The sequence below is a fragment of the Xenopus laevis genome, chromosome 6S (assembly GCF_017654675.1).
Source record: "Xenopus laevis strain J_2021 chromosome 6S, Xenopus_laevis_v10.1, whole genome shotgun sequence".
NCBI lineage: Eukaryota > Metazoa > Chordata > Amphibia > Anura > Pipidae > Xenopus > Xenopus laevis.
Window position 1 is genome coordinate 13,844,973 of NC_054382.1, and position 144,179 is coordinate 13,989,151.

General features: G+C 39.6%; 1 protein-coding gene and 1 long non-coding RNA gene across 6 annotated transcripts; one reads left to right on the forward strand and one right to left on the reverse strand.

Annotated features, from left to right (window-relative positions):
• The first annotated feature begins 34,858 nt into the window (after positions 1-34,858).
• Positions 34,859-96,242, forward strand: pfkp.S (phosphofructokinase, platelet S homeolog). Of its 5 annotated transcripts, none has more exons than XM_041567053.1 (23): positions 34,859-35,132; positions 48,523-48,596; positions 54,692-54,769; positions 55,910-56,099; positions 57,352-57,517; positions 61,505-61,549; positions 61,636-61,744; positions 62,810-62,905; positions 63,300-63,392; positions 64,665-64,790; positions 67,012-67,076; positions 68,817-68,886; positions 74,735-74,881; positions 77,228-77,298; positions 79,313-79,400; positions 80,427-80,579; positions 84,485-84,637; positions 87,108-87,272; positions 88,433-88,494; positions 89,988-90,099; positions 90,999-91,098; positions 93,439-93,544; positions 95,662-96,206. In XM_041567053.1, exons 1-23 carry the CDS (start codon positions 35,045-35,047, stop codon positions 95,810-95,812), a joined length of 2,508 nt encoding a protein of 835 aa, XP_041422987.1. In that variant the 5' UTR covers positions 34,859-35,044; the 3' UTR covers positions 95,813-96,206.
• On the reverse strand, positions 86,091-86,807 carry LOC121394992. The gene is made up of 2 exons (XR_005962163.1): positions 86,679-86,807; positions 86,091-86,159 (listed from the first exon to the last, which is right to left on the reverse strand). It is a non-coding gene; the product is annotated as an uncharacterized LOC121394992 (long non-coding RNA).
• Positions 96,243-144,179: the final 47,937 nt, after the last annotated feature.

Here is a 144,179-nt window from a genome sequence, read left to right on the forward strand (position 1 = left end):
TTCCTCTTTGCTTTTCTGAACTTTGTGGTCAGACTAAGGAAGCTTACACACACTTTGTTTCATTTCTCCTCCCCGAAAAAAAAATGATGACTCAAAGGAATACCCCATTAGAGAAAGAATCTATATTATGACATAAGAGGAGGTTGCAGTACATATGTTTGCTTAGGAATTTTCCTGGTGTAGTCTTGAATTTAGAAGTTACTAGTAATTCTTCAACTTTACATACCAACACTTACATGAACATACTGGGGGGGGGTCATTTACAAACACCCAGGATACAAGTGCAAGAGCATTAAGGGGGGAAATGCACTTGTGTTTGGGTTCTTGCATCCAAGGTTTGCCTAGTGTCAATGGACAAAAGGCAAGCTTTGTCCTTACCACCTGCAACAGGGGACAAGTAGAGGGCAGGAGGGGCAGTTACATGGGGCAAAAAAACTATTTTTTTCTAGCTATAGAGTCTCTCCATAACTTGGATTACCATAACTTGAAGGGATTCTGTCATGATTTTTACGGTGTAGTTTTTGTTTCTAAATTACACCGTTTACACTGCAAATAATTCACTCTACCATGTAAAATTTAATTCCTAACCCAACAAGTGTTTTTGTTTTTTGTTGTAATATTGGTGTGTAGGCACCATCTCAGGTCATGTTGTCTGGTCATGTGCTTTCAGAAAGAGCCAGCACTTTAGGATGGAACTGCTTTCTGACAGGCTGTTGTTTCACCTACTCAATGTAACTGGTGTAAAAGGTGTCTCAGTGGGACATGGAATTTTAATATTGAGTGCTGTTCTTATATATACCGGTGAGCTGTTATCTGGTTACCTTCCCCCTCTGCTGATGGACTGCTGGTGAGGTAGGGGGGTCATATCACTCCAACTTGCAGTACAGCAGGAAAGAGTGACTGAAGTTTATCAGAGCACAAGTCACATGACTGGGAACATTTTGGAAACTGACAATATGTCTAGCTCCATGTCAGATTTTAAAATTAAATATAAAAAAATCTGTTTGCTCTTTTAAAAATAGTTTTCAGTACAGAAGTCTACTGGAGCAGCACTATTAACTGATGCATTTTCAAAAAAACCTGTTTTCCCGTGATTTAAGTCTATATATTGTTTAGGACTGATTTGCTTCCAATATGGATTCATGCTGCTTAGTTACCACCAAGTGCAAGGTACTTATTATAGAAGAAAAGGAAAACATGAAACAAAAAAGTATTTGCTTAAAATGAACTCTATGGGAGATGGCCTTCACGTAATTTGGAGCTTTCTATATATCAGATTTCCGGATAATAGATCCCATACCTGTATATTGTATGGGCTTTGGGGAATGTATCCCCTTTTTTGTGCCAAAAGAGCAGCTTTATAAATACATAATGCCTTCTATGCTATTTTGGGGTGTAAAATTACATTTGCATGATTATAAAAATGCATCTTATACATGAAAGAGTTCCATGGGAAAAGCATGGGACATTCTGTTTGAATTAAAGATACATGGCAATTTATATGTCATTTTCATTACAGCACCACATGTAAAACAACTTTCATTGTTGACTACCAATGTAGTATGTAGTGATATGCTCTGTAATACAGTATAAATCAATTATGTGTAAACACGTTGTAACACTAGAAATGGGGAGACCTGCACTTACTACTTATTAGCACAACAGACTGTTTGTTCAAATTCTGAGAAAAAAACCGCTTGAGATGTTCTTGGTAATTTTACTGCCAGATTCAGTCGATGGTGTCATGGATTCCTGGAAAGAAAAAAACCTCATGTTCTTTATGGAAATTTCATTAAATTAATCTGAGGTGCAATAAAGAGGGTGCATATTACAAGCCAAGGATAATCAACATTTGCATGTAAAAACTAGCCTTTCATTAAAACAAAATGGTTTGCAAAGCTTTCTCTAAGAGGAACATTTACTGAACACAGATAAAAAGGTAACACATATCAAGGGTAGGCTTTATTTATAGGCATTTGCTATGGATACAGAGAATTCATTCTTCCTGTTCAGGATTCAGCCAATGAGATTATGTACAGCAAGATGAAACATGTCATTTCTTTAGTCTCAACAGTGTAATGTCCATAGTTAAGCTGGCCATACACAGGCCAATAGAAGATGACCCTTAGCTTACTAGTCTGTATGGGGACCTTCGGATGGCCTTATCAACCAGCTTTATAAATCCTGTTGAGTGAAAACCACATGAACAGGTTGATGCAGTACTTACCTGACTGGTCTGCTAAGACCTGGTTGTTGGCCCAGGAGCCAAATGATCAGACCATCCTGTTTTGGCCTTGCTTGTTGGTAGCCATATCAAGGATTCATTCATTTGGTGGCCTCAGTGATCCACGACCTACAGTGATCTTTGACCAGTTTCTTACAAGCAACAGGATGCTCACCAAACCCTTGGATGTTGCTCCCAGTGGCTTCCCAGCAGGTTCTTATTTTTTAATTCCAGGCTTGGAGGCAAGTTTTGGTTGCATAAGAACCATGTGTTCTGCCAAACAGAGACTCCTGTATGCTGCCTTCCACACAGGGGCTACCTAATAACCAATAACAGCATTGGCAACCCCAGGAACTTTTTTTTCATGCTTGTGTTGCTCCCCAACTCTTTTCACATTAGAATGTTAAAAAAGGTTTGGGACCCCTGTTCTAAAAGGGGAACTCCGGCTTCCAAACCAAAATTTGATAACGAGGTCAACATAACACAGAAACCCCTAATATACCCACCACAGTTGAAATAGAATAAGGGAGAATCTGCGCTCAGCCCAGCAGCAGTTATGAAGTGAATGCCTCAATCCTCTTGCATAGATGTACCGTTCATCCAAAAGTATCAATCTTATAGAGAGTAAGAGGAGAAAATGCAGAATTAACTGCTTATAATTATTTATTCCAGTCTGTGAGACACGACATGTTTCGGGCCCATAAAGCCCTTTCTCAAGTGTAACACACACAGATACACAGTGAACATTTAAACACACCCGTTCCGCCCCTTAATTCTCCACTTCCAATCTGGTATGATATGCAAATTATAGGAGAGTTCAATGGTGTATCCACAGGTGATTCCAGTGCAATCCACAAATCTTCAGGTGATTGAGTACTCTTTAGGTTAATGTCCTATATCATAAAAATACATTGTATACATTGTTCAGTGCAATAGTGTCCAATCAAGTAGAAACATTGTATAAAAGCAGCCAAGGTTATTCTTAACATTAAATACATTGTATCAATGAGTACATTAGATTCACCATCCTGTTAAAAAAAATAATTAGATACAAAAAAATCAAGATATAATGATATTACCATTCTGGGTCTACCCCAACTATCTTTAGAAAAAAGAGACTAAAATACTTGAGACTATTAAAAACTTCAGAACAATAAAATCTTACCCTATTTCTGTTGTTATTGTAGCATTACATTTTCTCACAACTTCAAGGTCTGCAAAGTAAAGGAGTTAGGAATGGACTGTATAGAAGAAGTATTACTGGATACCAATTTACCAAATCAAAAAATATACTTTATCATGGATTGTCTCAACATGGTACTAACTAAAAATTGCTTCACTTTCGAGAATGTTTTTTATTGGCAAACCCAAGGTACATCAATGGGGGCAACAGTAGCCACGTTTTATGCAAATTTAACTTAAAAAGTTACTCATACTGTTGGGATATTCAAAGTGTGGGTTATACTGCATCTTATTCCCGTTGTTTTTCTATATCACTATAATTATTTCGGTGTGTGATTTTTGTATTAATTTTTTGGGGATTTTTTATTCACTTTGAGGAATTTACTATGAGTTCAGCAAAGTAGAACTTTTTGTTAAAGGAGACATTATAGTTTCTCTAATATACACGGATAATCGTAACATTTTGTGTGGAACACTAAGGGGCAGATTTATCAAAGGTCGAGGTGAAGTTTCGAAGTGAAAAACTTCAAATTTCGAGCTACTTTTTGTGTACTTCGACTAGGCAATATTCATACTTCGATTCGAATTTGAAAAAACTTCGAAATTCGAAGGTCGAATTTTCTTGAAGTACTGTCTCTTTAAAACTTCGACCATTCGCTACCTAAAAACTGCCGAAGTGCTGTTTTAGCCTTTGGGGGACCTCCTACAACCTGTATGGAGGCAATTGGGGGAGTTTGGGAGATCGAAGTTAAAAAAACTTCGAATTGAAGTACAATCGTACGATTTGAAGTTCGTTTCTAAGTACGATTCGAAATCGGATGAATTCGGCCCACTTTGACCCCAAAAAAACTTCGACCTCCATTCGATTGGTCTTTTTGAATTCGAAGTTTGAAGTTTTATTTAACTTAAATATGCCCCTAAGGGTGTTAATAATATTCTCAAAAAATACTACACTACATTATTATTATTCTGTTTTTTGTTCCCTTTTCCCTTAGCTTGTCTAAATCACCCTCCTGTTTTATAATTCTTATTCAGATATTTATTAGGTTAAGGTTACATAAGAAATAGTTGTTAAATATAGCAATATACATTCTCTCATAAATCAATATAATATTTAAGTAATATTTTCCATGGAACATAATGCTAACAATGTTTTTATGGATGTAATTCATAATGGTAAAACATCGCTAAAAGTAGACCTCTTGCTAGTAAATTATAGGCACTCCTGATATAAGATGTAGGTGTAAGCTTATAGTAAATTGAGGAATAGGTGACTTCGGCTCCTCCACTGAACTTGCCTTATATTCACAGTAAATTGAGCAGCCCCATTGCTCTACACTAGTAGCTGTATCCCAAATTGCGTTCCAGATGAGACATATTCCTCAGGGGTGAACCCTTGCAACGGTGTGGAGGCAGGGTGCAATACAACTGAAACAGTAAATGAATGGGTGTAAGGCTTGAGAGGGGGGTATAATACACTCAGAGTTTCTCCTGTTACCTCTGGGACACCTCTCATATGGAACCCAGGTGGGAATTTAAGCCACTATTACCTGTCTCTGGTTCCCTGGCTATGCCACAATGCCTTTGGGAATCTCATCTCTTCTAATTGAGCACTTTATCTGTCTGGCTCTCCTAGAGAGACTATTGCAGGACCTAGATATCATTTATGCTTATGATTAAGGGCAGCTGAGCCCAAAACGCGTCGAGCAGCGTGTGTTTTAACATGGTCGAATAAAGATGGTGATTTTTAACTGACGATCTGGTATGCGGAATTTATCTTCCTTCTCATTTCTAATTATGTATTTAATCAAGATATTTTAAAATGGATCTTGAAAGATGGATCAGATAATGATTTGTCATTATATAGAGTAGAGGCTGACTCAGAATTAAACCAGAGAAAGCCTGCAGGCTTCACTATTTATTAATTGTAAAATATAATAAAACATTTGTCATAATGGGAAGCTAGTGGCTCATTTCTACGGGGGGAATAATGGAATGAGAACTAGACACACCTATAGCGTCACGGAAACCTGGCTTGTCTCCTAAAGCTGTTCCAACAGTGAAAAATGTGCCAAGTATGTGCTTACCTTACAGAAGGAAAAAAGGTAATTTGCTTCCAGGTTTAATGCTAATCATTGAATAGAAATCATGCAATAACTGAGGAACAGGTGTTAAAAGAAGTTGGATACATAAAATAAATAAGTCCCTGTAGCTCTTACTGACTAGTGTCTAGTGTCTGAGTGAGTTTCCCATTTTGGATAATATGTCAAAGTTTGCTCCATCTGAATACTAGTGGAAAATCAAAATGTTTCTCTTGATGAGATCAAATACAAGAGGTCCTCTGCACTCAACCCATTATCAATATATTTAGGACATTGAGACATGTTGTGCCTTAAGCTACTAAAAATGCCTTACCCTTTAAACAAAACAGGGATTGTTTGTCAATATATTGCAATATATGTAAAGGGATACTGTCACGGGAAAAAAATTTTTTCAAAACGAATCAGTTAATAGTGCTGCTCCAGCAGAATTCTGCACTGAAATCCATTTCTCAAAAGAGCAAACAGATTTTTTTAGATTCAATTTTGAAATCTGACATGGGGCTAGACATATTGTCAATTTCCCAGCTACCCCAAGTCATGTGACTTGTGCTCTAATAAACTTCAATCACTCCTTACTGCTGTACTGCAAGTTGGAGTGATATCACACCCCTCCCTTTTCTCCCCAGCAGCCAAACAAAAGAACAATGGGAAGGTAACCAGATAGCAGCTCCCTAACACAAGATAACAGCTGCCTGGTAGATCTAAGAACAACACTCAATAGTAAAAACCCATGTCCCACTGACACACATTCATTTACATTGAGAAGGAAAAATAGCAGCCTGCCAGAAAGCATTTCTCTCCTAAAGTGCAGGCACAAGTCACATGACCAGGGGCAGCTGGGAAATTGACAAAATGTCTAGCCCCATGTCAGATTTCAAAACTGAATATAAAAAAATCTGTTTACTCTTTTGAGAAATGGATTTCAGTGTAGAATTCTGCTGGAGTAGCACTTTTAACTGATTCATTTTTTTACCCATGACAGTATCCCTTTAAATATATTGCAATATATGGACAAACAATCCCTGTTTTGTTTAAAGGGTAAGGCATTTTTAGTATCTTAAAAAGCTTGAAAGAAACATTTTTTCCGATGACAGGATCCCTTTAAGCTGGCGAACTACGTCAAAGTCTCATGATGAGAAGCAGTTATTATTTTGCTGTAGATTCATCTTGCAACTGCCCAATTAATTACTAGTTAAAGAAAGTAACTATACATGTCCAGTGACTGTTGCTATTGGCACAATAATGGGTGCTTCATTGAACTAGAGTTCAATGGATATCTTAGGCAGTTTATTTTATTTCTGCAGATTTGAAGCTGGTTTGATACTAAAGGGTCCTCACATGCTGGGGAACTAGGGCAAATGTCATGAATGGTTCATTCAACTATGGTTACCCTTTTCAACTTAAAAGCAAAAACTACAAAAAAAAACCACAACATCATCAAAGGGTTTCCTGAAATGGTGATTCCATTGTTCATAAACCTCATTATTTTATACAACAAACCCTCTTAAAGGGGAACTTTCGCGAAAATGAAAATTGAATATAAGCTTACTTATATTGAAATAAGGAACTTTTTAAATACAATACATTAAAAATTCTGGATTAGAGCTCACTCTAATAAAATCACCAGACATCATGTCTCTCTACATGCAGGATTTGTGCAAAAGGCAGTTATTTTGTTAGATTTTGTTTGTACTAGAATCAGTTATTTGAGTGAGCTACATATGATACATATTCTGGCAAAAGGACCCCCCCCCCTCCATAAGATATATTGGATCTAACTGTCAATGATTGTTTGACACCCAACTCCTGCATGAAGAGAGATTGAAGAAAAACAAATACCGAGAGAGAGTGAACATAAACTTGACTATTTGAGAAACGATGCAGAATATTTAATTGATTGTATTTATAAAGCTTCTTATTTCAATATGCTGAAGCTTATATTATATATTTTCGCGATAGTTCCCCTTTAAGAACCCGTTTCCCCATCTGACGATTTAGTTACATGTTAGTTTGAAGAACAGACAGTTGTTTATGAACCTGAATAGAAGTGAGCACAGGCATTATTGGGAAGGCAGCATATTGTGTAGAGACTGGACTGGAGACTGAAGAAGGTAATTGGCTACGCCAGGCTGGGAGCTGATCCAAGGCACAGCCATGATGGACCTGTTGAAGAGAGACTAGACCAAAACATTCCAGTGTTTCTTTGCCCGTTTGTAATTATCAATAATTATCTATATAATAAATCTGCGTAAGGCAGATTTAAACTAAATCTGGTAATTATTCCTTTATGTTTTATCATTTGTTTAATGTTCGCCAAATTTGTTATATTTTTATAAATTGTAAAGTTTATAAACATATAATTTTTTTTACACTTCTCCATCACCCCTCTCCTTACCTGCTAAGTTACTTTATAATGGTCCAGATTCAATTCAATGAGAAAATCTTATCTACTAATTCAATTCTAGATTTCCCTTATAGACTACAATAGTGTGTTCATGTGATAAACTATTCATTTTTGGGGGGCAAATGTGCTTTATTTCTGATTTTCTGATCTGAAGTTGGTGTAGGACATCTAGAGGAAGGCATTTCCCAAAAGTCCCTAACATTGACCTTGTATCATCATGTAAGATATATTCCTTATAAATGTTTTTATACAAGACTTGAGGCTCTATCACAGTGAAATTTAGTAAGGTAGCAGTATGCTCATTGAAGAAGAAGAATAACATTGACCTGGATTATGTATGTGTATATTTAGGACTTTATGCTCTTAGGGTTAGGGCCCCATCGTAGACACTGTGACCAAATGATACAATCAGGGTACAGTAAGAAATGTCAAAGTATAGAGAAGGGGGGAACTGTTTCTGTTTATTCAAACACAAGGTGAACATGGTGGAACATTTGATTCATCCAAACATGGAACTCTGATTCAGAATGTGTTGTGAAGGCCCCTGGAGTCAAGTTCTTCACAGGGAACCACTAGTAATTCCAATGACAAATATGAAACCACCAACACTAAAGTATGAGCAGAAGCAGTGATACAGGGAAGCTAAGAGGGCGGGGAGACCATAGTTAAAAATAATAATTCTACCCAACAGTATGATCTGAGAAGACCACCTTTGCTTCACTGCTTTAACTCCTCTGATTTCAAAATCTATGTTACCATACAATCCAATATACACAGCTCTTGCCCATACGAAAGGACAGAATACTGGAAAAATGACAGAATAAAATACTGTATGGCATATGCAAATACAACTCCACTAACGTAACTGTATTAATTGTTACTCTGACAAGCTACTCTGTGATCTCATAATATAATGAACTTGATGTCTGAAGAAAGATTTAACATAGGTTTGGTCTCATCTTGGCAGATATTATGTGTGATATTACGGCAGATGTTACGCATGATTGAAAGTTGCACTTTTTGGCAAAAAAAGGCTTATTTTTACTAATGTTGGTAATGACATCCAGTCTTTTATAAATATATAAAACACGAAGTGCACTGACAGATATAGAACCAACAAGGTTGGTGCATGCTCAGTGTATATGTCTTCCTAATGCAAGTGTCAACTGGTTCTGCTGACATTTATCTGGCGCAAATTACACTGGTTTCTGAGCTGCCAAGTAATGAGAATCTGAATTAATTACCAATCAGCCTTGTATTGTGACTGTTATATTCTATTTATACAGTATATTTTAAGTGGGTCCCTAAGCTCAGGTAAGTGAATGCTGAGCATCAGCAGGAAAGAAGATGGGGAGCTACTAGGGGGCTACTTCATAGCCCAAGAACTTCTCAGCTAAAGAGCCGTGGGTGCTTTGTGCTAGTCCAGAACCCCCCAAAACTAACCTGCAGCATTTCAACCCAACTTTTTTGTTAAGCTTTAATTCTCCTTTAAACAAGCCTTTAACATCTCTATGGGACATCTATGCATAGTAAATGAACATATAGTTTGGTAATATAATAACATACAAGAGGTCCAGAGATTCACAGCAGCCAATCATTTTTGTTTTCAAGTAGTAGCCTTATCAATGCTACCTACTCACTGCCATTTTGTAGAGCAAACAGTGCACATGTTGTTACATTGACTTATTTAAACATTTTACTATCATAATTATGATTAATAAGTTGAAGGTTTGAGGCCACCCCTTTAGACTAGAAGAAAAGAACTTTCATTTGAAGCAATGTAGGTGGTTTTTCACAGTGAGGACAGCGAGGTTGTGGAATGCACTGCTGGGTGATGTTGTGATGGCTGATTCTGTTACTGCCTTTAAGGGGCAGATTCACTTAAAGGGGAAGGAAACCTAGTTGGCGCAAAAACCCTCCCCCCCTTTAGCCGGTAGGATCTACTGCACATGCGCCAAAAGTACATCGTGACTTTTGGCGCATGCGCAGTAGATCTGTACCGGCGAAATGCTCCTACTGCGCATGTGCCGGTCAAAGCAGGAAGAAGATCGAGTGGAAGAAGATGTCGTCTGTGAACTCCCTGGACTGGACCTGCGCAGAAGGGTAAGTAACAAGTTAGGGGCATTTGCCCAGCGGGACGGGTAGGCCAGGGGGAGGAGGGAGGGTGGGCAACACACGGGAGGTGGGGAGGGTTTTTGCGCCAACTAGGTTTCCTTCCCCTTTAAGGGGCGAATTGTTGGCAGTGACCGATTCGCACACATCGCACCACTTCGCCAGGTGCAAATTCTTTGTCACTATGCTAATTAACTAAAATGCGAAGTTGCGCCCTAGGCGCCGAATACTGGAAACTTTTCGATAGCGTCACTTCGGCAATGCAAGCATTCCATAGCGAAGATGCGCTAGCGTTCGTTTGTGCCTAGCGAAAATTCACTAGTGACCTTGCGCTTAAGTCAATTTGCATATGGTGGATAATTTAAAGTTGTATGGACGTCTTTATTATAAATGCTGGTTTAAATGCTTGAAGTTACCACTTTTTAATACACATGTCCAGAGAACCTTAATAAAGACAAGAGAGTTAATATAATGCCCTACACATGAGCCCACTGTAAAATGAATGTTCCATATGTTATAAATGTCTGGAGAAATCTGGTTACCCCAAAAAAGTTTGTTAGGACTTTTGCAGCCAATCCTGCTTAAAAAAAGGAAAAGTCGCCAGCTTTTTTTGAACTTTTATGCATTTTCGGCTCACAGGATATGATGTAAGTGACAGAAGATTGAGGAAGATCTGGCTGCTTTATAGCACTTCTCCTGGTCTGAGGTGGTGAAAGCAACTCTGGTGAAAGAGGTAACGTTCAGTAAAATCCGCACTTTACTGAATTTGTGGAGTAACGTCCATTCGACAGAGCGAATAGTCGCCTTGCGATAGAGTGTGAATGAATGCTAGCGATGTTCTCTTATGCTAGCGAATTGACGCCTGCGCCTAATTTGTCGATGTCCCTGTGGTTGTGATTTCTGACGAAAAGCCACTAGCGTTAGCCACTTCGCCCTTTAGTAAATCTGCCCCCAAGAGCGGCTTGGATGATTTTTGGACAAGCAAAATGTCCAAGGCTATTGTGATACTAAAATCTCTAGTTAATATAGATGGTGGTATATATAGATATAGTTTGTGATTGTGAGTGTATGGAGGGGTAAAGTAAGTATAAGTGTGTGTATGTATGGATGCTGGGTTTCATTTGGAGGGGTTGAACTTGATGGACTTTGATCTTTTTTCAACTCAACTTAACTATGTAATACAAAGCTGTGTCTGCCAATTCAGCATGGTATTAAAGAGATTTGACAATCCTCTGAATCCTCTTCTCTACACCAGTGTCACCATGGGGGCATTTTAGATGGCAAATAGCAAACCATGTATCACAAGAATTCTAATTCTGATATAACATGGTGTTTTGGGATGGAATTCTACTTCCAATAGAATTGCCAGACTGGTTAAAGTCTAGGGTTAGACACATTAAATCATGGAATTGTAAAAGTGCTGCAACATAAATATAAAATCTTCCCTTATACCAAAGCAACTGTTTGCTCTTAGCGGATACTTGGAGATTGTGGGTTGCAGCAAGTATTTATTTTTAAGTCTTTGATTTTCTTTTTATTTATTATTGATTTTTATAACAATCTCTCTGTCCGGGCCCTCTCCTATTCATTTTTTATTATGACATTAAAGCCACTGTGTCCCTACATACCACATAACAGCTTAAATGTCACACCAGACAACTGCAGAGCAACAAAAAAGATCAAATAAACCACAAAAAACACAAAATGACTCCCAAATGCAGGTTTTCTAAGAATGCTGAGGTCTATCTCATATGAAAATTAATTGAATTGTGTACCTTCCTTAATCCGACACTGCCCATTATGCTGATCTGAAATGAAACAATTCAGGGTGGCTGTCAGAGAGCTGATACATTATTTCCACCATAAATGTAATTTGGTACCAGCACCCTCACCCGACCTGGGAGAAGTGTGGAAATGTGTAGGTGGCATCATTACAACACAACTCTTTTTTGGGGATCTTAGATGAGGTGTAAAAACAGAGCTCAGATTTAAAGAATAGAAACTAAACATCATTTTGTGCCTGGTCAGGAAATGCAGTTTCAGAATTCTATTAACAAAGACAGAGCAATTCAGTTCTTAATGCACTTGGTTCCGAGCAGTTATTTTCCAAAAAGCATAATAAGTCATATTTCTGAAACACAATTGATTCCCCATACTGGGTATTTTTATCTCCGTATCGCCATTCTTGCCACCACGTCAATGTAAATTCGTTGGTGACGTATACGACTGTTTCCTACTGCCAGATCGTATCCGTCACATTCAGGCTATCGTTGGCTCATGGGGCGATCATTTCCACTTGCAGTAAAGAAGGTGGGGGACATTGATTTGTCATCTGTTCTGTTATCTTTAAAGGTGCATGATCCTCCAAAAAAAAATAAGGTTTGTAGTTTTTTGCTCAAGAAACTTTTTGAAAAGTAGAGAGAGCCCTTTAGGAGCAAAAGAACGGTATACTTGCCCTTTTGTGCTTGCAGAGGAGAAAAAAAAATCTTCTATTAGGAGATCTGTGCTGAATTATGGCTTCCATCACTGATATGTTTTTGAAAGCCATGAAAAAAAAGACTGTATTGTTCATCACATGTATTTTCTAAAGATCAAAATCTTGCAAATTGTTTTTGCTTCAAAATCTTTGCAAACATTTTGCACTGCATTTTTATTTTTTTTCGTTCGGGAATTTTTTATTCCAAATTCAATTTTTCCTAAAGTGATTTTCTTTCCTGTCAAAGTTGATATAATATTTTTCTCATTTTTCTTTTTATCACGTTATACCCTTATGTGACTTTGTTATTAATTCCGCCCCTTTTTCACATTTAATTTGAAAAATAATCCATTTATTTATTGGATCAAAAACATATATTTTAAGAAAATTGTGAAAAACTGAAATCAAGCGAACAAGGAGGAAACATAAATATGAGTAAGTCTTTTCAATGTACTTGCTGTTACACAGTTGCAGGGAAGGAATGTATTTGGGGCATAAAGGGGAAACTTTTTAGTATGATGCAGAGATTGATATTCTAAAACAATTTGCAACTGGTCATTATTTTTATTTATCTGTGGTTTAACTTTTTGTTCAGCAACTCTCCAGTTTGGAATTTCAGCACTTATCTGGTTGCTAAGGTCTAAGTAACCCTAGCAGCCAGATAGTGGTTTAAACAAGAGACTGGAAGATGACTAGGGGATAGTTGGAATACAAATATAAGCAATAACAAGTAACAATAACAATGAAATCATAGCCTCACACGATTAGTGGGTCAGTGACCCCCTCTTGAAAGCATTAGAAGAAGACAAATATACAAGTAAAAAAATGAAGACTAATTGAAAAATTGCCAGGAACATACAAAAAGTTACCCCTATAATTATAACATGATAAAACTACCCTTAAGGCTGGGAAAAAATATTGAATGTGCCATGCTAATTTCACCTAAAAAGTAGTTATAGACAGTGATGGGCGAATTTCTCCCGTTTCGATTCGCCGAAAACAGTGAAAAATTTGTGTACCTTAAAAATTGATGCCTGCGTCAATTTTAGACGCGCATCCGAAAAAGTCTCTTGAGCCAATTTTGACGCCAGCTTTAAAGTCAATTGGCGTCCGAATAGTGTTGACGCTCTGTGATTTTGACGCGAGGAGTTTCACAAATTTATTTGTCGCCGCCGAAACGCACATTCGCACCAGGCAAATTTATTTGCCCATCGCTAATTATAGGCAGATACCTTTAATGCTCTGTCCCAAATAAGCTTTACTTTGTGCCATTACTTTATTTAATCTTCTCTTCACTTTCCTTAATTTTGTTACCCCTTTCCTACCCATTTCCTAATTCTCCCTGTCTTATTCACTTCTCTTCCTCTTATTCTTGCCTTTTTCTTTTCCCCTCTTCCTTGCAGCATCCCCCTCTTATCTCTTCTATTCTTTTTTTTTTGTATATGTACTGTTTTACCTTTCTATTCTTCCTTTACCCCTATCTTTCCCCTCCATCCCATATATTTCCATTTTCATCCTAATTTCCCAATCCTTTTTTCTTCCACTTCCTGTACCACAAATCATAAGACAGCCCTTAATCATCCCTTAATCAAAATAGATTATTAAAATACAGTTTAAAAATCTACAGGGAATCTATGAATGATCTAAAGAGGCAGCAGCAGCTTTTGGTTCTTTCCCTAACTTACAGTAGGATGCTAGGTCAGGAGATTCCTGAAGGTGGAAGAAGAGGATCATTTCCACTGTTCCACCTACACTGTCTATTTTGGTTGCTGGAAATAACATCACCTGCGCAGGTAAACCAATTTCGTCAAGTGTTTCACTTTTACTACACAGAAAAAAAATGGGCAGGTCAAATTCATTTTCAGGGGGATGTCTGGTATAAAAGAGCCACACAGACCAAGAGGTTGTGAACTTGAAACCTCACATTGTTTCCTGCTAAGAATAAGAAGGACCTGCCAGGTAAGACTTCTGCTTTTATTCATATACTATTGAGAATATTTTAGCTAGTAGAGTAATTATTATTTATATTATCCAGAAGTATTTTCTATTATTTCCTGTGCTCCATATCAGCATATTACAGTTATCAATCAGAGATTAGATAAATGTTGCCTTAAGGGGGATGTACAAAATGAAATTCTACAATATATTGCATTTAACCTTTTAAATAATGTCGGAATATCATTGTGCCTGAAAACAGATAAACAAGAACAACTTACAATATAATTTGGTCTCTAAAGTCAGTGACCGCAGCAACCAGATTAATTGAAAGTCTAGATTGTTATAATTAAACTTACTCATTATATTTCTGTTCAGAACTCCTGTTGCAATCCATCATTCAAATGGATGCCTGGTTTTTACGGCCAAGGCAAAACCAATTAGTAACTAATGTGAATAACAGGTATAACATAAAAGAAGACCCACTGCATATTTTTTTTTAGAAAGCTTGCACTATAAATAAAGGTGATTATCTCCTTTATTAAAAATTACAGAATTGTTTTCCCCAATACTGAGCAAATAATGAGCAATTTAGGGGTCAGAAACACCTGTACTTGCAGGGTCCAGAGGTTCCCATTGAAGTAAAACTGAGCCACAGGGGTGTTTTTGGCCACTGAGAAAGTGTCCTGTGCCCCTTCATCTTAACCACTGTCTATCCATACATACATAGATTACAGATAGATACATAATGGATAGATAGATATATAGATATCTAATATGAAATAGATATTAGATTAGATAGACAGACAGATATTTAATATGAGGATAATTAAATAGATGCAATTAATAGAAATTATATAAATTAAGATACATTTAAGATATTGTTTATATGATTTTATATGATTTTTATGAAAAAAAGGAATATAAAATACATAGTTTTTTTAGCTAGAATATAGATTTAAAATACATGATTACTAGATATAGATAGATAGATAGATAGATAGATAGATAGATAGATAGATAGATAGATATAGAGTTAGATAGATAGATGATAGATATTGATAAATATTGATAGATATTGATAGAGAGAGACAGATAGATAGATAGATAGGAGTTAGATAGATAGAGACAGATAGATAGACAATTGATAGATAGATAGACAGATAGATAGATATACAGATGGACAGACATACAGGCAGATAGACAGACAGAGAGAGAGTGAGAGAGAGTGAGAGAGAGAGTGAGAGAGAGAGAGAGAGAGAGTAGTGATGGGCGAATTTATTCGCCAGGCGCGAATTCGTGGCGAATTTGCGCGATTCGCCACCAGCGAATAAATTCGCAAAACGCCCACGAAAATTCACCCGAAAAAATTCGCAGTTGTCAAAAAAAATTTCCGCCAAAACGGACGCCGGCACCGTTTCGCGAATTTTTCGCCGTTTCGCTGGAAATTCGCGAATTTTCCGGCAAAGCAAAACGGCACAAATTCACCCATCACTAAGAGAGAGAGAGAGAGAGAGAGAGAGAGAGAGAGAGAGAGAGAGAGAGAGAGAGAGAGAGAGAGAGAGAGAGAGAGAGAGAGAGAGCGCATGTATATACATTACTTATGAAAGTTTCTCTAAATTTTTAGAAAATGCTGATGGCACAAATCCTCCGCTTGTTAGTGATACTCTTCTGCCTTCTGAATGAAGGGCTGCAAAATCCAGTTCCCCATGGATACGAAAGTGACAATTCCTGGATAAACATTTTGTATCCTATATATAAGATGGTAAGTATTAACAAAGTCTTTTAAACACCCCCCTCCCCTCAGATTTAACAAGAGATGTACATTCCAGTAGCCAATGCAGAGGGACAAACTGGTGATTTGGGCACCTATTGTGGCATGGGATCTAGACATAGGAAAAGTAGTCTGTTTGGGCTTCAGAACTCTGCACTCATGCTTATACTGTAAAATACATGGACTTGAGGGGAAATATAGTAGAGGCAGAGGATCTGTGTTCCAGAAACCAGGGTCCAGAAAGTTCTGAATTACAGGAAGGCCCATAGACTCCATTTTAACAAAATAATCAATGGTTTTTAAAATCCTCTGTAATAATAAAACAGTAGCTTGTACTTGATCCCAACTAAAATATAATTAATCCTCATTAATCAACACTGGGCAAATTTGCCCATAGGCAGTAACCCATAGCAACCAATCAGTGCTTGACTTTTTTCAGGCAGCTGCAGGTAGAATGAATGCAACAATCTGATTGGTTGCTATGGGTAACTGCCCATGCACAAATTTGCCCAGTGTTGATAAATGACCCTCATTGGAAGCAAAACCAGTCTATTGGGTTTATTTAATGTATAAATGATTTGTCTTAAAGGGATACTGTCATGGGAAAAAACATTTTTTTCAAAATGAATCAGTAAATAGTGCTGCTCCAGCAGAATTCTGCACTGAAATCCATTTCTCAAAAGAGCGAACAGATTTTTTTTATATTCAATTTTGAAATCTGACATGGGGCTAGACATTTTGTCAATTTCCCAGCTGCCCCAAGTCATGTGCTCTGATAAACTTCAATCACACAAGATAACAGCTGCCTGGTAGATCTAAGAACAACACTCAATAGTAAAAACCCAAGTCCCACTGAGACACATTCAGTTACATTGAGAAGGAAAAACAGCAGCCTGCCAGAAAGCATTTCTCTCCTAAAGTGCAGGCACAAGTCACATGACCAGGGGCAGCTGGGAAATTGACAAAATGTCTAGCCAAAAAATTGAATATAAAAAATCTGTTTGCTCTTTTGAGAAATAGATTTCAGTGCAGAATTCTGCTGTAGTAGCACTATTAACTGATGTGTTTTGAAAAAAACATGTTTTCCGACGACAGGAACCCTTTAAGGTACGGAGAAAGGTATTATCTGTTATCTAGAAAACCCCTGGTCCCAAGCATTCTGGATAACAGGTCCAATACCGGTAACAGGAACAAAGTTAGCCCCAAGCATAAACCAGTTCAATTTCTATATGAACTAAGCACTTCGGAGGCACAACTTGGAACCAGTAACATGGCTTACTGGATGAGTATATATAATAACTGTGTATTCTTTCAGGAGAAAATGTTCCCGCTGGACTGTCCGCTGCAAACCGCTCCTGATCTGTGTGAGCCACAGGCACTGCTTTCTGGGGTAAGTTGGTTCCACAGAATGAAATCTACATTGGCATAACATAGACTATCTGGGAAATATGCAAATATGCATTATCTTTCATGTGATTTGGGAAATCGCAAAGATGGTTCATGAAAGAAACACAGTGACATTGCCCAACTGCCTGTATAGTGGGCACAGCTTTTTGCCTTAATTTGACTTTACAGGGCTGTTACCTGCTGAGCTACAGGGACTGGGGACTACCAGTTACACCTCTACGGAAACATGCTGCATTTTAAAGGGGATCTAAACTCCCCCAAAAATTAGCTAACATAAACTTTCTTTTCTTCTTACAGAACTTTTGCAGTTTACATTCATTTTATATTTTTCATGTGGTTTCTGAGATATGTGCAGTTTTAGACTGCTAATATTAGCCTTTGAATTTAACAGCTCTCTTTCTCTGAGAGTCAGGGTTAATCCAATATACAGGTAAAGCATCCGTTATACGGAAACCCGTTATCCAGAATGCTCCGAATTACAGAAAGGCCGTCTCCCATAGACTCCATTTTATCCAAATAATCCAAATTTTTAAAAATGATTTCCCTTTTCTCTGTAATAATAAAACAGTAGCTCGTACTTGATCCCAACTAAGATATAATTAATCCTTATTGGAAGCAAACCCAGCCTATTGGGTTTATTTAATGTTTACATGATTTTCTAGTAGATTTAAGGTATTAAGATCCAAATTATGGAAAGATCCATTATCCAGAAAACCCCAGGCCCAGAGCATTCTGGATAATAGGAAAATACCTGTACCAGAATTGCACAGAGCAGTAAGGGTCACTTATAATCAGACCTTCAAAATGAGCCGTTATGCTAAAAGAGTGACAATAAGGGGGTTATTTATCAAAGGTCGAATATGGACGTTATGTGAATTTTTTTAAACTCTAATGAATTCGATTGTATTCACAATTCAAATGGTATGTTATTTATGAAAAAATTAGAAAGTCTAAAATTCGAGTATATAGTCCTGACCCTGAAACTCGAATCGAGTTTTCCTACGAAAAAAAACGTAGGGGCGGATTTATCAAGGGTCGAATTCCGAAGTAATGGGAGTTTCCTTTAAACTCCCATAGCAAAAGAACAAAAGACCAACCGAAATTTATTTAAAAAAAAAAAAGGCTGTATTCGAATCGTATTCGATCTACTTCGATTCAAAGTTTTCCCAAAAAAAGTCCACCAAATGACTCCAAATAGTTTTTAGGAGGTCTCCTATAGGCTAAAACAATTTGTCAGGTTTTAGATGGCAAATGGTCGAAGTTTTAAAGAGACAGTACATAATAAATTTCCGTATTCGAATAGTCAAATTTTTGCATGTCAATGGGGCATTATTTAGTTGCGAAATTTGGCTCATTACTACTATTAACATTCTCAAATAGTGCAAGGGACCTCTGCCATTGACTTCTACATGAACTCAGCAGGTTTTAGATGGCAAATATTCGAATTGGAACTGTATCCAGGGTCGAGGTGTGATAAATCTCACATTTGAATTTAAATTCGAGTTGGTTGCTTTTAAATTCGGAATTAAATTTTTTTTAATTCAGATTCGAATTTACCACCTGTCCCTTATAGTGTAAAATTGCTGAAATCTCAGAAACCACTAAAAATTAAAAAATCAATTATTTTCAAACATTAGAGCTAAATTGCAGCAGTGCTGGGAAAAGGGTACATGGCAAATAAATTGTGTTTTAACTATATTTATTTTTATCTATATACTTTTTCCATACAGGTGAAGCATAAGAGAGAGAGGATTGTACAGATCCTGATTAAATCAGTAATGCTCTTTGAGAAAAATAATACAATGCTTCCTAATAAGCATAAGGTTTATCTTGGAATATGCACAGTCCTCGAGGAACTACAAAAACCCGTAAGTGCCAATATAATAATAATAACATAATACCATCTTATTCCATGGAATGGCATGCTTATCCGTTATACCTAGTTGCTATTAAAGGGATACTATTTGGGTAGGACTCCACGAACGAGCTGCGTCTGCATCCGACAGTCGGATCCAAGCTGCAACACCATGCGACAATTCTCTTACCTTATTTTTGTCGCATGCGACAATTCGCATGCGTTTTGTCGCAGCACTTCAGATCGCGACAAAATCGCTTGTGGAGTCCTACCCTTACAGGTAAGACGGACCTGTTATCCTGAATGCTTGGGAATTAGGGGCTTTGTGGACAAGGGTTTTTTCTTTAATTTGGATCTCCGTCTACTAAAAATGTATGTAAACATTAAACCAAGTAGGACTGTATAGTCTCCAATAAGGATTAATTATATCTTAGTTGGGATCAAGAACAAGGTACTGTTTTATTATTACAGAGAAAAAGGAAATCGTTTTTACATATTTTTAAATATTTGATTAAAATGGAGTCTGTTGAAGATGACCTTCCCGTAATTCTGAGCTTTCTGGATAATTGTTTTTCTTAGACCTATGGAACATGGACATGTCTGCCTGCCACTGCTCTCATGTTATTAAAGGGGTAGCTCATCTTTAGGGGAACTCCACGCAAACATAACTTAAGCTTTTTGAAAAGTAAACATAATTTAAAGCAACTCTGCAATATACATCAATTAAAAAATATGTAGACTTTTCATGATTTTTAATGGTTTGGAACAGTTCCCTAAGCCTAGCCCTCTTCTCTCCTGCTGAGCTGTCCGACTACTTTGCTGAGCTGGCTGACTACTGTTACTTTGTATCAACAGCCATCTATCCTCAGCCTGCATCCTCCAAACCCCACAAAAAAATAATTTTTTTGTAATTCTTTAATTCTTCTTCCTTTTCTGCCTCTTCCCAGTTTTCAGATGGGGGTTGCTAAATAATAAATAGGGATCTTTAACTATTGCTCTCTGAGGCTACAAATAATGTTATTGTTACTTTTTATTACCAGTCTTTCTATTTAATCCTCTGCTTATTCATATTCCAGTCCCTCATACTGCTGGTTGCTAGGATAAATAAGACCCTAGCAAACAAATAGCTGCTGGAATATCAAACTGGGGAGCTGCTGAACAAAAAGCTAAATAACTGAAAAACCACAAAAAATAAAAAACAATTGCAAACTGTCTCAGATTAGCAATAGCTACATCATAGTTAAACATAATTTAAATGTGAACCACCCCTTTAATTTTATATAGTTTTTAAACCATTTTCAGACATACAATTGGGGAAAATGTCAGTTATGCAGTAAGTAAGGTTGGGAAAAATGAGACTAGGGTTTATATACATGCTATATGATGTATTCTTATTACCATATCAAATGAGCATTACATAATTGGTTTGATTTTTCCCCCAATTATTAACACAATTAAAAGGAACATTTGGAAGAACTGAATGAATACACAGTTGAATTTCTATGGTTTTTCCTAGGTCCATCAGAGTAATAACAGAACAGTACATGTATGTTCTGGGATAGTGGAGCGCTTCTTGGCAAATGAGGTAAGTAACAAATAAAAAGAATAAATAGAATGATAATAATATACTGATATCAGAGTGCTGCAAGGAAACCCAGAGCGGTGAAGTTGCTACCTGTGCCGCAAGTACGCTTCAATTTTAAGGAACAGTACACCAAAAAACAAAGTATTTTAAACTAATTAAAATATAATTTCATGTGCTGTACATTGCTACAATTGGTATGTTTGCTTCAAAAAACTCTACTATAATGTATATAAACAAGCAGCTGTTTAGCCATGGGGGCAGCCATTCAAAGCTGAAAAAGGAGAAAAGGCACAGGATGCACAGCGGATAACAGATAAGCTCTGTAGTATACAATGGGATTCTTTAGAACTTATCGGTTATCTACTGTGTGTCCTGTGCTTGAATGACTGCCTCCATGGCTACACAGATGCTTGTTTATATAAACTATAGTAGTACTTATCTGTTATCTACTGTGTATCCTGTGCTTGAATGGCTGCCCCCATGGCTACACAGCAGCTTGTTTATATAAACTATAGTAGTACTTATCTGTTATCTACTGTGTATCCTGTGCTTGAATGGCTGCCCCCATGGCTACACAGCAGCTTGTTTATATAAACTATAGTAGTACTTATCTGTTATCTACTGTGTATCCTGTGCTTGAATGATTGCTCCCATGGCTACACAGCAGCTTGTTTATATAAACTATAGTAGTACTTATCTGTTATCTACTGTGTATCCTGTGCTTGAATGGCTGCCCCCTTGGCAGCTTGTTTATATCAACTTTAGTTGTGTTTATGAAGCAAACACACCAGTTTTACCAGTGCAGGGCAACACTACATTATATTCTCATTGCTTTAAAACACTATTCCTTTAAGGCCATTGTAGGACATGATCCTTGTCTTTTTTTTTGAGCCCTTTAATTGTAACTTGGACCTTGTGTTTGCAATCAGTCTTGTTGAAAGATCGACTTCATATTTTAAGACTCGCAGTATCTACCATTCATTCTTTCTTCTGTTTCAAAAAGATGGCTAGACCCTGCTGAAAAAAAAGCAGCCCAGTAGCATAATTCTACCACTAGCATACTTCACTGTAGGCGTAGGTCCAGCATCAAAAGTTCTGCCAAACATTGGCCTGTATAGAAGCGTGGCACCATTACTCAAAAAGAACCACTGGAAAATACATCTGACGTTTGCGAAAAAGAACGAAAGGGACCTTCTGAAACCAAGAGGTGTAACCAAGATACAACATTATATCATACACAAATCTAACATTATCGACGCCTCATAAATATACCTTACCAACACTGGGGTATAAGGGTGGTAGCATAATGCTGTAGGGCTGCTGTTTATCAGCGGGGGTTGGCCATCTTAAAAGAAGAATGAGGGCAAAAAACAGGTTCATTCTGCTGGGGCAAAAGTTATTGTTATAAGTTTTTTGTTACAGCAGGACAATGATCTGATACACAAGGCCTAAGTAAACCTACTGGCTCCAGACTAACTTGGACCATTTAGGCTTCTTAGATGGATATAAGGCCCATAATTGCCCAGATATCAATCAGGTATTATAGAAAATGCCTTTGAGCAAGGACTGAATCAAGTTGTTAATGTGGCCCTCTCCTGACAGGTCTCCTTATCTGTCCAAATGGGCAAAGCAAGCAAAGATCCACTTGTCTATTGATATCACCAAATAGGGTTGCCACCCAAATTTACAAAAAGCTAAATAACTGAAAACCCCAAAAAAATAAAAAATGAAGACCAATTGCTCAGATTAGCAATAGCTACATCATACTTAAACATAATTTAAATGTGAACCACCCCTTTAATTTTATATAGTTTTTAAATGATTTTCAGACATACAATTGGGGGAAATGTCAGTTATGCAGTAAGTAAGGTTGGGAAAAATGAGACTAGGGTTTATATACATACTATATGTTTTCTTATTACCATATCAAATGAACAGTACATAATTGGTTTGATTTTTTCCCCCAATTATTAACACAATTAAAAGGAACATTTGGAAGAACTGAATGAATGCACAGTTGAATTTCTATGGTTTTTCCTAGGTCCATCAGAGTAATAACAGAACAGTACATGCATGTTTTGGGAAAGTGGAGCGCTTCTTGGCAAATGAGGTAAGTAACAAATAAAAATAATAAATAGAATGATGCTTGTTTATATAAACTGTAGTAGTACTTATCTGTTATCTACTGTGTATCCTGTGCTTGAATGGCTGCCCCCATGGCTACACGGCAGCTTGTTTATATAAACTGTAGTAGTACTTATCTGTTATCTACTGTGTATCCTGTGCTTGAATGGCTGCCCCCGTGGCTACACAGCAGCTTGTTTATATAAACTATAGTAGTACTTATCTGTTATCTACTGTGTATCACCATTGCTCAAAAAGAACCATTGGAAAATACTTTGGACGTTTGCAAAAAAGCACGAAAGAGACCTTCTGAGACCAAGAGGTGTAACCAAGATACAACATTATATCATACACAAATCTAACATTATCGACGCCTCATAAATATACCTTACCTACACTGGGGTATGAGAGTGGTAGCATAATGCTGTAGAGCTGCTGTTTATCAGCGGGGGTTGGCCATCTTGAAAGAAGAATGAGGGCAAAACACAGGTTCATTCTGCTGGGGCAAAAGTTATAGTTACAAGTTATTGTTACAGCAGGACAATGATCTGAAACACAAGGCCTAAGTAACCCAACTGGCTCCAGACTAACTTGGACCATTTAGGCTTCATAGATGGATATAAGGCCCATAATTGCCCAGATATCAATCAGGTATTATAGAAAATGCCTTTGAGCAAGGACTGAATCAAGTTTTTAATGTGGCCCTCTCCTGACAGGTCTCCTTATCTGTCCAAATGGGCAAAGCAAGCAAAGATCCACTTGTCTATTGATATCACCAAATAGGGTTGCCACCCAAATTTACCAGCAACGTAGAGCTAGAAAATTTATAAAAACTAGTCCTCCGCTCCCAGCCTGCCTCCGACCCATCTCTTGTCTGCTCACATCCCCTTTCCAAACTCCCCCCATCTAGTCCACCAAACTCACTATTTGTTTTCAATGTGGTGATGATGTTTCGCCCTGCCCCAATTGCATCACAATCCCACCCCCATCTTGCAGTGAATCTCAGGACTATTTAAAAATGAAGGCGCACACATTAATAAGAACCTGGATCAGATCTACCAGCCCTCTTCCATTACCCCAAAAGACTGAAAACTAGTTATCGTTATGTCTAGAGAAACATGGGATATTAATCTTTCACTCCTTGTTTTAGTATGTGTGTGTAATACTTTTACTAAAAAATAGATTTATATACCACCGAACTGCATGACAATTCTTTTTATTCCTTCTTTTTGCAGTCAAATAGCCGCTGCGCGTGGGGAAAAATTGTGAGCTTTTTCAGAAAGATTATCCAGCGCATTGAAAACAATGATTGGAGCTGATAGCAGACCAGATGCAGCGGAGATATGAACATTTTTCCCCCCTGAAATATTTTTATCCCTTTTTTTATAACTATATATTTATATATTTATTATTTGTATGCCAGTAAAAGTTAATAAATTATTTAAAATATATTAAAAATATTATTTTTTAAAATCTGGTTATTTGGTTTATGCTTTTTTCCAATGCCTAATAGTTTATTTTAATAAATGCAGTAATTGTAAGGGGTTAGGCAGTAAGAAATACTTTGAAATGATCCTTAAAGTCTTTTTTTGGGCCAGAGCCTTTCTCAGACTAATGTTGTTGGACTGAAAAATGGACTAGAGTCTAAAAACAAAAGCGGTTTTCCAGGAATCTATTTTTTATTCTGATTTTGTTGTTCAGGGTGGCTCACACAAATGCATATCTCCATTGTTTTTCTGTTGCCCTTTGAAACGACAAATTTAACCAGCTAAATCCTTTGTACAAACCTATGAGATATTTGAGTCAGATGAGGAGTGGTTCACTTTAAAGTTAACTTTAAGGGGCCGATTCACTAACTTCGAGTGAAGGATTCGAAGTAAAAAAAACTTCGAATTTCGAAGTTTTTTTGGGCTACCTCGACCATCGAATGGGCTACTTCGACCTTCAACTACGACTTCGAATCAAAGGATTCGAAGTAAAAATCGTTGACTGTTCGACCATTCGGAAGTCTAAGTACTATCTCTTTAAAAGAAACTTCGACCCCCTAGTTCGGCATCTAAAAGCTACCGAAGTTAATGTTAGCCTATGGGGAAGGTCCCCATAGGCTTGGCTAACTTTTTTTGATCGAATGATATTCCTTCGATCGTTGGATTTAAATCCTTCGATATTCGAAGTCGAAGGATTTTAGTTCCTAGTCGAATAGCGAGGGTTAATTAACCCTCGATATTCAACCCTTAGTGAATCGGCCCCTAAGTATGTTATAGAATGGCTAATTCTAAGCAACTTTTCGTTTGCCCTTCATTTTTTCTTTAGCTGTTGAATTACTTGCCTTCTTCTTCTGACTCTTTCCAGCTTTCAAATGGGGGTCACTACAAAACAAATGCTCTGTAAGACTACACATGTATTGTGTATTGTTATTGTTTTTATTATTACTCATCTTTCTATTTAGGCTTCTCTTAGCCATATTCCAGTTTCTTTTTCAAATCAATGCAGGGTTATTAGGACTGTAGCAACTAGATGAATGAAATTGCAAACTGGAGAGCTGCTGAATAAAAAGCTTAATAACTCGAAAACCACAAATAATAAAAAATGAAAACTAATTGCAAATTGTCTCAGAATAACACTCTCTACATCAGTGATCCCCAACCAGTGGCTCGTGAGCAACATGCTGCTCTCCGACCCCTTGGATGTTGCAGCTTGTGGCCTCAAATCAGGTGCTTATTTTTGAATTCCTGGCTTGGAGGCACATTTTGGTTGTATAAAAAACAGGTGTAACAGAGTCTCCTGTAGGCTGCCAGTCCACATAGGGACTACAAAATAGCCAATCACAGCCTTATTCGATACCCCAGGAACAGTTTTCATGCTTGTGATGCTCTCGAACACCTTTTGTCGCTTATGGGTAAAAAAAAGTTGGGGACTCCTGCTCTACATCATACTAAAAGTTAATTTAAAGATGAACAACCCCTTTAAAGGCAAGAATATCAAGAAAGGATCATACAAATGTCATATACATTGGAGGCAGGGTCGGATTGGGGGGCCCGGGGCCCACCGGGACTGCTGGTCCAGGGCCCCCCGCCCCCCTACTGCGACGCGCCAAACTGTGCGTATGTGCCGCTCGAACGCCGACATGCACGAGCGGCGCTTCTCGGTGCGCATGCTCAAACGCCGATGAGCTGCGCATCGCCGGAAACTTTTTTTAAAATTTTTATACTGGTAGAGGGGGTCTGGCCCGACGGGGGCCCACGAGGGTCGGGGCCCACCGGGTTTTTTGCTGGTGTCCAGTCCGACACTGATTGGAGGTACCAAAGATATTGGCTCCATCTGTAGCACTCACTATTATTGCAACCATTCCTAATGTGAGTTTAATCTATGCAAACCGGTCCAGTGACCAAAATATCATATAAAGGCACAGATCTGGCCTTTCAGCAGATGATCAGATGGCTAGTGTGATCCTATCAGCTATCCTATACAACTGACCAAACAAGTTCACCAACATGTCTTAGAATTTGTTTGATAAACAGTTTCAGCATCAGAAAAGTTGGCTTGTGTTTGGTCACCTTTACTCATGGTCAAAAATAGCACTGGGGCAGCAGGTGGACTTGCACTTGGGCATAAGAAATTCTTTGGGGAATGTTCAGTTTCATGAAAATATAAAGGATTTATGGGTATGTTGCTGGGGGAAAAAAGGAAGTCAAAAACACAGAAATTTCAACCAATGACATACCTCCAACCCAACTGTCCAAATTTCTGCAGGAAAATCCCGCTTTTGACAGCTCAGCCCACATTTCCGGATTTTTATTAAAATGTCGAGTTTCTCTTTGATCTCCTGCACGTACACCAGAAAGAGATACAACATTTCTGAAACTTAATAAGCGGCTTTTGACAGAGACCCAGTGCCAGTACTTAGATTCAATTGTAACAAATAAGATAATCAAGTCTCTTGGGGGGAACCGAGACTCACAACTTAAAGGGGAATTTCACCTTCACTGACAAAAACTGAAATACTACATGAAATATGGCTCTAAAACCCCCAGAAATGTGTTCAGACTTTGTGTTCCGTAACCTACAAAATTTTGTAAACAGATGAATGGTATTTAGGGGGTGTGGCCACAAAAATGGGTGCTACACCAACAGATATTTTTGTCCCTCTTTCCAGTTTCCAAATGTTGGGCGCAGGGTCGGTGGAACCAGGGCCGCCATCAGGGGGGGGGACAGGGGGCACAAGTGTCCCGGGCATGAAGGGGGGCCGGTCAGTGCTGCACTTTTGAAAGAGAGCGCCAAAGATTTGGGCCCCCAGTCTGACTCTGGTTGGGCTGCATGCACAATGTATAACACCAGCGGAGCTCATTTATGATAGGACATATTCATAAACAATAATTATCTGCTCCCCAGTTATTAAACCTGCATATGAAGCAGATATAATGATAACAACATCACTAATATAAATTATTATCCCTATCTACATCGTACTAAAACTCAGTTTTAGAGCAGGGTTGCCTTTAAAACTACTTGTCTAAAGCTTGACATTAAAACAATATCCGTTATTTCCACATGGTGTCAGCAAAGTCCAACAATATTCTACACTGCCAGCGAGGATGATCTTGTTGCTCCACAAGAGGGGGATCTCTCATTTAAGGAAAGTGAATTCAAAAAATACGCTACAGACAACACTGATTGTGAATACATGTAAATGCACTCTATTTTTTTATAACTTTATGATAAAGAAAAATCTAAAAATTGATCATAACCAAATTAATTCAAGCCATTAGAATCTATTATCCTGTTAAAAAGGCGTCAGTTGTACAGGTATGGGACCTGTTATCCAGGACCTGAGGTTTTCTTGTTTTCTATGGATGATGTGGATCTACATTCTATACAATTCTGGTTAACAACCACCAGAATTTTTCAAAAAATTCAAAAATGAATTCATCCTACAAGCCATTGATTTTTTTATTACAGTCAAATTATTTTTTGTTTAATGGCCATTTTTATTTACAGCAACGTGAAGCCGCAATGGGGGCTTCGTTTGCACCAACCTATGCCAATTTGGGAGAGGATTTACATTTTTGGAGACCACAATCCTTTCAGACACAAACCAATACTATATTGATGGCTGTATAGAGGTATGGGAGGGGGATGAATCATCTTTGATATCCTTTATAGAGTATTGTTACCATACAGTGAAGGGCATCCAATAATCACATCAGACTAATTTGATGGAATTGTCTTTTTTAGATGTGATTTTCCGAGTTCAGGAAGGGAAGATTTCTACCAATTTATTTCATAAAGCAATTACCCACAATCCACTGTTGCATGCACAGAGTGGCCATCCAGACTCTTGCTTGAAGGGTATCCCAGTTGGGCAATTTCTATGTCTCAGACGTGTGTGGTCTTCCTGGGATGCCTTTTTAAGAACAAGCCATTTTAATAATGGGATCGATTTATAAGTTAGAAGATGTAAAAATGGAATATGAAAAAGCGAAGAGTTCCGATCGTAAGAGCTTACTACATTATAAAACCAAGTTGGGTGAGGCACATGGGGGCAAGTTTTGGTTGCATAAAAATCAGGAGTACTGCCAAACAGAGCCTCCTGTAGGCTGCCAGTCCACATAGGGGCTACCCAATAGTCAATTACAGCCCATATGTGGCACCCCCGAGAATTTCTGTGCTCTTTTTACATTTGAATGTGGCTCACGGGTGAAAAAAAGTTTGGGACCCCTGTTATAAGGTTTGAGCAAGGCGACAATCAATAAATGAAGATATAGTGGCACAAAACAGTAAATATCTACACACCTAACAAGGTGCTAAACATACATATTCCCAAGCCTGGATCTGTGGAAAGGCCACAAAGGTCCAGGACTAGGGCGGCACAAATGAAGAGAAATTTTTTTTATGAATATTGAATTAGAAATGAATTAAAATTAAATTTAAATCTCCTGCCAGTTCCTGAAACCAGAGGAATACAGATGCATAAAGGGGAGCACAAGCTGGGCATGGTCAAAAGATTTTGGCCGCTCTCCACGTGTTAACCCTCTCTGGCAGTTAACTCACTTTCATTTTAAGAACCTCCTGTGAAACAAGCATTAGCTGGTCAGGAAGGAAACCATTGCCATAAATCTATCTATATCTATCTATCTATCTATCTATATAAAATGACATGTTTGTATACAGTGGCATAAATACAGAGGAAGCAGACCGGAAGCAGGGAAGTCCGGGAAGTATAGGGGCCCCACAAGGCCTTAATTCATGTACAATTTCAATAAATATTGGTAAAAAAGTTTAACCTCTAGATATTTTGGGGGCCCAGTAATATCTAGTTACACACATATAGATAGAGTAGGGGGGGAGAGAGAGAGGGGGGAAGATTTCCTCTCTTGTCTTAGTTTGGACACACACACAAATATATTGCTCAGGGCTCTCTTTACCTCTAGTATCAGTAGCAAAACTCCATTGGCTCACATAGTGGGTGGAGCATAGATTCTCTGGAAAGAAAAGGGATTTCAAGTCCCAGAATCCATTACAGATATGGGATCCTTTATCAGGAAACCCATTTTCCAGAACACTCCAACACTCTCCCATAGACCTTATTTTATCCAAATTAGCCAAATTTTTATTTTTCTCTGTAATAATAAAACAGTACCTTGTACTTGATCCCAACTAAGATATTATTAATCCTTATTGGAGACAAAATTGGGTTTATTTAATGTTTACATGATTTTCTAGTAGACAATGTATGAAGATCCAAATTACGAAAAGATAAAAAAAAAACAAAAAAAAAAACAGGTCCTCAAGTATTCTGGATAACAGGTCCCATTGCTGTATAAGGTTCCCGTAAATGGGGTGCAAATGATCAACATTAGAATATTATATTGACCCCATAGTACACAACTGACCTTCAACCCACCCTAAACTCATTCATAAAATGTTCATATAGGTATAAGGGCTCACTTAGGCGCAAATTAGAGAAAAATGCCGGAATGCTTTCTCCTGTCAGATATTGTGACAGGTAGCATCAGCATGACATCACACTAAAATAAACATGAGTGTTCCTCTGGTGGCTGAATCAATGGGAAGTTCTCTCGTCTTGTTATTGTGACATTGAGAAGATTACCAAGGACTTTTAAAAGTAGAAAACTCCATTTCTTTGTGGAGAGGAAGAAAAAAGAACGGGATCCATGTCATTAGTTTATGTCACACGCCTAGGAAGGATACCATTCCAACAGACATATCTCATTGGTTTTCACGTTTACCCATGAAAGTTTTGGGTGGACCATTGGAGATGATTAGTAATTAAACATCAACATGGGAATTTTTTGTTTTGATGTTCCAAATTAAATTAGTGAAGTAACAAACATCGAACTACATTCCGTGACCCCTTATTTAATTGGGTGACATGCAAAGACCTTTGAGAACAGACCTAAAAGGGCTTATTTACATATTAAAGTGCAATTACCTGTAGCAACAAAAAAACAAATTACAAGATAGAAAATGAAGGAAAGCACTTGACTGGTTGCTATTAAACTTTGTCCAATCAAAATCACTGTTACATGGGTCAATACAGCCTTCTGACTTGTTATTGACATTCACTTTGATGACAATATCACTCAATAGAACAAGCCACAAGGCAAATACCTGGTCTGGCTAGACTTGAATATGGCCAACTAATGAAAGGGACAGTTAGGAGGGCATAGAGCACAGTAAGCTTTCTTATTTTGGCTTTCTTCAACTGCAACACACATGAATAGGTAAATTTAGCAAAGCCAAGCAGGTAACCCCCTTTTGTTTTGGTGTTCCTAGCCAACCTTGTGATGTTGTCCATATACCATTTTTACCTACAGTCTACTACCCTGCTATATCTAGGCCAGAGCACTGTGTTCCATTTAGACCGGAGAACTATGTTCTATCAAGACAAGCTTTGTTCCATCAAGATGGGAGTTCTGTGTTCCATTGCCTCTGCAACTGAGACTTTTTTTTTAGCAGGTATATGATCTTTCCAACACATCCTATACCAAGGTTAATTTCCAAGATGGGCTGCTTTGATGAATGACCAAAAAGAGAGTTTTTCTGAAGAAGTTTTTCTGGGTCCAACTGCCAGCCCTTTAAGGTGCAATAACTTTTAAAAGGAGCATTGCCTGGTTTTTAAGATCCCATGCCAGCCCCCTTTGAATGTATAGCACTATATTATATATAAAATATTTTATATTACAGGTATGGGACCGGTTATCCAGACTGCTCGGGACCTTGGGGTTTCTGGATAAGGGTTCTTTTCATAATTTGGATCTTCATACCTTACTTCTACTAGATCATGTAAACATTCAATAAACCCAATAGACTGGTTTTGCTTCCAAGAAAGATTTATTATATCTTCGTTTGGATCAAGTACAAGGTACTGTTTTAATATTATAGAGGAAAAGGAAATCATTTTTAAAAATTTGGATTATTTAGAAGAAACGGAGTCTATTGGAGACGGGCATTCTGTAATTCTGAGCTTTCTGGATAATGGGTTTCAAGATACGGATCCATACCTGTACTTACTGTCTATTATGTTTGCAGTGTCACTGGCACCACACACTTAGCAATTAGCCCCAATTAAGCTGAAACCTCCAGCCTTTATGAGCCTGAGCATACAAGGCCTGAGAGAGAGTTATAGTTAATGCATGCTTTATCCTAGTAATTGCATTTACCAGCCAGTACAGTACCATGTTAGATCAAACAGATGGTGACCTCTTTTAACTTGTTCTTCCACAATAGTCAGGTGGTTGGAGACCTGTAAAGGCAAATAAAGTGTAAACTATAGCATCAATTCGAAAAGGGGTCTTTGTATGTTCTGTTTACTCAATTTCCTGCAATTTCCTATCATACCTAGATTTTAGTGGACAGACATTAAAAGCCTAAAATTGCAGGTGTTTTTACGTGCTACATATACACAGCACAACACAATGAATGAGAAACTATTTCCAAGCTTGCCCTATTGCCATTCTTCCTCTTTGAAAGTAACTATGGAAAATGGCAAACAACCAGCAGAATGAAGAACTAAAGGACAGAAAATATAATTTAGCTTGTATGAGACCACACTTTGGAAACCCAATAGAAGTCACATTGAGCATCACATATAGTCAGCCTAGGGTTACCACCTCTCCAGTTTTAACCAGGACAGTCTTTTTTTTTTTTTTTTTAAGGGCCAAACTAGGAAAAACCATGCAGGATTCCCCGTGATTGACGCGACGATCGGGCAATCGCCACATCATAGCCCCCTGATGACTCGCCCGCCCCTGCGATGTCACGGTAACGCCCCCACCCACAGTTTGGCGTTAAACCAGCAGAAAGGTGGCAACCCTAAGTCAGCTACTCTGATCCAATTCTAATCAGACTGAAGTCTGGGAGACTGAGGCCTAAACATGGACTCATAAAAATAGAAATCAATGATCCCCAGTGATACGTGAATATACCAAAATCCTAAATTTAAGGTTTGTTAAATCTAGAACACCCCAGTTCAGCATTCATTTATAATGTACGCTGGAAGGAATCTCATGTGATCACAGATGCTAGAGTCCTGCAACGGGTCCGGGTACCCGCAGAAAAAGCAGATACCCTACAGGACGAGGGAAGGATTTTCGGGTGTGGGTATAGATGCGGGTCGGGTTGCAGGTCTCATCTAAATTTTTTATATATAGAGGAAGTAGTGTTCTGGCTATTATGTTACACATCCAGTCACTCCAGCCTTTATACATTACATTTTTGCCTAACTAACTATATTAGAAACATATTTTATTTTGCACAGCCTATCTATTTACCCAGTTTTTGTTTTCACACTGAGCTGTTCCTTTAAAGGGCAATTCACCTTCATTAGCAAAACAGTAATAACTGGAAAAAAAAACCACAGAAATATGTTCAAACTCTCATAACCTGCCAAATTTTGTAAAATGAACATGGTAATTAGGGGGTGTGGTCAAAAAGAAATTTGCCACGCGGCAACTTTTTTGTCCCTCTTTTTATTTCCAAAATGTTGGGAGGTATAGTCTCTCAGACTCGTGCCCTTCATAGCTAATGATAAGCTCCTCCAGGACAACCATATCTAAACCATCATCTGCTGTAATTATACTCCATCTGCCCCTGATTTATATATATATACAGGTATGGGATCCATTATCCGGAAACCCATTATCCAGAAAAGCTCCGAATTACAGAAAGGCAGACTCCCATAGACTCCATTTTATCTAAATAATGCAGATTTTTAAAAACAATTTCTTTTTTCTCTGTAATAATAAAACAGTACCTTGTACTTGATCCCAACTAAGATATAAATAATCCCTATTGGAAGCAGCCTACTGGGTTTATTTCATGTTTAAAGGATTTTGTAGTATACGTAAGACATGAAGATCCAACTTACAGAAAGATCCGTTATCTGGAATGTCCGAGCATTTAGGATAACAGGTCCCATACTGGGGTACAGAGCCCAAAATCTGGTAACTCCTGACTTCAGCACAAGTCCCATTGCATGCTGGGCATTGTAGTTTTACATTTAACTTGGCAGTCGGAAAATTGTTAAACAAAAAACTATATTGCCCAACATAAAATCGGGATACGTATGCTTGGCACATTAGGGCAAAATAAAAGAAATAAAAAAAAGGCTGGTTTCCAAATTAAAAACCAGCTGAAGGACCAAAACTAGCCAAAAGGCACTTCAAAATTATCCCAAAAATAGCACAATATGTGGAGTGAAAAAAATTCTAAAGAAATTAATGAATTCATCTGAAAATGCACCTTTTTGAATTTTTCACTATTTAACAACTTTCCCCATGAAGCAAAATGGGACAGATTCACCCGTCACTACAGAGGGGAGCCCAGAAGGTATAGGGGTCCCATAAGGCCATAATACATATACAATTTCAATAAATATTGGTAAAACAGCTCAACCTCTAGACATTTTGACGGCCAGCAGATTTTTGCCCCAAAATAGTCTGAAATTACGGAAAAGAGGGACAGGGGGGGTACAATGCCCAAGATCTGGTAACTCTCGACTTCTACACGTCAGTCCCATTGCATGCTGGGTATTGTAGTCATACATTAAACCGGTCAGTTGGCAAATTGTTAAATAAAAACTACATTACCCAACATGCATTGGGGGAAAGCAGGCTTGGCACATTAGGGCTAAAAAAAATTTTGTCTGGTTTGTAATTTGGAAACGTAGCCCAAATCCGTACCTTGGCTAGTTTGTACTTTCAAAACCGGCCAGGGCCTTAAATTAGAAGCCCAATTCGGCTGTAAAACCGCCAACTTGCGAGCTCGGCTCCAAGCATTCCGCCGGCCTCACAGTCAAGGTAAATGGGGCGGGGTGGATGTTGCTAAGCAACACTCGCGAACCCCATGATTGGTTTAAACTGCTCGAAGGACAGGGACTGGCGCATTAAAGGAAATTCCTTCATATTTCTTCAGTATTAAAAAAAGGGCCTAGAAACCAATATGGTCTAAAAGATACAGCAGGCCAGACAGCGTCCCGTCTCAGCCGAGACAAGACACGAACAACCTGTCACATATTCCCGCCTTTTGCCCGCTCAACTCTACCTCCAGGCATAACCCTTCCGCACCTGTCACTCATTCACGCAGGCGTGGCTTTGCGCGGAAGAAGGCGTGGTTTTAAAATGCGTGGAGGTCGGGGCGGAGTTTCCTGGAGATGGGGCTGGATTGAAACAGCAGATCGAGTGACGGACATTGAGAGAGTAGAGAGAGGGCTCGGGAAGGGGCAGGGTCGCAGCTTCCCCATCACAGGCTTCATTATATTTATTCACACGGTATATTTATATTTTCATATTGGATAGTGTATATATATTTATTGTCAGAGTCTAGTGCGGAGAGGGGCAATCATGGCACAGCCAGATAAGAGGCTTTTCGAGAATCTGTCCGGGAAGGGCAAAGCCATCGGGGTTCTGACAAGCGGAGGAGATGCCCAAGGTAAGTCACTCTGACCAACAGGTGGCGCCCAGGGGATTCTGGGAGTTGTAGTCCAGCAAGAGGATGAAGAACAGATCTGCTCAGAGTGAAGGGAGTAGAGATGTAGTTGGTAGGATTGGGGATGATGGGAGTTGTAGTCCAGCAAGAGGATGAAGAGTTGATCTGCTCAGAAAGAAGGGAGTAGAGATGCAGTTGCTAGGATTGGGGATTCTGGGAGTTATAGTCCAGCAAGAGGACGAAGAACAGATCTGCTCAGAGGGAAGGGAGTAGAGATATAGTTGCTAGAATTGGGGATGATGGGAGCTGTAGTTGAACACATGGCCATATAGATCCTATAGGCTGCACATCTCAGTTACAGATCCATATGATCTCTTATGGCCCGATGCCTAATGATCTGTAGACAAATCGCAGGACAGACTGTCCATCTATGTGGTTCCTGGGGTCCCCCATTCTGTTTAGGGCGATCCCCCTTTAAAAGGTTCATTAACATATTTATAACATATAAATATACACATTATAGTGGTGGCAGTCTCATGATGCACAGAATACCCATAGGTAGGGTCGCCACCTGCCCGGTAGGCTGGTAAAAATTAAGCTTGACCCCATTGTTATAGGGAAAATGCATAAAAATCTAGCAAGGCCGGTATTTTTTTCAAGGAAAGGTGGCAACCCTACCCATAAGTGCCACTGTACCCATTGCTGGCATCTCAGTGCTTTGCTTGGGCGCATGGCATGCATACTAATATGTCTTTGGGGTGTTTTCTCCTCTTTTTTAGCAGTAACCCTCAGTGTCGTACAGGGAGAGGGTGTACTGTGGTGCCCTTTACTGCCTGGGCATTATGGCTAGAGATCATCAGCTAGGGATGGGCATCTGACCTTTAGTTTATCACATAGGGATGGGTATCCTAGGCCTTTGAGCTCCCTACAAAATTCTCAAGTCTCTTGTCTATTCCTAAGAAAGCCAAATATATATACGTATAGCTATTTCCTTGGACACATAGGAAGAATGAGTGGCTGTAGGCAGCTCTGTGCTCTGTACAATGACTCCTGCATTAAATGCCCGTGCCAGCTTGGCGTGACCTTGGCCAGGCCTCATTCATCTTGCTGTGCCCCCTTGCACGAGACTTGCACAGTGCTGTATACAGTAATTATCATACAGCAAATAATATGCATAGAAAACTCAGTAGCCAGGGCAAAAAGGCCCATCATTTTAGGCTCGTCTTATAATTATCCTATGCCTCTGCTATGTTGCGGCCCAGAATAGTCCAACCAAACCTCCTAGTTCTGTTTCCTTAAAAAGAGATCAGATTATATATATATATGGTATATATATTATACTATATGGAGGGGTGTGTGTTTGGATGCTGGGTTTTCATTTGGAGGGGATGAACTTGATGGACTTTGTCTTTTTTCAGCCCGATTTTACTATATATGCCAGGCACAAAATATCAGTCCCTTTGCCACATGCTCATTCTTCCATAGTGCCCTGTACCAGTGCCCTCAGCCTAACTGGTACCTGTTGAGCGCACCCCAGTGTAACCCAACATCTATCCTCATTTCCTATTGGTGCAGTTGCCTTTCATTTGCAAATGCCCAAACTGTCACTCTCAAGCTGCCACCAAGCTACAACTCCCGACATCCTTTGGCTGTTAGAGGATGCTGGTAGTTTTAGTTCAAGAAATGCTGGAGGGCCACCGAGTGCATATATGATTGATCGCAAAGCTCCTCCCTTCTAATTGAATTTAAAGCCAAAGTCCAAGACTCTTTGCACTTATATAATAACATTAATAGCTTAACTACCCCCAGCAGACCCACACACTTATTATAATAACAGACACATCATGCGTGAGTGCAGCTGGGGCACCTGGGTAACACAGGTAACGACACACAGTGAGTGCCCGAGGGGGGCGGAGCCAAGATCTCGAGTCCTTGCTGCTGCATTGCAGGCATTTTGTGCAGAGTGAAATACCCGGTAATACTTCCTATCCTTAGCCCATTCATACTCCTTCCACCCCGGGGCGGGGCTTGTATTCATTTCATTATTACATTCGCCGGTGCCGGTTATTACAGGAAGCAGAGACAGAGGCTGCATGCATTTCTCTAATGCCCACAATAAATACATCAAGGGGAAAGAGATAAGCGTCAGTGTCTTGGGGTGTAACTACAAAGCTTGCACTCTGCTGCCATTCTTGCACAGCATTACTTACACCTGGAATATATCTTGACATACAAGCTCATTCCTTTAGTTTTTGCTGCATATACTGTAAAATACATATTTACTACAAGCTCAAAGGGCTCTTACAGACGAGCGGTTTTACCTGCGCTCTCCTGCGTTGCGCTTTCTTACGTTCAGCCGCAGGGGAGCGCAGGAGTTGACGCACTGAATTATTGTCAATGTGGCTGTACTCATACAGACTTATGTAAGCGTCAAACACAGGTTGAGACGCAGCATGTTGCATTTTACCTGCGATCCGCGCATACATGCGTCTGTGTGAGTACAGCCCCCATTGACAATAATTCAGTGCATCGACTCCTGCGCTCCCCTGCAGGTAAAACCTCTCGTCTGTAAGAGCCCTAATGGTAATCAGCCCAAATGCATGCTGCAGACTGCTATCTAGAAAGCTCAGGATTACGGAAAGGCCATCTCCCATTGACTACATTTTATCCAAAGAATCAAAATATTTAAAATTGATTTCCTTTTTCTCTGTAATAATAAAACAGTACCTTGTACTTGATCCAAACTAAGATTATATATATATATATATATATATATATATATATATATATATATATAGTAACAAAAAACCGCACTCACAGGACTTCAAAAGAAAGCCGCAAAGGCTGTGATTTATTGATCCGACGTTTCGGCTACAACTCTAGCCGTCCTCAGGAAGAAAATATATATATATATATATGTCCACAAAGTAACCACACTCTTACTTCAAAGTTCATATATGGGTGCTCGGCCAATGGTAATTGTATATTGCATATAGAAATACCCGCACTCCAAATTCTTGTGTCTCAAAGTTCTATTGATCCATCACTTTGCATACAAAGTTTCAAGGATAAAGGCCCCAAAGCGGGCCGAAACTTTGGATGCACAAAGTGATGGATCAATAAAACTTTGAGACACAAGAATTTGGAGTGCGGGTCCTTCGATGTGCAATATATATATATATATGTATATATCCTTATTGCAAGCAAAATCAGCTTTGTGGGTTATTGAGTATACTTAAGGTATGAAGGTCCAAATTAAGAAAAGATCCGTCATCCAGAAAACCCCAGGTCCCGAGCATTCTGAATAACAGGTCCCATACCTGTAGTTTCTCAGTAGACCTGCAATGACAAACAGGCAGATTTATCGCCTGCATTAAAAATTCGATACCACGGGCGACAAATTTTCCCGTAAATGCCTTCCTGTTCACTCACATTGTAATCCACTTATGCTTGCAGAGGCCACTGAACGACTCCCAAGGATTTTCCCTGCGGTGCAGACTATTTCTGCATATTTTTAATGTAATGAGGCTGGCCACATCATACCCCGGACATCAGCCACATTTGGAATGCCAACACTTTGAAGTAATACATTCAAAGGGGTTGTTCACCTTCCAAACTCTTTTTTCAGTTCAATTGTTTTCAGATTGTTCCCCAGAAATGAAGTCTTTTTTCAATTACTTTTTATTTTTTACAGTTTTTTTCCAAAATCTTTAAAAAAGTTTAAAGTTGAATGTCCCTGTCTCTGGTGTTTCAGTCTGGCAGCTCAGTAATTCAGGTGCAGATTCTGAACTGTTTAGTTGATCCATTTCTCAGCAGCATCTCTGGAGTATTAGCAACTATTATATCAATTCTTAGGGTAGGGCCACACGGCGCGATTTCGCCGCGATTCTGCGCTGGGCGAGTTGCGAGTCGCTGCGGTTTTTAAGCCGAAATAGCTTTGTTAACTTTGGCGCTGGCGTCAATGCAAATCGCGGCGAAATCGCTGCGCTAATTCACACGCGGCGATTCGTTTTCTATTGTCGCCCGAAGTTGCCTCGCTGGGCGTTTCCGGGCGACAGTAGAAAAAGAATCGCTGCGTGTGAATTAGCGCAGCGATTTCGCCGCGATTTGCATTGACGCCAGCGCCAAAGTTAGCAAAGCTATTTCGGCTTAAAAACCGCAGCGACTCGCAACTCGCAACTCGCCCAGCGCAGAATCGCGGCAAAATCGCGCCGTGTGGCCTTAGCCTTACAGCTGCCTATAATGAAACCCAGAGATTCTGCTCAGCAGGGACAAAGATAAGAAATGTATCAGCTAAATGTATCAATTAAGAACAGTTTACAGGGTCAGTGACCTCCTCCTCCCAGAGCTGCTTTAGAAGGTGAAAAATGACACTTTACATCTCAATATAAGAAAAACGATCACACATAGAAAATAGAAAGTAATTGGAAAAAGTATTTATTTCTGGTGAACAATCTGAAACCAACTGAACTGAAAAAAAAGTGTTGGAAGGTGAACAACCCCTTTTAGTATATATTGCTTGTCTACAGCATGACTTTGGGCTCCCTTGTGAATAAAGGAGCAATAATGTCTGTTTATAGACTGCTATTAATCAGGCAAAATTGAACCTGTCACCCATATGTGTCAGCGGGATTCTGGGAGTTGTAGTTTCCTTTTATCTGGAGAGCCACATGTTTAATGTGCCTAATATAAATGGTGGAATCCACCAGACGTTATAATTACGATCTTTCCTGGAAAAGATCTCTCCAAGAAAGATTGTTCGTGTAGAGCTGAATCATCAGATATACATGTATAAACAATAGAATTCTACCTGTATCTGATGATTCAGCACTAACAATGGCCGATGTTTGGGTGCCTTTAAAGGCGCTTGATCAAAATTTTCCAGCCAGCCCGAACGATGAGCGACGGATATCCAAGTATAATACACAAAAGCCATGAATATCCTGTAAATTATATCCTTATAAACGGTGAGTTCTGATTTCTGTCACATGACTCACTGAAACTTGTGTATTATAATAAATAAAGTACCCCCAGTTGCAAAATATGAGGCTATAAGAAGTTACCTCGGAGTTCCATGACCTGTATAAAAACACTCGGCCTTCGGCCTCGTGTTTTTATATGGTCATGAAACTCCTCGGTAACTTATAATATCCTTATATTTTACAAGAGGGGGTACTTTATTCACTATCTTCTGGCTTGTCTCACACCATACACACGCAGAATATCGTACGAAACTTTGTTTGGTACGATCACATAGTGGGTGCCCCTAGGCCTGCCGTTGTTCATCGTCCTGCCCCCTCCCCATTATTCGCTCTAATTTTCATCACAGGGTCACGTGAAATGGGGATTCTTGCACTGAAAATGTAAAAAGCTATGCTATCTCCTGTGCATCCCCAGTGTTTCTGAAACAATGTGGGTGTGGTTTGGTAGCATGCCACCCCCAAAAATCCTGCCACCCTAGGCCCGGCTCTTGGTGGCCTTTCCAAAAATCCGGGCCTGCGTACGATATTATTGGTGCGTCTATGGCCACCTTTAGGCTCTGAGAAGGGGAAATTAATTTGGGGTGAGGAAATGTCTTTAAGGCATTGGTCTGGTTCCCCTTTCGATTCCACAGACCCCAAACCATTGTGCATCTTTCTTATTTTCAGTATTTCTTTTCCACCTAGGCCAGTTTATCTGTTTATTAGTACTTCTTTCCAGCCATTTCATCACCCCTTCATGTGTGCATGATTCTCCCCTTCCCTGCTCTCATCTTCCTCCTCCTCCCTCCCCACTCTTGCTGTGTGTACGTGCAGCACCGTCAGACCTTGCAGGGCTTCCTATGAGTCACATAGACTGGGAGGGAGTAAGAATGTGAGCTGCCTCATCATCCTCCCCTCTCGCTTAGCTGATCTCATCCGGGAAAAGGGACCCACAACTGAAACCCTTACATCAGAAAGTTACTGACTGTACCCACTTTTATAGCTCCCCACTTCCTCCCACAGCAAATGCAAGTGGTCAGCAGTTTTACTGCACTGTAGGAAGTCAGTTGCTTATCAGTTCATTAGAAATAAAGATACTATTGATATCAGCATAGTCACATTTATTGAACTGAAGATGGAGCCAAGAGTCTGCTGCAGAACCTCTGGAGGCAGTGTAGTCTCCCTAGAGACTCCTTCAGCAGCTGCTCCTCATCGTTGGGAAGTGACCGCTAATAAATCAGAATTTAGAATCTGTTGCTAAGCCTCCACAGAACACTTGTGATCACAAACCTTAATGAGCAAGCTACCATATTCGTTGTTTTTTAAAATTAATTGTAAATTTAATTGCTATTGGAGGCAGTGTCTATCAAGCTGTTCATGTTCTCTGCACTACTGTTTCTGACTCCTGAAATGGTATAGCAGTGGCCAGCTGATAAAACGGAAGGAGAACTGACTTTGACTACATTGCGTCGAGAGTCAGAACCAGAGAAACAAGCAATCTACCATATTCATTGTTTTTTAAAATTAATTGTAAATGTAATTGATATTGGAGGCAGTGTCTCTCTGAATGGTTATGTTCTCTTCACTACTGTTTCTGACTCCTGAAACGGTATAGCAGTAGCCAGCTGATAAAACGGAAGGAGAACTGACTTTGGCTACATTGTGTCGAGAGTCAGAACCAGACAAATGAGCAATCTACCATATTTATTTCTTTTTTAAATTAATTGTAAATGTAATTGTTTTTGGAGGCAGTGTCTCACCAGCGGTTTATATTCTCTGCACTACTGTTTCTGACTCCTGAAACGGTATAGCAGTAGCCAGCTGATAAAACCGAAGGAGAACTGACTTTGACTACATTGTGTCGAGAGTAAGAACCAGAGAAAAGCATAAGCAAATACAGCTTTCGAGCACAATTCGCCAATGCAGGAATGGGACCTATTATCTAGAATGATCGGGACCTGTGGTTTTCCGGATAATGGATCTTTCCGTAATTTGGAACTTTATACCTTAAGTCTACTAGAAAATCATGTAAACATTAAATAAATCATGTTAACATTAAATAAACCCAATACGCTGGGTTTGCTTGCAATAAGGATTAATTATATCTTATCTTGGGTCAAGTACAAGGTACTGTTTTATTATTACAGAGAAAAAGGAAATCATTTAGAAAATTTTAGAAATGCAGTCTATGGGAGACAGCCTTTCCGTAATTCGGAGCATTCTGGATAACGGGTTTCCCATACCTGTACCTTTAAAACCATGGAATATTTTTAACTAATGTATCAAAAGTTGCTCAGACTTGCATCTTTGTTTTTGGTGAAGATGCTATATAGCTGTATAGTGCAACATGTTTTCTGTTGGTTATTTGGTTTCTATTATTAAAAATAGCATCTCCTTCCTATATAAGAAAGAGGAATGCAGCAACATGTAATAATATGGTAATCATGCCGAAAACATTGATTTCTATCTTTTTTGGGTAGTATACGTTCCCATGGAAACAATTTTTATACACCAGAGGTTGACAAGGAACAATGTCAGGAGCAGAGATAATAAAAATAATAACCCAATCTTTTATTTACTTGCCCCAGGGGGATCGAAATTGATTGGTGCCGGGGATACAAGGAGGTGGGAGGCTGCATTAGAACTGATCCAGCACATCAGGTGTATGACCTAATTAAAGCCCCTGAAGGTCATCTAAACTGCAGAATGTGCTTGGTCATATTTAGAAAGGAGAATGCAGAATGGGGGGAGGGTTTCTCTGTGTCTTAAGAATCCATAAGAATTAATAAATCAGCTGGCACTTGTTTAAAAATAGACCTTTTATTCCTGCCTTTTAGCGTTTAAATATGGTCCTATTTGTCCTTGAAACTCTTTGAGATGAAAACTGAGCCTGAGCACACAGTGGCTCTTAATCTGGCTGGAATATAATATTGATAGAATCAGTTCAAGAGGCAATGACATCCCACCCATTATTCTTAACCAGTGCTGAAATTATTCTCTTCTGTCTCAAAAGTGCGATATGTATATATACAGGTATGGGACCTGTTATCCAGAATGTTTGGGACCTGGGGTTTTCCTAATAACTAATCTTTCAGTCATTGGGATCTTAATACCTTTAGGGTTGTGGCACTTGAGGCTACTGGGGGAGATTCAGCAACAAAGCGCCTCTTTTTCGGGTGACTAACCTCCCCAAAATTCCTCCCCGCCGGCTAGAGTCGCCGGCGGGATGGCACTGGCCGGCGGGATTTGGCTTTTGGAAGTCGCCCGAAGTTTTCCTCGTAAGGCAACTTTGTGCGACTTCAGAAAACAAAGTGTTCCGAGTGCCATCCCATCGGCGATTTACATTCTAGCCGGCGGGGAGGCATTTTCGGGGAGATTAGTGAAGGTTAAACCCACTGACTTTCCATTAGAAAGCTATAATAGCGAACTTAGGTATCACTTGTTGTCAGTATTTACCATGTATGTGTTAAGTGTATTGGAAAAGTATTACCCCCCCTTCCCTCCTTTCTTCTTTCTGTACCCTTTCCATTCCTTAATTCTGAAAATGCTTAAAATAAAGAGTTTACAAAAAAGAAAGCTATAATAGAAACAGGGATGAGTAGTATCTGGCACTAGTTCTGACTAGTACTCACCAAGCCTTTGTCAAATCCATTATATCCAGTTTGGTGTTGGCAGCAGGTGGATAGTCAGCTCTTGAGACAAGGACCACTTCCATATGTAATCATGTCATTTTATGGGACTTGTTATGGAGCTAAATCCACATTATAATTTATAAGATTATAACAGAGAGAAGTACAATTACAAAGATGTAAACATTTCCAACAGTTAATTACTAATTTCTATGAGGTCTTCGATGTATTGTAAAGTGGAGTCCAGAAAAGTTCCTATAAATCCCAATTAGTTAATGAATAGGTTGACATACTGGTGGGATTTCCATGGGAGCAGTGGGGAAACTCATTAAGAGTTGGTGCATCAGGGATTCCATCCAGTTAATGAAACAGAACCCCATGGTTGGTTAAAGCTATGACCCCAATCCTTAGGGAAAGAGACTACTTTGATCTGAAAGTACAAATTACATTGTGTAATAATTTATATTGTTAGTGTTTATGTCTGGCTTACTATACCCGGTATTTCACCTTTGTTCACCTTTGCAACGTTTAGTATGATGTAGAGATTGATATTGGTTTTCATTTTTTATCATTTGTGGTTTATGAGATATTTAGCCTTTTATTCAGCTGCTCTCCAGTATGAAACGTCAGCAATCTCGTTGCTATGGTCCAACTTACCCTAGCAACCATGCATTCATTTGACTGGAATATGAATAGGAGAGGCCTGAATAGAAAGATTAGTAAAATAAAAAGTGGCAAAAACAATAAACATGTAGCCTTGCAGAACATTTGTTTGTAGATGGGGTCAGTGACCCCCATTTCAAAAAGGTAAATAATTAAAAAACTATAAAAAGAAATAATAAAGACCAACTGAAAAGTTGCTCAGAATTGGCCATTCTTGGACAAACTAAAAGTTAACTAAGAGGTGAACACCCCTTTAAGTGAAGTATCACAGGCTGGATATCTCCAATTTACAGATTTTGGACTCCTGTTTTCCTTTATGGAATGAATGTAGCAGCACGTAAGGACAAGAAGTTAAAAATCCCAAATTGAATTGATGAATGTGAAGCCAATAGAGTATGAAGCAGAGCAAGGTGTTGACACTGAGTGCTGTATGCTAAATCAGAGGTCCTTCTATAGTGACCCTAAACAGTGGAAGGGCACAGCAAGCCTAAGGGCTCTTACACACAGGTGTTTGTTTGTGTGCTCCCCTGCGTTTCGTTTTTTTCCGTTCAGCCGCAGGGGAGCGCAGGAGTAGACGCACTGAATTATTGTCAGTGGGGCTGTACTTACACAGATGCAGGTATGCTCTGAACGCAGGTAAAATGCAACATTCTGCGTCCCAACCTGCGTTTGGTGCTTACATGAGTCTGTGTGAGTACAGCTCCATTGACAATAATTCAGTGCGTCTGCTCCTGCGCTCCCCTGCGGCTGAACGGAAGAAAGCGAAACGCAGGGAAGCGCACAAACAAACACCCGTGTGTAAGAGCCCTTAGGCCAATGATCATAAACAAAATTAATGACGATTTAGGGAGGCTTTGCCTCCTTAATGTGATACTGACACTAAAAATTTTCTTTTCAAAATATTAATCTAGTTTACGGGGCAGATTTATCAAAGGTCGAGGTGAATTTTCTAATGAAAAAAAAAACGAATTCCAAGCTATTTATTCTGTACTTCGACTAGGGAATAGTCCAAATTCGATTTGAATTTGAAAAGAATTAAAAAATTCGAAAATTTAACATGTACTGTCACTTTAAAAATTCGACTTCGACCATTCGCAATCTAAAACCTGCTGGATTGCTGTTTAATCCTTATGGGGGACCTCCTAGAACCATTTTTGGAGTCAATTGGTGGACTTTGAAAAATGTAAGTTTGAATCGAATTCGATTGAATGCGATATTCCTTTGATTCGTAAAATTCGAATTTGGCCTAATCCGGACCTATTCGATTAGAAAACGGACCTATTTGACCAATAAAAAATTTCGACTTAATTTCATTGGTCTTTTTGAATACGAATTTCAAAGTTTTTTCAATTCGAAATTCGACCCTTGATAAATATGCCCCTAAAAGTTGCCTATGGGTCATGTTGATTGTTTATTGCTGATGGTTCTAATTTTGTAAGTAATTGCTACCTGAAGTTCCTAAAACTGACTGTCTCTTCTCAGTCTGTCAGTTATAGTTTCTAATGCTAACGGACTATTGCTGCACAAATATGGCAGCCCCCTGATAGAGGAACACTGGGGTAAGAAAGGTAATGTAAAAGCATCACACAAATACATTTATGGCAAAATTATAAATAGCATTCAAAAACAATGTTATGACAAATACAAAAAAAAGGTTATTTTCTGGTGTCAGTATCTCTTTAATAAAATAGACCAACTGCTATACGTCATATTTATATATCCAATGGAAAGCCCTCTACTGGAAGCCTCCTCAGACAGAAATTTCACCCTCCACCACTTACAATGGGGTTGAGGCTAGGAATGTGTTCTGATTGGCTGTCCTGGCTCCTGTAGAAGAGTGACTGTTGTTACTGCATTTCATATATTGTTCTGTATTATATATTCTGCTGCATTGTTACAAAGCAGGGGGTTGGGCGGATTAGTGAAGGAAGCAAATATTTGCCTTTAAAGGAGAACTTGAAACCAAAGTCCGTGCTAGAGGAATGTATGAATATAGTCATACAGAACAAAACAAATACGTTACCTGGTACTGCTGCATTTTTGATGCAAAGTAAGTACAGTGTGCTGGACGTCATCACCATACATTACCATATGGGATCCATTATCCAGAAACCCATTATACAGAAAGCTCCAAATTATGAAAAGCTGTCTCCCAAAGATTCCATTTCATCCAAATTGTTAAAAATGTATTTAATTTTCTCTGTGAAATAGTTTGTACTTGAGCCAAACTAAGATATAATCAAATCTTATTGGAAGCGAAATCAGCCTGTTGGACTCATTAAGGGCTCTTACACATGAGCGTTCTGACCTGCGCTCCCCTGCGTTCCGTTTTTTGGCGTTCAGCCGCAGGGGAGCGCAGGAATAGACGCAAGTCATTATTTGAAATGGGGCTGTACTCACACAGGCGCGTGTAGGCGCCGAACGCAGGAAAAATGCAGCATGTTGCGTCTGAACCTGCGTTCGGCGCCTACACGCGCCTGAGTGAGTACAGCCCCATTTCAAATAATGACTTGCGTCTATTCCTGCGCTCCCCTGCGGCTGAACGCCAAAAAACGGAACGCAGGGGAGCGCAGGTCAGAACGCTCATGTGTAAGAGCCCTTAAGGTTTACATGATGTTTTAGTAGACTTAAGGTATAAAGATCCACATTACAGAATGATCCATTATCTGGAAAACCCTAGGTCCCAAGCATTCTTGCTAACAGGTCCCGTACCTGTGTATAAATATATATATATATTAAAAATATATATATATATATATATATGCACTAGATAATATGTAGTGATGGGTGAATAAATTCGCCTGGCACGAATTCACGTCGAATTTCCGCGTTTCGCCTCCAGCGAATACATTTTTTCTTGAAAACGTTCGAATTGCTCAATTTTAATGAAAACATTCGAATAGCTCGATTGCTAAGTGAAAACCTTCTAATTGCTAGATTTTTTTTTGTGAAAACGTTTCGAATTGCTTGATTTTTTTCATGAAAAAGTTAAAATTTCATGATTTTTTTCGTGAAAACTTTCAAATTTCACGATTTTTTTGTGAACTTTTGGATTTCACGATTTTTTTCGCTGTTTTGCAAATTTTGCGGGAAATGTTACCCTCTTTTGACATTCCATTGCCCTGAGTTGTCCACTGTGTTATATATGAGTACATTTGGCATAAAAAAATATTTAAGGATATAGTCTGTGCCCCTTGTGACCCCCCACCCCCAATAACCCACCAATGACCCCCTGAATGTCCAATTCCCCGCAGCTGCAATGGGATCCTTACAGGGCGTAGAATCTGTAAACTGATATAACACAACTATACTGTACATTATCTATGCAAGGTATGGGGTGGTGACAGGTGTAGGCTTAAATGAGAACTAAAGCTTAACTAAATAAATAGGCTAGAAATGTTGTACATTATGTTTTGGTCTTCCAGCCCAAGCCCTTTAGCAGTAAAGATCTGTGTCTCCAAAGATGCCCCAGTAGCTCCCCATCTTCTTTTCTGCTGATTCACTGCATATGCTCTGTGCTGCTGTCACTTACTGAGTTTAGGGACCCACTCACAATATACAGTACACATAGAATAGAAATGTCACAATATAAGGCTGATTAGTAATTAATACACATAATTACTACATGGCAGCACAGAAACTAGTGCAATTAGCATCAGAATTTAATAATCAGCAAACCTGTAGCATCAGCTTATATTACAGGGGAAGCTCATTTTCTGCTGGATAATTAGTGACGAGCCCTAAGCTTAGCTTCTCAACAGCCAATCAGAGCCCACTGAGCATGTGAGTGTCACAGACACTTTCCAAGATGGTGACCACCTGTGACAAGTTTGAAGTCCTGGATCATTGCTGCTATTGACAAGCTGAAACTTTAGGCTGGTGCAATATGTTCAGTATATAAATTATGATAGTTCTCATTTAAAGTAGTATGTACCGTTATGCAGGCCATCTTATAAGTACTTTTTATTGCATACCCTAACCATACTGTAAATAAAATATGCCCTTCATTTATCCAATGTATGTAAGGCACTTATACAAATCCATACAGTGTATGGATATCCAATTATATCCAATTAATAAGCTGTGCATGTTTGCCCAAGCATTTCCTTGTGATTAATGCACTTTCTTTCCCCCCCTAAGGTATGAACGCCGCTGTGCGCGCTGTAGTGCGAATGGGCATCTACGTACAAGCCAAAGTGTACTTCATTTATGAGGTTAGTTTTATGAGCCCTGCTCTGTTTGTTTGTGTGTGTGTCACACTGCCTTGTATGTTATAATATCATAGTGAGTGCAAAGGTAAGTTATCTATTGCAACACAGATTACAGTATGCGTTGCATTTCAGCTTTGGACACTGACTCAGTGGGTTAAATGTGAACCCACGCAGCCTAGTGTGCCAGGGCAACATTCATCTCCATAATTTAATGACAATATCAGTGGACGGTCATCACTTTGAATCTGGATTAAGTGGTGATGTCAGATAGAACCAGGCTCACTTGATTGCCCACTCCTGGGCGCTGATCAGTGCATTTACCTTTGCAGCTGTAGCTACTGTAGCTCTTTAAAGGGGTGGTTCACCTTTCAGTTAACATTTAGTGTTGCCATAGAATAGCGAATTCTAAGCAACTTGTCAATTGGCCTATATTTTTTCTTTTTTTATAGTTTTTTTTAATGATTTGCCTTCTTCTTCAGACTCTTTCCAGCTTTCAAATGGGGGTCACTGACCCCATTTAAAACAAATGCTCTGTAAGGCTGCAAATGTATTGCAATTACTACTTTTTTTTCATCTTTCTATCCAAGTCTCTCTTATTCATATTCCAGTCTTTTATTCAAATCAATGTATGGTTGCTAGGGTAATTTGGACCTTGGCAACCAGATTTCTGTAATTGCAAACTGGAGAACTGCTGAATTAAAAGCTAAATAACTCAATAATCACAAATAAATAAAAAAATGAAAACCAATGGCAAATTGTCTCAGAATATCACTCTCTACATCATGGATCCCAAACCAGTAGCTTGTGAGCAACATGTTGCTCTCCAGCCCCTTGGATGTTGCTTTCAGTGTCTTCAAAGCAGGTGATTATTATTGAATTCCAGGCTTGGAAGCAAGTTTTAGTTGTATAAAAACAAAGTATATTGCCAAGCAGAGCCTCCTGTAGGCTGCCAGTCCACAGAGGGGCTACCAAATAACAGTTACAAATTTTAAACATAATCCCACATTAAAATATGAAAAAACGACAGCGTTTTCTCTTTTTTTATGACTTTTCGGGATACAGGATATGACGTCACTGACATAAGATTGAGGAGGATGTAGCTTCATCTTATCAATTTGCCAGGTATGACCCGGCCAAACAGACTCTGGCAAAAAGGGTGACATATTGGAAAGTTTGCACGTTGATGAATTTGAGTAACGATCGTTTGCCCGAGCGAAAATTCGTCTGGCGAAAGGGCAAAACATTGCTTGCGCTTAGCTCTTTCACTAGCGAATTGTCCTCTACGCCTTTTAGTAAATTGGCGATGTCCCTGAGAATTGTAATTTTGGCGAATTTTCGCTAGCGACGGACACTTCACCCTTTAGTAAGTCTGCCCCCTAGTCTTTTATTGCCCATGCCCTTAGTAGAAAAATCCCTGAGCGAGAAAACTCTTTGCAATTTTCCTTTGTGCCATTACCTTAATGGAGCTTCAGGTAAGATCAGATAAGGCCAAACTGGATAGCATCATTGCACATGGTCTTACTATTATATTCTATTGCTCAGGGCACACACCCTTTACTATTTAGTTGTGAGTAATGTTACTTACGTTACTAACTATAGCCTAGCCCTTGAGTCCTGCAATGCTCATTCTGTTGCCCCTTCAGTATAACCTGTATCATATAAAACAAATTACCTCTTCTTATCCCTAGACACAGGTATTTTATACATATATTTAGGGAGGCTGAAGAATACCAGTTTTATGCTTTGATAATGGATGTAGTGCAGCTCAGTGCATACGTGTCTGTGCTGGGCGTGCTAAAGTTTGTGTGTATGCTACTTATCATTTACAGTTAGCATTTTGTGGTTTAAAAAGCAGTTTCACTTCTTTTCTGGAAAGTATAGCTGTATACATGGGCATCACAATTACACAGCGCCCGTATGTTATTAATAGCAAAGGTGCCTACAGGATGATGGTAAATGTGAAGCAATGTGTTGCACAGCCCAGATTAATGTGCACAGTAGGGCATATTTAGTTTCCTTTTAAAAGCCCTGATTTTATACACCCACACACTTCCTTTATGCCTTCCCGCTTTCTTAAAGGAACAGTTCAGTGTAAAAATAAAAACTGGGTAAATAGATAGGCTGTGCAAGATAAAAAATGTTTCTAATATAGTTAGTTAGCCAGAAATTTAATCTATAAAGGCTGGAGTGACTGGATGTTTAACAGAACAGAACACTACTTCCTGATTTTCAGCTCTCTAACTCTGAGTTAGTCAGTGACTTTAAGGGGGGCCACATGGGACATACCTGTTCAGTGAGTTTGTAATTGACCTTCAGCATTCAGCTCAGATTCAAAAGCAACAGTTATGACCCATGTGCCCCCCCCCCTCAAGTCACTGATTGGTCACTGCCTGGTAACCAATCAGTGGAAACCAAGAGAGCTGAAAAGTAGGAAGTAGTGTTCTGGCTATTATGTTACACATCCAGTCACTCCAGCCTTTATACATTATGTTTTTGGCTAACTAACTATATTAGAAACATGTTTTATTTGCACAGCCTATCTATTTACCCTCTTTTTATTTTTATACTGAACAATTCATTTAAAGGTGCAGTTACTATTGTATTGAATACAGCACTTTTATAGCCAGAGAACAACCTAGACATTAGAGGCTATGAGACGCAGATAATAACAACAACAGTGGTCTTTGTTTATTCTATTATTTATTTTTCCTGCCTGCTTGTTTTCTTGTAGTAAGACATTGATACACATACATAGTTACTCATTATGTTTTATGTATAGAGTGCTTACTAGTTACCCAGCACTATACAGAGATTATACATCACTTACATCAGTCCCTGCCCCAGTGGAGTTTTGTAATCTAAAGGTGGCCATACAGGTGCAAGTTTAAGCTACGTTTCGGCAGTGGCGTAACTATAGAAAATGAAAAATGTTAGGAGATCGCACATAGAATCTTTGTTGCGCTTCTCCCACATGCGCACATGCCAGCCCACTGCGAACAGATGCAGTGGACGCACGTATTTTCGATAGTGTGGTTATAGAGGTAGTGGGGTTATAGAGGTAGTGGAGTTGTAGAGGTAGTGGGGTTATAGAGGTAGTGGGGTTATAGAGGTAGTGGGGTCTGCTTCCTCATCACTGCAATTTGGATTCTATAGACCCATATTTGGCAGTTTATCTGCCTACATATGGGGCCCATTTCACTGACACCTGGCCGAAAATCAGCCATATGTTGAACTGCAGGTTTCATTTTCCCGGATCGGATCAAGAACCTCAATTGATGCGGTCCTCACTCCAACAGCTCCTATGGTCAACAATAAGAATAAGCCCAATATCACCCATTTTAGGTTGTCATATCGGGGAAAGATACGCTCCTTTGGCGACCTTGCCAAACGAGTGGATCTAATAGTGTTTTTCCATCTTTAGGTCCCTAATACATTAACACATTGGGGTCAGATTCTTTAGGTGGAATATATATATATATATATATATATATATATATATATATATATATATATATATATAGTTAACACACATACACATGCAGGCACATAAGTATAAAACTGGAGGCAGAATAGTTCAGACAGGTTAAGTGAACACTCATAGAGCACAGAGCCAGCTGATCTGGCTGCACATGACAAAGCAGATTAGAATCCAAACAAGCACCCAGCATGAAAATAGGCCATTTAAAATTAGAATTCTTGCTTTCAACTTCGCAGTATACTTTAAGACAAAATAAGCTGGAATTAAGCTTCCAGTAACGTCTCACAAACTATCTTTGACAACAAAAGTAAATATGTCTCATAAGCAGAAATTAATTTGCCTGTTTCCACTGAAAATGTGCTTAAGTGGCACTATTGACTAGTGCTTACTATTATATCAGTGGCCTGGACTGGAAATCTGTGAGTTGTGGCAAATTCCAGAGGGGCTGCTGTAAGTTGCTATAGACAGTCACTATATTGGGTTGCTGGGGGGCTGCTTGGTCCTCTGTGTACTTTGAATGCCCGGGCCTAATGTGAATCCCAGTCCGGACCTGAGTGATGATGTGCCTTAATTTTGATCTGATGTCTCTAACACGTGTAGGCATTAGGTTTGCCACCTGGCCGGTGTTTTACTGGCCTGATGGCTGATCTCAATGTTATTAATAGGGAAAAAAGATAAATATATAGGAAGGCCGGTATTTTTTTCCAGAAAAGGTGGCAACCCTAGTGGCAACTGTATGCAAAGTTGGCCAAAGGGACATAAAGGAGTGATTTGTATGTCTCCGCCCATGATGCCTTATGGGAGAATGAAAACTCTCATTTTTAGTATTTAGACGCAGTGCTGTGTGTATGGCATGAGGCAAGTAAATACTGATTTCAGAAGACTTCACTTTCTATGTAATTGCTTGTGAAGGGCTTCTTTTAGCCCATCTCACCCTCAACGGCTGATTAGTTCCTTAGGGCTACTGAACGGAGGGATATTTTGCTCTTGTAGCTGCCTAACACAATTGAGTGCTCTGGATGAGTAATGTGAGCAGTCAGACCAGATAACATAGGGTATTGAACATACAGGGTACAAACAACTTTCTTCTGTTCCGTTCTTTCAGGCAGCACCTGAATATTTCACCTTCAGCAGGAGGTAAAGAAGAGCTGTTTAGGGCCACTGTGTCCCTTGCAGTACATTCCAGTCATTCACCTGACACTGCGAGAAGTGATTGATCCAATTAATAAGTATGGCTCTGTACACACACAATATAGAGCCGTAGTGGTCTGATTGTTGCTTATGATGACATTGCCTAAGAGTATTTGATATAAAAAATATCTCTCCAGTCCTGACGCAGAATTTTCCAGTCCATCTCTGCTTTCTGTTGCCATGATAATGTATGTTCTGACTCTTTGAGTGTTTACTGTCAGCTTTAGTGAGTGTGACAAGAGTGGGGAGGGCTGTACACTGTATGTAAAATGAAAGCAGATTTCTTTGGTGTGTACATGTTGCAACAGAACCTTTCCTCGGGCTGCATTCCAAGTGTTCCCTTCCGCCTCCTCAAACCTTTACGAGCCGGGGATAACAAGCCATGTCCCAGATTCTTGCTCTGTATAAACATTCATTCCTAACAATATTACCCTGTATATTTAGCAGCTTGTGGTTTTACTGCATTTTTTCCAATGTATTATCGTTCAGCGCGTGCAAACAAATTTCACTTCAAAGCAGTGTGCACGAGAGGCGCCCAGTGGGGCAAACAGGGTAGAACTAGTGATTTTATTTTGAAGTTGGAAGGTTAACCGAGGGAACATATTTCCATGTAAACCAGTAAAACTGCTCAATAGGACTATGGGGCGCTTTATAAAGAAAGCATTAATATCTGCCACACTAAGGGGGTTATTTATCAAAGTCCGGTTTTATTCTGGTTGGACTTTTATAAGGGAAAAACACAATTTTTTAGTAGACAAAAAAGATTTTCCGGGATTTTCCGATGGTGTTAAAAGTCCGAATAAAAAAAGTACTCCAACTCAGACCTACCCAGTTCATGTGGCAGATGTCACATTGATATCCTGATCTTTGCTGGGTTTCATTCAATAATCCGAAAATGTTGTGGTTTTCGGGGGTCAAATTCAAAAAAGTTGCAGGTTTCTCCGACCAATCCAAAAAAGCTTGTAGGATTCAGATTTTTTTTTTACGGAAAACAGCCTTTCTGTAATTTAGAGCATAGTGGATAACGGTTTTCTGGATAATGGATTCCAAACCTGTAATCCTTTCGCTATAAACTGAAGGGTGACTGCAGTATTTTGACATTTATAACATATAATTAGATTGGGATCAAGTCCAGTTTCAGTTGGGCAGGCTGTTGGGTGAGCCCCATACATGGACTAGTAAGCTTCCATCTTGGCCCCATGTATGGCCATCTTTAAAGTACATATTCTTTAAGTACATACAAGCTTTAGGTTTGGTGTCATTGTCCCTCTGTGGGGTAATAACTTTCCTAAATTCCATTATTTATCAGTCTGATGTCCCTTTTACACAGAGATTTCTTCTCTATCACCTTATCATGCTATTTTTTTAATAGGCAGGATTAGTATTCTGATTTCCCCCTGGTATTAATGTATTTGCGTTCCTTTTTCAGGGATACCAAGGAATGGTGGATGGAGGAGACAATATTGAGGAAGTGTCGTGGGAAAGCGTTTCTAGCATCTTGCAAGTGGTGGGTACTGAACATCTGTAAAAATAATGTGTCTAATGTAAGAAATGTTTATTTTGATAATGAAAAGAGTTTAACAGGAATTCTGAGAAAAGTGTCATTAGTCTGGGAGTGGAGAGGAACCTGAGACAAAAATCTCTGCACTAAAGACATTTAGGGGGTTATTTATTAAATCCAATTTTATCTTATTTTTTTTTATGAAAAAAAACCATGATCAAAATCCAATACTCGATTGTACCTTATTTATCATTAAAAAAACTTCATAAATTTGGCTCTGAAAAAAACTTAAAAAATTAGGGGGTTTTTGCTAAAAAAAAAAAAAAATCTGCATTTTGGCAGTTTTATGCCCGAAATGCTCAAATTTGTCGTGATATCTCTCAAAACTCCCAAATTCTTGGATGAAACACAGCTCAAACTATGATATCTTCAAATTTAAAATGGAACCTTTGCCATTAACTTCTACAGGACTGCGACAGGTTGGAGCCCCGGGTATAATAAATCTCATAAGATTTTTTGAGTTTTTTTGATTCGGATTTTGATAAATAACCCCCTAAATGGTAATGACAAAAAGTATTATAAGAAACATGAACAAGGTACATTGTGGAAACGCTGTGTTTTACCATAGTGAGAGCAAGTTATGTCTGTATAATCAATGATACTGGCAGCTGGAGGTTCTGCTGAAACTGTCAGATGACTGTGTTCAGTTCTGGGACTCTGCTCCATACTCCATAACAGGGGAGGGAACAGAGGGTATGCTAAAGGCAGGTTCTGAATTAAAAAGCCTCTTGAAGGGGGATTTAAATCCTGATTTGTAGGCCTTGCAGTTATTCTGCAGTGATCATCACAGTAGCTGCAGGAGAACAAAAATATTTGTTAATAGGGATGGGCTAATTTTTTCGCCTTGTTTCGCCGCGGAAATGACACCCATAGACTTGTATGGCGGCGTGCGAGAAAAAAATAATTTTTTTTGACGCCCATAGACTTTAATTGGCGTCACGACATTTCCCCGGAGAATTTTTGGCGAAGCAAAACGGGTCTAATTCACCCATCCCTAAATTGTCTGGAAGCAACAATAATTTTGATATTTGAAAAGTCATTTTTTAAAAAATAAATAAAGTAATGCTCCCCAATTTTTCCATCTAGGGTGGGACTGTCATCGGCAGTGCGCGTTGCAAGTCCTTCCGGACCCGCGAAGGTCGTTTACAGGCAGCTAATAACCTAGTTCAGCGGGGAATTACCAACCTCTGTGTTATAGGAGGTGATGGTAGTCTGACAGGTGCTAACCTGTTCCGGGAAGAATGGAGTGGGCTTCTGGATGAACTCGTACAAAATGGTAATTGATATATTGCTTCCGCACATTTTCCCCTACATGGGGCCAATTGGTTACAGATAGGGTTGCCACCTTTTCGGGAAAAAAAGACTGACCTTCCTATATATTTATTTTTTTTGCCCATTAATAACATTGGGATCAACCATCATTTTTACACGCAAAATACCGGCCAGGTGGCAACCCTAGTTACAGAGTTCCTTTAAGTCTTATATGTGTTTAAACACATTTTTGAATTTAGAAGATACTATTATAATGTTGTTTTTTGCCCATGAAAAGGGGAGAAAGTGATTTTTGTTAAAACAAAACAAAACTATATGTTTCCTCTGGAAAGCTCATGGGGAATAGTTTCTTTCATTCAGAAGGCATCAGTCCTGACTGTCCTACATAAGGGTGAAGACAAACAGAGCTACTATAGGTATGGGACCTATTATCCATAATGCTCGGGACCATAATTTGGATCTTCAAACCTTAAGTCTACTAGAAAATCATATAAACATTAAATAAACCCAATAGGCTGGTTTTGTTTCCAATAAAGATTAATTATATCTTAGTTGGGAACAAGTACCAGGTACTGATTTATTATTACAGAGAAGAAGGAAATCATTTTTAAAAATTTGGATTATTTCATTATAATGGAGTCTATGGGAGACAGCCATTCCGTAATTCGGGATAATGGATTTCCAGTAGGGATGCAGCGAATCCAGGATTTTGGTTTGGGATCCGGCCAGGATTCGGCCTTTTTCAGCAGGATTCAGATTCGGCCTAATCATTTTGCCCAGCCGAACTGTTCCTAAATCAAAATTTGCATATGCAAATTAGGGACAGGGAGGGAAATCGTATGATTTTTTGTCACAAAACAAGGAAGTAGAAAATGCTTCCTCTTCTCACCACTAATTTGCATATGCAAATTGCATAGTTTGGTATTAGGACGAATCCAAAATAGTGGATTTGGTGCATCCCTAGTTTCCAGATAACAGATCCCATATCTGTAACAGCAGCAGCTACAAAACCTTGCCATAGACAATACTGAGAGTTGCCTCTGTTAAAACACATCGGTTTTATCGGTAAATTATCAGCATTGTTTATTTTTGTAGCCTTGACAAGCAGCTGCTACTAGTGGCTCCATGTGTCTTCTTCCCAATGGCTGAGATTCTGCCTGTATTCACAAAACAGAATAAGACAATAAAGTAGCCTTGGGGAGACGCCATATACCTGTATGTGCTGGGAATAACTGACTGCTTTTTTTTCTATGTAGGAAAAATTGAGGCAGAAGCAACTAAACAGTATGCCCATCTGAACATTGTGGGAATGGTGGGATCTATAGATAATGATTTCTGTGGAACTGATATGACCATTGGAACTGACTCAGCCCTGCATAGGATTATTGAAGTTGTTGACGCCATCATGACCACCGCTCAGAGGTAAGTTTGTACAGGTATATGCATGGAAATACAACTTTTTTTAAAGTACTATTTCACATTAGGCAGCTCAAGGAGGTGGGCTGATATAGCATTAAACTAACTGCGTGTTGGCAGTCTGACATAACGTAGGTGATTTTCTGGGTAGTGCTCAGCTCACGTAAGAGCCATTATAGATAAAGTCCAGCAGTCACTAGTTCCACTACTGTTAAGTGTTCTACTAGTATCAAAGTAAATAGTTTCGATACACTCACAGTTTTAAATGAAACGCTTCCTGCAATGTTCCGGTCTGTGCAAACTTTCCCCGAGTCACGTGACATAGAGTGAACGTAGTACGAAGCAAAAGTAGAAAAATGTACAACTTGATGCAGTGTACACAAAGGTACCTCCAAATATTTATGTGGAGTACAAAATCAAACATTTCCAGGGCCGCCTGCTCCCTTAGTCAGTGATGTAGTACACCACTGACGAAAGGGGCAGGCGGCCCCTGAAACTTTGATTTTGTACTCCGAATACCCATTAAGTCGTTCGAGTGCAACTTCTTTTCTACCTTTGCTTTGTTCTACTAGTACCACTCATATATACATGTCAAAAGTTAGCAGATTTTTCCTGATATTTTCGCATGCAAGAACTGCTTTATGCATAACAAAATATGAAACAAGTGTCCTTTCACCGAAAATCAGTACTGGCTGTAGAGGAGGTCATGGCATTAGGATTCTACTAATGGGGCAACCTGTCACGGTCGGCACCCTAACCCAGAACTAATGCCAAGCTCCCTGGTCTCGGCTCGGTTTCATCAGTAGTGTGACCGTCTTTGGCTTCGGGAGGAGCCCTCAGCGTACTCAGATGCCACCTGGACTTTTCGAGAGGAGCAAGGCGAGGAGTTCTGGCAAGCAAAGGGGCATGACAGTAGTTAGTCAGTTAGGCCGAAGGTGGCGGTACAACAGGATAAGGCAGAATCGTAGTCAGGCAGGCTGGGTCGAGGCAGGCAGATAACTAGTATCGTCAGGAAGGCAAAGAGTCAAACCGGGTAGTCAATCAGAATAGGATCAGGCAGAAGGAGTAGTCAAGATACAGGCTTGGTCGGAATACGGATAACAGGATGGTCAAAACAGGCAAGGTCACACCAGGAGATCAATATCAAACAGGAACAGATGCACAAAAGGCTCAGAGGCACCAGGAAAACAAGTCTTATCACGGGCAAGGTCCTGTGGCTTTAATTGAGCATTTGTAGTTTCAAGTTTGGCGCCATTGCACGCTGGCATCATCACGCCAGTGCGCCTGCGCCTTTAAAGGACATGGAGGCGCGCGCGCCTTTAGGGAAACAAGATGGTGCCGGACACAGAGCTGCACAGCGGGCGTCCCCACCGCACCTCTGGACCACCTGGGTGGGTCTTATTTATTACACAACCACAATTCTTCAGTGATAATCACTTTTGGATTTTAATAGTGGGACACATGCTGCTGACAAGTAGGGGCTATGTTTTGTATGTGGGGTACATGCTGGAGTTCAAGAGGGCCTGCATTTTGCCCACAGTGCACAGTGCCCTCAGATGTCTATATCTGCCTAATTGATTTTTTGCTATGCTCACAAATTGATTGCATCATCCGCAACAGTGTTAAAATCCAGCTTTATTCCTGACATGTCCTCATACTCAAATCCAGTGTATCCTCACCCTCCTGGTTTGGTGCTTTGTATGTCTTGGCGTTGAATTCAGGAGCTTGACAAAATAAAAACCAATACGTATTCATCTCACTGTGGGTTCTCAGCTGTAGTTTTTTTTACTGATTAAATTAGGAAAAAACATCTTTAAACACTGTGGCTGTATTGAAACTCCCTGAATCCCTTGTCTGCTTTTCTGGCAAGGGGATGCTGGGAGCTTTAATGCTGTCCTTATATTGAAAGTTGTAAGAGAAGCAAATTAACCTTATTTGATCCCGGGGATCTTTAGAGCCCAGTAAATGTTTCCTTCCATTTGCTTCAGAAAGCAACAATCTCATGCTAAATACATTTGGAAGCACATGTGGTGCAAATGTATGCACTATTCCTGGCAGGGATACATTTATTTTCTGGGCATAACCCAAATTAGAAATCCAATTTCATTTTGTCACCCTGGTGTGAGCTTTTGAATGAGTCCCAGCTGGCAAGATCCATGGACAAATATAACGTGGTGCTAAACCCTAGCACAATGTGATACCGGGTCTTATTTTCAATCATTTTAGGAAAAGATAATAGGACTTAGAATTGGGTGCTTGCAGCAATGAAAATAGAGCAGAATTACAAGTTAGGCTGAATCTGTTTTTGAAAGGAAAGTAGAACCAGGGTATAAGTAGAGCCTATGTTCTCAAGCAGACAGGACAGTATGAGAAGGAGACTTTTTCTTTCTGTGTAGTTTGCTTTATATAAAGACAAGCGGGTTGCTATATTGCCTGTGAGATGTGTTCCCTAAATAACCTGTTTTTTTATCAGTAGCTTTTTATATGGCCCTAATAGACCATGGCCAGTTATTTAGCTACACTTGCGTATGTCATAGATGCTTTTTTTGTTTTTAGTAAAGTAAACTGTAACTTACAGTATATGTCAATGTGTTCAAATATAAGTTCTCACAAAGAAGCTAGTGTTGATAGGACAAGATGATTCTCTCTCTGCTGTATTGGAGTGAAATAAACTGTAGCCAGATAACTGTCAGATAGGGGCCTGGCAGATATTCTTGATTTGCTGTTCCTTTTCAAACAGGGAACAGTTTAGGACTGGGACACCAGGGACCCACCCAAAAACAATAGACCATGGGCCCACCCAAAAACTTTAGACCAGGGGTCCACTTTCAGTACTATTATTCTTCCTCTCGTCACTCAGCCTCTGTTCTCCTAGTCTCTTTTCTTTACATGCTATAATCTGTTATTCCATCTATTTAGCCTCTAGAAATAGAGAATTGCCATGAAGTAGGCCAAATGTTTAGCAGCGTGAGGGTCCAATCATACCTTTGCCCACTGGGAATTTTCCTGGTATCCCAGTGGGCCAGTCGGACACTGACAAGGAACATTTATCAACACTGGGCAAATTTGCCCATGGGCAGTTACCTATAGCAACCAATCAGTGATTAGCTTTTTAAAGCCAGCTGCAAGTAGAACAATGAATGCAGCAATCTGATTGGTTGCCATGGGTTACTGCCCATGGGCAAATTTGTCCAGTGTTGATAAATGACCCCCACAGTGTTTAACTGTTGCAACACTATACACTTATATTTTAATTTCTTTATAATAATAGGAGAGGTGACTATATCATTATTTTATCTTTGCTTTATTTTCCCTTATCTTCTATGAAGGTGTTCTTGATCCTGCCTACACTTTCCTCCATAAAATGCTGCTGAACCCCTTGTTTACAATCTTTTATATTCATTCCCATAGAGTTCCTGCAGTCGCTGTAATCCTCTTACAGCAGAAGTTTTGTGGTTCACAATGTTTGAATTCAAATCTTTCTCCAACATTGGGGCAAATTTACTAAAGTACGAAGTGGCCGTCGCTAGGGAAAGTTCGCTATGAAATGCTCGCGCTGACGAATTAACGCTAGTGAAACTACGACAGCGTTCAGCTACAGAGACGCAACTTTGCATTTTAGTGAATTAGCGCAGTGGTAATGAACTTATGCCTGGCGAAGTGTGGCAGATCCTTCGATGGCGAAAACTCACCTTTTAGTGAATTTGCCCCATTGTGTTTCATGTCCTCGCTGAGATTCTTGCAAGGATGCCAAGGAAACTGGGATAATTTGCCTAATGGGGAATTGGCATTTACTTCCTATGCACTTATTCCCATTGTCACCAATCAGATACAAGCTTTCTTTTTTCTGCAGCACACCTAGGAAATTCATTGATTTCTATTGGCTATTGGCCTGTGTGAAGCTATGCCTATGCTATTGTGGAACCTGCCTAATGGAAACTGGCACAGATTTGGCCATCCTCATGAGTGCTAATGATATGTTTTTTCTTTTAGCCACCAGAGGACCTTCGTGCTGGAAGTCATGGGAAGACACTGTGGGTAGGTAAAATGTTGGGTTTGTTGGAAGGGGAATACACTGAATTAATGCCTCCTCTGATACATCCTCTGCCTCTATTCCTGTGTAGGTACCTCGCCCTGGTCAGTGCCTTAGCTTGTGGGGCAGACTGGGTGTTTATCCCTGAATACCCACCGGAGGAGGGATGGGAAGACACAATGTGCAACAAACTGTCTGAGGTACAGTGGCTTGTGTTCATTTGGGATATCCAACGTGTGGCCCTTTCAGCTGTTACTGCATTAAAGTAACTTGTTTAGGGGTGTTTGGGCCACAAGGTGGTTGTTCGTGGTCTAAAATCAAACCGTTATTTGTCTACCGCCCAATTTATTGGATTAGGGAACACTGCCTTATGTCTAGGGTATAAATGTGTTACCTTTATTGGCTAACTAATATAATCATAGCAAGCTTTCAGAACATTTTAGTTCCTTAGTTCCATTTTAGTAATAAAATGTTCTGAAAGCTTGCTATGATTATACAGGTATGGGACCTGTTATCCAGAATGCTCGGGACCTGGTGCTCGGATAACGCATGGAATGGGTCTTCATGCCTTAAGTCTACTAGAAATTCATTTAAACATTAAATAAACCCAATAGGCTGGTTTTTCCTCCAATAAGGATTACTTATATTTTAGTTGGGATCAAGTACAAGCTACTGTTTTATTATTGCAGAGAAAAAGGAAATCATTTTTTAAAATTTGGATTATTTGGTTAAAATGGAGTCTATGGGAGACAGCCATTCTGTTATTCGGAGCTTTCTGGATATCGGGTTTCCGGATAAGGGATCCTATACCTGTATTAGTTAGCCAATAAAGGTATCACCTTTATACCACTTTTGTTATTTTTTTTATTTCAAAAGGGTTGCCCTGTAACATTTTTACTGGCTAACACGGTACAGCATACTTTACCTGCCTTATGCCTGGTAATGGTGAGATTTTGGGTAAATATTTGTTTGCTGTTTTAGATACCCCTAGAACTGTAGCAGAGTGACTTATATATGTGCCTAATAAAATCTCTATAGAAACATCCATCCTGTATAAATATCTAATAATCAGGTTTGTTATTTATTGGTTGAGCTATTGCAGAACTTACTAATGTGTTCTAACCAAGATGTCCGATAAAACTGACTAGGCATACAGTTTGAATATTGGAAGCTATTTTTTATTTTGTGTACTCTTTTACGCATAGATATGCGTTTCTTGTTTCAGACATTTTATTTTAAAATATCATTTTCTGCTTTCTCCTTAGAATCGTGCAAGGAAGAAAAGGCTCAATATCATCATTGTATCAGAAGGGGCTATCGACTGCCATAATAAGCCAATCACATCAGACTTGGTTAAGGATGTAAGTAACACGCTGTCAATCCCTTGCACCCTTCCACATTTATTAAATGCGGAATTCGGACTCTCCTGACAGAAACGGGGGAATAGTGGAGTTCTAGAAGCTGAAGAATCCAGGAGCTTTTAGATCTCTCCGAATATAGATGGCAGATAACCTGCCCATAGCAATAAGGCACTTTAAGGGTGGTGGCTAGGGATGGGCGAATTTGACCCGTTTCGTTTCGCCAAAAGGTTGCCGACGGCCATTAAAGTCTATGGACGTCAAAAAAACTTTTGTCGCGCAGCGAAGTTTTTTTTGCCAACACTTGGGTAACACTTGCAGCTTACATGACCTTGGTAGTTGATATAATTGATACTTGTGGGGAAGGGAATTAAAATAGTGTTTTTGTTCTTTCTAGCTGGTCATGAAACGCCTGGGATTTGACACTCGTGTTACAATATTGGGCCATGTCCAAAGAGGTGGAACCCCGTCAGCCTTCGACAGAATTCTGGTAAGTGTTCCAGTGGAAACTGGAGATTATGCCATTTAATTTGTTTAAGTATTAAGTATTGATCCTGTTTTAAAGAGTAAAGAGCACTATACAAGCTTTTTGTACATTGAGAAGTTTCTTGTGTCTTACTTTGGGGGACACAGCAATAGACGGCATTGCTCCCACCACCTATAGGTAAAATGCTTGCAATACACAGCTAAGATTACTGACTATAGCAGAAGACAGCATCCACAGCTCATCAAGGTCCTCACATAACAGGATTTTCCAGTCTCCCCAGTCATTTGTGACTGAGCCCCACTCACATATCGATACAGGTGGCCATAGTTTCATCCCCATATAATAACAGTGAATAAGCTGCCAATTTAAGTCAAGACTGCCAAGTTGTTAGCCAGTATTGGCTGTTGGCATAACAAACTACTCCATTGTATAGGTATATACAAGGGCATATACAGAATATTGGTATGTCTCGTTAAAGGAGAAGGAAAGCTACTGAAGCAGTTTATTGCCAATAGATTAGCCACAATAGTGAAAGCTATAACACTATATTTATTCTGCAGGATGTTTACCATACCTGAGTTAACAGCTCTAGAAGCTCTCTCTGTTTGTTTAGGATAGCAGCTGCCATATTAGCTTGTTGTGACATCACTTCCTGCTTTATGGTTGCCATAGACATTGTCAAATGAGCGGATCTCCACATTGATATGCCCACATTGAAGTGGGCGATATCGGCTGATCCGATCGTGTGCCCTAGGCCCCAATGGGAGCATAATGCATCCGTTACGTCGGTTGGAACGGGGGGGGGGGCGCATACACGCACAGATCCGACAGGATTTGTTAACCTGCCCGATAGAGATCAGTCGGGAAAGCCCGTCACATGGCCCCACACAGGAGCCAATAAGCTGCCGACTCGGTCTGTCGGCAGCTTTTATCGGCCTGTGTATGGAGGACATAAGTCTCTGCCTGCTCACTCATAGCTCTGAGCTCATATTACAGCAGGAAGGGGAGGAGGGAGGGAGAGAGGAGCAAACTGAGCATGCTCAAGCCCAAGCCCTGGAGGTTTATGCTGAAAACAGGAAGTCTGATACAGAAGCCCATGTGTACACAATAGAAGGAAAGAAATGCTGTGTTTCTATTGACAGAGGACTCAGAGCAGCATTACTTTGAAGGCTTACTGGTGTATTTATATAGACCTTTCTGATAAAGCTTACTTATTTTTTAGCCTTTCCTTCTCCTTTAATATAGTATAGATGAATTATTTTTTTCTCATCTCAGGCAAGTCGAATGGGAGTGGACTGTGTCTTGGCCCTGCTTGAAGCTACGCCAGAAACGCCAGCCTGTGTTGTGTCTTTATGTGGAAACCAAGCTGTGCGCCTGCCCCTTATGGAATGTGTTCAGATGGTAAGCTGCTGATCTCCTGTAAAGCTCTGCTGCCTAGACCAGAAAGTTGTGGGATACAAAGGCAGGCAGTGTTCAGCTTCAAGACTTGGCAAGCAATGCCAATCCCTACTGAGCCAGGGACTTTCTGTAATATTTATTTACTGTAATATTCCATGCACACATTGTCCTCTCATCCCACTGAAGGGTAATTACATCTACTGAAAGGATAGCATTATCATGTAATTGTCTCCTTTTTATAAGCCCAGCAATTTTTATATTTTAAGTAGGGATGCACCGAATCCAGGATTCAGTTCACTTCTGCCCGGCTGAACCGAATCCTAATTTGCATATGCAAATTAGGGGTGGGGAGGGAAATTGTCACTTTGTGACTTTGTCACAAAACAAGGAAGTAAAAAATATTTCCCCTTCCCACCCCTAATTTGCATATGCAAATTAGGGTTCGGATTTGGTTTGGTATTCGGCCAAATCTTTCACAAAGGATTCGTGGGTTTGGGCGAATCGAAAATAGTGGATTTGATGCATCCCTAATTTTAAGTAGCGGATTTGCTTCACGGTTTTCCATTTCCATGGAATAGGATATAAGCAGAAACAGGGGGAGTACTTTTATAGCCATTCAAGCACAGGATACACAGTAGATAACAGATAAGTACTACTATAGTTTATATAAACAAGCTGCTGTGTAGCCAGGGGGGCAGCCATTGAAGCACAAGATACACAGTAGATAACAGATAAATACTACTATAGTTTATATGAACAAGCTGCTGTGTAGCCATGGGACAGTCATTCAAGCACAGAATACACAGTAGATAACAGATAAGTACTACTATAGTTTATATAAACAAGCTGCTGTGTAGCCACTGGGGCAGCCATTCAAGCACAGGATACACAGTAGATAACAGATAAGTACTACTATAGTTTATATAAACAAGCTGCTGTGTAGCCATGGGGGCAGTCATTCAAGCACAGGACACACAGTAGATAACAGAGAAGTACTACTATAGTTTATATAACCAATCTTCTGTGTAGCCATGGGGTCAGTCATTCAAGCACAGGACACACAGTAGATAACAGAGAAGTTCTGAAGAATCCCATTGTATACGACAGAGCTTATCTGTTATCTGCTGTGTATCCTGTGCCTTTTCTTCTTTTTCAGCTTTGAATGGCTGCCCCCATGGCTACACAGCAGCTTGTTTATATAAACTATAGTAGTACTTATCTGTTATCTACTGTGTATCCTGTGCTTGAATGGCTGCCCCCATGGCTACACAGCAGCTTGTTTATATAAACTATAATAGTACTTATCTGTTATCTACTGTGTATCCTGTGCTTGAATGGCTGCCCCCATGGCTACACAGCAGCTTGTTTATATAAACTATAGTTGTGTTTCTGAAGCAGACACACCAGTTCTGCCAGTGCAGCACAACAGTACAATATATTTTCCTTACTTGAGGACACTTTAATTTTTAGGTGTTACTGTTCCGTTAATCCTTTATCACTACAGCTAAAAGCAGGGGCGATCCGTGGGCTGCTGCCGCCTGAGGCAGCAACCCCGGTGCCGCCCCCCACTCTCCCGCTCCGCGCTTAAAAGTTTAGTGTAAGAGCGGATCAAAAGGGGCGGTATTGCTAGTGCAATGAGTGCGTACTGCTCTTTCTGCACTAGCAGAGCTGAATTTCCGGTTTTAAATTGCCGCCCCTTGTAACTGCCCGTTCACTGCCGCCCGAGGCAGGGTGCTCACCTTGCCTCATGGCAGGAACGGCCCTGGCTAAAAGGGCCCTTTTATATGTGCAATTCCCTTGTTTCATAGTAACATACAATCTAGCCTTCACAGCGAAGGAGACAAGAGGTGGCTGTGGGGACAAAGGGTTAATGATAGTGTTTACAGTAAATGGATAGGTATATTCAGCACATCAAAATATTCTGTGAATATGTAGTGCTACTGTCACCAGTCTTTTCTAAATATTTGTGCAAGTCGCTCCTTTGTTTATCATGATTGTATTTTGGGAATAGAAGAGTACAAGCTTGCCAGCTACAATCTCTGTGTTAAACCACTTAGTCCAATGCAATAAAGAGGCTGACAAAACATCTGACAATAGATCATTTGTACATGCCAAACCTTCCTGCAGACTTTGGCCTGACAGTATTTTTTTCCCATAACTTTAGCTTTAGTTTTAGTATGACGTTCAGGCAGAATGTTCACCAAACATTATCTGTTCATTTAAGACCCAGGAAGTTCAGAAGGCCATGGATGAAAGAAGATTTGACGATGCTGTACGTTTACGAGGAAGGTATGTTTTATATGTGCATATGTGTGGATATATGTAAAACAGTTTATCTGTTATGCGTTCTGCTTTGTGTTCATCTGGCATTTCCCAATATAGTGAATAATGGGAGGGTATACAAGCAGTTCTTGGGTGATGATGTCATAGTAGCCATTATGTTTGGTTGGGGGTTAAGCCGATGCAGGTCAGCTTGGGTAGAGGGTAAACATTTTCGATTGGGGTGCTTATCTAACAATTACAACCATGCAAGCAATGCTTTTTGTCATAAGTGTTGTATAGTAGGCTCACCAGGGTTTGGAAGAAAAGCTGCTGGCTGCTGCAGAGGTAGAAGTATAGAGTATAACAGTGCTTTATTAGCAGGTTCATGCAGCCATTACACAACAGTAACTTCCAACTCTATCACTCTTAAGCAGTATATAAAGTACTATGTATACACAGTATAACTCTTGTGCACAGTGACACCTACATGCCCTTTGTATAAACACCACAATAGGGTTCTACAGTATCTAGTCTCAAGCCATTCAGCCTGTCTCCATTTCAGACTGTCCGCTTTATTTATAAACACTGGGCAATTTTGCACCTGAGCAATATCCCATAGCAACCAATCAGACTTTTTTTCAGCCAGCTGCAGGTTGAACAATAAAATCAAAAATTACCATTGGTTACTACTATGTTTGTCCAATGTTTACCCTGTGAATGTACCGTGGTTATATACACGAATGCCAAATGTGCAGAGGGTAAAGGTTATTCTTGTTGGAAACATAAATAAAAACACGCCTTCCAACCAGGAATGTTTATAAAAGGAGAATGCAAGTCTTCGTACACTTGGGGGTGCCAAATGTCAGGCAACCGCAAGTAATTGTATTTACTTACCTGAAACCCCGGGCCGGTGCTCCTATCAGCAGAAAACTGACCGGCCCGGGGTTATACCAATGAGCACCATGGAGCGATCTTCTTCCCGCTTCTTCTTTCTTCAAATTTCCTAGGGCAGACGCATGTGCAGTAGAAGAAAATAGGCAAATTTTTAGTTAAAGTTTGGCTTTTCACCCTATTGCGCATGCGCAGCCGCAAGAAGAAAGAAAAGTCGAAAGAGGATTGATTTGTGGTGCTCACTGGAATAATCCCAGGCCGGTGCAGTTTTCTGCTGATAGGAGCACAGGCCCGGGGGTTTCAGGTAAATAAATACAATCACTTGGGGGTGCCTAACATTTGGCGCCCCCAAGTGTACGAAGCCTTTCCTTCTCCTTTAAGGCAAGGAAGTTTGTTAATATTTAAATAGTGCTGTAGTGACCTGAGTATCTCAAGTAAATGGCATGAGACTGAATACCATATTATTCACTGGCCTTTCTACTTTGTGTAGAGTAAAATAATCATAACTGAGATTATCCATATTTATCAAGTAGCTAAATATATTGGTCCCACAGCCAGACAAATTATGGTTTTCAAGTATGGGACCTCTTATTCAGAATGCTCAGGACCTGGAGTTTTACAGATAACGGCTCTTTCTTTAATTTGGATCTACTACTATGTTACTATGTAACATTAAATAAACCTAACAGGCTGGTTTTGCCTCCAATAAGGGGTGGTTCAACTTTCAGCATGTTATAGAATGGCAAATTCTAAGCAGCTTTTCAACTGGCCTTCATTATTTATTTCAACGGCACATTGAATAGGTTTTTGTGCATAGCTCAATACTGATGAAATGATTATAGCGAAATAGTAATATTCACTTAAATCCTGTTTCAGGAGCTTTGAAAACAACCTCAACACTTACAAGCTGCTCTCCCATAAGAAAAATGTATCCGAGCTTCCGAAGGTAAGATGGGCTGTGCCTGTTTTGATTGTGGTGTATACTGTATTGCCTATATAAGTAATAAGCACCTTAAATCCTTAAAGGGATACTGTCATGGGGAAAAAAAATGAATCAGTTAATAGTGCTGCTCCAGCAGAATTCTGCACTGAAATCCATTTCTCAAAAGAGCAAACAGATTTTTTTATATTCAATTTTGAAATCTGACATGGGGCTAGACATATTGTCAGTTTCCCAGCTGCCCCAAGTTATGTGAGCAGCACTATTTACAGCAGTGATCCCCAACCAGTAGCTCGTGAGCAACATGTTGCTCTCCAACCCCTTGGATGTTGCTCCCAGTGGCCTCAAAGCAGGAGCTTATTTTTGAATTCCAGGCTTGGAGGCAAGTTTTGTTTGTATAAAAACCAGGTGCACTGCCAAACAGAGCCTCAATGTAGGTTGACTATCCACATAGGGGCTACTAAATGGCCAATCACAGCCTTTATTTGGCACCCCAAGAATAATTTCCATGCTAGTGTTGCTCTCCAACTCCTTTTACTTCTGAATGTTGCTCACGAGTTCAAAAGATTGGGGATCCCTGATTTACAGATTCATTTGGGAAATTGTTTTTTTTCCCATGACAGTATCCCTTTAATCTGCAAGTGAAAGGGGCTGATGCAGTAATCACAGAGGAAGGTGTTTCTATATAGCTTCTTTATAGGCAGGAGCTGAGATGTTGTTGATGAAAAGATTTCATAAAATATAAACATAGCCAGACCTGAGGAGGGCCACGTGTAGTCTCCTGAGTTTCCAGTTAAATGACTCTATGGCAGGCCAGTGATGCAGAAAAGCAACTCAAATGCATTTTATTAAGGCAAACATCTCTTCCTGACTCTGCTGTACATTTGCTTATTAAATCTGCATTAACAGGCAGGCTATTTAGCATCGTCAGGGAAACCTAATCACTTACACTGCTTAGCTTAATCCTAAGTAAATGCCATTCATTTCATAAACCAGATAATGAATTACCTGGCAGCAGTTTTTGGAAATGTATTTTTCAGTTTCTGACTTATTGTGGATTGATTCACAATGTGATATATATGTGTTTTGACTATTTATACAATTCCTTTAATTAATTATACCCACAAACGCACAAACGTATCATGATCAGTTTCGCCTATATAAAGGCAAAAAGACACATTTATTTTTTGCAGGTTTTGTATTTATGTATATTGGATATCATATAGTGTAAGCAGTGTGGGCTTCTCCCTGGAATTGTCAGCTGGATGCAGAATAATGGGACAAACATATCATGCAGTGATCATTTAAAGTGAGGGAAGCTCTGCTTTAAGAAATAACCAGATTTACCCTTACTGAGTATTTTAGGCTAGAATAGGGATTACCCTTACTCCTCTATGATTTATTTGCACCATTCATACTTGCTTGTGCGAAACACTAGGCAATGGATTATTTATTCTAAAAGAGTCTAAAAGATAAGAAAAGGTGTAAAAAAAAAAAAATACACACATTCAACACACTGACACAGAGTTAAGGTGGCCATACACGGGCAGATTAAAGCTGCCAATATCAGTCCTTTAGAATGATTTGGCAGCTTATCTGCCCGTGTGTAGGGGCTTCCAATGGGTCGCCCGATCAATATCTGGTTGAATTAAACCGATATCGCCCTGTCTTCTATGGGCATATCGGGTTAAGATCTGCTCATATTGCAACCTCGCCAAATGAGTAGATGGCCACAGGGGCGTAACTACAGAGGAAGCAGACCCTGCTGCTGCAGGGGGGCCCAAGAGGCATAGGGGGCCCCATAAGGCTCTAATTAGGAATTTTAATATATATTGTTAATACAGGGCAACCACTGGATATTTTGGGAGCCCTAAAATTATTTTGCTGTGGGGCCCAGTAACATCTAGTTACGCCACTGGATGGCCACCTTTAGGCTTTCCAAAAGTGGACCTCAAAGTTGGTTCCTGGATACCTGGAATATCTTAAAAGAAAACTTTGTTTCCTTCATTCTTGCTCCCACATTATGAGCAGTTTCCATCTTTACAAAGCTGGTATTTGGTGATAATACTGTTTGGAGGTGAGCATTTCATGAACCTGACTGCTACTGACAGTGGCACAGAATCTGATAACACTACATTATTGTGCATGGCAAATGCCATTGCAACAACAACACATTTTCAGGGCATTTTTAAATGCCGTCAGTGTATCTATTTCGCAGGTAATAGAAACTGTTCTTTGCACATATAATAGAAACTTTGTTCTTTGGATTATGGGTTATGTATTGACTTTCTAACACAAGTAACTCTACTGATTTTCTTATCTTTCTGCCAGGATAACGCCCCGTGTAGTGTACGTAATCTGTTGCACATCGCTTAACCTCAGCCAAAAGGCATAACCTAACATGCTTTTCTTTTGCATGATGTATATCATGGCTATATTACCTGGGCTTACACTCACACTTCTTACGCATGTACTACATTAACTTAAATGTGTAAACTTACTGAACCCTAACCCCTAGCACAAATCTCCTTTTAGTTCTACGTATCAGAAATAAACAGTCCATTTCATGAGGGAATCTTTCTTCCACATTAGAAAAGATGATACAATTGATTATAAAGATAATGTAAGATCATAAAAGTGATCTGTTTTAATCCCTTCTGCTGCTTGAATAGTTCAGTAGATTGCTTTAGTTTATTATTATTAAAAGCAAATTATTGCTATTGTATTTGTAAGGTTGTCCTGCACATGTTTAATGCCGTTGTAATTGGCTAGAATGACTATTTGGAATCATATACCCAATGAATAAAAGGTGGCTGGCTATTGGTAGAGCTGTATTCATGATGGGCAGACCAGGGGAGGTGTGGCCTTTCCTGCCCCATGTGCCCCTTGACAGTAAGGACAAGGCTGTTTTGTTCCCTCCGGCATTGCACTCTGCACCGGACCCCTGGCACAAGTGCTTATTAAATGAGTACAAAGGGGTACAACTTTGCACCCCCTTATTGTTATAGCACTTGCATCTGGGGAGAGCTGGCAGTGTTTGCTTTGAAATAGACTGGTGGGTGAGGGGAGGGAGGGGGGTCCATGTGGGTAGGGTTTTTTACTTTAGGGTTAAATTCTCCTTTAAAGTCTCCTTACCATGTGTGTAATGTGGTCTTTCATAGGAGAATTGAATGTTCATGAATAAGAAAATATACCCCATTTCAAGTACCAGAAATATAGGACTGAAATAGAAATGTGCATGGAATATTTCTTCACTGAATGTTTGCATTTATTCATATATGTGGCAGCTGACATATACAATCATTGGATATATACTTTCTTGTCCAAATGGCTTCTGTAGGCTGTGTATGGGTTTGCGTAGAGAATTTTGTGGAGATTTTTTTATCAATCCAGAAAAATATTATGGATATGAGGGGAACTTCTGAAAACAAGTAAATCTATTGTGCCTGAAAAGGTCTCCATAGCAACAAAGCAGACTTTGTGGAGTTGACCTATCAGAGCTCATGAAGACTGATTTCTATTGGATGCTGGCTATAGCCACCAGCGCTGGCTTCCTTAAACCAAGGAAGTGATGTCATTGGAGGAAGGAAGTGTGGGGAGAAGCTGAAGGAAGTGTGGGGATAAGCCGTTTCTGTGTTTAGTCTGAAGCAAAAGTTCACTTAAGCCGAGGAAGTGATGTCATTGGAGGAAGGAATTTCTGTGTTTAGTCTGAAGCACCGATATCCCTTACCTTTATACCACTACATGATCCCATACAGTTACTAAGCGCTGCTCACATTAAGGCACATTAACCTGCTAGCACTGCTTCAACTAATTCTGTGTATTAACCTGCTCATTTTCTCTGTTCTCGTACAGCGTAGGATGAATGCTTTTCTTGATGATACCTTTAAATAGTTTCCCATTCAGAGAGATGAAAGGGTAAACCATGAAAGCACAGTGACCCCTGGTTAAAGTAAAACACATAGGGGCAAATTCACTAACCTGCGGAGTTGCGCTAGCGCAGGCTTTGCCGCACTTCGCCAGACGAAGTTTCGACAGGGCGCCGCCAATTCACTAAAATCCGAAGTTGCGCTCAGGGAGGCGAATGGTAGCGAAGTTGCACTAGCATTAATTCGTCAAGCAAAGCGAAATTACGCTAGCAATGCCTAATTTGCATACGGTGCCAAGTTAAAGTACAATGGACATATGTGTAGCAGCAAATACATTACACTACACAAGCCTGGGAAACCTTCATTAAATAAAATAGAGTTGTTATTTTGCCCTATACATGTGCCCACTGTATAGTTTAGGTGCCATATGTTAGGAAATGTAGGGGGGAAGGAGGGTGCCCCCAAAAAAATTTACAATCTTTTTCAGCCTATCATCCTTAAAAAAGGAAAAGACGCCAGCGTTTTTTTGGAACTTAGAAAAAATTTTAACTTTCTTTGAAGCAATCCCTATCTACTCTATTGCACTTCGCCTGGTCTGAGGTGGCGAAGGCAAGTCTGGCGCAAGAGGTAACGTTCAGTAAAATGTGCAAGTTAGTGAATTAGCATAGTTACGTCGTCCCTTGGCCATAGCGTAACTACGCCGGCGTAAGGGTGAGAAGTAGCGCTAGAGTAGGTGCACTTCGCTAGCGAATTTATGCCAGCGCCGTTAGTAAATAGGTGAAGTAATGAAATGACGTCAAGGTGGCGAATTTGAGCTAGCGTCAGCGGATTCGCGCTTTAGTGAATTTGCACCATAGTTGTTCAATTTGGCCTCTGTTGGTAAATGATAGGGATGCACCGAATCCACTTTTCACTAAAGATTCGGCCAAACTGAATCCAAATCCTAATTTGCATATGCAAATTAGGGGTGGGAAGGAGAAAACATTTTTTACTTCCTTGTTTTGTGACAAAAAGTCATGCAATTTTCCTCCCCACCCCTAATTTGCATACGCAAATTAGGATTTGGTTCAACCAGGCAGAAGAATTCGGCAGAATCCGAATCCTGCTGAAAAAGGCAGAATCCCGAACCGAATTCTGGATTCAGCAGCTGATGTGACACAGGTTAGACATCACTTATCTGTATAGGAAAAGTCAAGCAGTAGCTGAACTACCGCACCCCTAGAAACCAATCTTGCTCTTTCCTCAGCCTCTCCTGAAGTAAATCTGCCTAGTGCTGGTCGGAGGGGTCAGCACTTCTCCCAATATACTGCAACAAAATACCAAGCACCCTGCACGTTTAATTGAGTCAATCGATGTAACGTTTCGGGGGCGGGCCCCTTTCGTCAGACATGCAGAATCACACGTGACCAGTGATATAAATTTGCATACTCATTATTTCACCCTTAAACTATTTAATAAGGGAACACAAGGCCGCAATATTCAATATGCTGTCTTGAAAAAAACTCTTGATGAACCTTAAAAATACAAAAATCCTCTTGTGAATAGTCCATAATTGTGAATATAGTCCATTGTAGTGAATTCTCACTGAGATCAGTCCTAAAGTGGCACGTAAGTCCTTATGAATAACAATATCCAACACCGAAAAGCATAAACCACATAGGGAACAATATAAATACTACCTTACCCTACCTGAAAGCTGTCCCTGGATAGTATGAAGTCCAATGAAAAATCTATAAAGAGAAACAATAAACATGATAATGAACTACAGCACCCATCATCCTCAGCGGCTCCCAAGATTTTTTTAGTTCAGCCAAAAACAAAGGGTGCACTTTGGATTTGACATTCCTGACTGTCTCAATTGCCGTGCTTATGTTTAACTTTTAGCTTAATATTATTTATTTGGATTTCTTTTATTTTGCAGTATGACTTTAATAAACAAATAGCCCTTGGATCTTATATTAAACTAATTGCCTTTTACTTTACAGAGCAATTTCAATGTGGCTGTTTTGAATGTGGGGGCGCCCGCTGCGGGCATGAACGCTGCAGTCAGATCTGCCGTGAGAGTAGGAATAACAGAGGGCCATAAAATGTTCGCCGTCAACGATGGTTTTGAAGGATTCGCCAAGGGGCAGGTTGGTATCTTTATAATGATGTTTCATTTGTTTGTGTTATGACCTTTTAGGGATATTGATAATATAACAAAAATGTACAGTGTTGCTTAACAAGGGATTATCTGCTACATTAACATAATATATCCTATGGAATGCAAACACAGAATCAGCATTTAAGTTTCCATCATTTTACCTTCCTAATGCTAAAAAAGGAAAGTGTTTTAAAAGAACAATATAGTGTCCTGTTGCCCTGCACTGGCAAAACTGGTGTGTTTGCTTCAGAAACAAGCTGCTGTGTAGCCATGGGGGCAGCCATTCAAGCACAGGATACACAGTAGATAACAGATAAGTACTACTATAGTTTATATAAACAAGCTGCTGTGTAGCCATGGGGCCAGCCATTCAAGCACAGGATACACAGTAGATAACAGATAAGTACTACTATAGTTTATATAAACAAGCTGCAGTGTAGCCATGGGGGCAGCCATTCAAGCACAGGATACACAGTAGATAACAGATAAGTACTACTATAGATTATATAAACAAGTTGCTGTGTAGCCATGGGGGCAGCCATTCAAGCACAGGATACACAGTAGATAACAGATAAGTACTACTATAGTTTATAAAAACAGGCTGCTGTGTAGCCATGGGGGCAGCCATTCAAGCACAGGATACACAGTAGATAACAGATAAGTACCACTATAGTTTATATAAACAAGCCGCTGTGTAGCCATGGGGGCAGCCATTCAAGCACAGGATACACAGTAGATAACAGATTAGTACTACTATAGTTTATATAAACAAGCTGCTGTGTAGCCATGGGGGCAGCCATTCAAGCACAGGATACACAGTAGATAACAGATAATTACTACTAAAGTTTATATAAACAAGCTGTTGTGTAGCCATGGGGGCAGCCATTCAAGCACAGGATACACAGTAGATAACAGATAAGTACTACTATAGTTTATATAAACAAGCTGCTGTGTAGCCATGGGGGCAGTCATTCAAGCACGGGATACACAGTAGATAACAGATAAGTACCACTATAGTTTATATAAACAAGCTGCTGTGTAGCCATGGGGGCAATCATTCAAGCACAGGATACACAGTAGATAACAGATAAGTACCACTATAGTTTATATAAATAAGCTGCTGTGTAGCCATGGGGGCAGCCATTCAAGCACAGGATACACAGTAGATAACAGATTAGTACTACTATAGTTTATAGTAAACAAGCTGCTGTGTAGCCATGGGGGCAGCCATTCAAGCACAGGATACACAGTAGATAACAGATAATTACTACTAAAGTTTATATAAACAAGCTGTTGTGTAGCCATGGGGGCAGCCATTCAAGCACAGGATACACAGTAGATAACAGATTAGTACTACTATAGTTTATATAAACAAGCTGCTGTGTAGCCATGGGGGCAGCCATTCAAGCACAGGATACACAGTAGATAACAGATAATTACTACTAAAGTTTATATAAACAAGCTGTTGTGTAGCCATGGGGGCAGCCATTCAAGCACAGGATACACAGTAGATAACAGATAATTACTACTAAAGTTTATATAAACAAGCTGTTGTGTAGCCATGGGGGCAGCCATTCAAGCTCAGGATACACAGTAGATAACAGATAAGTACTACTATAGTTTATATAAACAAGCTGCTGTGTAGCCATTGGGGCAGCCATTCAATCACAGGATTCACAGTAGATAACAGATAAATACTACTATAGTTTATATAAACAAGCTGCTATGTAGCCATGGGGCAGCCATTCAAGCTCAGGATAAACAGTAGGTAACAGATAAGTACAACTATAGTTTATATAAACAAGCTGTTGTGTAGCCATGGGGGCAGCCATTCCAGCACAGGATAGGAAATAGATCACAGATAAATTCTGAGGAATAACATTGTATACTACAGAGCTTACCTGTTATCTGTTAAGTATTGTGTGCCTTTTCTCCTTTTTCAGCTTTGAATGGCTGCCCCCATGGTTACACAGCAGCATGTTTATATATACTATTGTAGAATTTCTGTTGTAAATACACTAGTTGTAGTAGGGTTGAGCATACAAGTACATTATTTTTTGTATTACTTTAATACACCGTCATTTATTTGTGTTACTGTTCCTTTTATACGGAAATAATTTAAAGTCGAAGCATTGCTTAAAAATATGTATTATAGAGCTCTTCCAATTCAATTCAAAGCACATATAATATTAGGAATAATTTGTAGCCTTCAAAAGCACTTGCAATTACATGTTACACTGCACCTAGTTATGATTGTATTCATAGTGCAGAGTATCACCCAACAATTTCACTTTTATTTCTGTTGATTGATTGTTTTCACTCTTCATTTTCATAGATTAAAGAGATAAAATGGGGAGATGTTGGAGGCTATACAGGTCAAGGTGGATCTCTTCTGGGAACAAAGAGGTATCATTTGGAAGATATATTACATATTTAGTACCATTTATTAGGTTGTATTGTCTTTTTTATAATAGATGTTCATAACACCGATAATAAGTGTGAGGCAAAATATAAATATATATTAAAAAAAGGCCTGCAATGTTGAATCATGAACTAATGGTTAAAAAGGATTCCATGCATGATAAATAGTAACTGCAATACTTTTCAGTATACTCAAAAAGAAACCTGGAATTCACCATTGGTATAGGAAATATTTGTACAGTTAGCACCCTGTTTGCACGTGTTTTAGCCACAGAAACTGCAGACAAGGAATAAGGAAACCACAAGAGAAGAATGTTGGTATCAAGACAATAGTTACCCAGAGACACAAAAAAATTACTTTGTTGACTGATTTATTCTGTTTGTGAGCTGATGTTTACTGCTGGGCTGCCATTAAGTAACTGTGGTGGGTAAAATAAATACAAAGCCTGCACATCTGAGCTGTGGAATTTCCTACAATGTGTTGAGTTTAAAGACCTTCTAAACATTGTCTACTGCTTAATTGTGTTTTGTGTAAGGAAATAGCTACGCTGGTATCGATTTGTGGTGTCTCTGTACAGGCTATGATGACATTTTGGAGACTTTACCTGCTAATTCTGCCCCAATGGCATTAGCCTGTACTTAAGCCATCTTAAAGGAATAGTTCAGTGTGAAAATAAAAACTGGGTAAATGGATAGGCTGTGCAAAATAAAAAATGTTTCTAATATAGTTAGTTAGCCAAAAATGTAATGTATAAAGGCTGGAGTGACTGGATGTCTAATAAAACAGCCAGAATCCAACTTCCTGCTTTTCAGCTCTCTAACTCTGAGTTAGTCAGTGACTTGAAGGGGGGCCACATGGGACATAACTGTTCAGTGAGTTTGTAATTGATCCTCAGCATTCAGCTCAGATTCAAAAGCAACAGGTATGACCCATGTGGCCCCCCCTCAAGTCTCTGATTGGTTATTGCCTGGTAGCCAGGGTAACCAGTCAGTGTTCTGACTGACTTGTTATAAATCAATTCACTCCAGCCTTTATACATTACATTTTTGGCTAACTAACTATATTAGATACATGTTTTATTTTGCACAGCCTATCTATTTACCCAGTTTTTATTTTTACACTGAACAATTCCTTTAAGGGGTTATAACATTAATGGAGGGCTATGGTGTTTACTGTATGTTATGAGAAGATACCAGTTCATTGAAAAAGACAGCAGTTGGGAAAAAAACGTTAAAAGAGGAAGAGGATTCCAGCAACAACATGGATAGACTAATTTACAAAAATCATGAACATGTCATTGAGAAGCCTGAAGAGACAAACAGAAGATGGGATATTCTGAAATAGATATCACCCAATCTCCATGGGAGACTCTGGAACAGGCTGCAGAATAGATTCCTTCTCCTTCAGCTCTGAAAGCTAAAGAAGATTTTCTTGAAAAATGTATCAAAATCCTGTTGTAAACACCTGCAAACCTGTAATATTCTAAGGATGAGAAAAGCTGGGCACAGGCCAAATCCTCTTTGACCAATACACATTTATATTGTTGTGTTGTAGTGTTACTAATATTTTGTCTCCATTAATGTATTTACAGGTATTGGACCTATTATCCAGAATGCTCGGGACCTTGGGTTTTCTGGATAACGGATCTTTCAGTAATTTGGATCTTCATACATTAAGTCTACTAGAAAATCATGTAAACATTAATTATAAACCCAATAGGCTGTTTTGCTTCCAATAAGGATTAATTATATCTTAGTTGGGATCAAGTACAAGGTACTGTTTTATTATTACAGAGAAATAGGAAATCATTTTGGATAAAGTGGAGTCTATGGGAGACTATGTCATTCGGAGCATTCTGGATAATGGGTTGCCATGTAACAGATCCCTTACCTGTAAATATTACAAAATAGTGCTGTTTTTACAAGCTTGTATGTTAGCTGTAAATCACCTCCAATGTTATTAACCTTTAATCATATTACTGTTACATTCATGCTTCAGGACCCTTCCTGCTAAATACTTTGACCAAATTGCAGAGCAACTCCGAACACATAAAATTAACGCTCTACTTGTCATTGGTGGATTCGAGGTATGTGTCTATTTATGGAATATTTTCTTCTCCCTCTGCTATTCACGATACCAGGGATCTTGATCCTTCCCTGCTTTAGGGCAGAGACACGCGCTCAGATTTGGGGAGATTTAGTCGTCCGGCGATTAATTGCCTCTTCGACTAATCTCCCCGAACTGCCATCCTGTCGGCGAGAATGTGAATCACTGGCGGGATGGCACTCGCAACTTCGGAAAACGAAGCGATCCGAGTGCCATCGGGCCTGCAATTTACATTCTAGCTGACGGGAAGGCAGTTCAGGGATAATAGTCGCCCAAAGAAGAGGAGATTTGTCGATGTGCGACTAAATCTCCCCGAATCTGAACGTGTGTCTGTGCCCTTAACCTTATGTGGATTTAACTATTTCACATTGAAATATACTAATAGATTAATTAGAATCTAAAGAATTTACTCTTGTTAAACATTTGTCTTGAATGTGAACATCCAACTCCGTTCATTCCATCCCTTTTTCACTTGCCCCCTCTTCTTAGAGTTTCTCAACAGCAGTTCCCAAGTCCCTTTATTAAAGGCTTTTATTTGCTATGCAGTTATATCTATTAACTATAGCTCAAGCTCCTCAAAAAAAATGTATTGTGTGATTTTTGGGTATCAGTGACCCAGCGTCATACTTACTTTTCTCGATAGACAAGATTTAGAGATCAAGTGTGTCTCATATGTCTAACATGAGCAATTTAAAACAGTTCTTTTTTTTTTTTGGAACTTATGAATTGAGTTTTAAAGGTGACAATTACATTTTCTGTTTAGTTACATGCCATTCCAAGCGTGTACGTTGTATAATGTCTGTTATGTTATATAACATGTCTCTTGTCTCTTTCAGTCTTTGTCAATGATGTGTGTAGTGGTTCCTTATCTAGTTTATCTGTGTGCTGTGGTAGCATTGGCCGTCCCCATGGCTTCCATAGAGACCATACAATTTTTATTTTTTGTATTCCCCGCAACGAATTGTGTCTTCTTTTTTCCTCCCCACACTGTGCCCGCCCATCGCAGGCCTACTTGGGACTGCTGGAAATGGTTGAGGGCCGAGGGAAATATGATGAGTTCTGTATCCCTATGGTCATGGTTCCCGCTACTGTCTCCAACAATGTGCCCGGCTCAGATTTCAGCATTGGTGCAGATACAGCTCTGAACACTATAACTGATGTAAGTCCAATCAGATAAGTTTCAGTGCACTTATTCACCTAAAGATCTTCTACAGTCTTCGTACGGCAACTGCTGCTTCATTTAACTGGACAAAGAGATTCTACTGGCTAACTGTATCTTACACTGGCCTAAATAAAAACAGTTATCTTATCAGTATGAACTTATTTAAAACTATCATAATACAGGTATGGGACCCGTAATCCGGAAACCCGTTATCCAGAAAGCTCCGAATTACAGAAAGGCTGTCTCCCATAGACTCCATTTTTTCTCCATAACATTAAACAATACCTTGCAGTTGTTCCCAACTAAGATATAATTAACCCTTATTGGAAGCAAAACCAGCCTATTGGGTTTATTTAATGTTTACACGATTTTCTAGTAGACGTAAGGTATGATGATCCGAATTACAGATAGATCCGTTATCTGGAAACCCCTAGGTCCCGAGCATTCTGGATAATAGGTCCAATACCTGTACAAGACTTTAAAATATATAAAATGTTCCTGTTGATTTAAACTGGGGATGCACCGAATCCACTATTTTGGATTCGGCCGAACCCCCAAAACCTTCGTGAAAGATTCGGCCGAAAACCTAATCCCAATTTGCATATGCAAATTAGGGGTGTGAAGGGGAAAATATTTTTTTACTTCCTTGTTTTGTGACAAAAAGTCATGTGATTTCCCTCCCAGCCCCTAATTTGCATTGGAGGATTTGGCCGAATCCTGCTGAACAATCCTGGATTCGGTGCATCCCTAATTTGAACTGTAAATAATTAAAATATATTATACAAAGTTTAGTAAGTCTTGCAAGGATTAAAATTTTGGAATTTTTTTTACGTCATTGTGAAACAAAATGGCCACTGCCCTTCCCAGTTAGACATAGAAATATTTGTCCTGGTAAAATGAAAGAAGCAGTTGTGTAGAGTAAGTATTGAATGCTGCATGCCGCTTTTCTAACTTTTCAGCACTTTCTGTTTCTGCTCGCTCACTGCTTGCTCGTAGACGCTCAGTGTATATAAATAGCACTAACATTTAGAAGACCGTAGACACTAGAATTCTGCCGAATTTTTAGGCTTTGCTAGTTTTAGTTTGTTTTGGTTGCTGCATCACGTCAAAGCTTTAAAGGCCGTCAGATGTGTATGGACGTGTTATTATTCTCAGAACAGCTACCGAAGACGATGCCATTTCAGGTATTTGTGGGGGAGATTTATTTAATGATTCTTAAAATATAAATTCTGTTTTAAGCAAGTTACATGAAAATGAAAGGAGTGGAAATAAAGGAATGTATTTCCACTAAGATAAAAGGCATGAATTGTTGGGATTAGGCCTTATGGGGACACATTAAATCCAGGATTCAGTTTTGTATTCACCCAAATCCTACCACTTTTTGCAGGATTCTGATTTGGTTCAGTCAAACCAATTAAAATCACGAGACTTTAAAGCTATGGGCAGTTGAATTCATCATTTTTGTTTGGTTTTCTCCGATCTGAATATGCAAAATGTAAAAATGATGAACTCATTGCATCCATAGTCCTTATGGCAAAGATGCAGTAGACGTGACCCTACAAGAGAATATCTCTGCATAGTTTATCACACTGCAGTGTAAATTAATGTGTAGAACCAAGATGAGTTGTACTATCTTGTGTAATTGAGATCAACATCTTCCTTATCCTACAGCTTGTGGGATACAGATTACATCTCATGCTAAAACTATAATGTATTCTTGTTATTGAACGGTCTGACTTCTATTAATAAACAAAGGCCATACAATGGGTAAAACTAACACAACAGACCCGTTATGTAGGAAAGCAATTAATATACTTACATCAAATGTCTTATAGGCCAAACATAACCCTTCTGCTTTTCTTTATTTTGATGCTTTATCTTTCTTTTCTGTATGAGTAGCACTAACTATATCCAAATACTATAATTATGGTATTTGGATAAAAACATCAATATTGAAGTAGACCCATCATCCTTGAGTAATATATAGGGGCTACCTCAGCCACCCTGTTTCTAGTTTTCAGTGGCAGAGGGAATGTTGTGCAACATCTAGATCTTCTTAGCCAATGGGTGACAATGGACAGACAAGAGACAGAGTAAATTGTTCCTCAGATTATTAGGAGGTTTAAACATTACAGGTGACATTTTACACCTCATATCAGCACCATAGGTGCAACCTGCGACTGTAAATGCAGCCAGTTTACATTGATCATCAATGAAGCATAAAAGTGATTTTGTTTGTGGGGATGACCTAATCCTTTTATTAGGGTTTGTATGTGTTGAGCCCCTTAGATCCAATTGATCTGCTGCCTATTGAACTTGTGCAGCAATCTACAGCAGCTCATTTGAATCAAAGGACTCCATCACAAACAAGTCCAATGATTTAATATCTTTTGCAAGCCTCGGTTTACCCTAATCTGTTAGAATAGAAGTCCACGTTTCTCCATTGGTGTTATCTGTCAAGTAGTTTGTAATCACTCACCTATGAAAGGCAGATATTAATCCAATATGGGCATCAAAGCGATGGACCAGGTTCAGGCCAACAAGTAGACTACATGGGGGCATTGCAGATTATTTTAAGTTCTTGTTTTTTAATGTACGGTTGCATCAATGAACGGTTATGATGCTTGCTCACATTGAGACATACATGTAGATTGCAAACCCCCTATGGTGACAATTTAAAAACAATTGTAATTTTTTCTGTAAATATATACCATTAGCTTGCTTAGCCAGTGCACCGGCCATAATTGCACAAATAGAAAGGGGTGACTGATAAATAAGTTACCAAATTTACCCGCTATGCCCTGCTAAAGGGATGACAAATAGAAGAGAATTCTTGTTGTAGAACTGTAGCATGGATTCCTTAATACACAGAGAGATCCGCTCTTTTGGCCATGTTGCCAATTGAGCAGATCTCTCCCCGATATGGCCACCTTGAGGTGGGCAATATCGGACTGAGACGATCAGATTATAATGCAAGAGTACAGGCAGTCGGATCGCAAGACCGCATCAACAGACAAATGTGGTCCAAGATCCGACTGGATTTTAGCCCTGCCCGATCGACATCTGGCCAACTTTTGGCCAGATATCAATCAAGAAAGCCGTCGGAGGGCCATTACACAGGCCAATAAGCTGTCAGCAGCTTTTATCAGCCCGTGTATGGCCACCTTTAGATGTGCGGCAGTTCCTTGAAGTCTGCCCAATAGTTGGTTGCTCAAGTAGAGAAGTATAGTACTAGAGTACAAGAAGTAGAGCAAGCTTTGCCCCAGTAATTCTCCTGTGACTCTACTGTGTGGAATCCAATTATCCAACCCGCAGCTCTCCATAGCTTTAGTATATGTCTGATTCTTTAGTTGCCCTTTATGCGCCCATGACATCTATTTCCCCAAGCTTTTTTTTTTTTTTAAATGGAGCAGTTTTGTATATTCTTTTACCCACTAGCGTACAATACTAATATCAAAGATACTTACATTTTAAACACAAGTATAAAATTAAGTGGCTTTTGAATGCAAACCTGCTTCCTTCTATACTAACGCTGTTTTCCAACCTCTGCAATCTTTTTACTCTGCGCGAGTCTTTCCTTGCACTTCCTGCTTCCTCTTTGCATTGGGACTCTACCAAACACGCTTCAGAAATGAAATGCGCCAATGCAAGCCAGTGCACTTTTTATTTTGCTTATTATTATTATTTTTTTTTTTTATAACGTGGGCATGGAATTTTTGCCCATAGTCAGCTAAACATCATTTGGTATTTTTAATGAGCCATGAACCGACCGCTCGGTTGGAAAAAAAATTGCCCCAGTTTCTGCCAGTGGGACGCTAAGCCTCCCATCACACAGAAGGAGCCACTAGCACTGTACTTGAGTGCACAACCAAATGCTGATGATGTTTATGCTGCTGCTTCAGGCATTTGAAAGTATGGTGCAGCTAGTCGAGGCACGTGGCACCTATGAGGAATTTTGCATCCCTATGTGTATTTTGCCAGCTACCATTAGCAACAATGTACCAGGCACTGATTTAAGTCTTGGCGCTGACACTGCTCTCAATGCTATTATGGAGGTAAGAGAAAGACTTCTTGTTCTGTAGTAAATTTCACATTGTCATCCCATGATGAACCCAACTACTGAAACTGTGACACACGTACACAATAATACCTACTGATGCTGTCATTGGCTGATAAGATTTTCAAGATTGTCCAATCAAAATCTGTTTGCAGTCAAATTGCTTTTATCTAATCAAAAACATAATGTAGGGCAGTGATCCCCAACCAGTAGCTCATAAGCATCATGTTGCTCTCCAATCCCTTGGATGTTGCTCCCAGTGGCCTCAAAGCAGGTCCTTATTTTTGAATTCCAGGCTTGGAGGCGAGTTTTGATTTTATAAAAACCAGGTGCACTGTCAAACAAAGCTTCAATGTAGGTTGACAATCCACATAGGGGCTACCAAATGGCCAATCACAGCACTTATTTGGTACCCCAAGAAAATTTTTCATGCTAGTGTTGCTCCCCAACTACTTTTAGATCACGTTTGTTCACCCAACAGTTTTTGGATGCTCCCTATTGGCAAATGTGAGAGATAATTGGGTACAGGTATGGGACCTGTTATCCACAATGCTTGGGTCATGGGGTTTTCCGGATAAGGGATCTCTAATTTGGATCACCTACAATTAAGTCTACTAATAATTTTAAAATTAAATAAACCCAACAGCAGCTTGTACTTGAGCCAAACTAAGATATAATTAATTCTTATCGGAAGCAAAATCAGTCTATTGGGTTTATTTAATGTTCACATGATTTTCTAGCAGACTTAAGGTTTGAAGATCCAAATTACGGAAAGATCCATTATCCAGAAAGCCCCATGTCCCGTGTATTCTGGATAATAGGTCCCATACTTGTATTTATTTTATAATAATATATAGCTAATCAAATGGCAGCATTAAGAAACCCTAGTGCAGATTTTATTATAGAGTTTGAAAATTGTCACTATAGTTTTAAGCATTAGATATAATATCACAAAAATAAGATGGTGTGTAGAGCAATGTTGATTTTCTTTGCCGTTTCAGCATTCGCCACCTAGTGGTAGAACACAGGATCTATTCATCTGTGTATTACAAAAACTTTGCTTTTGTTTCTCTGTTTAGCCAAATAAAGATGGAATTCCACTTAAAAGAAAATATTTGTACTTAAACAGGATTATAAGTGATTAATATGTTGTATTTAAATACTATATTTGTATACAGGTATGGGATCCATTATCTGGAAACCCATTATCCAGAAAGTTCAGAATTATGGAAAGATCATCTTCCATAGACTCCATTATAATCAAATAATCCAAATCATTAATACTGATTTCCTTTTTCTCTGTAATAATAAAACAGTAGCTTGTACTTGATCCCAACTAAGATATTATTAATCCTTATTGGAAGCAATACCAGCCAATCGGGTTTATGTAATATTTACATGATTTTCCATGATTCTGGATAACAGGTCCAATACCTGTATACTGTATTTAATTACTTTCACTGCTACTGGCATGTTAATGGGAGGGTTACGACATGCCTTTGTGTGGTTATTGCACCTCTCTTAAAGGGGACCCGTCACCCAAAAAAAATATTCAAAATCCTATTTTATCACATTAGTCAAGCAAAATGAACTTTAATTACACTATATAAATTATTTGAATCTTGCTTCCTTCAGTCTGGGATTTCAAAATTATAGCAAGCAGGCAGCAGCCATTTTGTGGACACTGTTGTTAAGACAAGCCTTGTATCATCTCAAAATCTTGTTTGTGCACCAGAATAGGGGACCCGATGTCCATCCCGATGCCCTAGTTATACAATTAAATGGTAAAGAGAATGGGGGAATGTGGGGAGAGCAGTGACATCTAAGAAGTGCTGAATGGGAAGTGAAAGTAATTGTCTGCCCCGCCTCTATGCCACTGGCATAGAGGAGTGGCAGACAATATTTGATTGACAGCTGAGATTTTTAAATGAGCTTACAACAGCTATGAATGCTTTAATAAAAAATAGAAATTGGATTTCATGTTTAGTTTGAAAAGGACTTTTATTATACAGATTTTTGTGTCTGGGTGACAGGTCCACTTTAATGGCACCAGGGTCAAAGAAGAATCAAAGTCAAAGTAAACTTTATTCTCATCTCAACAGTATACGAATACACAGTGAGATGAAACGACGTGGCTCCGGCTAATACAGATCACAAAAAGGCACATAGAATACACAATAAATATGTAACCGTTTGAAATGAGCAATATATTAGCAGAAAATGGATATATACATGTGTAAACCTTTAGAATTGTGCAAATTCTACGTACAATATATTGACTCTGTAGAATAGTTATATTATTAATAACGTTGAAATCACTTACCCCGGGGACCCGTCCCTATTACCTTATACAATAACATTCGTTATACTAATAAAAGTTACATAAGGAGAGCATTTGGTGGGTTGCAAACCAGTGGCCCCTGTCTCTGCCTCCGAAGACTTCATTGTGGAATGTACGTTTTTACCAGACCTGCGATCGCATCAAACAGTCAGCGAGTGGAACCAAGCGGCGCGTGTTTATCATCGAAACGATGGGTGGCTACTGCGGCTACTTGGCTAACATGGGCGGCCTTGCGGCTGGTGCAGACGCGGCGTACATCTTCGAAGAATCCTTTGATATTCGCGAGCTCCAGGTAAATATTCGTATGCTTTGCACGGAGACACATGAAGCACAACACAGGTGTAACTATATATTGTTATTGTTATGTCATAGGAGTGACTATTAGAATTATTTTTGTTGGAGGAAGTTTGAGGGAGATGCACTGCAATGATATCAAAATGGAAAATGTCACTATTATAGTTTTATACATAGGTAAAATCTGTGAAATTGGCAAACTTTGACCATTTATCATTCATCAAAGCTTTGTGAAGTGGCCCTTCTACAGTAAGTGGCCTAATGCAGCCATACACAACCAATCCCATACAGCACTGGTCCCCAATCTTCTTTGCACCACGGACCAGTTTCAAGCGAGACAATTTTTAAGAGGACCAGGGTGGGGGATGTAGACGCGTCAGTGCATTTCAAGCTTACCAAAAAACTGTCCAAACTATATTTTGGTCCTTTTGACGATCAGTAAAAATCTTCCTGGGCTTCGCACAGCTGTTGTTATGGTAATGGCTAATCAGGAAGCTGAGATTGCAGGTAATTGGGGTCTTTTTCATTATTTTTGCAGTTATTATAGACTGCAGCTGGGACCAGAGGCGGCCCAGTTCGGCACAGCCCGCAGCCTGCCACTGGTCCACGACCCCTGCCATACAGTATCTGCCCAATCAGTCCAGGGTCCGAACGGATAAAGTTCAAGGGGCAAACACAGTGCGGCAGCCTTTCTATTGCTCCACTTGTTTGTATAAAACAGCTTGAATGTTTGGATCATCAGGAAGTAGGTTTGCCACCTGGCCGGTATTTTTATTTATTTTAAAAATGATGGTTGAGCCCAATGTTTTTAATAGGGAAAAAAGATAAATATATAGGAAGGCCGGTGTTATTTTTTTTCCAGAAAAGGTGGCAACCCTATCAGGAAGTCAAGAGGAGTTATTGCTGATGCAATATGGTCCAATGGCAAATTACATATTCTAAGCAACCCAACTAACCAAAATGTATAGTACATAGATATCGGTTGGGCCTATCAGGACACCCTACCTGCCGTTTTCGAATATGGTAAACACGTCTGATTACTACTGATCTGCAGCAGCTTATTACATTAGTCAGTAGGGGTTTGGATTCATTGGGGGGGGGGTGTTTACTGCTCCTTACTATATGGGACAGTATTTTATTGGCTTTCTGTATTCTTAGGCAAACGTGGAACATTTAACAGAGAAAATGAAAACAAGCATCCAAAGAGGTCTCGTACTAAGGTAGGGGGAAGCTGTGTACAGGCATCTCAGAGAACCTTTACTTACACCCGCTGTCTCTATTGAAACATACACCCTCCCTTTCAGGCAGCATTACTGGGATTACACTATTGTCTGTATGCATCTTACACCCAACTTTGACTCTATTGGTCTGTCCTCTAAACATTGCTCTACCATCACATTATTCTAAGCACTTTTGTAATTTACATTCATTATTTATTTTCTTTTTATTCCAAGATATTAAAAGATACATGTGCTGCAAATATAAATGAATTTTGTTAAACAGTGCCACCTGCTGGCCGGTTTCCAACCAGTCTGACCAGCAAGTAGTCAAGGAAGTTGTCAGGAGAAAGAAAGAGGCTGCTCTGATGTTCTTCTGCTTAGGAAAGATGTGAGAAAGGTTTCTAATTGTTTTCCTAAGCAGAAGAACATCAGAGCAGCCTCCTTCTTTCTTCTAAAAACTTCCTTGACTACTTGGTGGTCAGACTGGTCAGAAACTGACCAGCAGGTGGCATTGTCCTAACAAAATTCATTTATTTTAAAGGGGTTGTTCACCTTCAAACAACTACAGCAGTTGTTTTCAGATAGATCACCAGAAATAATGACTTTTTCCAATTACTTTCTATTTTCTATGTGTCACCATTTTTCTAATATTGAAGTGTAAAGTGTAATTTTTCACCTTCTAAAGCAGCTCTGGGGGGTCGCCGACCCTGTAAACGTCTAAATTGATACATTTAATCGATACATTTCTTATCTTTGTCCCCGCTGAGCAGAATTTCTGGGTTTCATTACAGGCAGCTGTTAGAATTGATACAATAGTTGCTAATACTCCAGAGATGCTGCTGAGAAATGTATCAACTCAATGTTGCAAAATTGTAGCAGTTTAGATTCTGCACCTGAATTACTGAGCTGCCAGACTCAAACACCAGAGACACGAACATTCAACTTTAAACTTAGATTTTTGAAAAACAGTAAAAAATATATAATGGAAAGCAATTGAAAAAAGTCTTTATTTCTGGTAAACAACCTGAAAATAACTGAACTGAAAAAAGTGTTTGGAAGGTGAACAACCCCTTTAACAGTACATGTATTACATTAATATTTTGGAATAAAAAGTACAAAAATAATGAAAGTAAATTACAAAAGTGCTTAGAATAGCACCCTCATCAATTTTACATTCGCTTATTTTAAAGGTTTACTTATCCTTTAAATCATCCAGAGGGAAATGTGTCTAACTGTCATAAGCCTGACCCTCGTGTCTCCTGTATGAGAGTCACACCAGCTTCCTTGTCATTTGAACATTCACACTGCAGACAAAACTTGGCACTAAGGAACAGGGCAAATGTTTTTATTTCATGGGTCTGCATCACTCTTATGGCACTGGTGTATGACTTGAAATCACCCTTCTATCCCATGAATCCACTGTTTTCTTGCTACTGTATGTTATCTGATATTGTGAGCTAGAAATCTGTAACAAACGGGGATTTTCTTTTTAGGAACGAGAACAGCAATGAGAACTACACCACAGATTTCATTTATCAGCTTTACTCAGAAGAAGGCAGAGGGGTGTTTGACTGCAGAAAGAATGTACTGGGGCACATGCAGCAGGTAATTGCCCACCTGAGAGACGGTACTGATACTCTGCATTGTCACATGTCAAGGACTGATCCTCTTCCTTGACTTTATTATACAATAATTGAAAAGGTTACTGTCATGGGAAAAAAAAAATCATAACGCATCAGTTAATAGTGCTGCCCCAGAAGAATTCTGCACTGAAATCCATTTCTCAAAAGAGCAAACAGATTTTTTTTATATTTAATTTTGAAATCTGACATGGGGCTATTCATATTGTCAGTTTCCCAGCTGCCCCCAGTCATGTGACTTGTGCTCTGATAAACTTCAATCACTCTTTACTGCTGTACTGCAAGTTGGAGTGATATCACCCCCCTTCCTTTTCCCTCCAGCAGCCTAACAACAGAACAATGGGAAGGTAACCAGATAACAGCTCCCTAACTCAAGATAACAGCTGCCTGGTAGATCTAAGAACAACACACAATAGTAAAATCAAGGTCCCACTGAGACACATTCAGTTACATTTAGTAGGAGAAACAACAGCCTGCCAGAAAGCAGTTCCATCCTAAAGTGCTGGCTCTTTCTGAAAGCACATGACCAGGCAAAATGACCTGAGATGCACCTACACACCAATATTACATTAAATTATACACTTGCTGGTTCAGGAATTAAATTTTATATTGTAGAGTGAATTATTTGTAGTGTAAACAGTGTCATTTAGAAATAAAAGCTACATCATAAAAATGATGACAGAATCCCTATAGAGACTTCTATGTAACATGTAAACACAGCAGCTACGTATGTTACAACCCCAGCACCTTCATTATCTCTGCAGCAAATGTTTTGATTGGATGTTTCCAACCCTAAACCAATGACTTGCCCCTATTATGTCCATCTGTACAACACAACCAACTGTATTGATTTGTATGTCACAGGGGGGCGCTCCTTCCCCATTTGACAGAAACTTCGGCACTAAAATTTCGGCTAAAGCTGTCCAGTGGATTTCCAAGAAGTTGGTAGAAACCTACAGAAAAGGTAGGTCCCCCTGGGACGTCTCTTCCTTTGCTTTTCCCATGTTACCAGTATATTGTGCAGCATTTATTAATGTGCAAATAATTCCAGAATCACATTTCACTTACACTTTAGAACTGTGAGGTAACGTAATTATGTTATCCTTGTAATTGGGTGTGTTAATTAATGAATTAATTAATTAATTAATCAACAATGGCTTGCTGTAACCCTTTGCCCGTTCCTGTCCTTCCTTTGCATCCCAGCCGCATGATATATATATATTTATGTATAGTAGCTGGCTATTAGTCAGCATTCATGCACATAGCTTAAAACTCTCCTGTTTGCTCTGTTCCTTTTTTTCTTCTTCTTCTTTATTTCTCTGGCTACCTGGGATCTTAGATGAAGGTAATGTGCCTTTTATTTTTTTGCTATAATTACCTAACTCTATTAAACAAATTAATATGGAAATCGACGTAAAACACTAATACATTTCCTCTAACTAACATCCACTAATCAGTTTTCAGTAAGGATAATATCAGACAGGAGATTGCAGTCACTAAAAATCCCCCCATGAGGCTTAATTCAATAGGTTGATCATAAAAACACTCTCCATTTCTTAAAGGAGAACTAAACCCTAAAAATGAATATGGCTAAAAATGCCATAATTTATATAGTGAACTTATTGCACCAGCCTAAAGTTTCAGCTTGTCAAAGCAGCAATGATCCAGGACTTCAAACTTGTCACAGGAGGTCACCATATTGGAAAGTGTCTGTGACACTCACATGCTCAGTGGGCTCTGATTGGCTGTTGAGAAGCTAAGCTTAGGGGTCGTCACTAATTATCCAGCAGAAAATGAGCTTCCCCTGTAATATAAGCTGATGCTACAGGTTTGCTGATTATTAAATGCTGATGCTAATTGCACTGGTTTCTGTGCTGCCATGTAGTAATTATCTGTATTAATTACTAATCAGCCTTATATTGTGACATTTCTATTCTATGTGTACTGTATATTGTGAGTGGGTCCCTAAGCTCAGTAAGTGACAGCAGCACAGAGCATGTGCAGTGAATCAGCAGAAAAGAAGATGGGGAGCTACTGGGGCATCTTTGGAGACACAGATCTTTACTGCTAAAGGGCTGTGGTTGCCTTGGGCTGGTACAGAAGCACAAAACAAAATGTACAACATTTCTAGCTACTTCTTTAGTTCAGCTTTACTTCTCCTTTAAAGACCCGACCTGTTGAATCCTATGGTGCAGGCGGCAACGAGGATTGAAGGCCTGTTTCATACCAGTTTGGTGCCATTCCTATTGCAACCAGCCCTTGTAACAAATGAATGGTGTCTTTATCACCATTCGTTTATAAAGAGCCATGATATTACCAACAGCTCCGTAATTAGAACAGCTCCGTAATTTAATTCTAGCCCATTTCAGAGCAACAAAAAGTGATTAGAATTGGTGCCTCAATCTCCCTGAATGTGACTCCATTCCTGGTCCCTCTTTCTCTTATAGAAACAGCCTGTCCTCTAAAACTATTTCATGTATATTTCTATTGTATTCTCTCTCCTCTATAAATGTCCAAGGCTTAGATTCCCCCAGTCTTTATCATAGACAATTTTTACAGCTCTCTTCTGAATATCTTTTTGTTTATTTATGCCTTTCGGTAGGCAGAGTCATCAGCATTGATAGTGGTGCTCAAGGTGAGGTCTCACTAGTGACCTATAAAGCCTCCCGTTTATTACCCATAATTCCTCTTCTTATAACAACCTTGAATACGAGCCCCTTCTTGGACCCCTTTGTGTAATATTATGTGTATATGATGCAAAATGCAACTTTAAGCCAATGATGACCCAGTAGGTCAATGCTGCTACTGCAGTAGAGAACCTTGAGCTTCTCCTAGAAATAGAACTAGAATATTTTCATGCTTTGGTTGAATAGAATGGCAGTGTATTGTCTCCCTAGAGAGTTAAGCATCTTATCATATGTGGGAATTCACTAGATTTAAGTGTATTAAAGCACTTTGGGAAGGGTAGAGGAAACTCTCCTACACGCGTTACTCATCAGCAGGCCAATGTGTAATGCTGAGAAAATGGCTCAGCCTCATGGTGCACATTTTCTCAGCATTACACATATCTCAAGTCAAACACACAGCATTAATAAAAAAATGAATATATTATTAAGGCAATACAATATCTGTATCTCTTTATTCAATTGTACAGGATTCTTTAGGGGTGCACTTTTGTTAAATGTGCCACTAATAATCCTATACTAAGAGGTTTGTGACATTCCCCATTGGTCTGTATATCCGATAATTGGAATTACTCTCTCCCCCAAGAATTATGTTGATTTAAGTTTTCTCCTATTTAAAGGCAGGGTATTCGCAAACACAGACGATAGCGTTTGTCTGTTAGGGATGCGCAGGAGGAACCTCCTATTCCAGCCAGTGACTCAACTCAAGGATGAAACAGACTTTAAGTAAGTGGCACTCAATGCATTGGCACAAAAGACCCTCTATTTCTGCAGCATGTAATGTACAGTATGTCCTTTTGGTCATCTTTCAGAAACATAAAAGGAACATAATCATTTTGACTGACTTCGGGTACATGTGACTGTGCTCTGGGACTGGTACAAACTGTACAGAACCTAGAGGTGTAAACACTCTTTGGTTGACTTTTCATTTCCATGTCTTGCTCTTTAGATTGCATGATAGTAACACTTAACAGAAGCACAGCCTGCTGTTTTGTCTGGGCATGAACCAAAAAAAGTTAGTTACTGATAAAGACAGTTTCTCCTGACACTTTTCTGCTCAGTTCTATCACCTCTGTCACATTGAGCGAGTAGGTGCTTCCAGGATCAGTAAATGAAACTGCTGCCATTCTGTCCAGGACAACACAGCAGAGCACATTTAATAAAAGGAGTAGTTCACCTTTTTAAGTTTTAGTATGATGTAGTTATATGATATTCCATGATGACATGTTTTTTATTATGTGGCTTTCCATATAGCTGCGATCTGGTAGCTAGGGTCCCATTTACCATAGCAACCAAGCAATGGGTTGAATGAGAGACTGAAAGGTATATAGAAGAGGGCCTTAAAGCAAGGATGAGTATCAAAAAGTAGGAATAGCAAAATAGTAGACTCAAAGAAGAATTGTTTTTAGCTGCTGGGGTCAGTGATCCCTATTTGAAAGCTAGAAGGAGGGACAAAAGAAGGCAAATAATTAAAAAAACTGACCAAGTGAAAATTTGTTAAGCATAGGACATGGGCTATAACACTAAAGGATTATTTATTGAACTGAAGGCCAAAAACTCGAAAGATTCAAGTTTTTTTTTATTTTAAAATCTGAATATTTAGTGGGAAAAAAACCTCGAGGATGGAAAAAGTCTGAATCCGAAAATATGGCATATACAACCTGCCGAGGTTGTATACTGTATAAGTCAATGGGAGAGGTACTTATCTTATTTGGAAGTTTGTGGTCTGCGCTGGAATGAGCCAGAAAAGCCCGATTTGTTTGCCCAAAAGATCAGGACAAATCAGGTCTTCGGTAAAAAGCTCAAAAAAACGAATGATTCGGATTTTCGCTCAAATTTTTCATGCTTTTTTAATAATAAAAAGGGCCTATCGTGGTCAGACTTTTTTTTTTATTAAAATAATCAGAAAAATTCAGATTTTGATAAATAAGGCCCTAAATGTGAAATACTCCTTTAATGCAACTTGAAAACATATTCTAAAGACCACCCTGAGCAATTTTACACGGTTATACAGTATGAGAGTCTATGGCCCCTTTAATAGAGACTGTGCAAAAAGCAAGTTTCAGTCGTATTATTTCCTGAATACATTTTCCAGATCTGCAACTATGCTTTAACTATCCTTGGTTAAAGGGGACCCGTCAACCAAAAAAATGATTATTTTATCCCATTAGTCAAGCAAAATAAACTTTAATTACACTATATAAATTATTTGAATCTTGTTTCCTTCAGTCTGGGAACTCATAATTATAGCAAGCAGGCAGCAGCCATTTTGTGGACACTGTTATTAAGGCAAGTCTTGTATCATCTCAGAATCTTGTTTGTGCACCAGAATGGGGGACCTGATGTCCATCCCCATGCCCTGGTTACACAATTAAATGGTGAAGAGAACGAGGGAATGTGGGGAGAGCAGTGACATCTAGGAAGTGCTGAATGGAAAGTGAAAGTAATTGTCTGCCCCGCCTCTATGCCTAAGGCATAAAGGAAGGGCAGGCAATATTTGATTGACAGCTGAGATTTTTAAAACAGCTATGAATGCTTTAATAAAAAATAGAAATTGGATTTCATGTTTAATTAGAAAAGGACTTTTATTATACAGCTTTTTATGTCTGGGTGACAGGTCCACTTTAAAGTAGTCCCAGTCATGCACCACAGGATACATTGTACCCCCGATTGTAAAATATAAGGATTTTAGAAATCAAGTACTTCCATTACCATACAAAGGGAAAAAGCTTCATGCATTAGTATCTACTGAGCCATGTGACATCCCCTAAACACCATGTATAAGATTATACTGTGCAGGTTATGAATGACTTTGCTAAGAGTGTATTGTGTCCCCCGTACAGGCACAGGATTCCCAAGGAACAGTGGTGGCTGAAGATGAGGCCTTTGATGAAGATTCTGGCCAAGTACAAGACGAGCTACGACATTTCAGACGCCGGCAAGCTGGAACACGTTAACATGTGCAGACGGACAGATGAAGCGGTTGCCATCTGAACTTCCGAACCTCACACTCAAGCCTATTGTTATCGCCTATCTACATTGTGTGCCGTAGCGCCTGTCAGTTACGTCTTTGTATTTATTGCTCCAGCACTTTCTCTCCATGCAGTTTCCATTCCGTGTCTGTTCTCCAGCACATGCAGCCCCAGTCCATTAAAAGACATATCTATGTAAATGCCACGTCCGCCTGTAATTCCAGTCCATTTTACTCCACTCCAATGTTCCGTTTTGTTGTGAGTAAAATGAACAAACATTTCGGATAGACCCGCTGCGTAGTTAAGTTATGCTTTTGTTCCACTTTGTACCAGAGACGTAATGATTCCACACATACAATCAATGTGCAATGTTTGGATTTTTTAGTGACACGTTATATATATGTTGGTGTAAATCATATAAATAAAAAAAAATTAAAAAACCAACTTGCAAACCAAACGAGAATGTTTACTTATTTTATATATGGTCACTCCATAAGCCTTGCGAGGAGACATTTATCTCATACGTCTGGTTCTATGATTAGTCATTCCCAAGCAAATGAATCTTTCAGCAACTGTCGTTAACCAACTACAAATTTAATGGGGAACTATTGCGAAAAATGACCATTTATAAGCTTCAGCATACTGAATTCAAAAACGTTCTAAATATAATCAAACATTTTGTACCCTTTCTGAAATAATCAAGTTTATCTTCACTATTCCTCTCTCAGCATCTGTTTCTCTTCATTCTCTCTTCATACAGCAGTTGGGTGTCAGATATTCATTGACAGTTAGATCCAATATATCTTATAGGGGGGCTCCTTTCCTAGCAGATGTATTAGAGCTCACTCAAATAACTGATTCCAGTATAAACAAAATCTAACAAAATAACTGCCTTTTGCACAAATCCTGCATGTAGAGAGACACGATGTCTGGTGATTTTATTAGAGTGAGCTCTAATCCAGAATTTTTAATGTATTGTATTCAAAAAGTTCCTTATTTCAATATAAGTAAGCTTATATTCAATTTTCATGCGAAAGTTCCCCTTTAAGAGGGTTTGTTGTATAAAATAATGACGTTAGATCCGATATTCTGTATCTTATAGGGGGGCTCCTTTTGCCTAGAAGATGTATTAGAGCTCACTCTATTAAAATCATGTCTCTCTACGTGCAGAATTTGTGCAAAAGGCATTTATTTTGTTTGTACTGGAATCAGTTATTTGAGTGAGCTCTAATACATCTGCTAGGAAAGGGAGCCCCCTATAAGATATATTGGATCTAACTGTTAATGAATATCTGACACCCAACTGCTGCATGAAGACAGAATAAAGAGAAACAGATGCCGAGGGAGGGATAGTGAAGATAAACTTGATTATTTCAGAAACAATGCAGAATATTTCATTGATTGTATCTAGAAAGTTTTTTTTTATTTCACTATGCTGAAGCTTACTGTATATTAAATTTTCACAATAGTTACTTTAAAGGAGAATTCAACCCCCCACTGTGATAAGTCCTCAATGGTCCCCCTCCGCTGCCCCCTCCCTTCCTCCCCCCTGGTAAGTGTTACCCCCAGAATTGTGTCCCCTGTAGGATTACTGACCATACGAACAGAGTGAGTGCAGCAGAGTTCAGGTCTTCTTCCAGCGCTTCAGCAATTTCCGCCACTTCCAGCGCATGCGCAGTTGTCGCGAACCGTAAGATTGCTCCAACTGCGCATGCGCCAATACAAGAATTACCGAATATGTCGCCCGTAAACTCTGCTGCGCTCACTCAATGTACAGTCAGTAATCCTACACAATTCTGGGGTAACACTTAGCAGGGGTCAGGCATTGAGGGGGGCCAGTGAGGACTTATCACTGTGGGGGGTTTAGTTCTCCTTTAAAGAAAAATACGTTTATTAAAAGATAGTTGAACAGCTTCTAAGGAGAACTATATCAGGGATGTCCAGTCTGAAGCCTACCGGTCATTGAGGGACCTTATACTGAATGAGACCATCCTTAGCTGTACCCTGTGAATAACTATTAGGGAGGTGTGACACAATTCATTCTGATGGGGCCCATCTCCTCCTCTTCATCCAGGGCAGAGACCTGCACTTTTACTTCAGAGAGTCAATCAAGGGGCTGCTCTCTGTAGTAAGCAAATCTAACCTGGCCACCCTACATGGCAGCACAAAAAATAATGGCTCACCAATTAACAAAAAAAAGAGCAAAGAAGCAAGTGCTGCAAAGCAGACCTGCCCAACTGGAAGCCCACGGGGTCAGAGCTGGCCCTCCAAAATCTGCTCCAAACACATGGATTGATACATAATCTGCCCATGTTTCTTAAAGAATAAGTAAACCTTTAAAATAGGTGAATGTAAAATTGATGAAAGTTCTATTCTAAGTACTATTGTAATTTACATCAGTATTTATTTTCTTTTTATTCCCGAGATATTAAAAGATACATGTGCTGTTAATATGAATGAATTTTGTTGCAACAGCTCCACCTGTTGTTGATTTACCACCAGTCTGACCACCAAGTAGTCAAGGAAGTTGTCAGGAGAAAGAAAGAGGCTGCTTCTGCTTAGGGAAAAATTAGAAACCTGTCTTAACTCTTTCCTAAGCAGAAGAACATCAGAGCAGCCTCTTTCTTTCTCCTGACAACTTCCTTGACTACTTGGTGGTCAGACTGGTGGGAAAATGACCAGCAGGTGGCGCTGTTGTAAGAAAACTCTTTCATATTAACAGTACATGTATCCTTTTATATCTCGGAATAAAAAGAAAATAAATACTGAATGTAAATTACAAAAGTGCTTAGAATAGCCCCCTCTTCAATTTTACAGTCGCTTATTTTAAAGGTTTACTTATCCTTTAAAACTACTCCAATTAGTAAAAAATGAATTCATGAAGGCGTTTATGCTGAATTCAAATGCAATTATTCCACTGCGCCAGTGGATGAATAATAGAAATGAATTATTTAATTAAAGTGCCTGTGCTTAATAAGTATGTTAAAAAAATTAACTCATAATCACAAAAACCAGCATTTATAAAATTAATTGTGAAGAGGAAAATAGTATAGAGGTGGAGCTGTCCCAAAAATTCCTATCTGGTTGTTTTACCCTGGGACACCAAATGAGACGGGAAGCTGAGGACTGTGGTCATGTCATTTACCTTTCTATCTCAGTTAGAGAGAGACTAGGGGGGGGGTTATTTATCAAAGTCTGAATTTATCTCAATATTTTCTGAAAATTTTTACGGGGGGGGCAAGTAGGTAAAGTAGGGTTGCCACCTTTATGTCTGGCTGAGACCGGGCGGGGGGTGGGGCAGTGACGTCAGCTGGCGTGTCTGTGATGTCAGTGGGCGGACCCGTAACGTCAGTGGGCCAGGCTATGATGTCAGTGCCCGGGCCCGTGACGTCAGTGGTTGGCCGATCGCAGTGTCAATCAAGGGAATCCTGGTGGCAACCCTAAGGTAAAGTAGTAATAAAAGTATTGCCCTTGTAATGAGCCCCTGTGTGGCACATCTCTATGTTAGCGCCTCAGGAGGCTTCTTCATCAGAATTGGCGCTGGGAAGAGTCGGGCCACAGGGGGGGTGGCGGCTCAGCGATCAAGCAACAGATCCAACCAGAACCCACTATGTAATAATAAACCACACCCTGCCTGGCCTCCCAGCTCCTACTAGGATACACCGACCTGTTGTCCCCGCGGCCCGTCCTTTTCTCTAGGCAGTTACTTTGTGCTTTGGCTAGTGATGGGGGAATTTGTCCTGTTAAGCGGAAAAATCTGCAAATTTCCCAGCGGAATTCGCGAAACGGCAAAAAATTCGTGAAACGCTAATTTTGAAGCCTGCGTCAATTTTGACGCCGCCGTTAAAGTTATGGGCATCCGAAGAATGTTGCGGCGCTTGTGTTTTTGACATGAGTGACTTTTCCAACGTGAAGAATTTTGCAGTTCGGTGAATTTATTTGCCGGCAGCGAATTGCAGAAATTAATTCGAAAAATCGCTTCTGCCGAATTTATTCACACATCACTAGCTTTGGCCCTTTCCTCCTCTGCAACCTTCTTCTCACAGTCTAGAGCAGCAGTGACGGAGGGGGTTGCAGGCTGCACCGCTGCAGTGCAGGCAGCTAAAGGCAAGTTTTTTTTGGCAACTGAATTTATGCAGGGGGGGGGCAACTGCCCCCTCTTGCCCACTTCTGTGGATGCCCATGGACATCATGTCTCTCTACATGCAGGATTTGTGCACAAGGCAGTTATTTTATTAGATTTTGTTTGTACTGGAATCAGTTATTTGAGTGAGCTCTAATACATCTGCTAGGAAAGGAAGCCCCTCTATAAGATATATTGGATCTAACTAATTGGATGTTAAACCTGTGGGTGTTCATCCGTTGGTGCAGTGTTTGTCCTGTTTCTCCCACATAGAGTCCTGTAGTGGGGCATTTCAAGCACATTAATAAGTATACCACGTTGTCTGATAAATTGCAGTAAATTAACCTTTTATCTGGAGTTCCTGTTGACTGTGTGATATTGGTACCTACTGTGTGTATGTGTGTGCACTGGTTTCACACCTTTTTTGTATGCAGGGAGATGTGCCATTTTCTGCAGGACTTGTGCCCATGATGTATCCATTTTTTATTTAATGTTCTTACTTCTTAAGGCAAAAACACACGGTCAGATTCGGGGAGATTAGCCGCCCGCTGAAAAATCTCCTCTTCTTCGGGGCGACTAATCTCCCCAAACTGTCTTCCCGACCGCTAGTAAGTCGCGGGTAAGTTGCCGCTCCGAAGTCGGAAAACAAAGCACTCTGATTGCGGGAAGGCAGTTCAAGGAGATTAGTCGCACCGAAGAAGAGGAGATTTGTCCCCGAATCTGACCGTGTGTCTCTGCCCTTAAATTTCTTCTTTCAATAGCACTTTTATACCAGCAGGTGGCTACCTCAATACGCTTTGGTATTTTTTTACTTATGGGCCTATTTATGAAGCCTTGCATTTTTCTGAATGAGTTTTTAAGGGGAAACAAATCCAAATTCATAGAGGAATTTTTTTTTAATTTTTTCACGATTTAATCTACTCCAAAGGTGCTAAAAAGTCAAAAATCCGAAAATACTCCGGCTTAAACCTATCGTCATTTCCTTTTAACAACTGAAACATGTTTTTTTTTTTCATGATTGTCCAAAAGTTTTGGGTTGTTTGCACTGGTTTTCATTCGACAAACTGAATAATTCAGGTTTTTCGATTTGAAAGTCGCACGATTTTGTCAAGACTTTTCCTGCACGGACAATTTTCGATCCAGGTCGTGGATGGGAGTTTCATCAAATTTTTATTATTAAAATAGTGAGTTTTTATAAATAGCTGCATTATATTTGCATCTGAAGATAGTTAGCCTAGAGATACTGGTACTGTATACTCCCAATTCACTGTATTGGTAACACAGGACACCAGCCCTAGAGTTTGGATTCACTGCACAGAAGTCGTTAGCGCCCCCACTATTTACCTTGGCCTCACCCCCGTTATGCCCCTTGTTCCACTGATTTAGAGCCATATCAGAGGGACAAGTCTATGCATCTCAGTGGAGCAGGGATTTTGGGGTTTCTGGTTCGAATTACTGACAGAACATGATGGACCTGTTACTCCAATCAAAATGTGAAATTCACTTTCCTTGTCCATTAATTGGCTCCTGATAAAACTGTCCTTAGATTATAAACTAAACTGGGACAGGGACGGAAGAAAATTATGTCTAATCTTTGTAAATTGTAAAATATGTTGTCAGTATATAAAGTATAATAATTATTATATAATAATTATATTCTCTCTCTCTCTCTCTCTCTCTCTCTCTCTCTCTCTCTCTCTCTCTCTCTCTCTCTCTCTCTCTCTCTCTCTCTCTCTCTCTCTCTCTGGGGTATATTTATCAAAGAGTGAAGTTTATAGTGAAGTTCCGCCACTAGAGTGAAATTCCGCCACTCTCCATTCATTTCTATGGGATTTTTATAGGCGTATTTATCAAAGGGTGAACTTTCACTTTCACCCATTGATAAATAGGCCTTTCAAAATCCCATAGAAATGAATTGAGAGCTGCGGAATTTCACTCTAGTGGCGGAACTTCACTCTTTGATAAATTTACCCCTCTCTCTCTCTCTCTCTCTCTCTCTCTCTCTCTCTCTCTCTCTCTCTCTCTCTCTCTCTCTCTCTCTCTCTCTCTCTTAGCCAGTTCAGAGATGCCAACCCTGACCCAAATGTATTTTGTCCATGTCACCGTGATGCCACCAGATGGCACCCTGGCACCACCCTACTCCACTGCTTCAGGCGGAGATGACTATGGGTGACTGTGCATTTCAATGGGTCAGGTAAGTTAAATTCTGGGTTACGGACCTCTTACTGTGGGTGAGAGGGGCTTAAATTAGGATGACTGCCGAAAACACTTTAGTTTTTAGCTATATTTCCAAAAATATTTAGGACATCAGCTAAATATTCACACAATATCCTCCAGTCAATGACCTTCAAGATTGAAGCCTCCAGTAGAGAAAATGTGTTCCTAAGCCCGTCATACTGCCCCCCCCCCCAGTTAAGGCCCTAATTCTCAGTTTGGGATCCATTGCCTTAAAATACTGACCAAAAATTATTGTAATACAGGTATGGGACCTGTTATCGTAAAAGCTTTGGACCTGGGGTTTTCTACATAAGCGGCTTTTACGTAATGTGGATCTCCATACTTTGTCTACTAAAAAATCATGTAAGCATGAAATAAACCCAATAGGCTGGTTTTGCTTCCAATAAGGATTAATTATATCTTAGTTGGGATCAAGTACAAGCTACTGTTTTATTATTACAGAGAAAAAGGAAATCATTTCTAAAAAAAAATATGCATTATCTACTTAAAATTAGGGATGCACCGAATCCAGGATTCGGTTCGGGATTCGGCCTTTTTCAGCAGGATTCGGGCGAATCCTTCTGCCTAGCCGAACCGAATGTGAATCCTAATTTGCATATGCAAATTATGGGCAGGATCGGAAATCTCATGACTTTTTGTCACAAAACAAGGAAGTAAAAAATGTTTTCCCATTCCCACCCCTAATTAGCATATGCAAATTAGGGTTCGGATTTGGTTCTGTATTCGGCCGAATCTTTTGCGAAGGATTCGGGAGTTCGGCCGAATCCAAAATAGTGGATCCCTACTTAAAATGGAGTCTATGGGAGAAGGCCTTCCCATAATTCAGTTTTTTTTTGGATAATGGATCCTATACCGGTACATAGATAAAATCAATAAAATCCTTGGGATGGGACAGAAGGACAGGACAGAGGGACTGATGTAGGAATCATAATACTCACAGTTGCATTCTTTGTGATAGAAAACAAGAAATGGAAGAATTAATTAGAATTAAAGCAGCTGCCACCTTGTGCTTAGGGCAATGCATATAAAAGCTGTTCCATTTAAAAGCATCGCATTATTATTTCACACCGCACTTCACACCCCAGGAAGGAACTAACAGAATCTCAACCAGTTCTTGTTATAAAGATGGATTCAAATGGCACATTCCAATCGAGAGATTAAAACTGATTAATCTCATTTTGGCACAGTGGTGCCATGTTCTCACCCACGTATAATAAATTTAACCCACTTAATTCAGCGGTAATGCAAACGGCACTTTGTGTTCATAATAATTCCCATCCATCACTTGGCTGTGTTCTGCACTTTCTCGGTATATCCCGCACCGGGGTTAATTAATCACAGGAGATGTTTGAAAACGACTTTTCATTTACTTCCCCCATCTTTAGGGAGATTATTCAGGCATCTTTTAGAAGCCACGAAATGTACTCCAAAGCGGAACAGACGATGACATCTCCATCAAAGGCCCAATGCGAATTTTGAAGGGGAAATTCACCCAAATGAACTATTATTAGGAATTAGAAATTAGAAAAGAGAGTGCACACCCTTAAAAATATTTAATGCAAGGTGCTAATCCATAGGGAGACTCCCCATGTGGGTCTCTAGATCTCACATATAGAAAACCAGGAAAGGATTGCACGCTCAATTTAAAGAAATTAAAGAATATATTTATTACATAAAAAGGAAAAAAAAAATATACAAAAATTACAGAAATAAAAAATTTCATTTTTGGATATTTTTTTTTATGTAATAAATGTATTATTTAATTTCTTTAAATTGAGCGTGCAATCCTTTCCTGGTTTTATATTATTAGGAATATCTTTTATACAGAAGTAGCCTAAGCAATTGCACAGGTCCAAATGTATAAATGTTTTAGCAGAGTCTAAGTCACTTTATATTTTTTACCAAGAAACAATGTTTTCACCAAGCAAACGTTTTTGGCTTGTTGCTGTTTAAAGTTCAGCTCCTTCATCATAGATCTCCATCTTGGAGGGATTTCTCTTTCTTTTATGAAGGTGATCAATCTCTCATTGCCTGCTTGGCCAGTACATTCCATATCACCCTGTTTAGCCTATGTCTAGTGTTATATCTATTTAAACTTTAATGGTGGGTGAATTCCCTTTTGCTCATATATATATATATATATATATATATAATATATATATATATATATATATATATATATATATATATATATATATATATATATATATTAGAAAGCCCAGCTTCAATGTTATATTAGGCTAAAATTTTGAAGGAAAAGGTTTGCTAGATATTCTTGGAACTTGGGTTCCAATGATTGAGCAGTGTTTTTTTTATATCTGTAACCTTGTATTGTGTTAAGGGGGACTCTGACAAGTACTAAACTAAAGCAGTTGGTCTGAGGTTTAGTGATAGTAGGGTGTAACTGGACAGAGCTGGCTGAAAATGGTATTATATGGCATTAGCTGTTACAGGAGCACAGAACATCATATCAAGGAAACCTTGGCATAAACAGGTTTAAATGAAATGGGATGGAATTTCTAGAGGAGGGCACAGGTTGCCCTTGGTTGTTTAAAGGAGAAGGAAACCCCCCTGGGCGCAAAAACCCTCCCCCCTCCCCTGTGTTGCCCCCCCTCCCTCCTCCCCCCTGGCCTACCTGTCCCCCTGGGCAAATGCCCCTAACTTGTTACTCACCCCTCTGCGCAGGTCAAGTCCACGGAGTTCACAGGCGCCATCTTCTCCCAAGCGATCTTCTTCCTGCTTTGACCAGCGTTTTTGGCGCATGCTCAATAGGAGCATTTCACTGCACTGGCCACTAAGATACGATCTTAATAACAAAAAATGCATACAGTTGGGGAGGGCTGTGGGCGGCACCGCATACAGTAGGGGCGGCACTGAATACAGTAGGGCATACCTCCCAACTGTCCCGCTTTTAACAGCTTAACATGCAGTTCTAGTGGGCCGCTGGGGATGCCCGCCGCACTCTCGGCGGGGACGCCCACCACGCCGGTCTTCCTCTTCTCAAACACCAGTTTCCTAGTGCGTGTGTGGTGCGCCTCTGCTTGATTTAAAGGCGCAGTCGCACTGGCGTGATGATGCCACATGCAATGGCGCGAAACTCAAACACTATAAAAGGAAACTCCAGTGTGTAATTCTTTGCCTGTTATAGGATCTTTTCTCTGTGAGTTTCCTGGTGCCTCTGTACTGAAAAGCTTCTGATATCTGACTTCTGTAATCCTTACTCTGCCTGGTAACCGATTTTCCTGTATCCGTATCCCTTCTGATTGATCTCCTGGTTTGACCCTTGCCTGCCTGACTCTGTTTGTACTCTGCTTCCCTGACCCGGCCTGATTTGACTACGATTTCTGCCTACGCCTTGTACCGCGACCTTCTGCCCAAAAGGCTTTGCATTACTGTCGTGCCCCTTTGCTCGTTCACAACCTTTCGCTTGGCTCCTCTCTTAATAAGACCTGGTGACATCCGATTAGCCGAGGGCTCCTCCCGAGGTGAAAGGCGGCTGTTAAAGGCAGAAGCAAGAGCCGAGAACAGGGTGCTTAGCATTGGTTCTGAATTTAGGGTGCCGACCATGACAAGTCCCTTATTTGTACTGGAAAGTCCAGTTTTCCTCTGCACTGAACAGCCAAAAAAAAGTAACAACGTTTCTAACTTAAATGGCTTTTGGCAAAGAGCCCAGAACAGCCACAGCTGCAGATAAGATACTTTTGTAACAATTTCAAGATAAGCAAATAAGTAATTGTAACAATATAAGATAACAGGTCTCTTGGGAAACATTAGACTCACAGCTTAAAGGGCAATTCACCTTCATTAGCAAAACTGTAATAACTGGGGAAAAAAAACTGAAATATGTTCAAACTTTCATAACCTGCCAAATTTTGTAAAATGAGCATGGTAATTAGGGGGTGTGGCTACAAAATTGGGCGTGGTCAAAAATTTCGCAAATTCTGATATTTTTCGGGGAAGCGAAACAAATTCGCCCATCACTATATAACAACTTTAAGAACAGGTTGTAAAGGCTGCAGCTTGCATCAATGTCAATCCTGCTCTGAGATCTGCAGCACTTGAATCTATATCATTGTTAAATGAGCCCTAATATATTTTACTGGGCAATTCTAGATGATTATAATATAAACCCTTCATACAAACAGTGTATATTTTCCCTATGATGCATGCAAGTGGATGGAAACGATTATTTGTCTATTGGCCACTAACTCCGAGGCAATCATTTCAATTACAAAACAAACACAATTATCCGAAGAAATTGGAAATTGCTGATATATGATGGGCATTACCCTGAAATGCAGCATAAGGGAGAGAAAATGACTGCTTATTAAACCGACAAGGGATAAATGCATTTCCCGTGATTGCACTTCTTTAAAAATATAATTTTTCCATTAAAAAAGAAGAAATCTATAAAAAGGCCGCGGCTGTACGAAGGAATAGGCTGTTCATTATCCGCTGACTGATTACATATGATTTTCTGCTCCAGCGACAATTAATTTAAGTGCTGCGAATGCCAAGGGAGAAATAACACAGTTAACATTTATATTCAAATGAGACCATTTGTAGTATAAAATTTCATGACCATCTGTTAATTTTCTATGATTCTCTCTCTCTCTCTCTGGTGGACAGTGGGAAGTTATTGGCTGACTTTGGAAGTTCTGCAGGAGTTTTTGGCTTCACGGTGACATAGTGGGAATTCTGTACATAGTCCATAGACACTGACAGCAGGAAAGAACCAGTGGGTTCAACCTTGTCCCCCTATTAAATATTGTACTGACTTTTCTATAAAGAAATGTTTCCATATGTTCTGCTTCTTCATAATGTGTCCCATGGTTCTAGCCAACTTCTACCTTCTCCTTTCTACTTTAATGCCCTTGATATATTTGAACATGTATATAATAATATACATAATTCACTCTCCCTTCTCTCTTCTATGCAAGACTGGTATGGGACCTATTATACAGAATGCTCAGGAGGACCTGGGGCTTTCCGGATAGTGGATTTTAACAAAATTTGGATCATCATACCTTAAGTCTACTGTGAATTGAATAGTAGACTGATCTATCAGTTGGTATACTTAAAGGGATACTGTCATGGGAAAAAAAACATTTTCAATATGAATCAGTTAATAGTGCTGCTCCAGCAGAATTCTGCCCTGAAATCCATTTCTCTAAAGAGCAAACAGATTTTTTTATATTCAATTTTGAAATCTGACATGGGGCTAGACATATTGTTAAGTTCCCAGCTGCCCCAAGTCATGTGACTTGTGCTCTGATAAACTTCAATCACTCTTTACTGCTGTACTGCATGTTGGAGTGATATCATCCCCCTCGCTTTTCCCCCCCAGCAGCCAAACAAAAGAACAATGGGAAGGTAACCAGATAGCAGCTCCCTAACACAAGATAACAGCTGCCTGGTAGATCTAAGAACAACACTCAATAGTAAAATCCCATGTCCCACTGAGACACATTCAGTTATATTGAGAAGGAAAAACAGCAGCCTGCCAAAAAGCATTTCTCTCCTAAAGTGCAGGCACAAGTCACATGACCAGGGGCAGCTGGGAAATTGACAAAATGTCTAGCCCCATGTCAGATTTCAAAATTGAATATAAAAAAATCTGTTTGCTCTTTTGAGAAATGGATCTCAGTGCAGAATTCTGCTGGAGCAGCACTATTAAATGATTAATTTTGAAAAAAAAATTTTTCCCATGACAGTATCCCTTTAAAGTAATTAAAGGAATTAATTAAAGGGATCTGACTTACGTTAGAAGAATGTCAGTGTTGATTAGAATAAAGAGAAATCCCCTTAATTAATTATGCCGTGTTAAAAAGATTCAAAATTCAACTAAAGTCCCCTTCTTTGGGAAATAAAAAAGTATGTTCCCTATTTAAAACAAAAGAGATGTGTTTTTTGAATCGAGACACTAATTCTCTAATATTCCAAAACCATATATGATTGTAAAGTGCCAATGCAGTAAATTAGTTTCAATATTCAGGCTATCTCTTATAGTAAATAAAGTGACTTAGTGCCCAATAATTCAGTTCTGGTTCTCAAATTTTCTCTATTCAGATTAAAGTGGCTTATGAAAAAAGCTTGTCGGCAACTGTCGATTTTAGCAAACAGTTCATACCATTTTAATTAAACCTTGGGGTTTTTTTTTCTTTAAAATTTACTTCAAAGCGATTTTTCTCTGCACCTGCTTGGAAATGGAACCTTTTATTCTTATTCTATTTTCTTTCTTAAGAGCGCTGGGATTTTATTGGGCACTAAGTCACTTTATTTACTATAAGAGATAGCCTGAATATTGAAACTAATTTACTGCATTGGCACTTTACAATCATATATGGTTTTGGAATATTAAGCACTTTATAGAGAATTAAGGGCAGATTTATAAAGGGTCGAAGTGAATTTGAGGGAATTTTCGAAGTAAACAAATTCGGAATTCAAAGTAATTTTTTGGATACTTCGACCATCGAATAGGATACTACGACTTCAAATTTACTTTGAATTCGATTTGAAGTAAAAATAGTTTGAATATTCGACCATTCGATAATCGAAGTACTGTCTCTTTAAAAAAAACTTCGACTTCAATACTTCGCCAAATTAAACCTGCCGAAGTGCTATGTTAGCCTATGGGGACCTTCTAATCCATTTTTCTAAGTCTTTAAACATCGAAGTAAAATTGTTCGAATCGTTCGATCGAACGATTTTACTTCGATCGTCCGATTGCCAAATTCGATGAAAAATCCTTCGTATTTTAATTCGATGCTCGAATTTCAAAGTATTTTTTACATCGAAATTCGACCCTTGATAAATCTGCCCCTTAGTGTCTCGATTCAAAAAAGGCATCTCCTTTGTTTAAATAGGGGACATACTTTTTTATTTCCCAAAGAAGGGGACTACTTTAGTTGAATTTTGAATCTTTTTAACATGGCATAATTGATTAAGGGGATTTCTCTTTATTCTAATCAACACCTTAAGTCTACTAGAAAATCATGTAAACATAAAATAAATAAACCCAAAAGGCTGGTTTTGCTTCCAATAAGGATTAATTATATCTTAGTTGGGATCAAGTACACACTACTGTTTTATTATTACAGAGAAAAGGGAAATCATTTTTAAAAATTTGGATTATTTGGATAAAATGGAGTCTATGGGAGACGGAGCTTTCTGGCTAATGGGTTTCCGAATAATGGATCCTATACCTGTATAAGGTCTCAAAGCCTTTCCTGATGTTCTTTGATATTTAGACAATGAAATAGCTTAGTTCCTCTTCAGTCACTTTTAAATGCTTTACTGCAAGTTGAAGTGATATCACCCCCTCCCTTCCCATCCCCAGCAGCCTAACAACAGAACAATGGGAAGGTAACCAGATAGCAGCTCCCTAACACAAGATAACAGCTGCCTGGTAGATCTAAGAACAGCACTTAATAGTAAAATCCAAGTCCCACTGAGACATATTCAATTACATTGAGTAGGAGAAAAAACAGTCTGCCAGAAAGTAGTTCCATCCTAAAGTGCAGACACAAGTCACATGACTGGGGGGAGCTGGGAAACTGGCAATATCTCTAGCCCCATGTCAGATTTCAAAATTGAATATGAAAAAATCTGTTTGCTCTTTTGTGAAATGGATTTCAGTGCAGCAGTCTGGTGGAGCAGCACTATTAACTGATGTACTATTAACTGTCCCTTGACAGTATCCAGATTTTGCCATATCCAAACCATACAGAATTTAGGCTGGCACAAATTGAACCACAGTCGACTTCTGCTGCTAAATGGTTTATTAAAAAGTTCTGGCGCCCATAGATAGTGTAAACTAAAAACCTTACGCGTTTCATGCATAGGGCACTTACTCATAGGCTCATACCTACCTACACAATAGAGAAAATAGAGAAAGTATCCGTGACTTTTGTAGTGTGATGCTTGTTATATAGAATGACTGTACAAAAGCGAGATTCTCAAGGACGCAAACAACCATTGTCTAAAGGTGTTTTGCCCACGCAGCTGATGTTCCTATTGCAGTGCTTGGAATTTCTAATGCGGAATTCATAATACAACGTCCCCTATTATGCTGCGCTTCATGCAAAGCGGTTAAAAGCAATAAGCTGTTTGATTTGTGAGAGCAAGTGCCGCGCATAAATATATACAGTATATATATGTACGTGCTTCCCATTCCCAGGCAGGGGGACACTGATTGTTTAGAGAAAGGTCACCGGGAGAAATTAGAGACTATTGATCCCAGCTGAGTTTTCGTGTTAAGAGCTACGGCCGGTCTATTTGTAAGAGCAGAGAAACATTTCCGAAGACAAAGAGCAGATTAAATAGTGACTGAAAGTCTTAATGAGAAGTCCACGGAGGGGAAAGGCTCACTCATATGTCAATACACTCGCCCAGGTGCTTAAAGCCATTTATCACAGAGCCTACAGTCCCCTTCACACTTCACTATTCTTGTGTTAGCAGTTAATATTCTGTGCTGCCTGTAGGTGACCTTGCACCAAATAAATACATCTACTGTCGTTTCAGTTAACAATAGTATAATATATATATATTACCTCCCAACCAGGACTGACATCAGAAATCGCAGCACCCCATACGACAAAATTTCCTGGGCCCCCTGGACTGGGCCCACCGCAAGCCCCACCTACAGGTCCGCCCTCCCCACCCCACAGTAAAAAAACAAAAAAAATATTGGTGGCTAGGGTTCCCACATGTTGATAAAAAATAAAAAGATATTGGTGGTCAGGGCCCCCCATAAAAAAACATTTGTGGCCAGGGCCCCCCCATTAGAAAATATTGGCGGCTAGGACCCAACATGAGAAAAAAAAAATTGGTGGCCAGCCCCCCCCCCCAACATTATGAGAAAATTGGTGGCCAGGGGCCCCTTAAACGTCCATGCCTTCCCAAAGTCAGCAGCTCTCAGAAAGATTGGGGGCCCAGCTAATCAAGTAAGTGTGGCGTTGCCCCCCTAACCCTCGGGCCCCCTACAACTCTCCCCCTGCCCCCCCCTGATGGCTGCCCTGCTCCCAACTATCCTGTTTTCAGTGGGACAGTCCCGCTTTTGACAGCTCAACTTGCAGTCCCGCATTTGTACTGAAAAGTCCCAACTTTCTCTGCACTGAACAGCCAGAGAAAGAAACAAAGTTTCTAACTTAATTGGCGTTTGGAAGAGAGCCCAGAACAACCACCAGGTGCAGCTAAAACACTTTTGTAACAAATGAGAAAATAAGTAATTGTAACAATTTACATAAGGAGGTTCCTTGAGAAAAGTAAGACTCACAGCTTAAGGGCCAGGGCACACGCTGCTATTTCGCCCAGAGACATATCGCTTTTTCTTCTTCAGTCGACTAATTTCCCCGAACTGCCTTCCCGCCACCTGGAATGTAAATCACCGGCGGGATGGCAGTCAGATTGATTCGGCCTTCAGAAGTCGTCCGAAGTTGCCTCGTGAGGCAACTTCGGGCGACGAATTGATCCGAGTGCTATCCCCCTGGCGATTTAGATACTAGCCGGTGTGATAACAGTTCAGGGAGATTAGTCGCCCATAGAAGAAACAATTTGTCGCTGTGCGACTAATCTCCCGAAATAGCAGCATGTGCCCTTACCCTAAAGGGCAATTCACCTTGATTAACAAAACTGTAATAACTGGAAAAAAACCCCACAGAAATATGTTTCAACTATCATAACCTGCCAAATTTTGTAAAATGGACATGGTAATTAGGGGGTGTGGCCACAAAAATGGGCGTTGTCAAAATATAGTGTGGCAACTTTTTTTTTCCCTCTTTTCATGTACAAAATGTGGGAAGGTATGATCGGTAAGGGCCGGTACTCAATTATAGTTCACAAATAGAAAGACCTTTATTCCTCCGACCACATGTCTACGTGTTTCGGGCTACAACTGACCGCCATCAGGATATATATATATATATTTGTGTGTGTAATATATTATAGCTATTAGACACACCTAGAATTAGTGCTTAATAAGTAAGAATTATGGAAGCATCGTATCCAGGATTCGGTTCAGTATTTGGCCAGGATTCAGCCTTTTTCAGCAGCATTCACATTCAGCCAAATCCTCGTGCCCGAATCCTTAAAATCATGTGACTTTTTGTCACAAAACAAGGAAGTAAAACATTTTTTAGCTGCTCGGCTCTTTTTTTCCCTCCCTACCCTCATTTGTATTTGCAAATAAGGGTCCGGATTTGGTTAGGTATTCAGGCGAATCTTTCACGAAGGATGCGGCCGAACCCAAAATAGTGGATTTGGCGCATCCCTAGTTAGAAAACTTACTCGATTCTTTTTTCCAAGCTACAAGTGCAAAGTGCAAGATGCCATTTTTCAATGCAATAAGTCTTGTTTTTTTTATGCATTTCCTCCCATAATTCCATTGCAGGCTTATAAAAAAGATCCATGTGTTAAGCGCAACCCAATAAAGGAATTCTGGAATTACATTCGGCAGTTTGTTCCCTGGCATTACTTGTGAGCTATTGGCTAGAGGGGCATGTATAGGCTTAAGCTTTGCTGTTGATATTCAGCCTCGTGTTTTTATATGGTCATGAAATGCCTCGGTAATTTATAATATCCTTATAATTTACAAGAGGGGGTACTTTATTCACTATATAATCCTTAGGGGTGCCTAACATTTGGATTGGATCTTTCTTTCTTTAAAACTAGGAGTACAGCCCAAATGAACAGTTAAACCTATAGATATTTTTGATCTGCAGAATAACTCAAGGGGGCGCTGGAGCTGCATTCTAAATGTATTATGTAACCTCTGCTAGATATATTCTATTTCCCTATGCTAGAATGCACGTAGGAAACTTATACTGCTTCCCTGAGAAGTATCAGACACCAGCACTTGTGCCTATTGATGATGTAACAATCACTTATCAAGGCATAGTTTATTAGTGTATATGTCATCAATAAAATGCTCTGAATAACAGACATACAGACTGGAGAGCTAGCAAAAAAAGTGCAAAGTCTAGTGACACATAGCAACCAAATAAAAGGTCCTAGTAAATGTTGCAAGAAAACCTGGAACAAGCATTGCAGCTATAGATGTTGCCCCCTCTACATGGGGTAGAACTGCTTATGACAAATATTCCATGACATATTGTTTTTAGTTAATAGTTTAATAGAAAAGGACATAGGACACTACAGGGTTAAATGCTCTATCATTATCACCTATTTATAAAATGCCAGCATATTCTGCAGTGCTGTACAACAGAAACATTGAGCATAAGGATAACATACCACTATTGATTGCTGCAACAGAGTCCTGCTTACAATTTAAACTCTATTAGGCTACATTTTAGGGTAAATTAGAGGGATATTTAACTAGAGGAAACAGGGAGGAAAAAATGCCCTATAGCTGCAATGTGCAGGTTATTTCTAAGGCTTGCCACTAGATGTCAGTATATCATAACAATCACTAGTGAATGTGACTGTTATTAAGCCAAAGGACAAAGTTTGTGTGATCCTTAATCCTTCAACAGCAGGATGGTGGCATTTAGAAAGTCTGCAGCAAATCATTTCCATATTTTCCTGGCCTGATGCTTATTCTGCTGGCATCATGATTTAAAGAAGAAACACACAATATGCAGGGGTTATTAATACGGTTCAGCATTGGTCCAAGCCAGTGTCTGTCTTTGGTCTGATCATGCATCTTGCTCAGATGTGTTGTATGAATAGCAACCGTGTAGCGCAGCCTTTGTAACCTCTCTGTGCTGCTTCCCACTGTGTTTCTCACCATTTAACCAATGCTCCTGCCGCTCATTTGTTTTATTTCTCTGACTACGTTTTTAGGCTTCAGTTAAAGTGGATAATATCCAATCAGTCCAAATTATAGTCCTAGGTTTGGTTGTGTTCGCAATCCCCTGCCGGCTCTCACTTGTATCCCTCAAGTCCACAAAATAATACCTAAAAAAGAAGCCAGCGCCACAGGCACCGGGCAAAACAAACAAATATAGGGCAGTAACGTTTTGCAAATGACCCCCTTATTTCTGTGCACAGGTTTTATTGTAACTTCACCGTGCTATGTGTAACCCCTTCTTATCCACCACCACAATTATATATAGCCTTTAAGGGGAGAGGGGTTTCTTCTTGCCTCGCGGGCCTTACAGATGGATACTCACAACCATACGGTTCAAATAGGCGTAAAAAAATCTTTGTTGTCCCAGCGCGTATCCTTTAGAAATGGCATTCCGCAATAATAGCATGTATAGCATATCGTCCTAGAGAGGCTTTCTCTCCACGCCTATCCACAATCGGAAATCCTGCTGCACGGAGCACGGAATAGCACGCCATAGGAGAGTGACCCGCCGATATACTGCAAGGGACCCTAAAGCCACGAGCGCTCTGGCAGCAGGATTTCCGATTGTGGATAGGCATGGAGAGAAAGCCTCTCTAGGACGATATGCTATACATGCTATTATTGCAGAATGCCATTTCTAAAGGATACGCGCTGGGACAACAAAGATTTTTTTACGCCTATTTGAACCGTATGGTTGTGAGTATCCATCTGTAAGGCCCGCGAGGCAAGAAGAAACCCCTCTCCCCTTAAAGGCTATATATAATTGTGGTGGTGGATAAGAAGGGGTTACACATAGCACGGTGAAGTTACAATAAAACCTGTGCACAGAAATAAGGGGGTCATTTGCAAAACGTTACTGCCCTATATTTGTTTGTTTTGCCCGGTGCCTGTGGCGCTGGCTTCTTTTTTAGGTATTATTCAGTTAAAGTGGAGTCTTTTCCTCTTCCTGCAGCAGAGAACTGGTTACAGTAAACGTTCCTATGACAGTAAGGCATTAAAGGGATAGTAAACCCCTTGCAAGGTTAAACAGCAGAGTTACACCAACTGGAATATTAAACGGGTCGTTGACCTTTAAATTAACTTTTAGAATGATGTAGATAGAGATATTCTGAGACAATTTGCAGCTGGTTATTTAGTTTTTTTATTCAGCAGCTCTGAAATTTCCGCAATCTGGTTACTAGGGTCCAAATTACCCAAGCAACCATGCATTGATATGAATAAGAGACTGGAATAGGAATAAGAGAGGCCTGAATAGAAAGATGAGTAATAAAAAGTAGTACAGGAATGGGATCCGTTATCTGGAAACCCGCTGTAGGGGACTGGTAAATTAGTCTCCCAGTATTATTTAGCAGGCAGTCCCCTAGTTTTATAGATGCCTAACTGGGTCCTAAAATACATTTAGGTGGGGGACTTGTTTCCTTGTTCTGCTTAAAGTTATGCCCCTTGGTGTTCTATCAGTGCCCAGTAGATGGCACTGTGCTAAAGTATAAAGTCCCGGGCAGCCATGTGCTCAGGGTCCATTTTGTGCTAGCTCTGGCCTGAGCAGGCAGGCAGGGTATCCAGTGGAACTAGGGTTGCCATCTTTTCCGGTGGCTAAACCCGAACAAAGTGGGTGGGGCAGATAGCATTGGGGGTGGAGCAGTGATGTTCGGGTGGGCATGATAACATCAGAGATGATGTTGTGGAGTTATGATGCCTAGTGTCCATGATTTTCTAGTAGACTTAAGGGATGAAGATCCAAATTATGGAAAGATCCATTATCCGGAAAGCCCCAGGTCCCGAGTATTCTGCATAATAGGTCCCATGACTGTTCTAACAATTTACAGAGCATTTGTTTTTTAGATCAGGGTCAATGATCATCATTTGAAAGCTGGGAGGAGTCGGAACGAAAGAGGCAAATCATTCAAAAACTCTTAAAAAGAAAAAATTGAAAAGTTGCTTAGAATTAGCCATTCTATAATATACTAAAAGTCGACCTAAATGTCAGCCACCCCTTTTAAGATCCAAAACTGGCAGTGGCAGTGTAACAGCAAGCGACAAAGACACCAGTACTATATGTACCTAATCTTTATATTTATAGGGCAACAACATGGATTTGGGGAGAATTCAAATAATATGATGAAACAACAGTAAACAATTTAGTGGTCAAATTCATTCTAAATGACATATTGATGATAAATTTGAGCCTTTAAAACTGCTGCAAAACATGGTTTACACCTTAATTATTAATACACACACATATGCATGTACTGTATGTATTAAATTGGGAGCTGCCATATTGACTTCAGTTGGGTGGGGTGGGGGGGGTATGGGGCGAATAGGGTGTAAAGCTCTGTAATGCACTAATGAAATAGGTCCATAACTGCTTGAGGGCCACTCAGACTGGACAACGCTGACCACAGCTAGAACAATTTGGAAAAATATTAGAACCCCCCCCCTGTAAGATTTATTGGCTGTACCTTTTCCACTCTGGCCTTTAAGGGGTAGTTAATCTTTAAATTAACTTTCAGTTGTAGGGTTGATTTGCCTGACACTTACCAGAACTCACCTTTCTATTCAGGCCTCTCCTATTCATATTCCAGAATAGAATCAATGCATGGTTGCTAGGGTCATTTAGACCCTAACAACCTGATTGCTGAAATCGCAAATTGGAGAGCTAAAAAAGCTAAATAATGCAAAAACCTCAAATAATACAAAAGGAAAAGCACTTGCAGATTGACTCAATATCAGCTCCTAATGGCTGTTGCCTATGTACACAGAAATGGCAATAGAATTTCCAGCTCAGATTGCTGATAAATCACACCGGACTATTTAGTCATGTTGAACTTTGCTGAACTGAAGTGACGAGCTCACCCCCCCTCTGTGGCTATAATATCATTTTGTTAGCAATACAGCATATTTTAATTCCCCTGTGTATTCCAGAGACAATATGCCGGCCCTTGGGGCCCTATTTCTCGTTGCACCAGGGACGGAGCCTTGCCAGAAAGCAGAATGCAAAATGTGGGTCCCAGGCTGCATACCAATAGTCTGGGTAATGGGAGACTAATGAAAAAAGGGCTACTCACGGCTTTTACTACAGAGCAGACTGACTTTGTTCACATGGGCACCATAGCAACTGGCCCATCAATAGTATTTGGGCATGGAAACAGGGCTTGTCTGTCCCACGGCCTGAGCTGATGTGTGTCTCTCTCTCCTTGGGTCTGGTGTTAGTAGGGGAACAGAATTGTACAGCTAGTTCAGAATTTTGTTTCATGAGATTTCTCTTAGTCCCTCACGGAGGTCATTAAACATGAAAAATGTGACATGTTCAAATCCTGCAATATTGTTCCCAGGGGGTATATACTTTCTTATAATATACAGTTATAGTATATAATTAACATATACAAGTTTCAGTGAGTCATATGACAGAGATAGATTAGATAGATAGATAGATAGATTAGATAGATAGATAGATAGATAGATAGATAGATAGATAGATAGATAGATAGATAGATAGATAGATAGATAGATAGATAGATAGATAGATAGAAAATACAGATGTATGGACAGACAGATAGATAGATGAGACACAGACAGATAACAGACAGAGGAACCGACAGACCAGACAGACAGACAGATGAGACAGACAGACGATTGACAGACAGAGGAAAAGACAGATGATAGACAGACAGACCAGACAGATGAGACAGACAGACGATAGAAAGACAGACGAACAGACAGACCAGACAGACAGATGAGACAGATAGACAGACAGACGAACAGACAGACCAGACAGATGAGATAGACAGAAGATGACAGACAGATGAACAGACAGACCAGACAGATGAGATAGACAGACAGATATACAGACAGGGGGGGTGCTGCAGAGAGGGTGAGGGCAATAATAACCCACTTCTTCAATGTTCTCTCTATTCGAGTGTGTGATTGTCAATTTCCACCCCCCCTGCATTTACATCATAGACCCCTGAGTAAGGCAGTGGCCTAGGACATGTGGGTATAGTTTGCAGGTTACAGTGGCAGGTTGGGCTGCAGGGGGGCATTGTGCTTCCAAGTTACATAATTCCACATATATTGATAATAGTAGTTGTTATTGTCTCCTGATATTATAACCAGAACTTTGCTGTCACTGCTGTGACTGTGGTCGACGAATCAGAGCTAATTAGTGACTCGCTAATGACTTGATACAAAGTGTTGGCCCAGTATTGGGAAACAAACTTTTGCTGTGTGTTGCTTTTCTCTGTATCCCCCCCCCCCACCCCATGTGTGCAGAATGAGTTCTTCCCCCCTGGGAAAAAAAAATCCCACTGAGCGGAATGTCAGCCTTGATATATGGTGCCAGCAGTTCCCATTCCCTGCACGGGGGTTAATATTCTCTTAAATATTCCGAGGGTTCTACTCATGGCAACTGCCATTCAGAGGCACCGAGGGCTCCACAGAGATGTTCCGTATAGAGAAGCCTGTGCCAAATGGCAAATGTCCAGTCTTTTTTTTTCCACTAGCCACGTACTTAGAATACTTCCCAGAGAATATGAATAGGTTTTTGTGTTTAGTGGTAACAGCAAATGCAGAGCCAATTATAATTAGTCCTGCAACTTGACTATTTCTGTTGGGGACCAAGGGCTTTCAGTGCTCGGAGACGATTGTGGAACGTATTCATGTTTAGTAGAGCACTAAATTGGTGTTTTACGGCCATGTTTCTTGGAGTAACATCTTGGTTACCATGGAAACAGCAAGAGTTCAGGCTAGCCTGTCATTGGCGATACTTGGATCTTGAAAGGGGAAGAATTGCTTAGGATGATGCGGACCATGAACATTGGCGTGCACAGCGGGTGAATTGTCACGTTAAAAATGGCATCAGATGGCTTGTTGCCATCTGATAATCAAGCAGTTATGCTGATTATGGGGGAATGGGGGGGGGCTTTGGTGTGATTATCTGTTTCCCCCACAAAATTTGTATTTGAATTTGTGACATATCTACTGGAGCCTTGTATGAAAGCAGTGGTTTCTCTGGAGTAAAGGATATGGGACGGAAAAATGATCGAATGATCGGAAAGATTAGTTTTTTTCTACAGACCCTATTTCCAGGTATTATTTCTAGGGAGTAGCAGAAAATGGAACAAGTGACACAAATCTGCAACATCAATTCATATTTCAACGTAGGCCCTTGGAGTGTTGAACAGGGCCTCTTATGGTAAACCAGAGCAGAGGCGGGCCAGCCGGGTGCCCTAGGCAACCCAGCCGTGCAGCCTGCCCCCACTTCCCCCGTCATATGCGCAGTGATGTCACTTGCTTACATGCATGCACGGTGACGGGGTGCGGTGATGCACATGCACAGTCACGTTGTGCGCTTACACACATGCGCAGCGTCGCCAATCGCGTAGGCACAAGTTTAGTCTAGTGAGCATTGAGTCTGGTCTAGGGGTAGGCAGAGGAGGCTATGGTGTAATATAAACCTATGGTCGGAATTAGTGATGGGTGAATGCATTCGGCAGGCATGGATTCGTGCGGAATTTCCATGGCAAATGTTTTCGTGAAACCTGGGTGAGAATTCATCTGCGAAGAATGTGGCACGTCAATGTTGCGAGACAAAAATTGGAGCACACATAGAAATTGTTGCATAAATATTTAGGTGAAGCGAAAAGGGACAGATTAGCTCATCACTAGTTGGAATAAGAAAGGGCTGATTGGAATTGGCTGGAGGTCCTTGGCTGGGGACGACTGGTACATCCTCTGGTATTTGGCCAGTCCAACCCTGGTGCCTTGCAATTAAAAAAGGATTGTACCCTTGGCCCCAGGTGTCACTCAAACCTTTATTAGGGTGAAACTAGGTCACATTTTTAAGGAAGTAGAACACACTTAGGATGACCCCATGTGGGACTTTGCTGGGACTACTACTTCTACAATAACTGATTGGCTGTAGGTTGGGCAACAGGGGTGTTGATGCTGCAGTCTTGACTTGACATGATTTTGTTATTTTTTGTTCTTGCCCTACTGATTTATTCTATACTGCTGTTGCCATCTTGTCCTACTGTACATGCTACGCCCCATTCTTCAGCTGACATTAGATAAAAGTTAAAGTTCAATAACAATTGACAAGATGCTACTGCCCCTATTTTGTTCTCCTGAACATATCTTGCCCTTGTATCTACTTTTAACCCTACCGTATTTGCTACATACAAATCTTGTTCCTACAACTGCTGCTTGTTGAGTCTTCAATGTGTGTGGCCAAGGGCATTTACCCTTATGTTAACACCTCTAATGAAAACTTAGTTGGACAGGAGCAAGAAACCATAAACAAATCTCAATTACCCCAGACCAGGGCCCACAACAAGAGCCCCCATACACTTTTATTCTGCTGTAGCCATTGTGCAACCTTAACCTTAACCCAACCCTGAAGTCTTCTTGAAGGACAGTTTCAGAACATCTAGAGTTTTTTGGCTGCATTGCACCACCTTCCTAAGTAATTACAACTCATTGTTTTTCAGTTTCTTCCAGATATCCATGACATGATCCCAAAAACATGAAATAAAGATATACTTTCCAGAACATTAAAAGAACAGTAAAGTTGGCCCCATGTGATCAAATATTGTCTCCAGAATCGACAACTCCTGTATTAGGTGATTACTTGACTAGATATCCATGAAGTTGCCTGAAATAACCTTGTAAGGTGAGGACAGCATAAGGTCATGGATGTTCAAATAACTGGATATTCTCTCATGTAATAAAGCCTATAAATGAACTTTGTCTTTTTCCAGTCCAAGTTTACATGATCAAAGCAGGAATGTGTATGTATGTAGTGTTGCGTTGCTTACACTAGCCAAGGTCTACAGCCCAACAATCTGTGACCCAGATCCTGATCCATCCCCACACTTTCTATGCTAAAATCGTCCATCGCTCATCAAAATTATTGAGTAATCTGTCCTTGGACACCTCATAAAACTCTGGTTTAGAAAATGTCTGTATAGCTAGCTACACATTGGCATCAGCACATTGAATTTCTGGGGAAGGTTACAGAGAATGTTATCTCTACACTATAGAGCCCCTTGCTTAAATAAGGCCTCCATTGTTGAGGAGTGAATAATATGCCCACATCATCCTAGAAGTTAGGAGAGTAGAGACTAGACATTTACTGAATCCAGGACTCTGTGTCACGATTAGGCCAAATTCAATCTATTTTCAGCAGGATTTGGATTCGGCTAAATTCAAGAACCCGGCCGAAGCGAATCCAAACCCAAAACTTTGCGGATAAATTTGCAGACTGAGCTACACCTGTATGTCATTAAGCAATATCTGCTCATGTGGACACAAATAAGGTTCAAATTTGGTTAGGTGTTTGCTTAAATCCGGAGAGGAGGATTCCGAGTTCAACTCAACCCAGATTTGGGTTGAGTTGATAAGATTTGGGTTGAGACTGATTAGAACACACCTACTAATAAAGGTTTAAGATTAATGAGCATTTTAAATTCAGGCACATTGCATTGATAATGTTTAGAATGGTGTGATGATATCTGGGAGGGGGCGGGGAAGCCCATCACCTCCTCTCCTGCATGAAGATTCTTTTTCTGACTTCATCACACTTGGTGTGAATTTAAAATATTTAAAGGCACCACGTCCCTATTCACATATCCCAACGTAGGTCTATTTTCTGATAGCTGCTGATTGTGATTCAAGTCTTATTATCTGTCCCTGACCTCTGCTAGTTTGCTGCCTGTACCAACCTTCCCCTGGTACTGACCATTCTGTTGGATCCTGAATTTGCACTGCGTTACTGATTGTTTTTGACCCCTAGACCAGGGGTAGGCAACCCGTGGCTCCGGAGCCTCATGCGGCTCTTCATCCTGCTTGCTGCGGCTCGGTCTTGCCTGTTACTCCTGGGACGTCTATACAGCCCTCGCACCTGCTGGCGGCTTCTTGAGTGTGCGTCCACAGTAAGCCAACGGTTAGCTTACCGTGGTTGCACACTCAGGAAGCCGCCAGCAGGTGCGAGGGTTGTATAGACGTCCCAGGAGTGACAGGCAAGACCGAGCCGCAGAAAGATGATTACTCATGGTCCTTACTGCGGTCCCACACTTTAATTTATTTCAAAGTAGGCCTACACATGCACACTGCACTTTTGTTTGTTGTATTCTGTTGTTGTAACAGTTAAAATTAAAAAAGGGTTGAAAGTTTATAACTGCTGCGTTTTGGGGGGAAAAAAAACATATTTTCCCATGACAACATCCCTTTTAATATCGGCTCCAGACTATATTTCTTTAGTGGAAGAGGGGGCAAAATGGCTCTTTTGATAGTAAAGGTTGCTGACCCCTGCCCTAGACCTTGAATTTTGTACTATGTAACTGATTGGTTTTGACCCTTGGTCCAAGGTCCAGATTTTTTCTCGACCTGCACATCACAAGACCTTGACCTTGACCTTCCGCACTACGTTTCCTGTTCCCCGTTCCTCCTGTCATGTTACGGTTCCCTTGTCTGCCCAGAACTCTTGTGATGGTTCTCTCACTCTAAGACCTGGTGGTCAACAAGTAGTGGAGGGCTCCTCGCGAAGCAAAAGGCAGCGGTTATAGGCATAAGCATGAGCCACGACCAGAACCTGGCATCTGTTCTGAGTTTTGGGATACCATATGTTACAAATGGTCTATTAAAAGCACTGGGACTGTTGTTTTCTATTGAGTTCTAATGGAAGACTAAACCTGATAGAAAATCATGGAACCAATTTGTACCAATCCCAAAAAGCAACTATTTATCTCCCTGTGTGGTTTTAGTCCCTAAAATATCATTCTAATTATAGACAACCCATTAAAAGACAATGTACATCATTGGCTGCAGTTTTAGCGTTGGTGGATTTTACCATAACATCCAGAAATATTTCATTCTTAATTGATTTAGGGTTTCATGTCTCACCTGATCCCTTTTCATAAACATTAGTGAGAATTTTAGGACAACTTTGGTTAAAATGTAATCCTTGTACTGCTAATATTTATATCTTATGTTTACAGGTTTGGGCTCTGCTGTGTTCAGGTATGTGAATTCCTCTCCTTCAGGAATTTTGTTGGCAGCTTCTGCAGCACATGATACAACACGAGTATATATAAAGCTGAAACAGTGCAAAAATAAACATCTAATGACTGTTTCTCTTAGCTCAGGAAAGCATTGCCTGCTCGGTCATGCAGTTCCAACCTGGGAAAGCTTCCAGCCCAAAGTACAGTACAGAACGTGCGCAGGTGTCTATGGTCGTGTTACTGTAGGAGTGAGCTTGGCTCTCATCCTACATATTTTTGCTTGCATGCCTTTTAATTACTGAGGCCTACTGTCAAAAAACATGCAGCCTATTACCCTGGCATAAACATTTGCCTAATTACAATTAAGTTCAACTTCATTAGTTAACAGAAGAGGCTTGTAAAGAATTAATACACAGATTCTCCCCAAACGTTTCACACTTGGCATGCAGCAATCCAGTCGGATAATTAGCACATTAACACCTTATAGATGGTGGGTTACTTGTCAGCATCTAAATCAAGAGTTAATTGGAAAGAAAAAGATACCAAAGTGTGGTACTAACACCTCATTTTTTTGTAATAATTATTTTTAAAGGCAAACCGTGATCTGGCGATTTTTCTGTTTCTATTTGTGTACAAATATTGGCTTTTTATCTTTTATAGCAGCTGGTCAACTCCAGAATGTGGGTTAGGCCGAGCACGGTGATCTCTTTCTGTAATTGAATAGCAATGAATGCAAACTCTGTTATCTTATATAAGAATGCCAAAGGCTTATTTAAAGGAGAAGGCAAGGTATTTGGGGGTGCCAGTTAGGCACCTTCAATTGATTGCATGTACTTACCTGAAACCCAAGGCTGGTGCACCTATAAGGAGAAAACTGCACCGGCCCGGGATTCTTCCAGCGAGCACCACGGAGCAATGTGGCTTCTTATTTTTTCTTGCGGCTCCGAACTTTAAGCCAAACTTAAATAAAAAAGTCGGCTATTTTGTTTCTGTATTTTGTGTCTGCCTCGGGAAAGAAGAAGTCGGAAGACGATTGCTCCATGGTGCTCACTGGAAGAATCCCAGGCTGGTGCAGTTTTCTCCTATTAGGTGCCCCGGCCCAGGGTTCCAGTTAAGTATATGTGATCACTTGGGGGTGCCTTACTTTTGGCACCCCCAAGTTAAAAATCCATTCCTTCTCCTTAAAGGGAAAAAAAGTTTGTATGACTTTTGTGCTGTTAAATTTTGTCAGCAGTATCGAGTTTGTAAACCTGAGACTGAGCATTTGCATCTCTTGAAATAAATGTTGACGAATTTGCATATGGGCATGTGCGGGGGGGGGGGGAGTTTGAAATGTTCTCTATAGACCTTTAACACATTGTAACCTAAGGATCCTGATTAGCTAAGAGAAGGGGTGTTTTAGGGTACAATAAGCTATACCCTCAACAGGATTATTTCTTAAATGAGAGCCTTATTTTAGATATTTTATTGTCATGAATGTGGTCAACCTCAGCAAAGAATGTTAAGTAGCCCTTAATAATAAAATTAATTGTTATTCTCTGTAGGTTTTAGGTTATTTTGTATAAGTGCAGCTTATCTTCTAATTTCCCAACCGTAGGCTCACTAATGGGTCAGTTCCACTAATAGCCAGTACACCTTACAGTATGATTCGGACGACTGAGGGAGAAAAGTGGAACATAGGAAAGTCATGCAAGCCAAAATGGTTACTTACTATGTGCATAAAAAAGGGTCAGAGTGCAAAAAAGATGCAATGTGAGTGCAGAGGCTTGTGTTTTCCCAACGAATATAGCGATGCCTGCATTCAGCAGCGCTGTATTTGTAAAGTACAGGTATGAAGAGGCATGTAGGTGTATCCCCCTACCATCCCCTAACTTCTAGCAGGTCATTGAGATGTCCAACTTATGGTGCACCAGTGGGTGCAATGTGATCCTTGTCCTTATCACTGGTCCTATGATACTTGGCTATGCTCCTGTGCCAGACCCGGAACAGAAGTGCTCTTTAAATGAGCACTAAGGAGTAGGCTTTTCTGCCCCTTAGTGCTCTCACAATTTAACAGGACACATGACCCCTTGTACCAGGAACTGAACCAAAGACCCTAGAACTGCAGGGCTGTAATAGTGGCCTCTGTGGTATGATGATAACCTGTATTATACTGTACATCCAAATGTGTCACTTAGGCAGGATTGTTCTGGTTCAGAGTCCTCATGTGCATGTCATTGAGATGTGCAACCAATGGAGCAAGAGTGGGTGCAATGGGGCCTTTGACCTTAAACCAAATCCTATGATGCTAGGCTCTGCTCCTGTGCCAGACCCCGGACCAAGTGCTCTTTATATGATCACTAAGTATTGTGTTTCTGTGTTCTTTAGAAGTTGTGCACTTTTGACTGGGTACATGACTCCTTTTATGTTCTACCAGGAACTGAACCAAAGACCCTAGAGCTGCAAGTCTGTAATGGTGTCCTCTGTGCTGCAGGTATAGTATACTGTACATCCAAATTGTCCTCACTTAGGCAGGATTGTTCTGGTTAGCAGACATCAAAAGGGATGGTGCTCTATTGTGAGGGGGAGAATAAATTCACCAGGCGTGAATTCTCATGCATTTTGCCGTAGGCGAATAAATTGACGAAAATTCAGAAAATCTTTGACGAGCATCGGAAAAGTCGTTCACGTCAAAACCGTCACGCCATTAACTTTAAAAATATTCAAAACCATATTTTATCACATTAGTCAAGCAAAATGAACTTTAATTACACTTTATAAATTATTTGAATCTTGTTTCCTTCAGTCTGGGAATTTAAAATGATAGCAAGCAGGCAGGAGCCATTTTGTGGACACTGTTATTAAGACAAGTCTTGTATCATCTCAGAATCTTGTTTGTGCACCAGAATGGGGGACCTGATGTCCATCCCCATGCCCTGGCTACACAATTAAATGGTGAAGAGAACGGGGGAATGTGGGGAGAGCAGTGACATGTAGGAAGTGCTGAATGGAAAGTGAAAGTAATTGTCTGCCCCTCCTCTATGCCCAAGGCATAGAGGAGGGGCAGGCAATATTTGATTGACAGCTGAGATTTTTAAATGAGCTTACAACAGCTATGAATGCTTTAATAAAAAATAGAAATTGGATTTCATGTTTAGTTTGAAAAGGACTTTTATTATAGAGATTTTTGTGTCTAAGTGACAGGTCCACTTTAACGCCGGCGTCAAAATTGACACATGCATCAGAATTGATGCGGGCGTCAAAATACAAATTTCCCATTTTTCGACAAAGCGAAACGGGAGAAATTTGCCCATCACTACTTAAAACTGATGGCATTTCGGGTAGATTGCTGAAGTGGCCAGGAATTACAATGTTATTGGTTCATCTTTATTATTTGCCTAAACACAGTAACAGCTGCTGTGAGCTCGTACTGAAGTCTCATGCCAGTTTCGGTCCTGTGCGCGATCATTTACAGAGAGAAATGCAAAACAGGGTTGTCATGGTCTTTACTGTATGGAATATAATTATGGTAATTTGTTTCTGAAACGTTTAGTATTTTTTATTTTGCTGTTACTGGAAATGAATGTGATAGATTTGAGCAGAACATATGCCCTCTGTGTACACTAGAAATAACAGAATATTACTGTGGTATGCATTGGCCAGGACTACAGAGGGAAGTATAATGAATCATTATACTTTTGCTTTTCCGCCAGTGGATGCTTTGCTGGTACTAACATATCCTGATGAGTAATAGGGAGTCATGGCTGCAGTTAGGACATTGCACATCTGGAAAAGAATAGCAGGACACGGGTAAGGCACTAAAATGAGTTATTTTTCCATTCTACATCTCATTAGATCTGCAAGGCAGCATGTTTTGACTGATAGAATAACTGATTACTATATGACAAATAACTGCTGATATTATAATTATTGATGCCTATCAGAGATCGGTCATTGTCCATGGAAACACAACATAATTATGTCTTCTGATTTTAGGGTCCTCAAGGCAGGTAGAGAGACAAGCAACTTGCCTGAAATGCTATTGTCTATCCATGACCAATACTATCACTACATTCCTTCTTTGTCCTTCAGGGCGTTAAAACTACTGGAGTTACTGGAGTAACAAAATATATTGATATTGTAAATATATATGGAAATGTGTGCAAGGATCTATATTACTTATACGTAAACCAAAACGTCAATGGTTATCTCACAATAATGTCTTTGCATGCTATAGGGCAGGATTCCCCAACCTTTAGAACCCGTGAGCAACGTTCAAAAGTAAAAGGAGTTGGGGAGCAATACTAGCATGAAAAATGTTCCTGGGTGCCAAATAAGGCCTGTGATTGGTCATTTAGTAGCCCCTATGTGGACTGTCAACCTACATTAAGGCTCTGTTTGGCAGTACACCTGGTTTTTATGCAACCAAAACTTGCCTCCAAGCCTGGAATTCAAAAATAAGCTCCTGCTTTGAGACCACTGGGAGCAACATCCAAGGGGTTGGAGAGCAACATGTTGCTCACGAGCTACTGGTTGGGGATCACTGCTATAGGGAAAACCCAAGATAAAATATATGAGGGGTCATTTGGGAACACCGTGTCAATTTTTATGATATTTGCCATAGTTTTCACTTAGAATCAGTTATCCCCTCAATTCCCATAATTGCGCTTTCCACTGACACATTTGTGTGCCAAAGAGTCCAAACACTTCTTAGCATCCAATATGAATTGGACTTTTCAGGCATGTCTACAGCGCCTATTGACGCAGCCTGCAGTGGAAACCCTGCAAGTACCACCAGCTTGAAGTTAGTGGTAGCTTTTGGTTCCTCTGCACTTGTACTTGATTTGGAACAACATGGCAGGATGTATGTATGCACCGGCGAAACTCTGGGGGAGTGCAAGGAGCATCTGTGGACATAAGTACCATAATGATTGCCAGGGTCCATTTTAGCATGACTACATCTGTATTTGTAAATAAGACCTATGGGTTTTACTACTGAAATGAATCAGGTTCTTCAGGGTTTTCCTGGTATATCTAGCATAGTTGAGATCCACAATGGATGGGAGATGTGATATCATTAATATCAGCCTTAAAACCAATATTATTCTTAGTAATGGTAGTTAACTGTCAGGACTTTTCAGGCTTCAAATGCTGGTCTGTGTGTTACTTGGACTGTGCACTGTTCTGAGTTTTTGAGTGCACCTTTGTGGTCTGCCATGTTAAGCTTTACCATGCTGACTGTGTTCTTAATTGCTCCTTGTTTATACCAGCACTGGGAATTGCCTAATTAAAGACCTATGTAAACTAGTCCCTTTCTGCCTCTCTTTGCTGGATCCTTGAATTATTTCCTTGGTCTGGTCCCTTGCTCCCATGTTCCTGAGTCCTTGATTCTGGAGTATCTGTGGGTTTGGGTAAGCCCTTATACTTTTTTCTGTAAATTTATTTCCTGGTTTTGACCCCAGCCTTTTTACATGGACTTCTGTTGCTTGTTGCCTGCCCTGACTTTCAGCCTGATTATGGACTTGTTTCTTGAATTACTGCCAGCCCTGACATTGATTCTCTTCTATAGACTTGCCTTCAGATTGCTATTACTTGTTTGTTCATCTTCACTTGTTTATCATGAAATTATTAATTGTGCACTCATCCATTCTCATGGTTAGAACTTTAACGTGTATTTAGGGGGTATACAGTCCATTGGCACCTGTTACCAGTCTCACCTCAGTGTCTAATCCTGACAGTTACTTGTTAGTATTTCAAAATAAGTTTTTCCTAAGTAAAAAATAGAAATTGCATTACAAAATGTACAAAACAATAGAACTTGCCCAAAGTTCTGCATCTCTGTTCCTGTGTCTGTGAGACAAATAACTTTCGGGGAAGATCTTGACAAGGATAAAGACATGTCAAACGTTCAAGTACACAATCCAATAACGGCTTGAATCAGAATATTGCATTTTCTTTTTATAAAGAAAATTAAATGCCGATAGCAAGTAAATAGAAGGAGACTGGGAGCTGTGAGTTTAGAGACACAGAGATATATAGAAATAGAAAGAAAGAACCCCTTAATAAAGCATTTTAAAACACTTTAAGTTTGGGATGATTATAATGATTAAAAATATAATGTTAAAGGGGACCCGTCACCTGAAAAAAAATATTCCAAATCCTATTTTATCATGTTAGTTAAGCAAAATGAACTTTAATTACATGATATAAATTATTTGAATCTTGTTTCTTTCGGTCTGGGAACTCATAACAACGTGGCAGGAGCCATTTTGTGGACACTGTTATTAAGACAAGCCTTGTATCATCTCAGAATCTTGTTTGTGCACCAGAATGGGGGACCTGATGTCCATCCTCCATCCTGGGACACTGGCAGAGGCACTCCTTAATGCTGGTTAAGATAATATGGTGAGAATGCTTATTTGCTCTAAATACACTCGATGAAAGTCCTGCTTGATGGTCATTTTGGATGACATTTGTGGTGACAATGTAATTGTCATCTTTTGTTCTTGAAACTAGATCTGGAAGACTTGTACACTTTTATTTTCCTATATCTGTAATCTTGTCAAGAGTTAAGGAGGTTCTTTCCCAAAGATAGGACCTCAAAAGGCTAGAACTGAATAAGTATGACAACCACTGTTGTAGTGGGAGCACCTGACCCTGTGGCTAAAGATGGCCATGACCTTACCAATCCTCCATGGTATCTGACCTATCAGCCCAGAAAATGTCATTGAATTTGTGTTTAAAAAAGAGGTGTGCTGTTCTTAATGGAAACCACAGCCCGTATAAGGCAGAGAAGCTTTGTGCCAGTGGAATTTGATGGTTTCTATTGATTAAACATCCCATTTGGACATTGTGTTTGACATTGTGTCTATAATCAGAAGTAATTCAAGGGATACCGTCATGGAAAAACATGTTTTTTTCAAAACACATCAGTTAATAGTGCTGCTCCAGCAGAATTATGCACTGAAATCCATTTCTCAAAAGAGCAAAGAGATTTTTTCATATTTAATTTTGAAATCTGACATGGGGCTAGACATTTTGTCAATTTCCCAGCTGCCCCATGTCATTGACTTGTGCCTGCACTTTTGGATGGAATTACTTTCTGGCAGGCTGTTATTCCTCCTACTGAATCAGTCTCCTCAGTGGGACTTGGCTTTTACTATTGAGTGCTGTTCTTAGGGAGGTGCTATCTCATTACCTTCCCATTGTTTTTTTGTTTGGCTGCTGGGGGTGGGGGGAAGGGAGGGGTGATATCACTCCAACTTGCAGTACAGCAGTAAAGAGTGATTGAAGTTTATCAGAGCCACATGACTGGAGGCAGCCTGGAAATTAACAATATGTCTAGCCCCATGTCAGATTTCAAAATTGAATATAAAAAAATCTGTTTGCTCTTTTGAGAAATATATTTCAGTGCAGAAGTCTGCTGGAGCAGCACTATTAACTGATGCGTTTTGAAAAAAACATGTTTTCCCATGACAGTATCCCTCAAAGGTTTTCATGTGCACTGAGCTCAGCACAGGGATTTTTCCGTAGTATTTCTCTATATGTTCTGAGATTATGCTAGGACCTGGTGGTTTGTCAGTCATATAGAGCAGGACCATAAGAAATGATAATGAAGACTGTGGGCAGCAAATGGCATCATAATAACTTCCAATTAAATGAAAGCTGCCATTCCTATTTGGGAAAATCATGCCATTATGGGATTGTTATACTGTTTGGTTAATTTTATGTACTTTCCTACAACAGTATGCAATGCATCACAACAAATATGGCCAACAGTTACAGTCTTTCCAATGACGTCACAGCAGAACAAAAATGTCTATTGCTTGTCTGTTGCTTCAGAATTGTGGTAAGAAAAATTGTTTAGAATGAAATCTTAATATGTTATCTAATGACTACATGCCCAGCACATATCTGTTGCACAACCTAATGAAAGATGATCGGAAGCAAAGGACTGGGAATTATTGATGATGTGACCAGTGGCCTTTTTATCAGTAATGTCATTCTCTGTTTATCGGTGCATAGAGATTTGCTCTATACCATTGTCCTGGTATCTGCTCTTGCTTATCATGTCTCTTGTGTCCCATCTTCAAATTAATGTCCATGTTCAGGTCACTATAGTAAAGTAGCAAGCATAAATATTTCTTCATGCTCCTTAGTATGCATTCATTTGGCTTCCCACATCTCCCTTGGGCTGTGTTGGATCTTTACTTACCAGCAGCTCATTTATTTCAATGATGTTGTACTTCAGAATCAATTGTAATATGAGTTCTTCTTCGTCTCCTGCATCTTCATCAAGCAGATTGACTGTATATCCTCAGTGATTATCACTGCTCTTTTGCAGCTAGGCCTGCAGCTTTGTGCCTTATAGTCATTACCGAAAGGCCCTGACATTGTTAGAAACCCTCTTACATGAGCCTTATATGCTTTCGTGCTTTTACTTTTGAAAAAATACCATTTTATTATTATGTAAATTATTTCTACAACATCAAGTTATAGAACACTGTATAATAATATAAATTAAACTTCAAGTAGCATTGCAAGGAACATAAAAGGGCTGCACTATGATAAAAGCCTTGCTAAGTTCCCTTTTCATAGACGTTTATAATATCAAATGGAAATAAGGATCATATTTATATATAAATACCACTTCAATGCACTTTGGTTTTGGAAATGCTTATTTTAAAACATCAAAAAGTTTCCATAAAAGAAATGACAACACACTTCTATGATCCCACCAATGGTATTCCAGTTACTTTGATAACATTTAATGGGTACTAAATATTGATGATTTTCTAAATATTGTTGACTTTTTCTTCTCATTTTGCCTCAAAGAATTTCTTTGTGCTTCCATTCTCAATAACGAGATGTCAACAGGTCTGAGTTGGAATTTCAGTAATATTTTAAAAGGTAAATGAAGTAGTATCTGCATGAAACCTATCCATTGACATTGAGGTCTTACAGGTAACTGTTGGAAAACTTGGTGATATTGTCTCTCTTGCTTTATAAAGGTACCATAGTTATCTGATTGATACTATACTGAGAATAGTGATGGGGTAAAAAAAATTAGGTTGAATCGGCACCAGTGATGGTCAAAATATTTCGGCAGGTTTCGCTGATTAAAAAATGCTCATAGATCTTAATGTATTGTAAAAAAAAGTTGCACTAAAAAATGTCTATTGACTTCAAGGTGCCTTGTCAATTTTCGCTGTTTTGTGAATTTTCAATGAAGTGCTACAGGACATGAACACTTGCGGGCCGATTCACTAACTTCGAGTGAAGGATTGGAAGTAAAAAAACTTTGAATTTCGAAGTGTTTTTTTGGGCTACTTCGACCATCGAATGGGCTACTTCGACCTTCGACTACAACTTCGAATTCGAATTGAAGGATTCGAACTAAAAATCGTGCGACTATTCGATAGTCGAAGTACTGTCTCTTTAAGAAAATCTTCGACCCCCTAGTTCGCCATCTAAAAGCTACCGAACTCAATGTTAGCCTATGGGGAAGGTCCCCATAGGCTTTCCTAAGTTTTTTTGATCGAAGGATATTCCTTTGATCGTTGGATTTAAATCCTTCGAATCGTTCGATCGAACTATTTGCGCTAAAATCCTTCGACTTCGATATTCGAAGTCGAAGGATTTTAATTCCCAGTCGAATATCGAGGGTTAATTAACCCTCGATATTCGACCCTTGGTGAATCGGCCCCTTAGGGGGCGATTTATCAAGAATCAAATTTGTAAATTGTGTGAGGGTTTTACTACCTTGGATAAATTCAAACTTCGAATGTTTGTGTGTTTATGGAAAAATCCAAGTGTCAAAAACTCGCACGAAAAAACGATCGAGTTCATGTCCCGGAAAAACTCGTATCAATTGAATTTATGTCCTGAAAACTTGAATCGATCGAGTTTTCAGATAAGAAACAAATTTTTACATTAGAATTTTCAATTTTTTTCTTATTAACTCACATACATTAACATTTTCGAAAATATAACTCAAAAGGTGTGAGTTTGGGTGCAAATTTTTTTTTTCCATACGGCTAAAATGTTATTTTAAAAAATGTAAACATCACATTACTATCATCAACCAAGTTTTCTGCTGAAAAAAATAAAATATGAAAGTAAAGAGTTAGAAGCATGACTATATTCACAACTAATATAGAAACATGACTTACCATCTAGCACAGAAGGTTCAGAATAATCAACCCTTATCAAGATAATTGCCCAGACTGTACACTAAATTGATAGAGTTATTATGGTGAGAAAAATGACTGGTCCAACTGTGCAAACCCAATTGCAAACAGCTGTTGTTGGAATGGATCATGATTTTGGGGATATGATTATAAAATGCATAAAAAAAGGCATGGAAAATGGCCATCCCAGCAGATACAAATGAATTCATTATAGGTTGATATATGAATGGCATTAGGCATCTCCCAAAGTATAATCTTTTCCTCGTACTAAAGGAAGCAACAGTGGAACGATGGAAGAATGTAGACAGAATAAATATGCTACATTTAAATGCTGCAGAATGTGAGAGAGAAAAATATATTTCACCTGTGGGAACCATTTCTATATTCCTGACCTGAAAACAGCTGCTATAGCAGGATACCTTGTGGACATATATAACTTAAGAAATAATGCAAAGGAACAAACTGACAAGTGCCTCAATGGACACAGTTCAATGATCTGGAGGTCTTCTGGAGGTCCAACAATATACTGGAGCTGGAACTGTGTCAAAATATACTATGATGTCCCCAGTGGGGAATTGTTCTTCATGGACATTTTGGGATATGAATGAATCTTTCACGTATAGAACCACTAAGGCCACCAAAAACCACCAAAACCTGTGTGGTGTTCTCAAAAGGATATATATTGGGGTCATGATGCATAGAATATCATTCATTGGAGGTAAACTGGAGGGCTGGACCATATATTGTAGAGGTAGATACTGGAAGTTGGAGGCATGATTTAATTTGGTTAGGAAACCAAACTCTTCGAATTATTGGAGTAAAGGGATTAGGATTGCCAAAATCTGAAGAAGAGAATACAGAAACATATATTTATGGTTCATATCATGCCAGAGAGTAGCTAATGCCTTTAGGGCAAGTTGCATTGACGTTGATCTAATCAATCGTTGCATCTGCAGAACCATGATGAAACCAATTGAAGAAATGACTGTTTGAAAGTGAAACATGATGTCATACTTGCCTTATCCAGGTGTAGACCACACCAGAGATAGAGGGTACATCATACAAAAGTTTAAAAATTTAGAAAACCTTGACCATAACTATGGCAGTCTGGAAGCCCAAAGTAGTATGAGCATGCCACCACTGGTCATGTGGGGGAGAACACAGCTCCATTGTGTTGCCAAAATGCAGACAGAAAACTTCTGCAATATTCTTTCCATCTAATGATAGAGAAATAGCTGGAAGGTAGACTGCTGAACATCATTGGGTTAAAAACATTTTGCTGCAATGGTGGAGCAAAAAAAATAGTTCTGCAGTTTCCGACCCATGAAAGACTTATAAACAGCCCACTATATCTATCATCAAAGCCATTAACAGCCCCCATAGGTATCACATGGCCATTTTTCAGAAGAGTTTGTTCCTTGGAGGAGACAACAAAACAGGACAATGTGCATCTGTTCAAGACCGTTCTTTATCCATTCTGACAATCGACAAACAACAGACTGTGTAGGGGTAACTCCCTGGAGATAATCTAGTCCTTTGATTCAGAGAGATCCACAACATGAAGTTTATAATCTGGATCAACATCCTTTAGCAGAACGACTTTTGATTACAGAAAAATAACCGCCCCACATTTTTTACTCCAGACCCTTTTACTGTAAATTCTTGTAACCCCCAAAAATAGAATGGCTTTCTTTTCTGTTTTTTTTATAAAATGTTAATGCACATGATATCTGGCTATGTTTATAGTATCAATATTCTTTATATTGCATTTCATTTCTCTAATAAGAAAAAAGTACCTTAATCCCTGCACGACATCAAACAGAGAGACAATTGTAGACTATTCTAATACCATTAAGGATCATTTTTCTAGCGGTTTTGTGGCGAGGCACTATTGAACAACATAAAAGCATGTTATTGTTTTTAGCATCAGAAAAAGCTTGTATTGTTTTGCAGGAAAATTACTGATTTTTTTTCTGAATCAAAGGATGACTAAGAGGTATATTTATCAAAGAGTGAAGTTAGAGATCTCCACAGTGCACTAGAGTGAAATATCACCTCTCTCCATGCATTTATATGCCATTTTTAAAGGCATATTTATCAAAAGGGTGAACTTTAACTTTCACCCATTGATAAATACCCTTTTAGATATTCCATAGAAATAAATGAAGAGAGGTGGTATTTCACTCTAGCAGACTGTGGCGTTTTCTAACTTCACATTTTGATAAATATACCCCAAAGACGGAAAACTTAAAGGGATACTGTCATGGGAAAAAAAAAAAAAATTCAAAATGAATCAGTTAATAGTGCTGCTCCAGCAGAATTCTGCACTGAAATCCATTTCTCAAAAGAGCAAACTGATTTTTTTATATTCAATTTTGAAATCTGACATGGGGCTAGACATTTTGTCAATTTCCCAGCTGCCCCAAGTCATGTGACTTGTGCTCTGATAAACTTCAATCACTCTTTACTGCTGTACTGCAAGTTAGTGTGATATCACCCCCCTCCCCTTTTCCCCTCAGCAGCCAAACGAAAGAACAATAGGAAGGTAACCAGATAGCAGCTCCCTAACACAAGATAACAGCTGCCTGGTAGATCTAAGAACAACACTCAATAGTAAAAACCCACGTCCCACTGAGACACATTCAGTTAGATTAAGAAGGAAAAACAGCAGCCTGCCAGAAAGCATTTCTCTACTAAAGTGCAGGCACAAGTCACATGACTGGGGGCAGCTGGGAAATTGACAAAATGTCTAGCCCAATGTCAGATTTCAAAATTGAATATAAAAAAATCTGTTTGCTCTTTTGAGAAATGGATTTCAGTGCAGAATTCTGCTGGAGTAGCACTATTAACTGATGTGTTTTGAAAAAAACATGTTTTCCGATGACAGGATCCCTTTAAAGCTACTGTGATGGTAAATTCGGTCTCATATCTATAGCCATATCTTTTATATACTCTATGGGGTAGATTCACTAATGGGCAAATTTTCGCCAGCGTCAGCTTCGCACACCACAATCCACTTCGCCAGGCGCAAATGAGCTACGACTACGCCAATTTGTTGGTACAAATGCTTGACGTTACCACTTTTTAGTAAAAATGTCCAGGGAACCTTAGTAAAGACAAGAGAATTCATGTAATGCCCTACACATGAGCCCCCAAAAATGTGCAGGTACTTTTGCAGTTAATTCTGCTTAAACAGGGGCGATCCTGCCCCTCCGCCGCCTGAGGCAGCAGCATTTTCCGCCGCCCCCGTTTTGCGCCTGAGGGGGTCCAGGGGGGTCCACGAGGGCAGCTGAGAGGGCCGGTATGCTAGCGCAAAGAGCCTAACTGCGCTCTCTGTGCTAGAAGAGCAGGAAATTCGGCTCTTAAAGTACCAGGAGCGGCATTTTTGCTGTCCCTGGTACCTAGTGGTACCAGGGACTCGCCTCAACTCGCCTCATTGGCGAAGCGCCCTTGCGCTTAAAAAAAGGAAAAGTTGCCAGCGTTTTTTGAACTTTAATGCATAAAGGTATATGATGTAACTGACAGAATTGAGGAAGATCTAGCTACTTTTTAGCACTTTGCCTGTTCTGAGGTGGCGAAGTCAAATCTGGCGAAAGAGGTAACGTTCAGTAAAATCCGCACTTCACTGAATTTGCAGAATAACGACCTTTCACCAGAGTGAAAAGTCGCCTGGCCATAGAGTGTGAATGAACAATAGCGACGGTCTCTTTCGCTAGCAAATTGACTGTTAGTGAATAGCCGATGTCCCTGTGGATGGTAACGCTGGTGAATTGTTGATAGCGTTAGCCACTTCATCCTTTAGTGAATCTGCCCCTGTGTTTCGCAACTATGGATTCCATAATAACAACAAGGGCAATGATCCCTCAAAGCCATGTATATACATGAAATAAAAAATGTATATACAAAATGTCATAAGAAGCTCAATATCAAATAGTAGAAAATCAACAAATCAGCTTAACTGACTTTAAATCAAAAGAAGTCTGTTTTGGCCTTATCTGTTATGGCCCCACTATTTCTTATCTTTCATCTGTTGGTCTGATCAGAATATTGGAAGCCAAATGTAAAGTTTAGGTTTTGCTTTCATTGCCCAAAGAACCAGAGAGATTAGGTTGGAAATGTCCAAGAGGAGCCAAAAAAACTTTCCAATGTGCAAAAAAAAGTATTCACATGCTTCATGTAACCTACAGGTATGGGATCCATTATCCAGAATGCTTGGGACATGGGGCTTTCCAGATAATGGATATTTCTGTAATTTGAATCTTGAATCCTTAAGTCTACTAGAAAATTATATAAACATTAAATAAACCCAATAGGCTGGTTTTGCTTCCAATATGGATTTTTATATCTTAGTTGTGATCAAGTACAAGCGACTGTTTTATTATTACAGAGAAAAATTAAATCATTTTTAACATTTTGGATTATTTGATTATAATGGAGTCTATGGGAGACTGCCTTTCTGTAATTTGGAGCTTTCTTGAAAACGTGTTTCCCATACCTGTACTTAAAATGCCTTTAAAACCAAAAACGACGGGTTTTAACTCTCACTCAAGGAATTATGGGGGGAGACAAGCGTCTATATGGGTAATGCAGATTTAGGTTTACTTAAAGGACCAGTATATAACGGAAAAAAAAAACACCAAGACATATTTAACTTTAAAACTGAAAAATCTTTTTTAAGAAATAACTCACCAAAACTCAGCTTCAGAAAAGGCAACAGGGCGACAATCCATTGTGCGTTGGTCAATTTCGCCTCCCTGCCCTCTATAGGAGATGGCCAGGGAGGAGAAATTGAGCGCCGCACTATGGATCGTCGTCCTGTTGCCTTTTATGAAGAGGAGCGCAAGCGGAGTTTCGGTAAGTTATTTCTTAATAAAGACTTTTAAAGTTAAATATGTCATGGTTGTTTTTTTTCCTTTATATACAAACAATTTAAAAAAAAAAATGATTTAATGTTACTGGTCCTTTAAGTAGCCATTGGCATGGCAGGATAGCCACAAGCTCCTTATTACATCCCATAGACCCCATATTATGTTACAATCCTCTAGTAGTCCAGGGTCATCATTGGGGGGAATGGCCAGCTGAGTAGGGCTGTTAATGTTCCTCTCCAACTTCTGTTGCTGCTTCATAAATTTATTTAGGGGCCAATTCATAAACTTCGAGTGAAGGATTCGAAGTAAAAAAAACTTCGAATTTCGAAGTGTTTTTTGGGCTACTTCGACCATCGAATGGGCTACTTCGACCTTCGACTTCGAATCGAAGGATTCAAACTAAAAATCGTTTGACTATTCGACCATTCGATAGTCGAAGTATTGTCTCTTTAAGAAAAAACTTCGACCCCCTAGTTCGCCACCTAAAAGCTACCGAAGTCCATGTTAGCCTATGGGGAAGGTCCCCATAGGCGTTCCAAGCTTTTTCTTATCGAAGGATAATCCTTCGATCGATGGATTAAAATCCTTTGAATCGTTCGAACGATTATTCCTTCGATCGTTCGATCGAACTATTAGCGCTAAAATCCTTCGACTTCGATATTCGAAGTCGAAGGATTTTAATTCCCAGTCGAATATCGAGGGTTAATTAACTCTCGATATTCGACCCTTGGTGAATTTGCCCCTTAGTGTATAGTGCCCCTCCAAACAGTCATATTAGCATAGTACTGTGATTTTTGTTCTGTACAGTATTAATGGCTATTAGTAAAGAACTATATACTATAGATTGCAAGACAAGATTAGAAGGGGTTTAATACATATACACTATTACTTATAGAAAAATAAAAACAAAATTTAGGTGCTCTCTCTTTCTCTCTCTCTATTTATATATCCTAATTCCAAGCCTTACCCAATGCCTAGCCAGATTACCTGCAGCCAAACATACTCCGTTGTAGCCGTTCTCTCCAAGTACAAACTAAATTACAAAATAGCCCCTTTGCCAAATGGGTAAGTGGCATTTCCCACAGGAATAATCACCTTATAGTCTTTACTATAAATCACAAGTGCCCTGACAATGGTTTTTCTGACTGAGAACTGAGGAAGGAACTTTCCCAGCGTTCATCTATCCATAGGGTCTCAGTTACTGTTTTATCTCTTCTCTGCCTGTAGGAATCATCCTCAAGAATCTGTACATTTTAGAGGAATAACGGGTTTCTATCTGATGCTTTGATTTACTTGCTAATAGCCAGAATCAATCATTCTCTGACAATCCCCCCACTCATGTATCCTCTGCTCGTGCTTCTTGGCCTGCACTTCAAACACACTTTCAGTGGAACAGCTCTGTCCTGATAGCAGCTCTCCCACTGATACCCCCCAGCTTGAGCAATGGAAGTGACTGCTGAAAGGGGAGAACTGATAGCTGTGCTCTCTTAACACCTAAAAAAAGTTCAACTGAAAAAAAAAAAAAATTAAAAAAAAAACTTTTAGTCATTTTCATTTATCAACTTAACATACAAACCCCACTAAACTTATCTCTTTCCTATAACACTACTAGATTTTTTTTTTAAATAACCAAACCTATTGGATATGTTTTCACAATGTTCCTTACAAACTGGTAAATGGCTGTGTTAAAAATATTAGTTTTTCGAGCTATGGATACAGCAGAACTGTGTTGATTGTACATTTTTATTATGATAATAAATATCAAGAACAAAAATTTAAATTATTTATCACCAAAACACTCAGAGGGGCCCATTCACCAAGCTCGAGTGAAGGATTCGAAGTAAAAAAAACTTCGCATTTCAAAGTGGTTTTTTGGCTACTTTGACCATCGAATGGGCTACTTCGACCTTCGACTTCGAATCGAAGGATTCGAACTAAAAATCGTTCGACTATTCGATAGTCGAAGTACTGTCTCTTTAAGAAAAAACTTCAACCCCCTAGTTCGCCACCTTAAAGCTACCGAAGTCAATGTTAGCCTATGGGGAAGGTCCCCATAGGCTTGCCTAACTTTTTTTGGTCGAAGGATAATCCTTCGATCGTTGGATTAAAATCCTTCAAATCGTTCGATCGAAGTATTTGCGTAAAATCCTTCAACTTCGATATTCGAAGACGAAGGATTTTCATTCCCCAGTATCGTTAATTAACACTCGATATTCGACCCATGATGAATTTGCCCCTTAATCTTTGTTTCAATGGCAAATGTGTGTATTGATGCAGCCTGTTTTATACTAATAATATACTATAGTAACAAAATGAAAAAAATTGACATTTCTGCCACTATAACTTATATATAAATATACGAAATACAAATTCTGTTTTTCTATGGTGCTGATATTCTGTCCAGCGTATATACCAAGTGGTGCCTGTTTTTCTGGACTTTACTGTGAAACCAAACACACAATGGCAGCTTGCCTCCAGCTCCAACTCTGTACAATTCTAACTTTGTTTATCTTTGTTTATATCACAGAAATGCATGAAGCCAAACTATGTGAATGCATTGCTTGGAGCAGAGGGACAGATTTTTGCTTGTTACAAAATGAGATTAGCTTTGCCGCAATAGAGAAACAGACAAACACAGCATGGTTTATTTATGCCACTGCTCTACTATTCTGCTCTTCTACTACTGCAACAAATAATTCAATACCTTTGGAGAGGAACAGTCTAAAATATTATGTGCACAGATAAAACTACCTGTAAAGTGGAGGAGATATTTTTAATCTCTTTTGCAACAAGTAGCCAAAGCGTGACTTTCTTTAGACTGAGAGGTGGTGTATCAGCAGATGATGAAGTGAAGAAGAGGCACAGTTCTTCTTCAGTTCCTGCTGGCAGTTTGCTGAAATAGTCACAACGCTAGAAAGGCAGCCATACCATGTATAGACCCTTGTACACTTTCCATTCATTTGGCCCACTACACAGAGAACGTATCTGATCAGCCCATGTATGGCCACCTGTAGACATTCAAGGAAGGAAATTTCCAATGCAAAGCCTATAAATTTGTAATCTTACCAGTAGTACGTGGGGTCAGGGTGCACATGCCCAGACCTACAGCTCAAGGTGAAGTACCCAACCAAACAGAAGACAGCAGACACTCACAGACAGGGCCACCATTAGAAATCACGGGGCCCCTTACAACAAAATTTTCAGGGCCCCCTGGGCCCCACCCACCCTGCCGACCAAGCCCCGCCCCAGACCCTGCCCCACCCAACATCACAGTTAAAAGACCACACAGACATCAGCGCTAAAAAAGTAACCCCCCCCAGACACAAGTTATAAAAAGCTATTGATGGTCAGGGCCCCCTTATAAATTTTAAAAAAATTGGCACCAGGGCCGCCAATAAAAGTTTTTTTTAAAAAGCATTGGTGCCAGGGCCCCCCTTACAAGTAAAAAAAATTGGGGCCCCCAAAAATATTTTTTTAAAAAAACATTGGCACCAGGGCCCCCCTTACAAGTTAAAAAAGAATTAGGGCCCCAAAATATATTTTTTTAAAAAAACATTGGTGGCAGGGGCCTATAAAATATTAAAATAATACATTGGTGGCCAGGGGATTAAAAAAAAGAAAAAACAAAAACAAATAGTTGTTCAGTAGAATTGAACTCTTGGCTTCAGGACTTCGCCTCCTTTCGTGACTTTGGGTCTTTTCGCCGCTTCAGGAATTAAATTTCGTCTATTTTTGCCACTTCACGAGTTCGGCTGTTTGGCTTTTCGGCACTTCCGCATTTTTGGCTGTTCGGCTGGCCGCAGATCTTAGACGCTGGCAAGGGGCCCCAACTCTTTCTAAACTGCAGCACTGCAGGGCCCCCCTTCATGCCCGGGACACTTGTCCCTTCTGTGCCCCCCCTGATGGCGGCCCTGCTCACAGATCCCACAAAAAACTGAGAACTTTATTTCAGGCAACAAACTAAAGTAACACATTGCCTTGCGCGTTTCATGCACTTAGGCCTATGATTAAGTGCCTGAGTGCACGAAACTGGTAAGGCTATGTATTCATTTACTTTGTAGCCTGAAATAAAGTTCTCAGTTCTTTTACAAGCCTGTTTTTGTGGGATCTGTGAATTGTTATTGTATTCGGTTTGGTTGGAAACTTGTAGACCTTTCAACCGATGTTTGAAGGGTGGTTCCTCACCTCAAAGTATAAATTGCAAGTCTAAGGAATTTGGAGAAGTTCTAAACTAAATCAGTGAGCCTAAATATATAGATAAGTGGATCTACAAAATGAAAGGAATATGCTGTACATCACTCTAATTCCGAGGGCAGTCAAGGAACGACTCTTTCCACACTCTTCGAGAAGCCTTTTTTTCTGCTCACATTAAAAAAGACTCGTTAATTTTCCTTTGGTACTATAAAAAGGTTGACTGTTTGCTTTAAGGGTGACTTCAGTCTAATTAAGGAGGGAACCTGATAAATTGTTTTTTAAAAGCATTTTTTTTTGGAACTCCCATTAAGTACACTTTCCTCCTTCTTGTTTGCGGTGTAGTGGTGGAATTCATAGTGCTGAGGTTGGACTTTCTTGCCAAGGAAAGAATTGTGAGAACAGCTCTATATCTGTAATGTTTTCATTTTGTTATCAATTTAATTGGTGTAGACATTCCAGTGCTGGGTACTCATGATCATTGTTATCATGGGGCTGTACAGTCAGAGGGTGCATGACATTGGCATAGTAATGGGAGAAATAGAAGATAATTGGTTGTTGATATTCTGGGCTCTAGTGCATATACTAGGGATCATTTACTGCAACCCCCAGCCCATTCAAGATTTGCTAAATTAGTATTTTCTTCTATATTTAACTCATAATCTATGGTCATTATGAAACATTTCAGAAAAACAATGACTCATCCAACTTTGAGCATTGTCAAGTACATTTTTATACATGTCATGTGGCCTTTGGAAATTTGAAACGTGAATAAAAAATGAAACTATAACAAGATAAGCAGTAAAGCACTGATATGCAGTGACATGGGCAAGGGATGCCACTGTCCAGTAACCCATGGCAACAGAGCAAATAGTTGCTTTCAGTATCGCAACTGCAGTTAACGCCAACTGCTGATTAGTTGCTATGGGTTACCAGAAATGGGCAAACCTAAGGCAGCTGAAAAGGAACACAAGTCCGAATAGTCTACAATTTCGATGAACGTAGGAAATAAAGATCTCAAGTTTATGCATGAATTTAGTATCAGGGGGGCTTTAGAGATGCTTTCATGCAATTGAAGTTCATTGTTGACGTCAGAATGGGGAATATTATTTTTCTTTGATGCAGGGGGGTTGTACACACTTGCACACACACACATTGCTATAGGCTCTCACATCCCCCAAGGTAATACCCAATAACTATTCATTATTCTGCCGAATTTGATGAAGATAGAGCCATAGTAGTAATGATTTTCCTGGTACAGAGGAATGATTGGTATCCCTGTAGGATTTTACCCAGCGCTACCCTGGAGAGCTTAAATAAGCATCTTAAAAAATGGAATCAAAGCTCCTGATTATTGGAGAAATGTAGATACTGGTTTTCTTCTCAATAACATACAATGTTTTTTGACTGCCATTGCCAATATCTTTCTTTTCCCGTAGTCCCTTCTCATTGAGATAAAGGGAACATGTGTCACTTATGGTACAAGTAATGTCCATTTGGCAAGTACCAGTGGAGAATGTTCATTTTGGTACTACACTGACTTGGATTTGTTACTATGGTTTTGTTCAGACAGGATACTTACATAATTACATAGTTAAATTGGGTTGAACAAAGTCCATCAAGTTCAACCCCTCCAAATGAACCCCAGTTCATATATATCATCATCATCATCATTTTTTTATATAGCGATATAGCGCCGACAAGATACGCAGTGCTTTACCTTAGTTATAGCAAACAGGGAATAAAAGGAGGATAACACACAAGGGTTACAGAGTACAATAGGATTAGAGGGCCCTACAAATTAGAGTTTACAAAATAAAGGTTAGAGTACAATTGAGGATTTTAGAAACAATTTTGTGATATATATATATATATATATATATATATATATATATATATATATATATATATATATATATATATATAAATGGGACTTAAGAATAATTTAAATATTAAATAAACCAAATGGGATTGGTTAATAAAAACCCATGTTAT

Excerpts from the sequence above, each read along its gene's own strand:
- pfkp.S (XM_041567053.1), top strand. The coding sequence starts at position 35,045 with ATGGCACAGCCAGATAAGAGGCTTTTCGAGAATCTGTCCGGGAAGGGC. Across the intron at positions 61,745-62,809 it reads TGTGCAACAAACTGTCTGAG|AATCGTGCAAGGAAGAAAAG; the intron begins GTACAGTGGCTT and ends CTTTCTCCTTAG. Across the intron at positions 93,545-95,661 it reads AAGGATGAAACAGACTTTAA|GCACAGGATTCCCAAGGAAC; the intron begins GTAAGTGGCACT and ends TCCCCCGTACAG.